The 121,896-nt window shown below is 42.6% G+C and overlaps 3 protein-coding genes across 5 annotated transcripts; 1 reads left to right on the plus strand and 2 right to left on the minus strand.

The window, feature by feature from the left end:
• Positions 1-26,290: 26,290 nt before the first annotated feature.
• CHKA (choline kinase alpha) lies at positions 26,291-57,316 on the plus strand. Its single transcript, XM_063117086.1, has 12 exons — positions 26,291-26,756; positions 34,425-34,536; positions 42,550-42,603; positions 48,238-48,351; positions 48,781-48,914; positions 49,510-49,614; positions 50,621-50,679; positions 52,332-52,419; positions 53,393-53,501; positions 54,301-54,407; positions 55,422-55,503; positions 56,149-57,316. Exons 1-12 carry the CDS (start codon positions 26,404-26,406, stop codon positions 56,206-56,208), a joined length of 1,377 nt encoding a protein of 458 aa, XP_062973156.1. The 5' UTR covers positions 26,291-26,403; the 3' UTR covers positions 56,209-57,316.
• Positions 57,317-74,959: 17,643 nt separating this feature from the next.
• On the minus strand, positions 74,960-87,058 carry LOC134393372 (synaptotagmin-1-like). Its single transcript, XM_063118400.1, has 4 exons — positions 86,666-87,058; positions 83,169-83,288; positions 78,048-78,159; positions 74,960-75,491 (listed from the first exon to the last, which is right to left on the minus strand). Exons 1-4 carry the CDS (start codon positions 87,056-87,058, stop codon positions 75,190-75,192), a joined length of 927 nt encoding a protein of 308 aa, XP_062974470.1. The 3' UTR covers positions 74,960-75,189.
• A 12,020-nt stretch (positions 87,059-99,078) lies between these two features.
• RNH1 (ribonuclease/angiogenin inhibitor 1) lies at positions 99,079-120,177 on the minus strand. 3 transcript variants are annotated; one of them, XM_063117069.1, is made up of 10 exons: positions 120,159-120,177; positions 109,834-109,933; positions 108,458-108,628; positions 106,922-107,092; positions 106,255-106,425; positions 104,570-104,740; positions 102,888-103,058; positions 101,923-102,093; positions 100,967-101,137; positions 99,079-99,748 (listed from the first exon to the last, which is right to left on the minus strand). In XM_063117069.1, exons 2-10 carry the CDS (start codon positions 109,917-109,919, stop codon positions 99,661-99,663), a joined length of 1,371 nt encoding a protein of 456 aa, XP_062973139.1. In that variant the 5' UTR covers positions 109,920-109,933; positions 120,159-120,177; the 3' UTR covers positions 99,079-99,660. The 3 variants fall into 3 exon arrangements, with proteins under 3 accessions (XP_062973139.1, XP_062973138.1, XP_062973140.1); XM_063117068.1 differs by lacking the exon at positions 120,159-120,177 and adding an exon at positions 115,043-115,115; XM_063117070.1 differs by lacking the exon at positions 120,159-120,177 and adding an exon at positions 110,857-110,879.
• Between the last annotated feature and the right edge of the window lie 1,719 nt (positions 120,178-121,896).

Consider the following 121,896-nt stretch of genomic DNA (forward strand, 5'->3'; position numbering starts at 1 on the left):
TACAACTGTTAAAGATACAGGAGCCCTCTCCTCCTTTTCATATGGTCACCCTATACTCATGACTGCAGTTTGAAAATTGAAGCCATGGCCATGAGGCTCAGAAACAAAATGGCTCCTGAATTGCATCTAGCAGCCTGGTGTTATAAAAGCCTGGCATTCCTTCTGATACTTCCTCAGCTTTCAAATACCGTAGTACCAGCATATGCTTACTATTCTTTTCTGAGAGGAAAAGTCTGCATTTCAGAGTGTGGAACATAGGGCCAAACTAGATATACCATGGCAGCCATTTTTGTTCATCAGATGTTTCCCCAATTCATATATAAAGCAAGAGAGGGGTAATTTTTACAACAAAAGTTATGCACAGTGAGGAAAGTTGAATTTTTGCCCTGTCACTACCATCTGCCCTACCCACATTTCATTGCATCAGGCACTTTTCTCACCAGCCTGGGTCACTTCCAAAACTAGAGCCAGACTGGGAGAAAAGCACCTGAAGGGATGGAGTGTAGGGAGATATAGTCACTTTTTCCCTTCACATGAGCACATATTTGTTGTAAACATTAGGCATACTCACGCCTGAAACATGAATGGAGCAGACAAGTGAACAATAAAAAAGTGGTTTCCCCTTTCACATATAGTTTGGCCCTTGGAGTTCTGCTTTTCTTGGTACAGAGTTCATTGTTGTTGGTTGTTGCTAGCAAAATGGACACCGCCTCACTGTGGTTTCATTGTTTTAAATAATCTCTAGTAGGTCTGGTCTGAGCTGAGTTGTAACAGTGCTGCTGCCACCACTTATTCTTTTTGATTAAAAAAAAAGTTCTGTAATGTAATTAAGGCAAAAAAACCAAAAATAAAAAAACAACCCACCCCTTCCATAATGTAATTAAGGCAAATTGTTTAGCTGGCAGAACTTCTGCTCATCACAGGCAAGATGAGGGAAGGAAAGAGATGGAGCAAAGCCACATGGACTCATAGATTCCTGGGGAATGAAGCCAGGAAAATAAGCAGATAACAGGTCGCCCCACTGTTCCCAAGCACTGTCAATCAATTCAAGGGACACCGAGTCCTCATACCCACCTCTACTGAACTAAGGCAAAGGGGGTGCAGGTTCAGAATTCCAGCACTCCTGGCTTCCTGCTGCACAAGGCAAAAGCTGGTCTAGGATGGGAGGATTCCACACACCCCATAGGTTCTTCCACATCAAGGGCATCCCTAGATATAATTCTGCAGGGCAAGGGGACAGATGTATTCATTGTAAGTAAAAGTCAGAGGAGCTGTCTACATGTCTTTTAAGCCCAGTGGCTGCTGCCCATCAGTTATATGATGCAGCCGCCGATTCACAGCCACTGTGGGGCTTTCCTGTGAAGCTGCATATTTAAAAAGTCAGGCACTTACCCCGATTTTTACTGGTGAAGTGAAGTCACTATGACCCTTCTGCCATCTGACATTGCTCCAGCGTGAAGGCAGGGATGGTCCAGGGTGGGTGGCACCCCGATTGGTCGCCAGAAGCCTGGCTGTGAGCAGAGCGCGTGGAATTGCTGTCAGAAAGCCCACTCTGCCTCCAGCCATCATCCAACCCTGTCAACACCCCGCAGCAGTGTAACCATGGGGTTTAGCAGGGAAGTGGCAGCTACACAGCGCTGTCAAGGCAGGGCCTAGGCTAACATTTAGTAGTTGTTGTTTTTTTATCTTTGGCATACACAATCCCTTCAGTTGTATTCACACTAAATGTTAACCATGTTATTTTTCAAAGAAAAACACAGTATTTAAATGTATGCAATTTTTTAAAATTGCAATTTTAAATGCATGTTTATCCACCTTACCATAGCACCCCAGTCCCAGTCCCAGTCCCAACACACATCAAGAGCAGCCAGGCCGGGGTGGGGGGCAGGGGCTTTAGCAGAGCACATGCCAGGGAGAGGAGATACTTTTCATCACAATCCAGGGTGGAAAGAGCAGACTAAGCTATTACAAGCCAGCCTAATTATCATGACAGAAAAAAATGATTGTAGTAAGTCAGGGAGTTTATGCAAACTTCTGTTCCACCATGTCTGTCTTATCTTTGTATTTATGGATTCTGCAGATCTTTTATGACTTGCAGGAGCCAACCAGAACTTGCAGCATTGTAAGAGTAGAACAAACAACACTTATCTGAAGTGAGCTGCTGGCTGAGGCTCTCTTCTAAAGTGGTACAGAAAGTCCAGGCTTCACAGGCGGAGCCAGCTCTAGTTCTCTCGCTAGGACGGATCTTAGAAATCTCTCTAGGTCTCCTGATGCTGCCTAGTGTCTGTGTCTTCCTCTTTATGGCCACTGTAGTTTGTGACCATAGATAAAGGAAAATATAGAGCTGTCCTTTGAGTGGGGAGGATGAGAAAAATCCAGATTTTTCTTCAAATTTCATAATCCCCCTCTTTCCTGGATTTTATTTATTTATTTTATTTATTTAATTACATTTATATACCGCCCCACAGCCGAAGCTCTCTGGGCGGTTTACAACATTTAAACATTGTTGCCAAAAATCCTAACAAATCCTGTTTTTTTCCGTCATTTGTTCTTCTCTGACAGGAATAGCTTCTCTGCCTCCAATTGGTTCCTGTTCAGTGTGGCTAGCATTTCCAGTGATGAATTATCCTATAATTAAGTCAATTTCTGTCAACTAATTAACACTGATGAATTGCCCTATAATTAAGTCAGTTTCTGTTCATGGTGGGTGGAGGAACCCTAATTGCTAGTTTCCTTTCTTTATTTGTTATTTATTTTCAAGCAAAATAGAGTTATTACACAATACAAGAAAAATGCAATGAAGCAGTGCCAGTATTTAAAGTCCCACCCACCCACCATGCCATATATGAACAGAATTGACAAATAATGGGCAATTAAAGGCAATTATCAGTTATCCACTAATAATGTGAGCCATGCTGAACAGGAAACAACTGGTGTACAAACTGCAAGGAGGAACTTTCTAATTAAAGCAAGGGACTCTTTGAAAGGGACTTTCTTCTGAGTAAACATAGAAAGATCTTGACTACGGGGAGGGGTATTACTGTATAATATTATTATTATTATTATTATTATTATTATTATTATTATTATTATTATTATTTATATAGCACCATCAATGTACATGGTGCTGTACAGAGTAAAACAGTAAATAGCAAGACCCTGCCGCATTCCACTTCCACAATTTTAATTCCACTTCCACATAAGGTAGTCCACCTACAATGTTCACAAACACTTCTATAGGAATGATTCATTTTTTCTGATTAAAGTCCTGAAAAAGGCCTAGTATTCTAGCATACATTTTACAAGGTGTGGTCAGATCATATATCAGAGAACCTGAGCAAACACAGCTTTTCATTTTTTGATGAACCCAAGGCTACAATCTTAAGCACACCTTCTAGAACGTAAACCCCATTGACCTAAATGGGATATACCTCACAATAAGCAGGTTTACTAGCCAATTCTAAAAGTGCCAATTTAAAAAAGAAAAAAATGAAAACCTTCTTGCTGTTATTCATTGGGGGAAAATTCTGTGCCATCACAGCATATTCCTATGCTTCCAGCTTTAGTATAAAATTCGGGGTGATGCGAAGTTTCATAAGTTTACTTTTTTTTTTCATTAAAATTTGCATATTCAACTGGGTAGAATTTGGGTGTGAGAGAGCGAAACAACTATGGAAATTGTTTGAAAATGGAAACTGTTATGCTATTTTTCATCCAAGTCCTGAAGACAAAGCATTGTTTGTAGAGTTTAGATAAACCTCAACTCTCCAGAAACCTATGCAATGTGATTATATGTCTGAGATATTTGTTAACCATTTTGGATATTCTATTCTGTAGAAAAGCATGATGTAAATGTAAATAAATATGTTTAGGACTTGGATATATATGAATGAGAGAGAGTGAGACAATGAAAAGACATTGAAAAAGTGAAGTGTTGTTATTTTATGATAATGAAACCAAAACTACATAGTTTCAGCTCAATTCAGTCCAGTACAGAATGCAGCATAGGGAACAATTCATAAACATAGAAAGTGCAATGTTGCAAGGTGTCTTGTGCTTCTTTCCCCACTGGCGCTGACCTTGCACTTGCCCAGGAAATCCCATGGTCAGCTGTGCATACTGCCAGGAAAATAGTGCAGAGAGGCTACATGATTTGTGTGCCTGAGTTGTGCTGAATCAATGCATCCAAGTGCCCCCAGTATGACTTTGTTTGTCAATACCAAGATCCACCCACCACCATTTTTGTTAGATGTAATCTCATGAGCTTTGGAACTTTGGTTCTTGTACTTTGTACTCCCTCTGAACAGCCCAAGTTTTCCAAATGTATGTTCTTATGTTTGGTGTCAAAACAGAACATCTGCTGAACTAAGTACATGCTCAATATAGGTCAGGGGTGGGCCCCATCCCATCTGATCATTTTCTAGCAATGTCTTATTTGAATACTTCAAGTCATAGTAGTCTAGTTCAATTACCTCCTCAAGTCCTCTGCCAGCCCAAATCCAGTGCACAGTTGCACACAAAAGCATAGTGCTCTGTTAACCTGTGTGCACATCCCTTGTGTTTTTAAATCTTTATAAGATTTAAAGCAAGATCATTTTCAAGCAAGATCAGAGCGAAAATTGCATGATTAGAAAACAACATTGCATAATATGCAAATTAGGTTCTTGGGATTTGAGGAACTGGGAAACGGTGATCCTGGTCACAAGCATTCATCTTTTTAGTGTAGTAATAGAATCAATAATGTTTCATTGGATTTGTTTAGTCTCAATAATAAAAACCCAAGAAGACATTGATTCCTGCAGCACCTTTTACGCTAGGATGGGGAATATGTCACAAAGGTTTGAGATGCATAATGCAGCATCATTTCAACACCAGCTACTTTTGACTGGATGGTCTTTTCATTCTGCCCACTCTGAAGCAGAAGCATTCATATTCATAGAGACCAGGTTTGAATGACATGCTGTGGCACCTGTGAGTGCCAGGATGCATATGAACCCCCACTTGCAGATTGTCGTGTCATATGATCATGTGAACCCAGCAAGCGTGGGTTATGTGACACAACAACCCTCAAGTGGGGATTGCATATTCAAAACGGTGGCTGCACACGTCGTGTGAACAGCCTCAGAGAGAGAGACCTGGGTTTGCACATAACGCTAACCCATATTTAAGCTCCTGCTTCCCAATCCCAGGCCTATTTACTGAGCCACGCAGTGGCGGCTCCAGGGCGGGGGGCAGAGGGGGGCAAGTGCCCCCCACAAACAAGGAGCTTGCCACCCCAGTTGCCACCCCAGTTTTAGGGCTCCTGTTGCCTGCATTCTGGGATGGCCAAGAAGGCAGCAGCAGTGGGGACAAGGATTTGATCCAGTTCCAGAGCCAGTTCCAGGGCAGCTTGGGCAGCTCACTGCTGGGTGACTGCTTGGGCGGAGACTTTGAGGCCTCATTGTCATGGTGATTAATTATCTGGAAGAAGAAGCTTGTTGTTTTAGAAAGAAGTAGGGCAGGTTGGGAAGGTTAGGAAGGAGTGACTGCGCAAGAGTGAAGAGGAGAGGGAGCACATGCCAGGCAGGCCAGGCTAAGCACCCTCGGTGAGTAGACACTGCCGATGCCTGTTTTGCTTGCTCTTTTTCTGGTGGGAGCAAGATCCAACTGAAGAGGAGAAAGCAAGGGAGAGGAGGAAGGAACAAGGAAGAGATAAGGAGCAACCGGCCCAGGGCCCAGGTTGCTGCCTCTGCTTTCCCTGCAGCCGCCAACTGCAGCCTGTTTAAATTAAGTATGTTTTAAAAGATTCTCCTTCTTTTCTTTAAGTTACCGATAACATTTCATCCCCTTAAGACAGTCTGCTGACAATCTAGCATTCCATTTATATTATTGCTCTCCCTTATAAAAACACTTCCTAATATTGTTTGTCAGGAAAATGCTCAATACACTATTCAGATCTTCTGCACTGAGGAACATTTTATTTACCCCACTTTTGCCTTTTTGTGAATTGAATCTGGTTGGTAGAATATTTCTGTGCTGGTTGCAAAAAGCTTTTTTTGGGTTTTAATATTCAGCACATTGTCTTTATATATATTGGGTTTTGGGTTTTTTTACATGTTGCTTTTTGCTAGCAGCCTGTTTTGCGCAGTGTATAATAATTTTGCTAAAGTTTTACTGTTTGCTGTTTAACCTTTGCCTACCTGGCCAGCTCAGTCTGAGTGGGGGAGGGGGGCAGGTAGTTTTAAGAACATCACTATCATCATCTTCATCCTGGCACGATCTTATTGCTACTTTTTGTAAAGTTTCTTGCTGCTAATGGTTGCTGATCTCCTTTGTTCATTTCTGGGTGGGCAGGGGATCATTTCCCTCAGCACAAATACTTTTGTTTTAACAAAACCCATTCCCATCAGAGCCCAATACATTCATGTAAAAATATTTTCATGGGGTTGTGACTGAATAGGGAATGCATGTAAGTCTGTGTTGCCATGTTGTGTAAAAATCTATTTGGGCTTGGTGTGTGTGTGATTTTCAGATTGAGAAATCCTTGAGTGTGTGTGTGTGTGTGTTTGGGCCTAGAATCCATTTTGTTTTGCTGTATAATTCATCTCAATTATATTGTGAACTCGTGGTTTTAAAAAATAATTTCTTTGCTTTTCATGGTGCAAGTTAATACAAATTCGTGGCTAAATTCCTCCTGTTTGATGGAGCACATTTTCCCCCTTTAAACGTGTGATTGTGTAACCCAAACTCTCTCACTTGCAGTCATTGGCTCCTTTTTACCTGCTGCCTCAGTTTATCTATGTGTGAAAAGCGTTTCTTGGTCTCCCATCTGCATTTAATTTAAATGTTGGAGAAGTGGGCTTGTCTATAAATGCCTTTCTCTGTGCTGTGACATACTCTGGATAAATTTGGTGGTGTGTTTTTTAAGACACTTTAAAAAAAGCCTGCTCTCTGTTGGCTCTGGGAATTTAGTGTGCTGCAATTATGCAACCCAAACTCACTTCTCTTGCAGTAATTAACTCTTATTTGCCTCCTGCCTCAATTTGCCTGTGTGTGAAATGGGCTTCTTCCTTCCCCACCTCCCCTTGCTTCAATAACTGGGCTCTGCCACAAGTTGCTTTCTCTGTGTTATTCTGGAGAGGTTTCTGGGAGGGTGGTGACCCCCTTGGCTCTGTCTCCAGTGAACCCACTTTCTGCCCCACCAATTAGGGTTAGGTAACTGAGGTTTGGGATGGGGGCACTCATAACTGCATCATACTTAAAACACCTGATGCCTAAACTTATTCTTGGCAGTTCTCCAAATTATGCACCAGCAGCCAGCCAGCTAGAACACCCTTGGAAGAATTAATCTTCTTATTCCATGGATCTCTTCCTTTTTTCTCATTAAAGTAGGCCAGGAAAAAAGAGAAGGCAGGAAAGAATCAATCTGTACCTTCTCCATGTCTTCCTTTTTTCTCAGAGAATTAGGACAGGAATGGGAGGTGGGGAAAATTTACTCACAGTGCAAGAGTAAATTGTGAGAATTTACTCACAATGTTTGCTCTTCAATTAATCCCACCATATTCAATGCCTCTTATTTCTTTTATTACTTGTAACAAAGGCAATGGCTTGTAATAAAAAAAACACCCAGCTTCATCAGGAGGAGCATCTTCAAAAAACATCATCTTTTGGATCTTTAGACTACTACTTCACAAGCCGAGCAAAAGCCAGGAAAAGGTCTGATGTCACAGAAGCACAGGGTACCTTGGAAAAACTAACTGAACCAGAACTTGACTGGGAGTAGGAATTATCTGGCAGTAGTAGTGAGTCTGATATTTCTGAAATAGTTAACTCTGAAGACGAAAGTGTTTCAGAGTTGCCAGGTGCTTGTTTAGGGGTTGAGTTAATGCCTCCCTTTGTAAAAAAGTGACCTGGTCCAAGTGACATTGCACAGTCTCAAGAAGAAAGTCCAATTCAGCCAGCACTAAAAAGCTATCCATCAACAAAATATGGCCAATCGTCACAGAGACATTTCAACCCAGCATGGTACAAATGCTATTCTTGGTTAGAATGCAGTGTAATACAAAATGCTGTGTTTAGCTTTGCTTGTCGCCATTTCTCTTGAAAAGTTACCTGTACTGCTAAAAATCCATTTACTCATAAAGGGTACAACAACTGGAAAAAAGCTACTGCTAATGATTCAGGACTAAAGCTGCATAACAGAAGAGCAGTCCACAAAGCCTGTATGGTGGCATGGGAGAGTTACAAACAAACACAGAAATCCAAAGGAAGCTCAGTTTTAGTGCAATTAAGTGATGCTCATAAAGAACTTATCAAAGAAAATAGGCATTATATAACCACTGTGGCAGAAATTCTTTTGCTCACTGCTGTACAAAAAAATGCTCAGCGTGGACATTGGGAAAGTAAGGCAAGTGATAACAGGTGAAATGTTCTTGAACTCTTGCATTTAGTTGCAAAACACGATCCCAGAATCCAGTCTAAAATAGATACTCTTCCTCGCAATACAAAGTACACACATCATTCCATTCAAGATGAATTGTTAAGCATTATGAGCAGAATGGTTCTGGAGTCAATTTCTCATGAAGTAAAGGAAGCTGGCTTCTTTGCATTAATTGCTGATGAAACTAAGGACATACGTAAGCAGGAACAAATGTCAGCAGTTCTCTGTTATTGCTTCAATGGCAATATATATGAAAATTTGTTGGTTTCCATCCATGCCATTTACGGAATGCTCCTTTACTACCGAGTTATATAAAGGGAATTTTAGCATGTTGTGGAATAGATATCAAGAACTGCATAGCACAAACATATGATGGAGCCAGTGTAATGAGTGGAAAACTAAATGGGGTGCAGGCACTGCTCCTGAAAGATGTTCATTGTTTCAACCACAGGCTGAACTTAATTATTGTTGATGTATATAAGAATATTGATGTTGTTGCAAACTTCTTTAATCGTCTTCAACAACAGTACATATTTGCATCCTCTTCTTATGTGCATCTATGTTTCATTGAATTGCAAAGACAAACAAGGAATAGAATGATTGAATTAAAAAGATTGTCAGACACTCACTGGGTGCGTCAGATTGCATCGTGTCTAGCTGTTAAGTCAACACTTCCTGTAATTCTATTGCTTCTGAATATAATCAGCAATGAATCAAATTCTGAAAGAAGTGTAGAGGCTTGTGGCATTCTAAATGAAATAGATTTTGGCTTTGTGTTTGCCTGAATCTTTTTAGTAAAGTGCTTCTTGAACTAAAGGTGGTATCAGACTATTTGCAAAAATTGGATTGTGATGTGGCTCGAGCATGTGCCCTTCTTAATTCTCTGATTGATTAATTGAAGATCTCAGAGATTTTTTTTTTAATAATTTTTTTATTTTCTACAATACTTAAACATACACATTACATCCACATAAAAACAACAACAACAACAACATACTACATAATATTCAATTTGAATACAAAATATCTTATCTTAATAACATAATCAAAATAACATACAAGTGCACCCCCCACCTCGGGATCTCATTCCTGATTCCAGAATCTCATACTTTCTTCTGCTGGTGGTTTCCCACTTCCTTTAGAAAACACAAATATTAGGAACTGTTTCCAAATTCCTTCAAAATCATTTAATTTAGCTATACCTCTTCTCCATTTAATATTACTTGTTAATTTATCATTAATAGCTATATCCCATACGAAGATCTCAGAGATCAGGAGAAAAATTTCCATAAAATTATGGCAGATGTGAAGATGTTTGCAGAAGCGCTATATTAAAAAAAAACACTAAATCAATATATGATTTATTTCAGAATATATGGTTAGGATGGCAGTTATAGTGTGCGATATACCATTATTTTTCTTCAGAGACTTTAACATGTGGGGCACAGCCTGCCCACCTAGAAATATACTTTGCTCCTGCTGTGCCCACCCCCCTGAATTTTGCTCCTGCTGTGCCCACCCCCCTGAATTTTTTTCCAGTGCCGCCACTGGAGGCTGCTGCTATCAGAGTGTTTCAGCGGCCGTCCTTGTTGAATCCTTTGGGGCATCACAAAGAACTCTTTATCTCTGGATGGATCTAATACACTTGTCCCAGAAGAGTTGTGTGTGCTGCCTGGAGGGATGCCTGGAGACTGACAGTAGTGAGGTGCTTGCTGCCTGGGCCATGCAGGGAGGTATACTGGGGGCATGTCCTCCTTGTGAGTTCATTGGCTCCCTCTGTGTGTGGTTGGCATGTGGGCATTGCTCGTGCAGCCCCTGATTGGTGGGCTTTGATGGTGTTTCCTCTTCCGGTGTTTCCATGGATGCTGTGGATGCATCTGCCACTTTTGCGCCATCAGTGATTTTCCAAATGGTGTGTTTACCTCTCCTTCCTGGGCTGAGCACATATACAGCATTTGGTGGCTATTCTGCTGCTGTGGTTGCAGCATCTCTCCCCACCTCCAGCATAACTGGAAGACAAGATTGCTCTGCATAAAGCAGGGATGAGGAACTTGTGTCCCTCCAGATGTTGCTTGACTGCAACTCACAGCATCCTTTGCTATTGGCTGTGCTAGCTAGGGCTGATAGGAGATGCAGTCCAGCAATATCCAGAGGGCCATATGTTCCCCATGCCTAGCATAAAGAGATGATCTGTAAGACAGCCCATATCAAACCTGTGACCTCTTAAACTGTGGTTCTATCTCTGACTTAAACCAATATTTGTCAAAGGCCTAATGGTGATTTATAAGGGAGTCATGATGTTGCAACATCTCCCATGTTAGTCATGTGGTTTCTCAGATAACTGGTTAATAAACATCAGGCCAGATCTGTAAGTTCATCTGGTTAAAAATATTATCAAAGTACAATGGTGAGATATCTCAATTTCTTTATATTACATTTTTGTACTGTTAGCTTTAAAATTCTTTATACTTGATTTCAATACTCCCCAAGTTGATATTATGTATCTTTAGGTTTAATTCATGCTTTAGGAGGCAGGCGTGTTTCCCACACACACACATATGCTGGTGTTTATAATAAACACCATAAAGTGTAAAGTGTAGATAAATGTTTATCACCAAATAATGAGTGGACTCGTGCAAAGGATCTAAGGCCAATCTCAGCTTGCTAGCATATGTCTCTCATTGTTTTAAAATGACATTTCTCTCCTTTACATTTATCACCCAAAATTGAGGTCCCATTACGCCATAGGAAGTGAGGCAGGTGGCCACTAGGAGGAGGGCTTTCTCCGCTGTGGCACCCTGGCTGTGGAATGAGCTCCCCAGAGAGGTCCGCCTGGCACCTACACTGTACTCCTTTCATCGCCAGCTGAAAAACTTTTTATTCTCTCAGTATTTTAACACTTAATTTTAACTTAAATTTAAATTTTACTGTTCTAACTCTGTACTTTAATCTTATATCAATTTTTGCTGCGTAGTTTTATCCTGGTTGTGCTTTTTATACTGTATTTTGTATTTGTGTTTTTAAACTGTTGGTTGTTTTACTATGGTTTTAATTTTTGTGAACCACCCAGAGGGCTTCGGCTATTGGGCGGTATAAAAATGTAATAAATAAATAAATAAAGCTATGAAGATGATACTGGGTGACATGGACAATAAAGAGATTTGGATAATCAAGATTGGTTTAAGGTTTAAAAATAATGTGTGCAGGGAGAGATGACCTCATATGTAATATTGGAATTCTATCCCTTTTTAGCATAAACACTCTGATTTTTGTAATGCTTAATGATTTCCAGGTCAATACGTTGCTAGTTTTTAAAAAGAAATGTGGTTTCCATTGCAGTATTCAACATGGAGTCAAAAGGATTGGTCCTGTAAACACTACAGCCTTCCTCCATGCTTGAAACACAATGTCCTCCACTGCTTCTTAGAGAGCTGTGAAATGCCATAATGATGTCTTCAGATACCCACATCCAACACAAGATTGTTCTCTATGCAATGTGCTTCACATACCATTCCATTTCTCCCAACATGCTGGCTGTGCATGATGGGAATTGTAATCCAATGCACTTGGAGGACACCATCTAAAGTAAGAGGCCAGTGAGAGAGCCAGTGTGGTGTAGTGGCTAAAGTGTCGGACTGGGAGTCGGGAGATCCAGGTTCTAGTCCCCACTTGGCCATGGAAACTTACTGGGTGACTTTGGGCCAGTCACAGACTCTCAGCCCAACCCACCTCACAGGGTTGTTGTTGTGAGGATAAAATGGAGAGGAGGAGGATTAAGTACGCCACCTTGGGTTCCTTGGAGGAAAAAAGGTGGGATATAAATGCAATACTACATACAATAATACATAATACATACTAGGAAGTTCAAAGCAGTCTTTGCAGGGCCAGGTTCTCTTGAAGAAGAGAGTGCTGGAAATGTAGGGTCTGCAGTAAACATATTTAGAAGTGTGGAGAAGAAATGCATGGGAGGGAACCAGCAAACACTGACAAGACAGTCACCAAAGGAATGTCAGTAGAGAGCCCAGGCTTGGCAAACTTTTTCAGGGGGCTTGGGGAGGTGTCCAGGAAGGAGGGGGTCCAACAACATCTCTTTAAATTAACTCCTAAGAGATGATTATCATTCACCATCCTAACAGCCAAGGACAGCAGTTTGGCAGATCAAAGTCATCTTTCATTCATCAGGGTTAGGATGCAGCTTTAGGTTTTGTGGCATTGTAATGTTTGTGTTGCATCTACCTAAAGCCAAGATTTATTTATTATATTTGTATGCACTGGAAGTTGGTGGTTCTGATGTCAGTGGAGCTGTGAATCCATTCTGGGTTTCAGTCAGAACCAGTCAGGATTTTAAAGGAGCTATTCAAGGTGCTAAATTCTATGGGTTCAGAACCTTGGATAGCTCCTATAGAGTTTTGACTGAAACTCAGAGTGGATTCACATCGGAGACACCTTCACTGCTTTCAACCCAAGTTCCTCCAAGGAGCTCAAGGATATGTACATGCCCCCTGCCTCATTTTATACTCACCACAACCCTATGAAGTAGTTTAGTCTGAGGGTATCTGGCTCCAGGTCATCCAGAGAGTTTCATGGCTACGCTTCACTTGATCATAGCCAAAAGGCTGAGAACGCTGAATGGAGATTTGTACCTAGATAATTCTGGTTCTAGTCTGAGACTAACCACAACACTGCATCAGTTCTTGCCAAGCCAATGTAAAGGCTGGGTCCATCTGCCTGAAGAAAGGTTTGAAGTGCCAGAAAGCAGCCTTCCTTTTTTTAAAAAAATGTCCTGTATCTTTCATTATGACTCTGTTCAGATGACATGCTAAGCCCTGGTCAGGTCGCTAACCCTTTTGCAGCAAATGGTTAGTGAGCATGTTTAAACCATGGTTATGTAGCCACCATAGTTAGGAATGGTTCGCATGACACACTAAGTCATGGTTCACACAACAGACTAAACCGTAATGTTTATTCCAAAAAGCTTAACCACCATGGCTTAGCATATCATCTGAACAGGATCATAGTAGGCTTATCAGGGCAAAACCACCCTCAGCTGTCATGACCACCTTAAGCATTTTGCAACTGAGTGACCTCTACAATTAGCAAACTGTTCTTGGAATGATCTCACCATCTATTGAAGATGTTTCCCAACAATGGGTTTTTTCCCTCCTTGCAGTTATAAGGAATAAAGCAAAGTAGTCTGGCTAATAATAAAGCTGGTCCAAATATTTGTCATAAGAATCCTTATGACTAGTTTCAAGATAAGCTTGGTCCTGAGAAAACTAAACAAATATAGTTCTGAGTCACAATTATGACATCCACCCTCTTATCACACAAACCACGAGCTCTTGACTGTAGCCTAACAGGGCAAATCTGTTACTCTAGCAAATAATTAGAATCTATTACTCCAATCAGTGTATGGATTATCATACTATTGCATAATGAGAAGGGAGGGAAATGGCTCAGTCAATGTGAAATATATCTGCTAATATTTGTGCAGGGAATGCAGAATCCAAGAGTTAGAGCTGTTGTGGACCCAGCTAGCAAGTGTTGCACAGGGATTGGAGAAGCACTTTTAATCCAGTCCTGTGAGTTAAACAGTTGCTACACAAAAAGATCCATCCCAAAGTAAGGTGGCCACTTGTGAAACACCAAAAAAGAAGACATCCACCACCAAAACAAAAGGGGACAACAGATGACACTGATTTATATAAAAATTCCCATATGTTAATATATATGTATAGATGCAAATTTAGAAGGAATTGTTATAATTTAAATAGAAATGCAGTACATCTCACCATAATGTGTGGAAGGCTGTGACCAGGTGACCACTGTGTGTCTTGCTCAGTCTGCTGTCTAGGTGCTGTTGATGCGCAGCTTCAAGGCCCAACTCTTCCATCTGGTGGCTCTTTATACTAGACTTGAACTGGCCAGCCCTTCAAATAAAGGATGCCTTCAAAATAGAGGACAGTCCTTTGGCAGCCTGTCAAATAGAGGATTGTCCTCTCCTGCACTGACATCTGGCTCTGCTGAACCATTGCTTTTTCCAACCAGCTGGAAGCAGAAGCAAAATGGTGGTTCCACAACTTGGCAACCATTTCATCTGGATTCTCCAGAAGTATGAGTGAAGGAAGGATGGCAAGGCCAGAGAAATGAGCTACTTTGAAAGTAACCCATACAGGCAAGGAGGAGAGAAAACTGTTAAGCAACTCCTGAAACCATGCCTTCAGAGAACAGTTCCCTCACCATTTTCCTGTCATTCACTCTGAGCTTCCTCTTTCATTCTACTACTGGCTGCTGGTAACATGATCACCAAGCATCTGGAACATGCACAGGATTTGAAACCTAGGGTTGGCTAAACCGCAGGCTGACTGACCACGTCCACCGAAGTTATAAAGTGATCTACTTCTTACTGTACATAAGAAAAACATCAGAGCCCTGATGGTTCCAAACAAGGATTTATCTAATCCAATATGCTGTTTCCCAGAGCCTAGTCCAATATGCTGTTTGTAACCAGATGCTTATAGAAAACCCATAAGTAGGGCATGAGGACAACAGCATCCTTCACTATTGGTCCCCAGCAAGTGCTATTCACTGGCATGGCACCTCTGATCCTGGAGGCATCATGTAGTCATCATGGTTAGTATCCCTGTAAAGCCTTACCATCCATGAATTTGTCTGTTCCCTTTTTAACAACAAATAGCAACAGAAAACACATACACAAGTGCTCTGACTTTCCCTGTGACACTGAACAGGCATTGAAGAGGTGTTTTCTTTGTAATTAATTGACAGCTGTCGCCACCACATTAAATATCTAGGCACATGAAAACCCAGACTTATGATATTTGTCGTGAGAAGGGCCAGACTTTAGCTAGTTCCCTTCTACTCAGCCAGGTCACTTTAGGCACAAGCAGACAAGCACGTGAGTGAGGGAGCCCTGTGAGGGAGCCACATTAATCAGTCAACTCCAAACTTCCAAATTCCAGGATTTATTAAATGATGCAAGAGAAGTGAGTAGAAGAATGAGAAGTCACACCAACAAAAATAGATTTCTAGCTAACCTTATACTGATATAGTTTAGCAAAATACATAAAGAAGAGTTAGAATTGCTCTTCAATGGCCAGCAAGTTAAGCATCCAGACTCAAACAAACATACAACTGGCTCTGCAGTACTCTATATAATCTTTTGATTAAGGAAAATAAAAAATATAAACTGAAAGTTAATTTTCTAAATATTTCTGAATATTATTGAGACCACAAGATAATAATAATTAGGTAGTTTGTCCCTACCCTTTAAAATAACTAGGTAGACCTGGGTAGACACACAGGACTCTTTGGGGAGCTGAAAAGCAATTAACAATTTTCAGGGCAAATGCAGACAAAGACATATTAAAGCTATCTCTATCCTTATTTTGTGTTCTAAGAGGGGCAATGGTTTGTATGAGCAAAGCAAGCATCCAATCAGATTGGATGTTTGGGCTTGCTAGGTTAAAGATTTATATATGGATGATGACTTGCTTAGCACTTTGCTTAACCCATGGAAATAGATTTTAGAAGGTATAAATCTGAGAAGCTGTCCCTCTTCTTTTCCTTCCAGATGCTTCTTGTGTATTTAGGTCTATGCATTTTGCTCACTTTTCTGTAGTGGAAGAAAGAGTCTTTGGGTAGGCAAAGGAATTCTTAAAGGGACAAAACAGTTGGAGCCACCTCTCTGTCACAAAAGCCATCCAAGTTGTTGGTCATCACCACATCTTGTGGTAAAGAATTCCATATTTTAAGTGTGTCTTATGAGAAGAAGTACTTTTTGTCTGTCCTGAATCTCCCACCATTCTGCTTCCTTGGGTGACCTGGCTCCTGATATTACCATTTGGTTCCCCACAAACACAGTTTGCAGTGAAAATCCATTATAGTGAAAACCATTGTTATTCCTGAAATCTGTGTGTCAAGAGCTTTCCAATGAAGTATGTTTCATGACATACAACAGGAAAGCAGACAAAAAGGGATGACCAACTAACTCCCACTTTGAATTATATATGTAAAATAAGATTATGAGAAAGGGAGAAAAATGTTTTCCTATCCACTTCCTTCACACCATACATATTTTTCTAGACCTCTATCATGCTCTCCCTTACTTAGCTACTGGGCAAACCCTTCGCCCTCATCCCCACACTTTGTGGCTCTTGCCTCACCTAGATTTGAAAAACTTTTGTTTATTCTGACTGTACAAGGTCTGCCGTTAAATTCTGGGAAGTTTTGTAATGCTGCAATCCAGGTGTTACTCCATGCATGATGAATTTCCTGCAGATATAGGAAATATTGAGAAAAAGGCATATAGGGCAGTATCCAATGGTACTCCTATGCAGAGTAGACCCATTGAAGTGAATGGGACTAGTTCACCTAGGATACTGGGCATAGATATATATACCTGATTGAATCAATTTGCCCTCCTGGAAAGCCAAGATTGTCCATGGTGACTTTCTTGTGCCTGAACATTGTGCAATCCACACATGTTGAATTAAATGTGATTATCTGTGCACAATATCCTGCACCAGTGTGGACAACTTCCATTGGATCAAGGGGCACTTTTCGCATTGGGCAACCCACCCAAAGCTGCACATCCAAAGGGGGTGGATCCAGGGCTGGATCAAGGCCATGCTGGGCCCCAATGCTAGTGCCCCCCCCTGCTCTGCCCCAATATTGAACTCACACATGATATTTGTGCATGCAGACACACAAACAGACATACACAAACACACACACACAGAGTGTCAACAATGTACAATAATAACGCAAAACAATTTTTCACTACACGTTAGCGGGAATCTTCTTCCATACTTTCCTGGAAGCAAAAGACTAATTTCCATGGTAGATAACTCAAATACAAACGTAAGTGTAAAATGTACCTGTTCTTTTAAAATGTAATTTTTAATGATGTTTTTCTTCTTTTACCTCATTTGTTCACCACTCCGAAATCCTCAGATAAGGAGCGGTATAGAAATACTGTAAACAAATAAATGAAATATCCACTTACTTTGCTCAGTAGTTGAGTAACACCACCATCTCCATTGCCAGCTTCCTGGATAGAGGTAGCTCTTTGGTGCAGGAATGTGACAGAGCGTGATAGGGAGCATGAAAGCACAAACCAGAACATATCTTACAGGGAAGCAAGGTCTCACACCGGATATCTGATCAAGCAGCGAGAAGGGAAGAACAGTGGCCGCAGTAAAATGCCCCCATGTTCCAGACTGGAGTGACGGAGAGGCATGGCAGCAAGTCATCAGATGCTCTAGAGGGCCCTATTGAGCTATATCATAGTATAAGGCAGGACCAACCAGGTGGGCAATTTGTGGCCTTCCAGATGTTTTAACCTACAATACCAACCACTTTACACTATTGGTTATCTGGGCAGGGCTGATGGTAGGCTAAAACATCAGGAGGGCTACAAGTTGTCCAACCCTGGTATAGGAGTTTGCCACATCATGGTTACAGGGAACCAAGAGGACGTTTTGCTGAAGGTGTGTGGAAAAGGAGTAGAAAGAAGGCGAAGGGAAGCACTGCAGGGGATGGAGGCTACTCTGCTTTTTCACTGCGGTGCTTTTGGTGGGAGGGGACAAGGGGGATGTGAAGGCCATGGGTTGCCCAACCCAGTCCTACACCAAGATGCCTTCTTTGTAGGGATTTTGACATGTGAGAAGCATCCCTAACTGAACATGAGCGAATGAAATAATTTTTATGGAATTCTGCGCCTGCCCACTTTCACCATTGAGGGAGGCCTGCACCGGACATAGCTACATATCTAAATAAACTGGTTTAATAAGGATTTCCTGTCCCTACTGGAACTGTAGTACTGTGTTTTAAAAGAATGTATCCCTGAATTACCTCTGCTCTACAGAAACCTATTCTGACCTATTTGATGACCTCACAATTTGCATTTCCACTATGACAGCAATAAAACCACAATTGCCTGAGCTTCCTCTTCCTTTCGGACAAAGTGTCCTGGATGAATTCTTTATTTCTTTTGTTCTAGTGAGAGCTGGAGATGCTTCAGCTCTGTCAATTGTTTAATGTGATATACAGTGCGGTAATGATGCACTTCTTATATACAACATTGCAAACTTCTATTTAAATAGCATCGTAGATGAAAAACAATTTAAAGATATATTCTTGGTGGTTAAAAGGGTTCTTTTTTGGTAGCTTGGGTCCTAAGAGCATGGTTGGTAGGGACCATCTGATGACAAAACACTTTGGAGAAAAGGGAACTTGCTCTCTTCTGAGAATGCCTTATATTTTCTGCAATGTATGTATTTGTTATGAATTAAAAGCATTTGTTAGCTACCTTTCCACGTGTTCAACAAGCCAGAGTACAAAAAAGTGAAACAAATGAAACAGTTACAAAACTTACAAAAAGAACAGCATGGAACAGACAACCTAAGTGGCTGAACCAAAGGTCAAATGGAAGAGATGTTGCTTTGCACCCCTTCAGAAGGTCAGTAGAGGGAACATTATGTACATCAAAGAGAAGTTAATTCTCATGGCAATTGATGTGAAAATACTATTTCTTACCTCGCATAAAATTGGCACACAAAGAATGTGGAGGGCATTTTTTTTAAAAAAATAAACTCTTTTTATTGTGAATATCAACAAACAAAACAAAAAATACATAGTGAAAACAGAAAAAACCCATGGTGTATTAGCGTCATTTTCCATCATATGTACCATTCAAAAAGAAGAACAAAAGTTGGGGGGGGGGAGTTATACAAAGGTTTCAAGAAAAGCAGGCCAGATATCCAAATGTTTATCCAATTGCAAGTTGTGTCTATATAACACTCGTTCAAAAGTTGATAACATTATTAGGTCCTCAATCCATTGCATTATGGGAGGTGTGAATTTGTCCTTCCAATGTGATAGTATAAGTCTTTTGGCTGCCATAAGAGTTCTGAAGATCCATCTGCGCTGACCATGTGTTAACTTCCAAGAAGCTGGTAGGTAATTTAGGAGGAGATGCGCATTATTCCATATTATAGATTATAAGCAATATAAGTAGAGAGTGCCAGCCCAAGACATGTTGCTGCTGGAGGCAAAAGACAAAATTCACCCCAACCCCACAATTACATGTTCAGAAACTGACTAGTCTGATAGCTGAATCTTACTTTGACACTGGCAATGGGACAGCATGTTCCTGGGGGGTAGCAGGATAGCTTAGGGAATGCAGGGCAGGTCACATGGCACATACAGTACAGCTTTGTCCTTTGACATCTTACTGCCACTCCTGAACCCCAGGCATATGCCCCCTGAGGTGGCCGCCTCACCCTGTCTAATTGTAGGGCAGCCCCTGACTCCAATCCTCTTTCTCTTTCTAGAAATCCTTATGCCTGCCAAAGACTCCTTCTTCATAACAGCAGAGCAGGCAACATAGACCTTGACCTTTGAATTAATACACAAGGACATCTGGCAGATAAGAAAAAGGGACACCTAAAGCTACTTCTATAGGATAAAAAAGTTGCTACGCATTGTCATCCATGTGTACGTGTCGGACCTCACAAGCCCCAGGCTTGCTTTTCCTCCTTTCAATCTTTGCCCCTCCAAGGATACACCATAAAAATGGAGTAGCTTAGTATTTCCTTTGTCTTCATTTGTGTTGAGAAATCCTGTTTGCTCCCTCAATGACAGGTTCCATGCACCTTGGCACGAATACAGGTGCTGTGCTTTATGTAAGTTGCTGAGACCAACCTAGGAATTATATACATGTGGGATTAGCTAGAAATGACTGTTTATTTTTCCTTTCAGGCAATTTCCCTATTTCTCCTACTTACTTATCCTGAATCCTTTAATAAAAATCTTGATACGAAGCCTGAAGTTGATTGAAAAATATTGCTACCTTGTAGGACTGTGCCCTTAGTGTTTTAATACCCACGTACAGAGGCTGGCTGAGCCATGCTGAGAATTGTAGGACTTTTTACTGTCTAAACATGCATAAGATTGTGTCCTTAGTCTTTTAATACCAATTTAAAATGGCTGGCTAAGCCATGCAGCATGTGGGAGGCACTCGTTGGTGCACAGTAATATTGTCCTCTCCCTTTTCCTTCCTCCAACAGGCTGTTGATCTTTACAGTCTGCTACAGTGGTTTCTGCCTTAAAGAGGAAATAGGCTTCAAGTCTAGTCCCTACCTGATGCTCCCCAGGCCAATTGAAGAGGACAGAGTACAGATGATGCCTGGCCAAACCCATAAATCCTCCCAAACATTTTATTTTATGTACTCATCCTGATTCATTGTAGTTCTGGTGTATGCATGTATGTATGATTGCATTTATATCCTGCCTTTTTTCCTCCAAGGAACCCAAGGTGGCATACATAATCCTCCTCTTCTCCATTTTATCCTCACAACAACAACCCTGTGAGGTGGGTTGGGCTGAGAGTCTGTGACTGGCCCAAAGTTACCCAGTGGGTTTCCATGGCTGAGTGGGAACTAGAACCCGGATCTCCCAACTCCCAGTCTGACACTTTAGCCACTACACCACACTGGCTCTCCTAGTGGAGCCAGGAGTCCTAAACAGTAAAATCCAGATAAAAAACAAAATCTTAATTAAAATATTATAACATTATATATGACATAGTTTTATGGTGCATTTGTATTTGAATTGTTGTTGTAAGCTGTCTTGGCCAAAACTTGTTTTCAGGCAAAAGGCAGGACATAAGTGTTTTAAACAAACAAAACCAGATGCTTATCAGGATAGTCAAATTCTGGAAATTCTGCTGTATCTGAGAGGTAGCAAAAATAAAACAAAAACTGTTTTGCCCATGGAACCTTTCTACATAAAAGCAGCTTCAATGTGGTTTCAACAGTTTTACTGTTCATCATGAAATGAAACCATCTTAGCAAATGTAGCAGTCACAGGAAGTGAGTTTTTCATCCCCCAGTTAGATGACAAAGAAGATCCGAGACCTGTAGAACATGCTTCTACATAAGCCAGGAAAACCAAAGGGCGAAAAGGAACTGAACTGTTTTCATGAAAACTTAGCTACTTCTTACATAACCAGAGGCTGAGCCAGGGTGTCTCTAGAGAAGGCAGCTTTCTGGGATTGGTGCCATCTACGCCTTTTATCTCATGACTTGCTGTACCTGGGATAGGTGTAGCCCTTTGTTCCTTGCACTATTATCTGAAATCAACACTAAAGAGAGTGACCCTGTTGTACTTCTGGAAGAGAACATCATCTTTTCACAAAACCCCATTCCTTCATATATATTTGAAATCAGTGTGGGTATAAGAAATTGAAGTAAGGCAGGAGATCGAAAGTACTCATTCAGCAAAATATTGCTATGGGAAATAAAGCCTGCTTAGTTCCTTCCCCTTTGGGGCTACTGTTTAGAGCAACTGGAAATGCCCATGATCTCATCCTCTCCCAGCTCAACAGGACTCACTTTCTTCTTCTTCTGATTATTATTATAATTATTATTATTAATAATAATAATTAATTACATTTATATACTACCCCATAGCTGAAGCTCTCTGGGCGGTTTACAAACATTAAAACACAACATTAAAACCTGATATTCAAAATTTAAACCATAAATGCATAAAAATAGATTAGATACAATATCCATTTCTTGGCTAGAAAGGGTGTAGGACATGAATGCAAAAGCACCCTCCAGCCGATGTTCTCCAGCAACTGGTGTACATATTGCCTCTGATACTGGTTGTAGCATATAGTCACCAGACTAGTAGCCATTGATAACCTTCTCCTTCATGAGTTGGACCAATACCCTTTTAAAGCCATTCAAATTAGTGCCCATTACTACATGCTGTAGAAGTGAATTTCATAGTTTAACTATGGTCAAACACGTTTTGTGTTGTTGTTTAGTGAAATACACTTTAGCACACAATGCCCTCAAGCCACACTTATGAGTAGGGAATTATGATTTTACACCCCCCAAAAAACTTTTGGTTCACCCAAATAATATACCCACTCCATTAGGAGACTGTCCCCTTTAAGAGATCCTAGCATTGTGTCTGGAGCAATGCTTCATTTTGGTCCATGTCACTCATGTCACTTCTTGCCACTGTGCCAACAATTGCATAGAATAAGGAATTCATAAAAAGTACGGTAGAAAGGGTGTTAAGAAGAATAGAGTGGGAAACTATCAAAGATATATAAAATGATTTAAAAAAAATAAAAACAGGATTTATACATTGTCTCATAGGGTTGGGTCTGAACGTATGATGCTATTCCACGTTTCTAGTAAAACTCAAAATCCTTTTCAATGGTTCTGTTGTCAGTCATGCACCTTCAGCTCTACCAACAGAATTTGCCCCTGTACTAATTGTTCAAAAACCATGCATAGATGCCCAGACAACTTATTGTTTCAAACTACTTTTAATATGCTTTCCCAGTTTCCCTAGACTCTAAAGACTCAGCTGTACTTACAAAGAATGAGCAGAGAATTTAGACTGCATGAAAAGCAATGGTGGGCAATGTGTGGCTCTTAAGATGTTTTGATCTAAAATTCTCATCAGCCCTATCCAAAATAGTCAATAGTGAGCAATGATGGGAGTTTTAGACCAAAACATCAGGAGGGTCACGAGTTGCTCACTCCTGATATAAAGACATTTCTCTGTATTAACTACTGGTGAACTCCAAAACATCCTCAGATGTGCCACTTTCTGATCACTTGCTGATAGAATTTCCCACGTAAAAAGGATATTCTATTTAAAACAAGTGTTCTCAGATCAAGACTATTGAATGTGAAGGCAAAATCTGACTTGTTCTTCTTCCTACACCTCTCTATAGGAAATGTGTCATGTGTGAAGTGTATTTTAAAGGAATGGATAGGAGAAATTAAATGTGATAGGTTTACAGTGCAGTCCTATATAGGTCTCCTCCAAAGTAAGTCCCATTGAAATCAATGGGGTTTACTCCCAGGTAAGTAGGTATAGGATTACAGCCTTAAAAACTGCTGACATCATCAGTCCATTACTGAGAGTCAGTAAATTAAAATGTCTTCTTTTAAAAGAGGACCACTACCAAAACTAACCAGATCCCTTTTGCAAAAGATAGCATCCCAAGAAAGCGATCCTTCTTTTTGTTGTTGATTAATAACGAACATTATATTACATTATATCATTGAGCAAGTTGCCCATATAAAATATCTAGGCATGCAAATGCAGAGCACTGGAGCTTGGTCTGAACAAAGAAGGCAGACAATTAATTCAGCAAATTCTAGTCAGCAGCTGATCCTAAGATTCTTTTTCATGCAAGGTGGTCAATTCATTCCTTCTGCAATTCAAATTTACAAAACTAAGACTCTGGCCCAACTTACTTACGGTATTCCTATTTGGATACTGGGATTTAATGCCCAAATTGAAATAGTCCAATCTGTATTTCTTAGAAAACTACTGGGCCTCCCTTCCTGTGTGGAGAACGCAGCTATTTATTTGGAAGTGGGTATTAGATCAGTTGAATGCAAGGCATGGATCAAGGCCTTTAAATGGGGGCTATGGCTACACTTCCTTGCAGCTCCTGGTAGCTATCTCTCTTTACTGTTCTCAGATTCGTATGTCACTCGTTGGATGAGAGAGATGAAGAAGCTACTTAGGCTGGGCTTCTCTGTGGAAGCGGTAGGCAATTATGGGCTCCAGAAGGCCCAATCTCTTGATGTTCAAAGACTAATAGATCTAGATCTACAGCATTTAAGAACTGCTGCTAACAAATCTTGCTCTCCGCTGCTCTACAATAATTTTAATAACTATGGGCTCACTGCAGCTTCATATCTGTATGCTTTAACCATTCCCAAGTATAGGAGAGCATTTACCCTTGCTCACTTTAATGTGTTGCCATCAGCATTACTAGAAGGACGATTTAGTAAGATCCAGGTTAATGAACGGATATGTCCCTGTGGTTCTGGAGCAATAGAATCTGTTGAACATGTCATTTTGCATTGTAACATGTATGAGGAATGTAGAAAAAAGTTAATCTTTCCTTTATTAACAGCCCTCTCTGAATGTAACCCCACAACGTTGGTATTAATTTGTTTAAGGGATGTGTCCTCCCATATTACTGAAAGGGTCTCTAAGTTTCTCATGACCTCAATGCAAACTAGAAAAATAACATTGCAATCCTTCTGAGAGAAGCAACTCACCAAGCTGTATTTTGTTTTTATGTCATGTTTTATCTATCCTTTGTATGTTTTGGTGTTGATTTTGCTGGTGTGTGACCGTAATAAATAACAATGAATGAATGAATATTACATTTGTATTGACTTGCGAGTTGTAGCGTTTTCTGGCTAATCCAACATTCAGTGTAGGCTATTCCTGGGTAAAATCAAGAAAGACCCGCTTTATGCTGAATGCTGAAGCAACATAGGTTCAAGATCTGGAGAGACCTTTGGGACCGGTGGCTGTGAGATAGTGTCTTTCTCGTTTACTCCTTTATGACAAAAGAAGCGACCGTTAAACAACCTTTGCTCCCTCCCAACCTGGAAAAATGTCACATGATTATGATGTCACCACTATGCCACCAAATTGTGAGTTCTAGGAGTGACAAAGTGATATCACAACCTGAGAGAATTTTACGTTTCTAATGCAGAACGGAGAGGAAGTAATTAAACAAGTAGTAACAAACAAAAACAAAAGTGGAGGTCCTTTTTAAATAATTATTTTCTCTCTACGGCCCCGCGACTTTCTTCCTTATTCCGTGCACTGATGTGACAATAAGTTCAATTCATTACGACTCCCATGAGTCAGCGCTTGGGCTTTTCAGAGGACTTGAGCTGTAACTTTCCATCCATACGTTTTAACTAAAAGTGGGTGGCAAGTGTCTTCGCACCCACCCCCTCCTTCCTTTTTCTGGTGCGTAGCAAAAATGCTCCAATACCGCGTCCTTACAATGCTGGCTTGGCATCGCTGTCGCCTTGAAAAGCAGGTTTTTGCCGCCGCCGCCGCCAACCTCCTGATAAAGAATGCCGCATCAATTCAGAATTGAATGCGGCACATTACGTATTCTTAACTGCCTCTCGGAGCACGGAGATTATTCTTGCGACCTCCACGCTCAGCCTAACTTTCTGGCTCCGTTTCGTTTCCACACAGCACCAGTCCGTTCAAATGTGGCTCATTTTCATTCCCCACTGCCACCCCCGGGTCTCCATTTCTGATTAGCTGCTTCTGCTTTCTTTTCCCCCTCTCCCTCGCTCTCTTATGTCTTGCGATTTGGCTACTGAATGAATTCGTCCACGTGCCAGGAGAGGCGAGGCGAAATGAACGCCCCAAGAAAAGAAAATGGAGTCTACAATACAAACGAAGGGGAAAGAGAGAGGTGGGGGGAAGGGATACCAAGGTGGCGGCGAGGGAGGGTATATGTGTGGCGGGCATTGCTGGAAGATGGAGAAACAGCTGGAGGCTAATTTCAAAAATGGGGGCAGGGTACGCAGCTGAGCATCCTCTCCTCACCAGGCGTGCAGCAGAGGGGAACAATCACCTTGCTCCCTCTCCTCCTCGTTCCTTCCTTCCCTCCCTCCCTCGCTCGCTCGCTCGCTCCCTCCCCTCCCTGCCTCCGTCTCTCTCTGCATTCCCCCCTCTCTATGTTCTCTATGTGTGCATCACCAGGATGCGCGCAAGCCTAGCCGCACGGATAACCAGAGCAACGGGGAAGGCAGCCAATGGACTTCCCGCGCCGCTTCTTCCCTTTGGACCAATCAGGGAGCGGCGCGGCCGCAACCTTGCGGGTGGCTCGGCCCTACGGCCAATCAGTAGAGACGAGAAGGGAGGGAGGCTGGCCGGAGGGCCTGGTGAGTGTGAGGTGAAGGCGTGCACGGGGGTCCGCGTGCAGAGAGGCTATAAGTAGCTCGAGGCCGACGCGCGCCGCAGACATTCTGCGGAGACTCAGGCAGGGGGCGCGCCGCTGCAGCAACATTTTGTGTGCGTGTCGCTGCCGTTGTTTCATCTCCCTCCCGCGCGCTCGCTCCCTCGCCCGCCTGCCTCTCGTTGTCTTGCTCGCTATGAAGACCAAGTTCTGTAACGGCGGCGAAGCCGACCCTTCCCCGCTGGGGCTCCTGCTGGGGTGCGCCCAGGGCCCGGTTTTGCCCGCCCTCACCCAGTCGCCCTCGTCTCTGCCGTCGCCACCCTCTAACGCCGAGGTCGAAGCGAAGGAGCTGGGGCTCCGGGGACAGCAGCAGCAGCAGCAGCACCAGCCTCTCTCTCTGCCGCCCACCCCGCCGACCCCTCCCTCCCCGCCGGTTGAGGAGCAGCCCGACCCCCGCACCCGCCGCAAGGCGTATCTGTGGTGCAAGGAGTTCTTGCGGGGGGCGTGGCGGGGGCTGCGGGAGGATCAGCTGCGCATCACGCCCATCAGGTCAGCACCTTCGTCGGGTGGGGGGAGATGCGGGCAGCGGAAAGTCCAGCCCTAGGGCTCAGCCCTCTAGGGATTGGCAAGTAATAGCTGCGGGGTGTGTTGAAGCATGTGCAGAGTGCGTGCCTTTAGCCACTGAGTATCCCGCTGCTGGCTCATCTGGGGTTTCTAGGGAGGCTTGAACCATGGCGGTGTGATTTATTTATTTGAAGCTTGAGAGGAAAGGGGGTGGGGCATCTAGCGCTGTCGTACCTGGCACCTTTTGTCCCACAATATCTCGCTGATTACGAGATCGTATGGAGGAAGTTCTATAACTCTTAGAATTAGGTATCCAGTTAGTGGAAATTTACACGACATTTTGCTGATATAGTAGTTTCTTCCACAAAGGACATTTCATTAGGCTCCCAGTAATGTTGGAAGGACAGGAGAAGACCTGTATGTTTGGGTGTGGAAGGCGGTTTCAGTGCTGCTGAGTAACTGCTGCCTCATTGATGTGCCTGGACATTTCTGCACGATAGAAAAATGGTGTTTTGCCTTCTGTTTGAAGAAATTAGAGAAACTATAATCACAGACTCATTTCTTGACATATCACACCATTATTTGCACTAGATGTGGCTTATGACCCTAACCTGGTTTGCGTTTTCAAATGTGCAGTCATGCCAATTTAGAGTTGCCCTCCTTTTTGTTTTCATGTGCTCAGCACTTCTATTATAATATGGGAGCCCTTGGAGATGAAGCAGTGGCCTTTATTGTTCAGATATCATACATAGCACATCTTAATTGCAAACCCTCTTAAAATAAATTCCTTTTTCTGTTTTGCTGGATGATTTAAATCAGATTTTACACCAAACTTCCCTAACTATCGTTACTTAACTGAGCCACTGTTCTTCTAATGCTGGAGACTGCCCTAGTTGACAAAGTAGAAAGTGATGTAGAAATGACAATAGAAAATGGTGGAGGGCTGTTGATGTTTGGTAGCATACATGTTTCTTTTATCCCTTCGTAATGTCCAATCAAACAGGTTTTTGAAACACTGCAACAGAACTATTTTGAAACACTACAGTAAAAAAAATTAAACTCTTGTCTGCCTCCAACCTAAGAGGAGTTCTGCACAATACAGAAGTCACTTTAATCTAGGAAATTTTTGAACCCCACCTGTCACTTACCAGGTGTGAGAAATTCACATATGTGGCAAAATGGACATATAGGACTATCAATGTGTGCGTGTCACTTGATGAGCATTTGATTTTTATGTAGGAAATCCTATGTGATCTGCTTTGAATTTATGGTAACCCAGGAAGCTCTTGTTTATTTGCATTAGCTCATATTCAGAAGGAGTACCATTTTGTTAATCTCTTGAAATGAGCTACTAAATTATGCATACTAAATTAAATTTGTTTTTTCTCTGGCCATTAAACAGATGTTTCAGGAATGTATCATTCAAAATGCTTTAAAGGTGAAAGAAAAGTTTGAGATAATCTTTCTAAAAATTTGGCTCAAATTTGACTTATAGTGTCTTTTGTCGTGAGAGTTTTTTTTGAATGAGGCTGCCTAGCAGTATGAGTCATTTCTTGGCAACAAGTTCCTGTAGTATCAGGTGCCTTGCTCTGACTCATAATGCTAGCAATGAGTAGATAACTGGTTTGCATATGGTATGGATAACTAATCTAGAGTGGAAAGTTTTTGGTCTGGCCAGTTACTATTAGATTTTATACTTTTGCATTATTGCTGCTTAAGTGAACAAAGTAAACAAAAAAACCCACAAAGAACTATTTTTGAAATCACTTTTACTATTCCAGTATGTCCAAGCAGTTAATATTCATACCAAATGCATGAGAGGGGGAATTACATGCTTTAATTTCTATTTTGTTGGGATGGCAGTTCAGTTAATTTATAGTTTGAAAAGTAGTTAAATTGAACTTTAGAATTAAAATCCCTCAGAGTTTACAAGTAGGTATGACTTAATTGTCAGAACTGCTTGTATATTTTTCAGGGCATTTGTAAGAACTGCAGTTATGTAAACCAAAGGTCACAAATTAATAATTGGACATTTTTGCAGCTTAATGCTGCAAATTAGTAGAACTTATTTTTGTAAGCATGCTTCAGATTACAGTCTTAATTATTATATTTAAAGTTTGTTTAAAATGGACATGTTTTTCTTAAACACAATTACTTACATCTTTTCTCACAACCTTCCTGCTGTTGAATGCTAATTTTCTCTGCAGCATTTTATCTGTATTCTTGAACCTACCTTTGAAACATCTCTTCTGAATCCATTTTTTGCATAAATAGAAATTCGATAAGAAATTATTTCAGTGTGTTTTAGGAATAGGCAGAAAGGAGCTCTCACAATTAAGTTTATTTCTTAATACATCCTACTTTGTAAGATGAGGTACTAGTAACATGTTTATCTTAACATAATGTATAAAAAGTAGGGAAGTTGATGTACATATTGTCCTTCTTATGATACCAAATTAGAACTGGACTTCTACAATATCATATATATGAGCAGCAGTTATCTGTGACCTCCGATAGGATCTGGCAATGAAGTGGGGATTATATATTGCATCAGTTTACATATTTTAGACTGACTGAAGACTGGCAGATGTCAATATGGTCTTACATTTATATTGCTATGAGGTGTCACTGAATTCTATCAGTGACAAGAGAGCAATCCTATGTCCCCTAGACAGCATCTGGGGGACATAGGATTGTTCAGTTTCCTGGCAACAAGGTCAGAAACAGGGCTCTGCCCTCAGAGGGAGGAAACCGCACTCTCCCACCCTTTTCCCATCCTCCTCAGAGCCAGCGCAGAAAGAACTGTGCCAGTTATGTCTCCACGCTCAGAAAACAGAGCATGGAATCAGGGAAAAGGGTGTGTTTGTGGAGGACGGTGGGAGGCCGAGGTGTCTGCTATCTGACAGATCCTATGGCCATGGCCATCCCAGCCTCCTTCCCTCCCTGTTGCCTCGACAGGTGAAAATGCCCATATAGGTTAAATGCAGACCTGGACGCACAAGTTAAGAGGTTTACAAGTACCTGGAGAAGATCAGTTAGGATTGTGCACTAAGATATTTTAGATGGTGGTACTAAAGCAGGATTTGAGAGCCGGATTCCATTTTGGTTAAACTCTCAGGATCTGCATACCAGTGGTGGGTGGAGCCAAAGGCAAAAGGGGTGGAACCAAAAAACAAAAATGCAAGCATCATTTAGCTTAAAGCTCTTACTGCCAATAACTAAGCCTTAGGAGAGTTACTTTGACCTTTTAGAATAGAGAAAAACCGCAGAAAAGCTGGGAAACTCTCGGAGGGTCAGACTGGGACCCCTAGAGGGCTGGATTTCACCCTAGCCCTGAAGTTCTGCACTTCTGTCCTGAAGGGTCATCAATAATAGATGCCTATCTGTTCATCCATGATCCTCAGACCATTGTAGAAATAAGCATGCTTAGGCTTAAACTGATTTTATTGGCAAGTTATTGGTTTGTGTGGAATCCCATTCTGGAGTGAAAAAATGCTTCTCTTCTTCTGAAGTGACTGTGAAGTTACAGCCTCCAGAATCTTTAAGATCTGTGCTGCTTGCAGTCTTTTTAAAACACCTGACCACTCTGGACTAGTGGGTGTAGGCTAGCAACCTTCCAAGAGTGAAATGAATTGTAAAGGAATTGCATAATGTCTGAGTGAGGTTGTCATTTAGTGCCATTAGATAATTTAACCGGAAGCGTTACCCAGTAGATAGTCATAACACTGACACACAATCCCATTGCACAGGGCAATCACAATAGCAAGTCATCCAAGTCTAAGGCAGGCTTCCCTAACATGGTGCCCTCCAGGTGTATCGGACTACAACTCCTACCATGGTCAAGTGGGTTAAGAGATTCAAGTGGTGGGCTGAGCCTTATAAGTGAGATTCTGCCCATCTTAGATCAGGGCACTAGTAGTACCATCAACATTTTCTTTTTTATTAGGATGTTTTGAAAGGAGGAGGAAGATGGAGAAAAACAAGGGGAGGAAGGTATGAAACAGGAGGAAAAAATCAGGAGAAAGCTGTATACAATAGAATTAAAACTGGGTTCCATGTTTCAGAGAGAGATCCTGGTGGCTGTTCTGTCTTTTTTTCATTAAGTGAGTGTGAAAGTTCTATTTATTTATTGCATTTTTATACTGCCCAATTACAGTTTACAAAAATTAAAACCATAAAAGCCATTCAAAATATAAAACAAACAGTATAAAAGCATAATATAAAATACAATATAAAGACACAACCAGGATAAAATCAAGCAGCAATGCAGGAATTAAAAAAGATTTAAAATACAAATTTAAAACAGCAAAGTTAAAATTAAATTGCTTAACAGTTAAAATGCTTGTAAATTAAAAAGACCTTCACCTGGCATCTAAAAGAGTATAGTGTAGGTGCCAGATGAACCACAAGTTGAGGTAAAGGTCAAGACTCAGCCAGGGAAAGAGTCTCCTTGCCCAGTTACAAAATAGTGTAAGTTGAATGATAGGGATATGTGATACCTGTACACCAGAAATGCAACCTGAAGGGAAGATATGTGGAATTTGTACTACATGAAAAATTGCACACTTACCCTCCAAAAACGTGATGATGCAGGCAGGCTTGAGTGAAGGCTTCTGTGATGGTTCAGAGTACCTGAACCCTTTAGTAATTTAATAGCTGGCTTACTGGCAGAGGCTGATTTTTTGGACTCGTTGCTGTTGCAGTATCTTTGTGCAAGTTGATTCTCTGGACACATACCAAGTATAACTCCTTGTTCTTTAATTATTTATTAATCCTGATTTTTCTGCCCCCAGTGGAAGGAATTCAAACTAGCCAGAGTTGTCTGTTTCAACTTTTTTTTTATTAAGTTAGCTTTATATATGTACTTAATGCAGTTGTTGATGGGGGGAGGGCTTGCTTCTCTGCTGTATAAATTGTGTGGATGTGAGTGTACAACAGGGCTTGTTTCCACATGTTCTGTTCAATTACTCCTGGAGCCACACAAGCAGCTGTTGGGCCCCTTGGCTTTCTGCTTTTGCCTTATCGAAGTTGAGTGGGAAGCACACGCTCACAGGCATTTTCTGCAGATGGAAAGGGGGCCCCCTTGATGAATTTGAGATCGGCTCAAGTCCTTCTGGGCAGTGAATTGCATGGGAATAAATTTGTTTGATTTTCTTCTAGTACATGAGAACAGCAGACAGAGCAGTCCTCTTTTGGCCTTACTGGAAACAAGGTGGCCTCAGAGGGAGCTGGTCCGTTGAGGATTTCAAGCTAGAGTGGTTTCTCTTTCTTCCTCAGAAAGGGTAAAGACCCACCCCGCCTCACCTCCACAATGCAGCCCTGTTTTAACACATAAGCATTGTTGAAATTGTGTGAGAGAATAGCCCCATGTGAAAAGGGTACAGCACTAATTTTGTTTTCCCTTTAAATGAGGGCTGGTCAAAGCTACCTGCAAAACTGTCTTCTGATAGTAAACCTTTTCAGTTCTACAAAGGAGAATGGCTGCTGTCCAGAGGACAATACTTGCCATGGCTAAGAAGGTATGAGGCTATTTGCAACACTTATAATCTGTAGAAATTTCAAGGGAATGTCCATTAGCCTACCAAAGGAGCTCTGCCTCTAATTACTTTGACCTTTGAAGCAGATCACTGTGATACTTGTAATTAAACTAGTAAAGCATATGATTGAAGAAGCTTCTCTTTATGTTGAGTATATGGTGCCATCAATACACGTGCGCTTTCATAAGCAAAAGACAGCTTTCTGCTCTAAGTTTTTATTGTGGGGAGAAACAGTTTAGGCAAGAGAAGAGAATCTCAAGGGTAATTGAATGGGAAGGAGTGTGAGGCAAGGGTTGCTTGTGGGGAAGCTTTCAATTGAGAATGAAGAGAGGGGCTAAACTGAAGACAGTGGCAGGAGATCTTAAAGCTCCATTTTTATTCCCATTTATTTTATTTTTATTTTATTATTGGTCTGTTCTTCATCCATGTCATCTGTGTACAGCTGTTGTATCCTTAACCCCTTTATAGCCCTTCCTGTTGTCTTCTAGGCTTCCTCAGTCCTGAGGGTTCGGTGGTGGACCTCTTTTTTCATTCAGCCATCATGTTGGTTCCCTATTCCTTGGCTTCCTTGCCTCCTGGCTGGTACCTCATTTTCCATTCAACATTTCAGAACTGAGCTTCTGTTTTTAGGCCTATGAGGGTGTTCCTTCACCGATCACTTACTGCTTCATTAAAACGGCTGGATGGATTGAACTAGTTTCTGAACTTATAATGTAGAATTAGTTTGAATATACATTTTAAGGGTTGTATCCATTTCTGCCAGCAGGAGGGAACTGCTGGTAGAATGGATTTCTGTCTTTGCCCCTCCCCCCCTCCCAGTGTACCACCCAAATCTGCTCTGGAACATTGAGGGACCCTTGGGAGAAGATTTTGGGGTACACAGAGGGAACTGCATGTGGGCAGAGAGGAGAAGGAACTCCCATTGTGTGAGTAAACTTTGTTTCGTGCAAAAGATGGATTCAAGCCTAAATTACCTTGCTCTACTAGGTAATTGCCTATGAATTTCAAAAGCATAGTAGAGACGTTTCGTAGAGGAATGGGGAGAGGGGAACTTTCCCATTGACTGGATTCAGACGACAAAATAAATAACAGTAGGTTAAATAGTCAACGGTTGGTTATTGTGTCGTCTGTCGAGACTTTTTCACACTGAATAACTCTGCTGTACAGAGTTATTTGAACAACCATTGGTTGTTGTATTAGGCACTGTGACTATTTTGTCGCACACAGTTTGTTATTTTTGGCAAATACAGAGTCCCCTGGCAAGAGCCACCAAAGCAGCAGCTGCCGCTCTATTCCAACCGGCAGAACTTGTAATGGTTGATGGGATACCAGTGGGAGGACTGGGGGGGGAGGGGGAGGGGAGGGGGAATGTGTTAGTCCAACACACCGCCTTAATCCATATCACAGTTGATTATAATCATGTTGTGTGAGGAGTACCCCCTCGATATTAACCCACCATTGTTGACTGCTGTGTTGTCTGAATGCAGCTATTGTGTTTGCAGTACTACACTGTAGCTGCTTCCTCCAGCACCTTCCCTATCAGCAACACAGCTAAAGCACAGTAGCAATGAGAGGAAGAGTATGCCCTGCAGGTTTCATGAACAGCTTCTAAGAGCACAGCCTTCTTCCAACTCTAGCTATACTCACCTTTAGAGGAACATTCTGGAATGACCAGGGCCCAACACTCCCCTGACTCCTCCACCACTGTCCTTTCCAAAACCAATTGGGCACAACACCCAACTCAAGAACTCTCTTTAGAAAACAAGAGGAAGGTATAGGCAAGGCACTAAAATTGCATTAATGCCAGGTATTGTCATGCACTATCTTAATACTTAAGGGACGTTAGACTGGTAAAATTTCTTTCTACTTCTACTAGAATATATTCAAGTACAGATTTTAGCAATAAATTATTGGATGTTGCACCTAAGTTCAAGATGTGTATTTATAAACTATATATATATTACAAATGGCCATGCTAGCATTGTTGAACAGAAAATTTAGACTGTAGAATAGCTCTCCTATGCTCAGTTGGCCATTTCAGAGTTTTGAAAAACGAACAGTTGCATTCCTGTGAGAGCTTTCATATGATGAATAAATGTTATATTTCTCTTCATAGAGGTGGCCTCAGTAACATGTTGTTCCAGTGCTCATTACCTGATACCATAGAGACTGTGGCAGATGAACCACGCACTGTCCTTCTTCGTTTATATGGTGCAATTCTACAAATGGTGAGTATTTTGTGGTGGGGGGGAGTGGGCAGATATTTAAATACCTTGTGTTAGAATAGGCTTAAATACTAAAATGAGTTCCTATTGTGCATGCATACTCTGACAGAAGTCTTCATTCTAGACCTATTTATTGTCTATTGCTTAGAAATTGTACTGCTTTCTATATATATCTCAAATGGAGTTTTTTTTAGATAGTATGATGTGCTGTTGACCTTGTCAGTAAAACACGATCTTAATATTCCAAAATGTTGTCATTTATTATCTTATCTGCATTTTGCAGACTTGAGTTGTGATACAGCATTGGTAGTAAATCTGTCAATTGTTTAGAACTGAATTGGATCATTAATCTTGACCATATAGCAACTTACAAATCTCTTTCTAAAAGTCCTCTTCCAGGAAACATTTACAAGGCCTTTGCTGCGGCTAACTTAACACAGCATTTGGTATAAGACCCCAGTTTCCCCTTCCCCATGTTGTCACTTATCACTGTATTAATATGGATGAATGCAAATTAAATTAGAAAATGCGGGGGTGGGGGGAGCATATTCCATGTACCGTGGGCACAGTGTCCATGCAGAGATGATTCCTGTAGGCTCAATAGAGCTCCTTCAACCCCTAGGTTTATTTATATATTAAGGATTTTACCCTTAAAGAAGGCATAGAAATAAATTTAAATAAAACAAAACTTTACTTACCAGCCTTGAGCCATGCCTCCAGTACAGATTATACAAAAATACAAATCCAGAATCATGATAACAGGAGCAGCTAAATGTAATTAACAGTGCAATCATATACATGTCTACTCAGAAGTAAACCCCATTGAATTCATTGTGGCTTACACCCAGGTAAGTGGGTATAGGATTGCCCCCATAACCTTTAAACATCTGAGAGAATAAAAACATCTTTATGGTGCTGAAAAAATAACAATGTGGGTGCCAGGGAATTGCACGAGCAGGTTAACATCACACTATGTAGAGAGAGTGAAGGCGGACCACAAGTTGCCCACCCCTCCTTTAAATTGAATTTTGAATTGTACTTGGGAATGGACTGGAAGCCAGTGAATGTCTTTAAGTGTTAGCAAAATGTTCCCAGTTACAAGTCTCAATTAATAGCCAAGCAGCTGTATTTTGAAACATGCAGTGCTTTACAGTAGCCAGTCCTGGAGGTTACCTTAGCATGGGTAGCTGTGGTCAGGGTAGCTCTCCCTGCCTTGATGAGGTTTATGAAGGGTGCTCCTTGCCACAGAGGCTGTGGGGCCTCAAGTGAAAAAAATGAATCTTGGACCACCTCCAAATTGCAAACCTGCTCTCCGTATGCTCTTGGGCTCTGTGGTGGACTGAATCATGCCACGTTTTTATATAATTATGTTTAGCCACATAATGAACACAATGAGACTGCAATCCTGTGCTCATTTACTTTCCAATAAATTCTACCGAACACAATGAGGCTTGTCTCTGAGTAAACCTGCATTGCAACATTTCCTATAAGTAAACAGTGAGCAGGAAATGGTCTTCAGTCCTAGTGCTTATAGTAACATGAAATTAGGTTTGGATTCTAGCAGGCTGGTGTTGTTGTTGTTGTTGTTATTGCTGTCCATATAGACACTGCCACAATCCTGAATTTCCAGTTCAACTATTAGACGAACCCAGAAGTTTGTCATCATTCCCACGTAATATGAATAGTATTTTAGCATTCATCCTAAATTGCTTAGCTAGTTTCTAAACATCTACTGAGTTGATGTGCAGCTGAACCTAGAATATTCAACAGAATGACCAACTGAACAATCCATTACATTTATCCAGTAATGCAATTAATAATGGTAGTGACTGCTGGATCGTGCTGGAGAGTTTTGGAATCAGTTCTGCAAGATATAATCTGTAAGAGGTAGAAGGAGTCTTTTCTCCTTGCATTGCTATCATTCCAAGCATGAAAACATGAGTTCTTCCTTAACACTGAAGAGCAGGTACATGGGGGATGAGGAATAGGGAAAATGCATTCAAATATCCATATGCTTATAGAAGAGTCCCCCTTCCATAGATATCCCTCATTGTAAACATGGTGTAGCACCCAGAAAGGATCTCTTAACTGCTTGTACTCAATTTCTTATAACTAGTGTACTCCCCATTTCCATCTATTGATATAAAATGTGCAACATGCCTTCATATAACTATTTGAGAATACAGTGAGAGTTATTGGGGCACAGGTTTGTGGTTGTATGTATAAATTTCGGATTCGCTGTTGCAATATATAAAATACTCGGATTTGGAAAACTTCAAGCAAGTTACTGCTAAAATATAGCTTTCTCTTGTTCATCTTAATGTATTAAAGTGAAACAGTGGCCAGTAGATGGTAGAAATTATTGCATTGCAATGATTTGCTAACTTTCCTTTGGAACAATAGTGTAGTGTTTTCAGGTTCTTAGCATTAATTCCTATGGAATTTCCAGCACATCTGTTGTAATCAAAGTATTCTGAATATCGAAGCTTGAAGAATCATAAATTGGAACATGGGCACATTTTGCTTTCACTCAATATCCATCTTTTTAACATACTTTCTGTGTCCTTTCGTAAAGAAAATAACACAGGAGCTCTGTTATTTTTCTTCAAGGCCTAGTTTGGCCAATCATTTGAGTGTTAACATCCTAACCTTTTTTTTCTCTTGGTATTTAAGATATTTTGAGATATCTAACTTCCTTTATTTCCATAGTGGCAGTGAAATGACTGCTCTTGTTGGTGCAGTTCACTAAGGGTTAAGTAAGCAGAGGCAGTCCCAAGGTAAAATTTTCAGATTATATAGAGGGTCTCAATATAAACATTTGTCTCTTCCAGATCAGCCTTTAATGCATAAGCAAACTGATCTTGCTGTAGTTGCAAACCTTTCGAGATCTCAAAGAACTTTCTCATTTGTGTTGTTGGGTATACATAGGAATAACTTCAAAGAAAACATATTTTGCTGCAGTTGGTAATTTTAAAAGTCCACGGGATGCTTATTTTAATTACAGGTGTACATACCCACATTTTTTCCTTCTGGTATGATTGATCCTTAATTGCAATTTATATGGTTTAAGACTTCTGAAGCAGAGGGTGGCATTTTCCAGTTGGTTTAAATCAATTATTTTTCAGTTAGAAGATAAATTCTTGTTATAGCTGGTACTGTTGTCATCATGACATTCAAGCACATACTCAAGAACAAATTTTCATCTTCTCAACTCCTTTATTCAAAATTTTAAAATGTTAGTTTTACCAGTCCTGCACATTTCAGCTAAGCCACCTTTAAATTACATCCACACCCTACACCGTTATTTAGAGGCTAAACATGAGTCCAGTTTGCTTGTCATAATTTCTGGAAGACACAAATGTCAATTCATACTGTTCAATATTGTTTAAGTTGGCTAAAGCTTCCATGCAGAAAGGGCATGGGGCCTTGCTCAGTCATAATAGCTTTTATTTTTAACCCACTATTTGTGCATGTATGATATGAGGACAGGAAGTGAGCTTAAGGTGGATTGATCTGTGTAAAATTTTCAGCCTGGCAGAGATTAATATAAAGAACCTCTGATCACATAGTTGAGAGACTTATTTAAGAAGGTGTATACCTGTGCTTTTGGAGAATTGAGGTTCTAATTAGACGAATTGTGCTTGAAATACAAATATTACATTTCAATTTCCTCTCCACTCCAAAAACAGAAAGGACATGTCTTCATAAAAGCACTTCAATCCTATTGTGCATAGAAAATCATTAGAGTTGGTGCTGACCCCATTGCTTAGCTTTAAAGGATTTGTTTCTAGAAATAGTTCCTTTGCAATAAAAAACAACTGTTGGTTGGTCTCTAAATGCCAAAGCTATTATCCATTATAGCAATTTGAATTTGGGATTGAAATGGATCTAACTTCTTGCTACTTTACATTTATACAAACTAAAATTTGCAGAATAGTTGTATTAATGCTTAATTGTAGCAGAAGTCTCATGTTACCCAAATAATGGGAGATTTGGGGATAATAGCTCCTGTCCTATTTCTGATGTCGAGGTACTAACAGCCAAATAAAAACATTGCATAAAATAGGAAACGTTTAAGACTATTTAATGTTCCTATAGGCTCATGTCATTTCAGTCATACAGAGAACAAGGTTAGAAGTATTGACTGCGATTATGTGGTATTGCATACCTGCTTTGCTTTTTTTACTGCTTGTAAGTAAACAAGTACATAGAATCCTGTAATTGTAATACTCCATTACTGATGTGATTCTTGCTTTTAATGTCTTCTAGCAAGGAATAACCGCAAATGCCTTTTATTGGCAAATAATTTGATAGCTGAACTCCGGTTAAGGGGGTATTTGTTTTGTTGGGTGGCATTAAGGGTCTTCTGAGGGTAATGTACCATTTTAGTTGTATGTGCATGTGTTCTCTGCTGCAGGCTTATCCATGCGATCGTGCCTAGAGCACTCTGGTTTCCAGGTGACAGACACGATTCACGGTATAGTATGAGATCTCTGAAGTTGGAGCATTCTCTACGGGTTACATTTCTTTATGGCTCAGTGTGAAGTTATGATGAAAATACTTGACTTATAAACATTTTTGTAATATCCAAGCAGTTAAATGGGAGCTATGAATGTCAAAATACTGCATTGAACACCCCTTCTGCTCCTCTTAAAGAATGGTAACTTGATCAGAAGTAAAAAGGATTAGGGATGTTCTTGGTTTTTGTAGGACCTGTATTAATAACACCCATTTTCCCCTTTCTGATGCGCTATTCATAATAGCTTCTAGTAGGATAGAGTATTGATTTTTATTCATAAAAACAGTTGACACAATCTGCTTCATGTTTCTCAGTTTTGAGGACCCTCCTTGTATAAGAAGGTTACAACATTACAACTTCTGTACCTGCATTTTAAGACTAGAATACAGAATTGGGTACAAAACTGCCCGACGTGGGGCTTAAACCATTTGAAAAGGTTATGTGAATCTGCCTGTATTCTGTGGAGCTCCTTCAGGAGCTGTACAAGATAAATAAGCCAAACTTTCATTTGTGAAATGAAAGTGTTAAATAAGTGTTGCCTATTTACCAGTTTGTTACTAAAGTCTGTATTTGGGTCTTAATATACTTGTATATTGGACTTATAATATTGGAGGCTTATTTGATTCAGTCTGCATTTCAATTTAAACTTGTTCTATCTACTGATTGAACTGGATTGTTGCTATCTAAAAACCCAGTACAAATATAACCAACATCGTATTTTGGGTATCCTATCTACTAATTTGATTCATTTGTCATTTAATTACATTCTTGCCTCTTGTCTGGTCTTTAAATATAAAAGCAAAATATAATTGCCCAGACTAAAGTGTAGTAACGTGGTCATGAATATTACTAGTTCATTTTGGCTGTTGGAATTTCCCTTGTACCTAATTTTCACTTGTTTTAAAAGTCATATTGCACTACTGAGGATACTTTGTCCCAGAACAGCAAATATGGTATTTCCTGAATCTCAATTTTACATGGAAGATTTCCTGCATATTAGCTGTTTTTATTATTTACAATTATAAAATGCATGGACATTCTGTACATGGTTCCTTTGTCTCGTTTCACCAGATGGCTGTGGCCTATTGTGAGAAATAAGAGACAGAGGTTGTAGCAACTACATCTAGAGACCAACAATGTACATGGGATTTGTTAAGCAGCTCTTGCCAGCAAGCAGGAAGGAGTCTTAATAATGTAATTCCAAAAAGGTCCCAATGTATTCAATAGATGCCTGCTCATCTCTGGCCTGTGCTCCAGGGTGTCAGAATCATTACAATAGAATTTTCCTGCAACATAATGTCCTATTTGCTTTGTTCTTGGTAGGAACTGTACAGTAGCTTTCTTGTAATCTCCTTGGAGATTGGCCATTCTGTGCACAATAACAGTCCTGTTTTAAGAAGGCAGTGGGTTGCTACCTAAGTAGGTATCTGGAATGTGGATGTATTGGTCTGGTGGCTTTTACTTTATCTCACTGAAAAACCAGTGAGACACAGTAGCTCCCGCTAGCACAGCAACTGTTTCCAGCTCCTGACGAAGGACGATACGTCCGAAACGTTGAGCAGAGCATTTTTGGATTTAAAGAATAAAATAGTTTTTAATACGTTTATCAAGCACCAGAGTTGATCTCTCTTTTTAGCATCCATGCTTAATGGTGCATTTTCCCCCCTACATTGGCATACCAGCTTTTACTTTAGACATTTTTGAAGCAATTTTCAGCAAAATACTTTATTAGCATGAATATTTCAAGACAATCAGAGCAGTCTTAATGTTTTGCCTGCTCTGCTCACTGTTTTTCATTGTAAAGTCAGCTCTTCAAGTAAACAAAAGAGCTTGTTGCCACAGTTCAGCCATAAACGGAACTATTTAGAAGTGAGTCCCATTCATCTAAAATCGCTGTCTTCTGCTAGGCGTTAACTGGTACTAAGAGAGCAGAAGGAACCCAGTAGAATTCTCCTCCTGTGATCCTCTTTGATTAGATCTCTCCCTTTTTTCTTTCTCTGCAAACTCAAGTCAAATTGGGACAATTAAGTTTCTTAGGCATTGAAAATCATTAGTACTAAAATACTGGCTAGTCTACTACTACTTGTGTGATTCAAGTAAGTTAAAATTGTTACTTACAAAGGCCTTGGGGGGTTGGGGAACCTCTCTAATCCAGTTTGCTTCTGGTGGATTCTACCATCATAGGGGAGCATCAAGCAGAAAAACCACCTGGGTGATGTGTAACTTGACTGCTATTCAAGGAATAGTCAGTGAGAAAATAGTGCCAGTGATATAACATTGTGTAACATTAATATGCATTTGTAAGTTTGCCCTTGTGAATATGTGAAATAATCTTATGTTTTCATTGAACAAAATGTAGTTTTACAGTATCATTCATATGTTCTAATCTATAGTATTTTAATGGAAATAATTACTACACTGTGTAAAATGGTTTATTTCAAGTTGAAGCAAGTAAGCTGTGAGAAATTCTGTAGCTTGGGTAGTACTTTAAAAACTGGTATTGGATATTTGTTCAGTTGGTACTTGGTAAAGGAATGTTAGATCAGAAAAATTATGCTCTGTTCCATTATCTTTATTAATTTTAGTAATTTTAATCAAAGGCTTCCTTTAGGGGCCTCTAAATGTAGTTTGGTTTTAAACAGTGTGGTTTTAAACAGTGTTGTTACAGAATTGCAGCATTAGTAGCTACAGTAAACTGCTACTGAATGGAGCTGGAAAATGGAACAGGTTTCATAGCTCTGAAATCCTTAATGGACTACAAAGCTTGCATTCCTACTGCATTTTAAAGGTGCAGTTATAGTAAAAGCATGTGCCATTGAGCCACACGTTAAAGCACAACTTGGAACCTTAGAAAATGCTTTGATAGGTATTAACAAGCATACTGCAGTCCACTATGTCTGGAACTGATTAATGCTTTGCTTTGCTTACAGTGTGTTGAGAAGTGACATAAGATTATCTCTAAAATGTCTTAAAATATTGTTGTTACTTTACAGTAGAAAAGAAATCTGTCAACAAGTTGTTACTGGATAAGTGAGTGCCTCCTTTAACTGTAAAACTAGATAAAGTATTCTGTCTAAACTAGTTTTTGTGTATTGTTTCAACTGTGCTGCTGCTTGCAAGCTTTGCATCTCTCTAGCAAAACTGGTTTATAGTAAAACCTCATTTTATCACCTGAATTTGGATGCTTCTGTGTCCTAGGAATAGTTGGTTCCCAGCTGCTATAGTCCTACAGATGACCACATCTCATACTAGTGGTCTTGTCTATTCTGTCTATAGGCAAGCTGATATATTAAAATTCAATGGCACATCCTTTTTGAAGAATCTGGAGTGAAGTCTCTCGGATTGAGAGAATTGTCTGATACTTTGTCAGTTCAGTATCAAATAAATAGTTCTAAGTATAGCTGGCTTTCCTAACTCTCCTTATTGTGGTGGCTGCAAGTTGCTACTAATGTTGATGTTAGACACTCATTGTAAATGTTAACTTTTCTCATTCATAGAGGTCCTGTAATAAAGGAGGATCTGGACAGGCTCAAAAGGAAAATGATTTACAAGTAAGTGTTATCTTTTCTTAGTTTTCATATTAGGTTGATATAAAGCAAGCATTGTATTTGCTCTCAGACTACATGCCCATTTCCACTATCTTTCCCAAACATTTTCCCTTCTTCCCCCACCCCAAACATATTGGAAGAGGAGCAGGTAAATTAGCCTGAAGTTATGACTGAAGTTTAATCTGGGTTTGTTCCAGGGCCTGCTCCCTGTGTTTGTGTGCCATGTGAAATGTTGATGAATAGCTGTTTTAGATTAGAGGACTGTAAGCAAGGGCAGGCTATCACCTAAGGTCTGTGAGAGAGAAGAAAGTATCATTGTCCAGGATGGATTATAAATTATTGAGGCTGTTCCAAATTTAGTTATACTTTGGAATAGATCCATTGAAATTAATGGGACTTAAATTAGTCATCCCTGACTTAATTCCCATTGAATTCAATGGGTCTATTCTAAGTATGAGTAAATGTGGAAGAAGCCCATTGGTGATACATTGGGAGTAGTTTTAGGTTACAACAAGTGGTGTTCTGTCACTTTCTTTTCTGTGTAATGTCTTCTGTGTTATAACAATGCTTCAGGACTGCTGTTGTATATCAATATGTAGCATCATGATTCACAGAGCAGGCTGCAGCAGTTCTCTGCAAACAAATCCATTTGAGATTAAAGGCTGCAACTTGCTGCCTCATTCAGGAGAACCTTTTGCAGAAAAGAACCTCAGCCTGCAGTATTACTACCCTGTGAACATAGGGAAGAGGGCTCTAAGGAATAAGATTTCATTTAAAGAACTACTTAAATTTGGAATCCTATATCTGAATCTTTGATATTGATATATCTGAAAATTGCTTATAGATGCCCAATGAAAACTGAAGAAATAACCTTGAAATTCTCCATTTGAATTGGGCCAATAACTTTTCAGCTAAATATTAATGCAGTTTATCTTAGATTGCCTAAAGCTTTGTTTTCAAATCCCTTTCAAGAGGCCTTTGAGTAAATCATTAGTAATTCTAAAAGCCTGGATTTCTAAAGTGCAATTAATCATTCTTAAGATAAAGACAAATCTGAATTGAAACTAGTATATTATATCCACTGAAGCATTTCTGAATTAATCACCCTTAGATTTTGGCTCAAAAGTACAGGCCAAAAGTTTCTATTATGCCTCTTTAAACTATTTCTATTATGCAAAAATTATGCAGGCTACATCTATCAACATTCCCATTTCTAGCATTACTATATGGTTGGAGAAAATTACATCGGCATTCTACTTAAAATATGAGTAGTAGAACAGTTTGCATTGGTATTTAGTATAGTTTGAAAATGCTTGCTTCTTGGCCCATTTAGTATAAAATTGACATTAATGGGCTTAGATTGGAATTATGGAATCCCAGAGCTAAGATAATTTCAGGTTTGCCAGATAATGCAGAAATTAGGGATAAATTTTAACCACCCTTATATATGAAATTGTTGTATTTTAGTTTTATTTAGGACTGAAAATCAGTGAAATACTCAGAATTTCACGTTTCTGTCAACAATAGGAATACAAATATAACATGTCTCTATCAAACTTAAAGAAATTTATGAAATTAGTACAGTTAGAAGTTAGGGTTGTATTCAGTATTATTATTATTTATTTATATAGCACCATCAATGTACATGGTGCTGTACAGAGTAAAACAATAAATAGCAAGACCCTGCCGCATAGGCTTTCATCAATACAATGTATTCCCCTTCCTTACTGAATCCCCCTAAGCCGCCCCCCCTAAGAATCTTCTCTGGAGGGTTAGGAGAGTACCCTCTGGTGCAGATTTGGGGTATGAGGAAGGAAAGTTGAATTAGTTTCTGGTAGCAGTGGATTCTTGATCACTATTTTTAGTGAAAACAGCAAGAAATCTTCAAATAACCAAGTTCAGAACACTGCCACAGTTTAACAACAATTACCTGGCAAGAGTCCCAAAAGCATATGTTTGTCCAGTTCTTAACCATTCTTCAATTTGTGTACTCTCTGATGTGTCCCATTTACTTCACTCCTACAATTGTGCAATTTGTCCATACTTCAGTTTTTGTGTTCAACTGGGCCAACTTAATTTACCCTACACTAAAAGCAAATAGGATTTATTGCTTTCATCTGCCTAGCTTTTGAGGATTAGTTTGCCTTGACAAAACTGTACTTTCCAACATATAAAACTGACCTGGTTTGCACATAACACTAATCCATGGTTTATTTAACCCATGGATTGTTGAATTGTGGTTTGTCATGATGTGTGAACTCAACCACACTAGGAAACCATGGTTTTTTAACCAAAACAACTTAAAAAGAACCCAAGGTTTGTTGTTGGGTTGTGAACTCTGGGTTATTTAAACCATGGGTCATTGTTATATGCCAGAAAAGGGCTGTTTTGCCAGGCAGAGAAACCCAGCCACTCTACTACAGAACTGCCAAGGCATTTGAGATACAGGGAGAGAGCCGGTGAGAATTGTCTGCCAAACAAATTCTGGGCAGCAAACTATGTTGGACTCTTCCCCCACCTCCACAGGGCAAACTGCCATCTTGGCCCTGTGGGGAAGAAGAAAGACCGAGGGGACAGGAGCAGGAGATTGTAAGCCTATGCGGCAGGGCCTTGCTGTTTACTGTTTTACTCTGTACAGCACCATGTACATTGATGGTGCTATATAAATAAATAATAATAATAATAATAAGGCCGAGGAAACATCGGGGCCTGCTCTTGTTGGACTCTTCCCCCACCCCCACAGGGCAAACTGCCATCTTGGCCCTGTGGGGAAGAAGAAGGACCGAGGGGACAGGAGCAGGCCGAGGAAACATCGAGGCCTGCTCCTGTTGGACTCTTCCCCCACCCCCACAGGGCAAACTGCCATCTTGGCCCTGTGGGGAAGAAGAAGGACCGAGGGGACAGGAGCAGGCCGAGGAAACATCGGGGCCTGCTCCTGTTGGACTCTTCCCCCACCCCCACAGGGCAAACTGCCATCTTGGCCCTGTGGGGAAGAAGAAGGACCGAGGGGACAGGAGCAGGCCGAGGAAACATCGGGGCCTGCTCCTGTTGGACTCTTCCCCCACCCCCACAGGGCAAACTGCCATCTTGGCCCTGTGGGGAAGAAGAAGGACCGAGGGGACAGGAGCAGGCCGAGGAAACATCGGGGCCTGCTCCTGTTGGACTCTTCCCCCACCTCCACAGGGCAAACTGCCATCTTGGCCCTGTGGGGAAGAAAAAGGACCGAGGGGACATCGGGGCCTGCTCCAGTTGGACTCCCCTCCTTCGGGAGCAGGACAGTCCCATCAACCCTTTTCCCAGTCCACTTAATTTCGCTCTCTCTCTTTACCTCTTCCCTCCTGAACTCCTTTTCCGTGTGTGTCATGTCTTTATTAGACTGTAAGCCTGAGGGCAGGGACTGTCTTTTTTGCTAAGTGTAAGCCGCTCCGAGAGCCTTTTTTGGCTGAGGAGCGGGGTATAAATATGATAAATAAATAAATAAATAAATAAATAAATAAATAATATGTTCCAATTCACACATAACACTGAGTCACAATAGGTTAATTAACCCAGGGGGCTTTGTGGCATGCTGGCTGCTATTTTAAATATGCAAACTGTGGTGAGGGTTATGTGAGGGTTAAACAACCATCATATAACCCTAGAACAACTCATCTTCAGCTTTGTTGTCACTGCCTGTTAGTTCTGTTTCACACATATATGTATTTCAATGACATATGTTTTCTCATATACTTGCTCAAGATAATCACCTGAAAAACATTAATTACAACTTTGAAACTGCCAAGCTTACCTAATACTGTCTTTGCAATTGGCATCCATTCCTTGTTACAAATGAACATTTTCATGAAATGGAATTTTTTTCTACAGAAAAATGAAGCATTGAAAAGTTTTCTACCCCACATAACTATCCACAGCTGGCATTCCTCAAGGGCACCATAAGCAAAGCCTCCCCAGCTGATCTTAAATCCCAGGATGGTTGGTATTGGTGAAGGCCTTCAAGTACCTGGGTTCTGAGCTGTTTAAGGCTTTGTACACAAGTAGTATCACCTTGAATTTGATCCAGTAACTCACTGGCAGCCAATGCAGAGATTTCAAAACTAGTGTGATATGCTTATATCTTACTTCCTTGTCAGCACACAGATAGCAGCATTCTGCAGCAACTGCAGTTTCCAGACTGTCTTCAAAGGAAGCCCCACATAGAGAGCATTGCAATAGTCCAATTGGGAAGTTACGAGAGCATAGACTACTGTTGCGAAGTTATCCTACTCCAGGAACAGCTGTAGGTGACAAACCGTTCATAGCTGGCCATGTGTATCCCTGGCCCCTGAGGCCACCCTAGGCCTCTAGCAACAGTTTAAGATTGAGGAGTACTCCCAGATACATACCTGCTCTATATACATACCTAGTACTGCCCCATGCACGACAGGCAAACTACCTAATTTCTGGACCAGGGAGTTACCTACTCACAATGCAGTTACCTTTTCAGTGGTAATGATTACCTTTATTTAAGCAACTTTACCCACCCTTTAATCAAAAAGGCTTCCAGTGTGTAATAACAAAGATCAATAATATTATGGTCCCCACTCTCAGGCTTATAATCTAATAGACACAAAAGGAAAGGATTTGGAGGGAGGAGGAAAAAAGTACTCAAGCATTATTTCTTAGTTACAAAATTCTCACAGTGACCAGCTGTCTCAGTAGAGCTGATGGAATGGCCCTTTCCCCCTTGTAATGGCTGCTGCCACATGATACTTGATGGAAGGAGGAAACAGATGATGTTGGCTTCTCAGCAGAACTGGTACTAGCCCTGATTTCCTTCACTCTGCTGCAGCCGGATGCCAGTGCTATTGCAGTAGACCAGCCTTTCCTAACTTGGTGCCGTCCAGGTGTTTGGGACTACAGCTTGTACTATCTGACCATTGGCCATTCTGGCTGGGCTGATGGGAGATGAATCCAAAACATCTGGAGGGCACTAGGTTAGGGAGGACTGACAGGCTTACAAGAAGGGTGTCTGGTTAGCTCTCATATAAGGTCAATCTGATTTCTAGACTTAAATCGAACATTTAAAAGGCCATCATTTCTTACTCTTAATGGCAGCTTGCATTCTAAACTGCCTGTTAGATCAGCAGGTAAGCAGTCAGAAATTATAATATGAAGATTGGATAACATAAAATAAAGCCATGTAACGTTTTCCTAAAACTAGCATTGAAAACTTGAATGAACTTACAAGGATGCAGTAGTTGGTGCACTTTCATCTAGGGATGTCTAAGAAATCCACAGTGGATTCAAATAAGTTCAGGCTTCTAAGAATTCAACCTGCAGATTCCAAAGTGGACTGGCCTTTTCCAAGTCATGTGAATTTCATGGAATTGCAAGCTGTTTTTTACTTTGGGGGTTGGTGGGATGTGCACAAAAGCACATTTGTGCACTTGCATCAAAATTCATATACATCTCTTAAAAAAGAAAAATCTGATTCAGTCAATATCCTGGCACTTAAGTTGTGTAAGTTCTTATAGCTGAACCTAATTGATGGCTTGTACATAAACTCAACTTATATTTATTCCAAAGTGTATATTTTGTTTTTGTGACTCGCGTCAGAGGATATATATGCACCAACTTCAGTTTTCTTGTTCTTTTTAGGGTGCAGAAGCTGTGGTTCTGGAGAGTGTTATGTTTGCCATTCTTGCTGAGAGAGCTCTTGGACCAAAGCTCTATGGAATCTTTCCACAAGGCCGGCTGGAGGAATTCATTCCTGTGAGTGCTAATTATTAGTCATTATGGTAGAAGTTGTAATGAACATGACTGTCCCGTCTCTAAATTACTAACAAAGACAGGTGTCAAAGTAAAGCATTTGCCAGTGTGTAGTAATAGTTTTCTGTAATTTGATGTTAAAATATAGATTTGGCAATACATATATGGAGAATGGAAGCTGTTTCAGATTTTTTGGATTTGACTTTTAACAGCACCTGTATTAATGCAACAAACTATGGTTAGAGGAACTGGCCTTTAAGATGGTAAACTGTAGCACTGAAACAAAAGTCAGGAATGTGCTCCACTCACTTATTCGGTTCCCAATATTTGTTTATCATTACAGGACAGTTATTTCATCAATAAATTTGATCTTTCAATTTCCAAGAAATGCATTCCTCATAATTCATTTGTACTGTGTTATATATATTTCAGAGCAGGAAGCTGGACACTGAAGAACTAGGTTTGCCTGATATATCAGCAGAAATAGCTGAGAAAATGGCTAGATTTCATGGAATGAAAATGCCATTTAATAAAGAACCTAAGTGGCTCTTTGGAACCATGGAAAAGTAAGCAACTGTAATTTTATCTACTCGTTTAACATGGCACACTCCTTAAGTAGAATGGCCCCTATTTAAGCTCAGAAGTAGGGTTTTATAAGAGTTTTGTTTCCTTTTATTATGGTGAGGATGGTATCCTTCCCTAGACTAACTTACAGTGGCAAGAAAGCCCTTTGAAAATTATTATTATTATTATTATTATTTATTTATTTATATAGCACCATCAATGTACATGGTGCTGTACAGAGTAAAACAGTAAATAGCAAGACCCTGCCGCATAGGCTTACAATCTAATAAAATCATAGTAAAACAATAAGGAGGGGAAGAGAATGCAAACAGGTACAGGGTAGGGTAAGCTGGCACTGGGTAGGGAAAAACTAACAGTAGAAAGTAACAGTAGAAGTCTGCACAACATCAAGTTTTAAAAGCTTTAGGAAAAAGAAAAGTTTTTAGTTGTGCTTTAAAAGCTGCGGTTGAACTTGTAGTTCTCAAATGTTCTCCAACTGTATCTTTATTTTAAGAATACTCGGATGGTTGTGGGAGAGGTGTATGCTTGTGGACACTCTTGCTTAGGAATACTAACTGCAACAAAATCATTACGCAGGTACCTAAACCAAGTGATGAGAATCAAGTTTACTAGGGAATCGCGTGTTAGAAAACTGAACAAGATCCTCAGTTACAATCTGCCCCAAGAAATGAAAAGTCTACGGTAATGTTTTAGCTTTTAACAGTTTACATTTGTTTTACAACTCTTAAGTAATTCACTGTAAATGTTTTCAAACATAACTCTAGCCGAAGAAGCTCTAGGCACTTTTTTTGACCTGAATTTAAACATTGAGACTCTTTATCAGCTTTCTGTTTAGGTATAGATATCTCTTAGACATCTAAGAATAGAAATGCATTGGAGTTGATTCAGGGGAGGCCATGTTGCTTGATCGGGTCTAGCATTCAGTGAACTTGGTCAAGCTAAGTCACTTCTGCAAAATGTTTTACATGTAGAGTCCATTGCATATTATATCCATAGAGACAGCCATGCTTAACTTGGGTTCCAAAGTAAAGTGGTCACAAACCCAGTTTCTACCAGGAAAGACAAAAATGGTTGGATACATTAGAATTGAAAGTTTCTTCATCCTCAAGGACTTTTAAGCTTCTGCTATGGAGTGGCATAGAAATGTAATAAATAGTTTTAACAGAATATCTATTTTCTAATTGCAACTTTGCCATGAGTAGTAGTCTCCATGGCAATAGAGGCAAGAGATGTTTTCCCCCAACCCCCCAAAATCATTTGTAAATTGCATGTACAAGAAACTGGCCAAAGGATAGAGGCAGAGTCTCCAGACACAGCTTTACAAGCACTGTTCCTAAGGTTGGAACTAGCAAGTGCTTAAGTGAAGTACTTTGTATCTATGATTTGCCTTTCCCTTGGAATGGAGATAGACATGGGAAAGGGCACATGCAACAGATGCAACAGACCCACAATCTGAGGAGCTTTTGATTGAGAAGATTTGTTGCAATTACTGATTTTTGCTTCTTCTGTGAGTTAATTCAGTGGAGGCAACTGACAGAGTTACCTGCCTGCAGGAGATGAAAATATAAAAGATCTTCCTATTTGCAATGCCCTTCCAACACACTGTTTATTTCTGGTCTCCTCTTGACTAAACAACAGTTGATGATAAAATTGCTTTTTAATTCAGCTCTTCGCTTTTCTTTTCCAGGTCCTTACTTGAAGCTACTTCATCTCCAGTTGTGTTTTGCCATAATGACTGCCAAGAAGGTATGATATAACATTGCATTTTGCAACTATAATATTATGTTCTAAAATGAAATGTAGTCTGCAATAGTACAATCACTGTTTTGGGGTAAATGCCATCTCATAGCTTCGGCAATATTCAAATGAAAGTCTAGGCCATGTATGTGGTGGGCCTCCTGAAAAAGTATGAATTAGGTATTACTGGGGAAGATCCTAAGGCTGCAATGTGGAGGGCTTATGGAGTTTGCACAATAAACCATTCTCTTCCTGTTGTGTAACAGGATAAGGAGGAGAATGATTTGGGCTATGTCTCATAACCACCTTTTTTTTTAGCCCCAGCAACTTTGTAAAGGTTTGCTCATGTTACACAGTGAAATCAAATAATATGGCATAGGCAGATGAGAATGCTTCTTTATGGTGCCAGCTCCCAACATCCCTTCACACTTTACTATGAATAAACAACCTATGATATATAGAAGTAGGGGTAGGATATGAAGATAGGATTAAGATTGTTGGTTGAAGTCAATAAGGGCAGGGAGCATGTTTTGCCTCCACCTTGGTAACATCCCTGAGTGCACATGTTTTACTTCCATTTAAGTGACACAGTTGCCATTCACTGTTATGGACAAAATGCACTGGTGGACCAGCACTCACTGAAGGGTATCTCACAGTTGGCTGCGTCCTCCAGGGGTACATGCCATAGATAAACCCTCTATGCATACACTTCACCCATTGTCATGGATGGACATTTTGCTGCTGATGGAATATCTTGCAGGTTTTTTAAATTTTATTTATTACATTTCTATACTGCCTAGTAGCTGAAGCTCCCTGGGTGGTTCACAGCAATGAAAAGCATAAAATACAATATAAAAGTTTAAAATTGCCATAAAATAAACCTAGCTGTATGACAAAGATTTAAAATACAGCAACAGATTTAAAACAAATTGAAAGACTAACTGAAATGCGTGGGAAAATACTTGGCGCCAAAATGAGCACAATATAGGCACCAGGCTGGCCTCTCTGGGAAACTCATTCTACATCCAGAGTGCTACAGCAGGGGAAAAAAATCTTAGTAGCCACCCACCTCGCTTCCTTTGGCGGTGGCTCTCAGAGGAGGACTGCTGAAAATGAGCAGGTATATGTGCGAGGAAACTATCTTTCAGGTAACTTGGCCTCCTGCCATTTAGGGCTTTGAACATTAATTCCAGCACTTTGCAATGGACACAATGGAAGCCAGTGCAGATGGGGAAGTAGTGGAATAATATGATCATGTTGGCCAGTCCCCATTAGCAATCTTGCTGTAATCCAGACAAAAGCTTTCCAGAGCTTGGACAACTGTAGCTAGGTTGTCTCTATATAGAAGTACAGGGTTTGTATATCAGCCTAATCTGATAAAAGGTGCTTCATGCCACTGAGTCTACCTTTGCCTCCAGTTATAATACTGGATCCAAGAGCACCCCCAAACTACAAACGTGATCCTTTACGGGAAGTGCAGCCCTCTCCAGAACAGGTTTAACATGTCAGCCAGGCAAGCTAATTTGCTAATCTTCAGGAGTCAAGATATTTGAGCAGTAATTTCACATATGTAAGCTACAGAAATTTTTTCCAGTGAAATCATTTGAGTCCCTCAGAGTGTTTACTACTTTCTTATCTCCCTTTCTCTTCCCCCACCCCAGGAAATATTTTGCTTCTTGAAGGCAGAGAAGATTCTGAGAAGCAAAAACTGATGCTTATTGACTTTGAATACAGCAGCTACAATTATAGGTAAATGCTGGGCCTTTTTGCTGGCTTTAAATAAAGGAAAAGCAAGCTTAGCAAATGCTTAATTATTTTGCCTAAACAATATTCTGCCTCTATAGATTTATTTTGGCTGCTCTTGGTTCATCAAGATAGAAGGCCAGTTCTTTAGATCTGCTTCTAATGTTTGAAGACAACCTCCTAGAAGCAAAAGATCTTTCGCTATAACTAAACAAAATGTCTGACGAAAGCTCCTATCTGGAGTTTTGATGAATATATGTGATAGAGCTTGTGCTTTGTATGCATAATGTACCAAGTTCAGTTCCTTGTATCTTTAATTAAAGGATGTTGAGACCAATTTAAAAAAGATTCTGGATTTGTTTTTTAAAATTCTGTGCTGTATGGCCCATACAACATTTAAGTCATGCTGCCTGTTGCTACACTTGCAGCAATGCATATTGTGCTAGCTGGTGTGCTATACAAGCAATGGATTCCTGGTGTGTCAATACTGCACATACAAAGGGTGTGTGTGTCTCTGACCAGATTTAAAAATGGCACTAACTGCAAAAAGTTATTTTAGCACACCGATCACTACTAAATCTGGCTTCGTATGCTGAGAGAGAAAGAGACCTGTGCCTAAGAGAATATGAAAAGTTAGAGTAGATAGACTGTTAGACTTAGTATAAAGCAACCAATTAAGTTTAGTTATAACTCAGTGATAGAACATATACCTTGCATGTGTAAAATCCCGCTCAGAACCTGCACCTTTGCTAAAGAAGTCATTTGAGAGCTGCTGCCTGTTGGGGCAGATGGTAGTGGATGGGCCTATAGTCAACTCACATAAGCTTCTTATATAGATATATATACCTATATTTTTCAACTCAGATTTCTATCGTTATAAATCAGTAAGCAGCGATGAAATGTCAGTCTGAGAACAAGGAATAGATTTTTTTTTGTAAACTTAAAAATGTTTCTTACATATTGAATATTCTCACTCCAGAGGGTTTGACATTGGAAATCACTTCTGTGAATGGATGTATGACTATGTGTATGAAAAATACCCATTCTTCAAAGTGAACTTCCAGAACTACCCTTCAAAGAAGCAACAGGTAAGGAATAAATTAGAATTGCCCTCAGATTTAAGGTCCTTTCACTTCAAAATCATCTTCATTTCTAAATCATACTGCACGTGACAGATTTTTCATTCCAGAGGTTGGGGGAAACTGTGCCCCTCCCAGATGTTGGACTACAACTCCCATCAACCTCAGCCACCATGACCAATGGCCAGTTAAGATGGTTCTGGTAGTCCAACATCTGGAGGGCCACAAGTTTCTTACCTCTGCTTTAGTCTATAGCTTCAGATTCTATGTTACAACTTTTCAAATTGGATGTCTGAACATTAGTTCCTGCATTGAGCAGGGGGTTGGACTCGGTGACCCTTCCAATTCTACTATTCTATGATTCTAGTTATCTTATTAACATTGTATACTGTATGGTCAGCAGTCTGCATTTACGGACCCATTTTGCTCCAGAGGAGCCCAAAAATTTGAACTATTTGGAGATAAATTTTCTAAATTTCAGTTTATGCTTTAAGAGCATCCAGAGTTTGTTATTACATTGTAAAGGTATTTTATATCAACCTTAACACTCCTGTCCAAATTATGCATCGATTAATATTAATCATTTGTGCACCAAAAAATTAAATCAGATTTATTTTGGGATTGAACAACTTCTCTGGCTTTATACATACATGTTCAAAGAAAAGCTGGAGTACAAAGCTTAAAATGAATGTTATGATTTCATGTATTGAAACTGTCTTGGAACTGTACTGATACTTTAATAAATGAAATTGCTTACTTGGCACCAAAAGACTAAGCTGCTGTTCAAACTACTATCTGTGCTTTTCAGCTCCATTTCATCTCCAGTTATCTAGCTGCATCTCAAAGTGGGTTTGAAAATCTGAGCAATGAAGATAAGTCCAAAATAGAAGAAGAAATGTTGGTTGAAGTAAATAGGTAACTTCTTGTCTTCGTTTTGTATGTAATATATGTATTACTCTTGCTTGAAACTTGGCTTTCAGATAAGATGTGGGTTGTACATGCCTTCTTAAAGAAGATCTAACTAGTATTTAATCTAGTGTCCACTCTAAAGTAGTTCATTTTCAGCATTGAATGTCAGGAAGTTACCCTATACCTGAAAGAAAGCAGGATGAGTAGAGACCACATTAACTACTTAGCCATAATAATTTGTTCTGATTGGTTGACCTCATTTACTATCTAATGGGAGTAACCATTCTGGTATCCTAGCACTGAAGAAGTCCAGAGAGGGCAGCCAATGGTTAAGGGTACATTTAGCATTTACTTAGTGGCACTTCCAGTCATAAACTGAAATACAGTGTGTTGGTCATAAATAGCTTGGGTTGAGGTACCGGAGGGACAATCTTCTCCTGTATCAGTCTGCCTATCTCCTATTGGAGAGGTGTTTCTCTATGCTTCATCCATGGCTGAGGCAAGATTGCTTGGGAGGAGAGACTAAAGCATTCTTGGTGACTATATCCAGACTATGGAGCATGTTACCTATGAGATTTGTTTGGCCTCCTGCTGCTGTTTTTTATTGACTGGCTAAAGCTTTCCTATACTGCTGGACAGGTATTTTATATGGTGGACTTCATTTTTAGAATTCTTTTATCTGCTAAGCCTGTTTCTGTTCATGCCCTTACTTTTATTATTGTATTGTGTTTAATTGTAAACTGCCCTGAGTGATGCAAATGCATTGGAAAGGTGAGGTGAAGTTTTCTTAAGAGAGTTCCAGAAGCAGAGTGAATACATGCTGAATTACCCTTCTTGAAGAAGTTGTACTTGGATTTCTCATACATCCTGAATGTGTTACAGAATAAAAATTGAAATATGCTATTCTGAAGTTCAGAACCCAAGTTCAGAACATTATATAATCTTAGACTTTTCTGGTCAAAGAATTATAAACTAGATCCTGAAACATCTAGAAAACATAACTGTGATTGTTCTTGACAGGTTTGCTCTTGCGTCTCATTTCTTCTGGGGTCTGTGGTCCATTATACAGGCAAAGATATCATCTATTGAGTTTGGATACATGGTACGTGTTTTGAAAAAGCCGTCTTCAAGCTTAAAAAGTTTGCATACTCTGTGTTATTACTATGTTCATCTGAGATATATTCCTCTCAGTATGATTTACATCCCCTCCAAAGCCTGTGTTGTTCAACATTCATTTGTAACATTCAGTCAGACGGTACTCATTTCGTCGCGAGCATAAATGGTTCCAATAGTTCAGCAAGCCTTTAATTGATGTTGATCTTAACTGAAGCAATGGGCAGCTCTTTTTGTTGTTATCTCAACACTACAGCAACAAACTTCAGTTAATGCTATCAGTTTGACTTCTCCCATCATCTCATTGCTTTTTGACCTTTCCTAAAAAAGCTTATAACATTAATGGCAAAACATGTAGCTTTAATTATCCATCACACCCTTGCTGCAGTGATTGCTTCTAGGTAGGATTTAACACAAGTAACATAACTGCATTCAAGTCAGGCTTCTGTCTTCTTACAGTTTTTGTTGGTTCCTGAAACAGATCAAATAGATCGTGAAAAAACTACAATTGAGGCTTCATAGATTTCTCTAACATTTTTCTGTATTAAGATACAGCTTTCATGCACTGATATGGAGGCAGCATGCCCAATACCTTCAACTGTACTACTACTACTATTATTATTTTATCACTTAGGACTATGCACTCTCAAGATTTGATGCCTACTTTGACCAGAAGAGGAAACTCAAAGTCTGAAGGTTGAAGACTGGACAATCAGTTCCTGTACTGTATAAGGAAGGCAGCTGGGCAGAAATTCCACTGTGCTTAGGCTACTGTAGTTGTAATGAAGGTTTTGCAAATTCCAACTACTCGGATGCAATGCTGAAGACTGCACAAAATGACTAAGTTTACTTTTTTTTTTACAGTTTCATAAGTCTTTGGAATGAGAATTGACAGCTAAGTATACTATAACAGTGCAATATCAAGCTTTTTTAATCTAGAAGGTATTATGAGGGAACCTTTGAGTTTTAATGTGAACCATCCCATACGTCAAGAGCAAACAGTGTTAATTGTGGGTATCTGTTCTCTTTTTTTTTTAACAAAGGTATTTTATTGAATTCTCTCAATGCATCATCATACATGCTATCAGTTAATGGGGGAACCCAAGTTCTTTTTAGGGAAAGCATTATACTGTGAATCGTTGCTAAAGCTGTTTGAGTAGTGGTTGTTCTCATGGGGCATGACAAGCCATTCTTCTCCAGAAAACTACTGGTAATCTAACACTAAAAAACAAAGGAGCTCATGTAGTGTGGCTTCTCTTTCCATGCAGACTAAAGTAGTTTTCACATTCTGGTATCTCGGTAGAACAAGGTAATACAGATGCATCGCAAACTGGAACATGCAAGAGCTGCCATCTCTTGTTAGCTCATTCCACATCTTAGGCCAAGGGTGTGCATTGACTGCCCAGCAACAGTCCTACAGTTTTGCATTGTTCTTGTCCAGGACATTCCCTGGGCTGACAGCACTGGGATGAGTGCCTTGAATTCCTCTAGCTTGCCCCTCTCTGGCTTAAAGGAGGGAAGAGTGGCAAATGAAATGGGGAGCAAGTGAGGAATGTTTGACCAATTGTGGCATGTGGGTGCCTTGTAAGGGGCACACTGCTCCTTGTTTAAAACCCTGTTGCTTATTCCACCAGATGTGGATGTTTCTCGTGCAGACAATACATTGAAATATGTATATGTGAACTCTCCAATAAGTGTATATGTTATCCTGAGAGCTTCTAGAAAACATCTTTAACCATCCTTATTTGACTTGTGCTTTTTGCTTAACATGTATTGTACAAATAAATTTTTTAAAGTCTTTATTCTTTTACTATACTTGATTATCATTATGTGGCGCAAGTTGTCATTTTAAATTTTCCTAAATCATCTGAGTGAAAGATACCATAAATATACATATAGCAGCATTTCACAAACAAAAGTGAAGGTGACGCTTAAGAATTTTATTTATACTAGAGAGCTCTAGCAGCAGTAATTTCCTTATCAGATTTACCACATTTACAGTTTATCAGTTCCTTTAGAAAACAATCCTGTGGAGGAAAGCTCTAGAGGCAGTTGATTCACCAGTGCATAAACAAGTGATGAGACAGATGGCATCTCAATTGTTTCCCCCCTGTGTCTAGTTATGAGCGATCACTGACTCTACCCACAGGTCATTATGATCCACTAGTGTCAGGAAAATCAGGGGATTGCTTGTACACATGTACACACACACACTTTGGCTGAAGGAGAGTTTTGTTTCTACTTTAAATTGCCCTCCTTCCCTCAATCTTTTACCAGTCTTGAAATTTTCAGGTTATGTAAAACCAACATTTACTTCTATCACATGTAAATTCAGGAAGGTTAGTGAAAAGTTTTTGATTTTACAAATGTTATCATGACCAACCCCCCAATTATCCCTTTATCATAGAATGCTTTCCCCACACACACATAGAACCTTAACTAAGGCCGCACAGTTGTGCATTCTTAAATATGCAAGAAAACTACTAGAGGCTAAAAGTCTTAAAACATGGCTTGCATGTTACAATCCCAGTCATCATTGAATTTCACATTTCAACGTTGTTTCACAAACTGCTATGCACACAGTATAAATGTATTGTGCCTGGCAGATTTTCTCATTGTTCTTCATTCCTGTGCCAATCTTGTAATTTATCCATTCATATTTGAATTCCATACCTTATCCCTCATGGTTCTGTTCCTCCTCCCCTTTGTTTACCTGCTCACCTGACTATTGAGCAGTAGAAACTTGGCTTACAAGTCTTCAATCCTTAATCCATTGTCAGAGAAAACTTTCATTAGGACCAACCAAATATGCAGAAAATTGTGATCAAGCTTTTGAGATCTCCATCAGGCAGGATGTTACAAAAAATTAGGGAGTAGGACAAAAGGGGGGGGAAAGCTGGCTTTATGTCAAGGTCACAGAGTTAGGACTCTACTGGGTCTGTTGTGGATATCGTGCTATTTGGTTTTAACTGTTACTTGTTATCTTCTGTTTTTATTGTTTTATTACATTGCGTGGTTAAGTTCTTTTGTACACCGCCTTGGGTGGGTTCGCTCCAAAAGGTGACATATAAACCTTTTCATAGTAAGGCATTTCATATTTAAATTTGCATAACTGTCAAAAAATTCTAACCCTAAATTTTAATAAGTTAAATGCTTTTGTTGGTATTTCTCTCACAGCAATACGAATTGCACCGTTTAAAAATAGCAGTACTCTTGCTAGCCTGCTGCCAGAAGACTTTATTGTAAGACAGGTTTGCAGGAAAGAGTTGTGTGCCCCAATGTGGGATATATCTGAAAAGTTGTGGCTTCTCAGATGAACAATTCAAAGGAAACAGTGCTATCTTCACAATTGTCTTTACAGAGGTGGCATTAATTTATAATTCATATTATGCATGATTTAAGTTGATCCACACCACCAGGCATAACTTAATACTCCAGATAATGCAAATATCTTTTGAGTGCAATGCAATCCAAATAAAAATATTTGATGCACTCCATGATCCTGTATTTTGAGATGTCAGGATAGCCTCATTAACTTTCTTTCCAGCCCAACAGAAAACTACAGCTTCCACTGGGCGCTGTCCACCAACATATCCGCACTTTAATAGCAGTTTCCTGAGGGATGAGTCAAGACTGCTGTGTAAATTATGCTCGTATCTTAAATTATGAGTCTGAATAGCACAACGTGCAGTATCCAACACTGCTCAAGCACTAGTGGGACCCACTGCTAGTGCAACAGGAAGCTAGTGGATCCTGCAGTTATCTGAAGTGAGTGAAACAGGTTAGTGGAGTTTTCAGGAGGGAGCTCCACTGACTTGTCCCATTCTGGAAAAGAGAGTTTCCACACATTTCTGGGGTGACTGTCAGAAGTCTAGTTCCTGTTGTGAAAGAGGTAGGTCCTGGTAGTGCCATGGAAATAGGAGCACGGCAATAGTATTGGGTACTGCTCACTGTTTCTTTTACATCCATTATGACAGCTTTGAAGGTGTTCTCATCTTGTGAGGCACAATCTTCCCTTTTGTATGTAAAAAGGTGAAAGAAAGCCCTCAACAGCAAAGCTTCCCCATGCGGCCTGTGGCTTCCCATCTGCACCCCTTGCACAGCAGTTAGATTTGTCAAAATCTTCATTGCTGGCAACGGAGACATAAACCATTTGCTGGGCAGATTATTTTCAGGAGGAATTGTTGCTGGAGAGGGAAGTACTCAAGGGCTAAAAAATTACTTAATTTATTAAATTTATAGCCTGCTTTTTTGCCAAAAATGACATTCTATATTACAGTGATGGGGGCAAAGTATGTGTGAGTACTTAACAAAAACTATAAGCATCAGGAATTCTTTACACTTGGATTGATTTAATCCTTTTCCATCCTATCTTCTGAACTGCTATTTTCTTTATCAGGAAAGATCAATTTAAAAGAAGTGTTGATAAAAGCTGGTTCTATGCTTTGACAATCCACTGTTTATTTTCTCTCTCCTTTCCCTTCCCCTCTTAAGAGCAAGGAAAATGTATTGCTTGTTTTCTCTTTGTGAGCACAATGAGGTCCTTTATAATCCATCTTTTGAGTGATGGATTCAAAAGGATTGTCACTCCTAGGACAAACTGACACAGCCAGCAAAAATGAAGAATTACATGGGAGATGGATGAAAAAGGCTGAGGGGTTTTTGAGCTGAAATTAAATCCAGAAATGCATACACTGCCATATGCTGAACTAAGCAGAAGAGTTGGGATTCCCATGTATGAAAGCTGTTGCTTAACCAGCTGGTTCCTTGTTTGTCTTCATATGAAAAATAACTGATACAGCTCATAGTTTTAATCATTAGAGGAACAGCCTGCGCCATTAAAGGGCTGTAAAGCAGGTTTTAGTATTTCCCCCCCCTGACCAACATATTTTTGTATGTAATGGGCCCTCAATCTAAGTAATCTAACTAAGGAGATCAGGGAACAAAAGTGACTGAAGAAAATAAATTGCATTTTAAAAGAAATGGTAAATGTGATTTAAGAAGTTTATGTACAATTTATGTATCTGTCAAAATATCTCCCAACTCTTTGCTACATAGTTTTGCACAGTCCCTTTTTGGTCAGTATTCAAATATCCAATGCCTCTTCTACTCAAAAACAAAGTAGAGGTTTAAAAAGTAAATAAAAACTGCAAACAGCTCTTCACGGACTCAGCAGCAGGTGCCAAATCCTCCCCTTGCAGCTGGTACATTGCAGCCATCTATTTTCTCCAGTCTCTACTATATACTCTTGTGCAGTTCTTAAAAAACACATAAAGCAGATGCCCCCATCGTCCATAATGACTCCCAAAGCAGCCATCAAAATGGCAATGGTTTCTAGAAGCCACCATCTCAAACTGATGTGTCACAAAGCTGCTGTGGAATGAAATGGATTGAATGGCTTTAAATAGTGTTAAGTGTGGATCTTAATAGAGATGCAAGATTTCTCATGCTGGGCTATGCTGGTCTAAAGTCCTGTATGGCATCCACTCCAGAGCCTCATGTAGATCTGGTTCATAATACACACACTTTTGTCAGAAGTGGTGATAGGATTCACAGGGCCTGGAGCAAGAGGGAAAATTAAGTTTCTGGAATCCTAGTGCCTGTGCACCTCTTACACTGGTGAGGGAGAGGTAGAAATGCTAGGGGGAACCACATCAAGTTGGCAGTTGAACTTGCTGCATTAGAAAGGCAGAGGAGTTGGGATAACACAGGGCTTCCCTTTGATCAGCAGCTATGCAATAGAGTTCACCGAGTGCAACATAGGAAGTTGCTGAGTACTATTCATCAATCTGTGCCAGTATTAGCTACTCTGTAAGCAGATCTCCAGGGTCACAGGTAAAGGTCTTCACAATAATATTTTCTGTAAACTCACGTTGCTGGGGGTTGAACCTGGAACCTTCTGTCTACAGAACATGTGCTTTACCACTGAACTATGATCCTCCCTATAAGTTTTACACCCCGGGACTCCTGCAACGGGGCTGAACAGATAACCTGCTTTGCAAGCAATGGTTGTGGTCAGTCACCCATCTAGTGGATGCCTGATAGAGACAGCAGGCACCCCATTTATCCAGCAGACAGTACTGGTAGAGGGCATAGGCTCTTTCAGCACAGCAAGAACAGTAACAGCTGGTAATCATCTCTGCCTTGGCTAATCATTTACTGGAGTAGCTACTAGACTGACATGATTTCCAGAGGGTAGCTGTGTTAATCCAGCACAGCAAAAACAACACAGTCCCATGGCACCTTTAAGACTAACATGTTTCATCGGGCATAAGTTTTGTGGATTGTAATTCACCAGATGCATGGAATATTATGGAGAGCTTCAGGTTTATACAATACATATGGTGGGGGTGGAGAAAGAATTGTAAACAGTGGAGTCAGAACAAAATTAAATGCAGAAGTACTGAAATCACACTAACTGGCCATTCACAGTGTATTTGTTGCTGATAAAATAAATATCCTGGCACTAGGTAACTCAACACATCAGTTCACATGATAGTTCACCAGATGTGAGGTGGGCCTGCCTAGGGAGGAACGGACATGTGCTACAGAAGGTGTAAGTGCACCTGTCAATTCATTTCATCTTCAGGCCAAGTGACAGCATCTCAAACCTCACTTACCCTATCCTAATCAGTGTAATGCAGGAAGCTCCATCATGCATTTTGGAGTGAGGAAGCAATAGGACAACCTGTGTTGCAACTCTACGCCTCTGGCTGGAGCCTTATTTCAAACATGATTTTTCTCTTGCAAGTGGTAATACTTCTTTGACTGCTAATCCTTGTACCAAGGACAAGAATTCACACTCCCTGTTGTTTTAGCAATTTGTCTCATGGGTAGAGGCAACCTGACATCTGTGGCAGAGTGAATAACATGCAACCCACTATGAGAGTCTTATAAATGTTGATCGAATTCTTATCTTCTTTGAATGTAACGTTGTACCAATGATACAGAAGTTATATTTCGGGGGTTAATATTGTTACTCGTTGGAGAATTAAAATATAAGCTTTATAAATATTTTTATTTCTATGTTTTTACTCCTGACTGATTGCCAAATTGCTCCTCCTCATTCCAAAAAGAGCACTCAGGGCTCTTACCCCTCCTCTCTCGTTCAACTAGCAGAAAAGCCTTGCATTGACAGAAGAACCAAAAGCCTTGCATTGAGAGAAGGAATGCTTCCATTTGTGGGAGGCTTTTTCTGGATCCAACCCAATGGCTGCCTTTAAAATGAAGGATTTTGACAATAGCCACATTCTAGATCATCAGGCAGTTTCGCTGGGCCCTGGGATGCTGTGGATGCAGTTGTTCTGCCTCAGCTACAAAGGGAGTCAGGAGTCAGCAGGCAATCTAGCCATCCAACCACCCCTCACACCACCCTTGAAGCAAGCACCTGTGGGTATAAGGAGATTGCTGTGGGAATAGAACATCATGTTTCTAAATACAAGTGGCTGTACTAATTAGCAAGCCCAGCAAGGAAGAGGAAAGACTAATAATAGTCTTCCTCCTGAATCAAAAAGAACACAATGTGATTTACTTTCAAGTCTGATGGACAAGGATGTTCACTGTATTAGTCACACACCACCCATGGGGTTTGCTCAAAAGCATAAGGACATTTGTGGGGGTGATCAACTGGCCATCTAGGTTTCATCTAGGTTTGGTTGAGTCAACGCTTACCCATAAGTGGGGGCTATCATCACTGCTTAGCCTGGGGAGATTAGCAGCACCCATCGAGAGGTGACGATGGGAGGAGGGATTTGGAACCATGTTCAAAGCCATTCTCCCTTGGGTTCTTCCCATGTCAAGAGAGGAAACAGCATGCTGCTTCTTTGATCCAAGGTGTTTCAGACACATGGGCAGGAGCTGTGGGAAAGGACCACAGGAAATAACAACTGTTAGAGCGGATATATTCTGAGATGACAAGCTTCAGATAGAGGAGCAGACCAAAGGCACAAATATGGAAATAATTAAATACACCAGCATAGTCCCATTGAAGTCGATGGTGTCCCCACCCCCAGTGGTTAGCAGAGAGTAAATGGCCCCCTCAGGCACTTAGTGTAATTGACTTTCAGCTGGGAGAGGTGGAAGCTGGATGAGGGTGGTGCGGCAATGCAATGCATCACCCCACCACCATTTTCCTGGCTTAAATCCCCCTCCCAAACCGCTGTTTTTGCTACAGTGGAAAAAATACAGGCGCCATATGGGTACCTGGATGTTTTTCCCAAGGGACAAAGAGTGACTTGGAGGGAGGCAATTTAAATTTTAAAAAATGGCACAAGGAAAAAGAGGTGAAAATCCCTAGCAACGTGCAGTTCCGGCATCAGCAGCCAGTATGGGCAGGCAGTTGCAAAGGGCCAACAGGTTCAGAACAGCCCATCTGCCCCTGAGCCTGCTACAATTACCCTCCTCCTCGCCTTTCTGGCCAATCCTGCTGCTGAAAAGGATTGCCACAGCCAAGCTTGCAGGCCCCATAGTACCCCGTTTCAAAAAACAGAGTTGAGCTACGTGAACCAATCAGATACTGCCTTTCCAGAGAGACATTACCAATGCGGGCCCAGGGCAGTCTTTATGCCCCCCCATGTCCTCATTGGCCAAGTCCCCCCCCCCATCTCCAAACTTATACCGACTGATTGATTCAAATCACTGCTACTCAAAATGTAAGTTTAAAAACACACAACTTTAAAAATCGCATGCAGGGCTGGCCAGGCCAAAGGAGTAGTAGCCACTGCTGCCACTGCCCTTGCTGTCACCACCAGGTAAAACATCAGAGAATGGACAGTCAGCAAGTGAACAACTTGAGTGGGTGGGTAGGCAGGCAGGCAAAGGGCTTTGGCAGGCAAATGGGGGTGCAGGCAGATAGTGTATGGACGGGTGGTTTCAGGAATCATGCAGGGTGGGCAAAGGGCTTCAATAGCAGTGATAGCACCACTATGTCAATGGGCCACTAGAATCACACCCTCTGTGTGAGTTGTTTTAACTTCTGTATCATGTTTACTTTGACCGTAAGACTCTCTTTACATGTACCCCTAGCAGGATAGATGCATGCCACTGCCTCTGTGTTTGCCCCCACACTTCTAATCAAACATCTAAAGAAACCTTCCAAACTCTGGTTCCATCCAGATGTTTTGGACTACTGTCAGCCACAGACAGCATGGCTAAGGGTGAGGGATAGTGGAAGTTGTAGTCAAACACACTTGGAGGACACTCACTTGGGGAAGGCTGACTATATGTTGTGAGTTTGTGTGGACGGATGCATGCATCTCCGTCACCAGTGTGTGCATGTGTGTGTGCATGTGCACAATGTGTGTGGGTGTGTGCACATATATGTATGCATCACATGCACATGCATGTACAGGTTCCGAGGCCAAAAAGACTGTACACCCTGATATAAGTGATACTAACTCCCTGTTCAGTAGATTCCATCTTAATTATTCACCTAGCTAATCCGCAATTGTGTAGCTAAAGGTTCCCATCACACAGTCAATAGGTTTAATTCAACTTTCCACTAGCAGATTGTTTTAATGTACTTATTCGGAAGCACATATACCCTCCCCTGCTAATGTCAACTAGAATTCATTCTTTCACCAGTTTGGCTTAGCTCTGACAGGATAGAGCCATATCAGCAAACTGAATCAGTTCAACCTTCAACCTCACAGGCAGCTTTGGGGCTTTAGATCCAAGCTCTGGAACAGCCAGATGAGGTGTTTATTCAGAGCAGCAGGCATGGTCCTGTCATCTACTACAGCATAAACTAGCAGCCCATAAACTATGGGCTTTCTTTTCCAGCAGCTCTCGTTTGTTCCCTTCCAACCTACCAGTCTTCATTTTATCAGTTTACTCCTTGGAACATCACAGTCCATAATCCAAGCACGTATAATGCTTATCAGCTCGTTGCTTTCTCCTGCTCAGAGCAGAGTGCCACGTGGGTCTCGCATTTCACTGCTGGCAGGAATTCACAGCCTCCCCTCTTACTGTAAGGCCAAAGGCACCTGTTACTTGAACTCCGTGAACTTGATTCAGAGCCAGGACCTGGGTCTAGAAAGTGCTGAATAGCAAGCGGGATCTTCATGGGACAGGAGGCGAGCGAGCCTTGAGCTGGAGTAAAGGCTCTCCTAGTATCCATCACAGAGCCGACTGTACCTAATTACCACTTGGAATGAAACCTGAGCTTAAATGCCCCCCCCCCAAAGGATATGGCTGTGACTTGCTACTAAGCGTTAAATACAAAGGTTTATCAACAGGAAGAAAGAGAAAGCAAGCAACGACCACGTGACCCCATGAAGTGGGCGTTTTTATCATGCTTCTCCTGCACACAGCAGGAGAAGGCGACAAGTTTCACTATAGCTCCCCAAAATCAGATTTTCTCTATTTTGTGATGGTACAATGGTGCAGGAGATGAGCAGGAGGCAGACAGCGTCGTCAAAAGGACCCACAAAAAAATGTGAGTGGCAGTAACGAGGGTGTAATAAAACACTCATCTGATGATGCTCATTATTATTCGTTTATAAAGTGCAATAAATGTACATGGCACTGTTATCAAGAGAAGCCACTATCAGAGCTCTGGAATTATTTGAATAAGAATTGTACTAACTGTCATTTATTATGCTGTAAACATGGATATATATTTTTAATCCATCTGAGTAGCATCATTGCCTCCAACAACCATGGCAGTCATTTTAAAGGAGAGAAAATGGCTCGCATTAGGGATTTTGCTAGGTACTTAAAAGATTTGGGGCCCAGGCCCAGAGGGCACAAAACTGCATAAACTCTGAGAATGCTAATTTATATCTACATATGCAAAGTTCGAAAGAACTGCAATGATTTTTAAAAGATTTCACGGGAAGAAATTTCCCATTAATAAATTTCATATCCAAATAATTTCAGATAAAATAAATCCTTCAGTTAATATGCACTCTGCTCCAGGTCATCCCAAACCAATGGAAAACATTTTTTCCTCAGCTTAATGTTTTTAAGGGAAAACGTTTGGGGAATGGTGGGGGAGGTGTTGCAGCATGTGGAGAGGGGAAAGTTAACCCTTCTCTCCTCCGCTGCAACCCTCTTTGGAAATTGTCCCCTGCATGGCAGTTAAGCTGAGAGAAAAGCCCTTCTGTTGGCACCAATAGATATACTTACGGCTCTGTGGAATAGATCCAGGGCCCTATGAAACAGCTCTGAGACCGGCCCTCCATAGGCCCAGGCCTAGCAATGCCACCAGCCTCTCCCCAACTATAATATACCTGAGGTGACTGAGCTGCCATGACTATCACTTCAGTTCTAAAGCGGGGGTGGGGGAGAGAAGGGATTCATCGCCCCTCCCTGGACTACTTGTTTCCCTCTTGTTTGGGGAGATTGTGTGCTCTCCATTCTCACCAAAACAAACTCGGTATCAGAATGGGAATAGCACCAGGAGCATAGGAAAAAGTGGGAAAGGTGGGGGGATGAATCAGGATGTATCACACACACACACATTTGTTTTGACTGCCTTTCATCCCCTACTGATGCTTCCAACAGGGAACACAGATCCGGACTTTGCGGAGCGCAGCTGATGGCGGTGTGTGATAGGAAAGGCGTTAAGGGCACAATCCGCAACCTTATGCAAGTTTAGCCAGAGAAAACGTCTAAAACTCCCAACATTCCCCAGTAAGCATTGGAAAATAATATAGGTAACCACTGATAGGTAGGTATAGGGAACCAGAATCCGTACTAAAAGCAAACAGGTGGAGAAATTTGACAGGCAGCATCTCTCCTGATTCATGCCTCCCTGCATTCACATTACCTGGCTACTCATCATACCTAATGTTATTGAGTGAATCTTGACTTCCTGCTTGTTTCCTGCAATCTTACTCCATTAAACCAGATTTTAACTATAGGACCTTATGAATTCTGCACTCTCCAGTATGAGTCTAGCCTTTGCAGCAATGGTTTAGGGGTCAACTTTTTTTTCAGAGACTTCTCATCACTGGATCCAGGTAATCTTAAACTGAAATCAAATTTATTTATTTTTTTAAAGCAAAATACATTAATTGCAAGAATTAACATAATATGTAGTTTGGCCCTAAAGTCTCAACTCGGGTGAAGCCCTTGGACTATTGAGCTCATTGATTGACTCCAGGATCTCTTTGAAAGTTTATTTTCATCATAGGGCTGAAGAAGCCCTTCAAGCACTTGTCCTCAGACTAGGGGACTAGAAGTGAGTCCGGGACACTGCAAGCTGTTTTGTCTATCTTATTGACAGTGGCAAGCCTATGAACAATTAAGGCAAAGAGTTTCCTTGCAGTTCTGCCATGGTAACTGCAAGAAAGAAGGGGGTGGGTGTTTGTGTGTGTGAGCCCTTGAGCTGCACCCGTAATCATTTTGCTCTCTCTACCAGCCATGAAAGGAGAAGCACTGGGTTCAGGTTGGCTTGCAGCATAATGAAAAGCAGTATGGGACGTGCAGGGAAGCATCTATTCCACACCGTGTCCCATCTCCAGAACAGCACATGCCACGAGGGTAAGAAATAAACGTCTGCTTTAGGCCATACTGTTACTGCCTGAAGGGCATGTGCCAGCAGTTGGATTGGCTGTACAGAGTTTACATTCCTTCAGAAACTGAAGAGATTATCTCCAGTGTCACAATGCAAGCCAACCTAGCTTATAAATACTGCCACTGAGTAAACTTCATATGCCTTGCCAGGCACTTCCCAGAGTGATTTACTCTCTCACTGTGTGGTCGCTATGTGAGCCAGCAGCTTTGTGATACTGAAAGCAGAGAGAGATCACCCTAATGTCAGACGTTTATGCAGCTTAAAGTTCATCAACACAAGAATTTGGAAATTCCTTGAAATCCACTCCCAAAGGAAACGAGACTTGGCAGAAACATGAATGGATGGGATACAAGAGTGTGTATGTGTGTTTTTACGTTCTTCAGACAGCTACTTTGTTTAGCTCTAATGTACGTCACACCATGTTCTCAACAACCTCCCCTGCATAAAAGAACTAATGGAATGAAGCCTACTAAGGGTGTAGAGCTGAACACAGTTCTACAAAAAATATATCTCAGGAACTACACAAGGACTTACAAGCAGGGATGGTCAGCCAACCCCTGTTGTACAGGGTTATTAAACTTCCAATGTGTACCTTATTTTCTCACAGGTTTCTGATAACATTATTAAATTCCCTCATACTGCGTTGGCAAACCATTTGGTGTACAATAGAAAGTCAATGACCCTGTTCAGATGATACGCTAAGGATTTTGAACTAAACATATGGCTTACTGTGCCATGTGAACCATGATTTAGTGTGCCATGTGAACCATTCCTAACCATGGTGGTGACATAACCACGGTTTAAACTTACTGTTTGCTGCAAAAAGGTTAGTGCTCTAACCATGGCTTAGCATTTCGTCTGAACAGGCCCACTATTTCTGTAAGCTCTTTTAGCAAGTTTTTAGAATTTGGATACAGGGCCAGCTTCAAGGGTAGACATGGTTAGACACCTGTTGAAGGCCCACACAGTCCGAGGAGTGTGGGCTGACACACAGTCCGGGGGGGGGGCTGACAAGAGTCCCCTAGAATTGCCCTCCTTGTCACCACTGCAACCTGTTTATTCACCAGCCTCTTGCTCTGGCCCAGACAACAGAGGTGGCGAGAAGGAAGAGTAGTTAGATGCCCCTACCTACTTGCTCCCTGACTCTCTGCTTGTCAAGTAAGCAAGTGGTAGCAATGATGAGAAAGAGGATGAGGAGCAATAGCAACTGATGACAACGGAGTTGAAAAGGCACATGCCACTGAAAACCACCCCCCTCCTTTCTCCTACAGCAGAGCTTTCCAAACTTTTAATGTTGGTGACACATTTTTTAGACATGCATCATTTCATGACACAGTAATTTAATTTTACTAGCAAACCGGAGGTTAAACTAACCCCTTATAAGAGATACGGATACATACATACATTGTAATCCGTTCACGCGACACACCTACACACTGCAACCGACACACTAACGTGTTGCGACATACAGTTTGGAAAGCTCTGCCCTACAGAATCTAAGGCTAGTGGAAAAGGGATCTGTTCAAGGACCAATAACGGTGTGGATTGCAACACATTGTTTTGGGAGGAGTGAGTAGAAGCAAGCTAGCTAATCCTTTCAAGAAATGGAACTTGCACAACTTGGATGATGAATGGCACGCTAAACTTTTAACACAATGGTACATTAAGTCCTGCAGCTGACCTTGGTATGTAAACGTGTTCTTGGCAAGTCAGTGCCATGTCCTCCCTTTGCAAAACCCGGATGTGGCTTTTTGCTACTCTTGGGTTCATGAGTATGATGTGAGCAAGTTACTCTTTAATATGCCACAGATTGCCCCTCCCCAGGCCTCCACAGCATGTTTGCATATAGTAATTATTCTAATCCATGTTTAGTGATTATAGGCATAGATCACAGATCAGAGATAAGAAGGGGATTCCTCTCCCCACCTCCTCACAAAGCCCATAGAAGGGGCAGGGCTTGGGAGCCCAAGCCTCCATGGGCCAGAGGTTGCCCTCCCCTGCTATAAAGACTAACAAATTTATTATTGGCATAAGCTTTCATAGAGTACGGCCCACTTCAACAGATGTGAGTGTATCAGTTGGCTTGACGTTCAGAGCAAGCAGTTCAGGGGATCAGTGAGTTTGCCGATATACTTATACATTTGCCTGGGGGATTTGCAGAGTGATTCCTTTTGACTGGGTTGTTAATGGCTGTTACTTTGCCACTGGCAAAGCAGCAGGGAGAGCAAGGAGTTCACAGAGCTCATAGTTCAACCTGCTTCCCTCTTATTTACATAGGCGGTGCTTCCACATTTAGCTTACTCCAGGGTCACAGAAGTCTGAATTCAAATATGGCATGTTTATTTTTATCCTGAATGCCTTACCAAAAGGCCCTCAACAACTGAGAGAAATAGAGGCCCTTTCTTCACTCGGGCCCTTGAGGGGTGCTGAGGCAGAGGCCTTCCACACTCAGCAGGAAGTGAACCTATCAATGTGGTTCCACACATCACTGAATGTATATAGCACAATATTTCCCATTATCCTCCAGCAAAGTCCGTACCCAAGGCAAAGGGAAAAAGGCACCTGCCACAGGCATTCCCAAGTAAAGAAGTTTGAGCATTGGCCCATTCTTTGTGCCTTAAGACAAAAACAAGATGATCATTTTTATTAAAAAGATAAAGGCAAACTCTAGGTCATCCTTCCCCAAGCCTCCAGAAGTGTCAGACTACAATTCCCACCATCCCCAGCCGACTTGGACATGCTGGCTGGAGATGATGGTAGCTGTAATTTGACACTTCTGGAGGGCGCCAAGTTGGGGGAAGATTTCAACTTGGGTTTTAAAAGTATGGTGAGAAGGGGACTGCATAATGGGGGCGGCATCTTGTCTTGATGAAGGGTTTGCCCCTGGGGTGGATTCGGAGTGGCGGCAGGCCATCTACATGATGCAGCTGCCATTATGAAGCCATCCAGGGGCAAACCCCAGAAACTCCGCTTTAAAAAGTTGGACACTTATCCCAACTTTTTTGGTTGCAGAGCCTGAAGCACCCCTTCATTGGTTGCCATTGGCTGGGCTGGACAGAGAAGGGGGCAGACTGAGAGCTCCAAGTCAGGCACCACACATTCCTGTAAAGGGAACTTCAGCTACTGGGCGGTATAAAAATGCAATAAATAAATAAAAAGGGGGGAGGAGAGGAACGGGGCAGGAGAGGAATGGGGCAGAGGGAAGAGAGCCAGCTGCCCCATTCCTCCCTCCTGCTCAGTGCTTGGTCCGCCAGCAGCAGCTCTGCATTGGCGCTCCTTCCTGTGCAGATGCCAGAAAGGAGTGCCAATGCGGTAGCCCGAGGATGCGTCATGGCAGAGATGCCAGGGCAAGGGGCTGAATCTAGTCGGCTGCAGCTGCACAATTTTGACCATGCTGATGCAGAGTGCAGGAGAGGTAACAGTGCCAGTGCAACCAGCATGTGCAGGGCAAGCAATGCAAAAAAGTGGGACTTCACCAATCATGCCCCCCAGCTGCATCACAGACCATTCCTCCATGCCAACTAATCAATTGCACTTTCCCAGTTTACACATGATAAGGGCAGTACTACAATTGCGAAGTCTGTAAAATTGACATAAACCAGACCTTGAAAATGTTAGGAGGGCAGCAGAACAAACACAGGAATGCAACTATTAGCAGCCATGTCAGCTGGATTTTTTGAAATAACTAGGGTTTCTTTCAGATGGGGGAAATCGCATTTCCTTACCTTGGCTCTGCTTCCTGCTTCTCTTCCACATCTGCAATGAGCTGAAATTACACAAGCAGCGACCATGTGGCCCATACAATTCAATGGGAACAGCACCCTGTAGTGGGCATTTTATAGCACAACTTCACTTGCACATGGCAGGAAATCCCGACAAATCCCAAGTTATTTCAAAAGAACTGGGTTTTCTGTGGCTTAATTTAGAACGCTAAAATTGGGAAATGGAACAGATGTTCAGGAGGCTGATGGCATCATCAAAATGACCCATGAACATTCGTGAGTGGCCAGTCATGAGTGTGTTATAAAACACTCATTTAAAGAAACTCCGAGTGAACAGTTGCTGTTAATAACAGAGGGAAGAAAGCTGACATGGACTTCCCTGTGGTTCAGAGGATGACAGTCATTTTTTTCTAGCAGCAGCATCCTCTGGGTAAGTTTAGCCCTACGTTCCAAGGGCGGGGTTACTAACTAACTAGAAACAACCAGTCACCCTTGTCTTTTAACTGCAGCTTGGTTTCCATGAATCAGGAAGTGAAACTTTGAACAGGATGAGGATAAACGTTAGCACCACCTGCGAGTGCCTGCACATTAAAGACACGGCTTGAGGGGCTGACTGAAAAGTTTGGTAATTACATCTAGGAATGGTGTTGAGAATGGAAGCGAGGAGCTGCAACATTTTCTGTAGCATTACTATTACATTGCTCCTTTGGATCTGATAAAGGTTCATCAAAGTTCTCGTTCACATTAATGGCTTTAAAAAAAAGGGGGGAAAAGAACACATGTGTTAACCAGCCCATCAGTTGAAGGATATCTCTGTTATCACCCACATACAGTTTTATGAACGGCCACAGTTCATACGATAATGTTCGCCTCATGAACTTTCTGCATGCAGGCTGTCTTCATGGCACCAAATTGGAGCCACTCCGCTGCCAAACCCTGCCGTATTGCTGGTGTAGGGTGGCAGCAAATTATTTACATGGAGGGAGGCAGCATGGGCTTGCTGGCCCCTCCCCCTCCTGCAGCTTCCAGCAACAAATGAGAGGTCACTCATTCACAAGCAGCACCTGAGTGAGGACAGATGGGAAAGAGCTGCACTGACCTCGCTCAGGTAGGTTTGCTGTGGGTCTTCGGCTCTTTGCCCCTGGGTGGCTCCGAATTGGTGGCTGTGGTATATAACCAATACAGTGTGGATTCGGAGCCACACTGGGTCTTTCAGACCATGTAGGCAGTCCCCTATTCAAAGCAGTTTATTTTTGAATAGGAATAAGCTTCTGTCTGGCCCAGTTCTCTGCTGCTGTTTTGAGTTGCAGCTGGAAGGCTTGGCCTTGCATTGTCTTTTCCCCTCATCCATACCTTTGCTTTTATTTCAAGAATTTGATCCTCTGCATTTATTGGCTGCCTGCTGTTCAAGTCATGTTTTCATGCATCTGATGAAGTGGGCTCTAATCCATTTTTATTTATTTATTTATTTATTTCATTTATATCCCACCTTTTTTCCTCCAAGGAACCCAAGGCGGTGTACATAATCCTCCTCCTCTCCATGTTATCCTCACAACAACAACCCTGTGAGGTAGGTTGGGCTGAGAGTATGTGACTGGCCCAAAGTCACCCAGTGGGTTTCCATGGCCGAGTGGGGACTAGAACCCAGATCTCCCAACTCCCAGTCTGACACCTTAGCCACTATGCCACAATAAATTTCTTAGCCTTTAAGGTTCATAAAACTGTTGTTTTTGTTGCAGCAGACTAGCATAGCTCCCCCTCTGGAAACGGAAGCACTTTGAAATTACTTCAAAATGGATCAGGAAACAGAAGCTGTTTTAACTCAGGCAAGATATGAGTGTAATATCCAGCCCATTATCTGCATTCCAAACTAACCACTTAACAGCAAATCGATGCTCTCCGGATATATTGTCCTACAACTCATATAATCTCCAACCAGCATAACCATTGGCAGCCGGGAGGATGATGGGAGTTTAGTCTAATGCATCTAGAGTTGCACTAAGTTGGGGAAGGTTGAGCTACAGTTTCCCCTTGTAACCCTCCTGTATTTTCCCAACACTTGTTCTGACTTCTTTCTTACCACCAAAAATTGGTTAAGGAGAAAAAGACAGGACTGGCCTCAGACAAAACACATAAGAGTTTCCTTAGCTTAAGTCAGAGGGCACGCAGGTTCCAAGTCACGCATACGCACGCACCCCTCTTACAGGTGGTTGGATTTAAAGCACTCCTCACTCCACTAGGAGATTTCTGCACTCCCAAAAAGCAATGCTGATTTACTACAAAGCAATCAATCGTCCTGCTATTTTATTTCAGGTTCATTTTCAAAACCACCCTGAGAAATAGGTCATTACTATTCCAAAGTTTTCCAGCAGTGCCCAGGGCAGGCCAGTGAGTGGATATGTGTCCAAGCAAGGATGGGAACGAAGGTGGCTGCTAGTGTCCTCTGAAAAGTGGGGTGGGCACAGCCTCTCAAGAGGAAGAAGTGGCAGTAGCTTTGCTCATTTTGCTAGGAACAGCAGGATCTGCCTAAGAAGCTGCTTGATAGTGTCCATCTGGCCCAGCGTTCCTTGACTGGTGTTCCCTCCAGATATGCTGGGCTGCAATGCCCCTCATTCCCAGCCAGCAGGCAGAGGTCTTCTCCAGCTGGCCAAGATCCTGTTTAAATGGAAATGCCTGGGACCTGACCTTCTGTCCTCTGCCGCTGAGCCACGATATGGCCTCTTCCCTGCCACAGGCCAGACCAAGTTGCAACAAAACTCCTTGACTGTGGTTTGGGTTCAAATCAAGGAATTCTCGCAGACTTCCCGCCCAGCCCCAAGCACTCAGTACCAAATTGGTTTTTTACTGTTTTCAAGGCATGTTTCTTGATTATCTAAATCATGGGTGGGGATGGTTCAGATATTGATGTACTCCAACTCCCATCAGCCCCAGACAGCATAGCCAAAGATCATGGATGGTGGAAGTTGTAGTACAGCAACATCTGGAGGGCTCCAGACTTCCTGCCTGTGATCTAATTAATAATTTCTTTGAGACAAGACGATATTTATGTGCTTTTAGTATGTCTAGGCCCCATTGTCAGCCACAGCTTCTAGATATGGGCTGGGTGACTTGTGGCCCTCTTACAACTCCCATAATCCCTAGCCAGCATAGCCAATGGTGGGAGATTATAGGAGTTGTAGGCTAAAACATCTGGAAGGCACAAGTTGCCTAGCCCTGCACTAAATACTATGCTACCATAAAGCAAAGTAAGAAGGGTCCTTTTTCTCAATGGAGCACCCGCAGGAATGAAGGAAGTGAAGCACTCTGAAGTGTTGCATGAAATCAGCTACATGGCTTTGACGACAGAAGCTCTGAGAGGACGGGCTCTGAATGCTGCAGCAGCTCAGGGTATTGGGGAGGAAAGCCAGACTTACACCACTGTGAAAGCCTCCCTTTAAATGAGCAAAGGATGCCACTCAGCTACAGGCTGCTGGATGGTCTGCATCATCCGATCCCAGTGATTGTTCTTATTGCTGGGTCCCCGTTTCCCCAGCACAGTCTGCCCAAAAAGCGGTTTGCTGCTGGGATGCATCTCATAAACAGAGATGAGGACAGCACAGTCCCAAACGTCTGGCTCAGGGAGGTGGAAGAGGAAGGTTTCATTGAAAACTGTCATCGATGCAAGAGTCTTGCTTTTGGATTTCTGATGCTTCTGCTTATGGAGGTTGCAGAAGATGTCAATCCTTGCATATATGCCTGGAAAGGGAAGAACATTAGAAGAGGCGACATGAACACAAGGCTCTGAAACATCTGGAGTTATTGTTCCAAGGTGGCAGAGGTTTAATGATAAATTACCTGTCCTTGCATGTGATTCATGCATGTTTACTGAGGAGTGGGAAGGAAGAATTTGACCATTACTCAAAGCAACACAAACCACACCTTTTCTACACCTGTGATAAGGAGAACTGTAAATGCTAGGTACACAACACTGTATGAGGGGCAAAAGTGTGGAGAAACTTGATAATGGTATTAATGTGTGAAGGTTTCGCAGGTAAGCACTAAGGGAAAGATGAGTCACAAGCTCCACAGCAAACGGAGTATGTATCTCAAATACAGCTTAATCTCAAATAAAGTTTCAAGAAAGCAATACTGGAATATAGGCCATAGAAGGGGGCTCCAGAGATCTTTTGAGGATCTTGACCCAAAATAGAGAGGTAGTAAAACAGATATGAATCTCAGCTTTTCAAGAAAAGAAGAAGTAAGTTTCTAGTCCTTGTGATTGTGGGGGAAAGCCTGGAAATGTGTGGGGGCTTTGTGTCTTCTGAAGCCTCAGAGACCAAAGCCGGCTTTCCAATTATCAGAAGATAAGGACTGACATCCTATAATATTTTCCCCTATTATTTCCCCTGGTATTATTTATTGTCATTTCTCACCCTGTTCACCAGTCCCAATATTTGGGTTCTACTACCCTTTTGGCACTACCACTAGATTCATAATCTTCATCTGCAGGCCAGTTTCTGCACTATAGCCAAAAGCTGCTTTAAGAGGTCAGAGCATTTAACAGAGCTGGGATACAGACCCTATCTCTCTATGCATGGGCGGGAGAGGGACAGAATTAACATTTCCCAAGCAACCACCCATTATTACTGCTGCAAGAGCTGTAGAACTTTAGCCTTGTGCCAATAATTAGATGGATAGGATACGATGGGAAGCTGCCTTACACTGAGAGCTTTTCTACACAAGGCATTTAGTGTGTGCTCATCATGATTGTTTATGGGTTATTTAGTCAATGCCATGACCCTCCAGTTTCACTTCTGCTTTTAAAGAGCACTTTCAACAAGTTTTTTTAGAGCAGGGAAAATTAGGTATTTATGAAAGCGAAGAAAACAGCATTTCCACATGTAGGCATTGAAGAATGCCTACATGTAAACATTGTAAACCGCACAGAGAGCTTCGGCTGTTGGGCGGTATATAAATGTAATAAAGAAAGAAAGAAAGAAAGAAAGAAAGAACATGGAGCGCCTGCCCTGCGAGCTGGTCAAGTGCTGCCCGACCAGCCCTGTTCTAGGTGGCTGGCCCAGCTAAGTGCTCGGCAATGCGCACAATCTGGGCCTCCAGTAAGTACACAATTCCCCCGGCACGTCATTAGCGTGCCAGGGGAATTGTGCGCTTTCTGGAGGCCCTGGAAAGCGCTCTTTGCCTCCCTCCCTTCCCCCCCCACCCCACGCCAATCATGGTCTTAAAGGCCCTCTTAATCCCAGAAAGTGCACTGTTCCTCACTCCCACACCAATCAGGGCCTGAAAGGGCCTTTTAATACTTGCATTAAGAGGCCCTTACAGGTCCCAATTTATTTATTTTATATTTATTTATTTCATGTTTATATTGTCCGATAGCCGAGGCTCTCCAGGCAGTGCACAGTTAAAACCATAAAAATACAATAAGTATACAATATAAGTTAAAATGTTAAAAGGTAAAAGTGCAATATAAAATTTTTATTTATTTATTTTATTTATTTATTTATTACATTTTTGTACCGCCCAATAGCCGAAGCTCTCTGGGCGGTTCACAAAAATTAAAACCACAGTAAAATCAGATAAATTACAGTCCAGGGAAAGCCTGTGTGAAAAGGTACATTTTTAGGAAGCCCCAATTGGCGCAGGAGGGGAGGGGTGTGGGAAAGCATGCTTTCCAGGCCTCTGGAATCTGTGCACTTTCCGGAGGCCCAGAAAGCGTGCTTTCCTGCCCTCCCCAAGCGCTAATTGGGGACTTGCAGACCCAGGCAGATTTTCACCCCATCGTTATCCACGTGTGTAATTACGCTGTTCGACTATACCACAGTGCCGCCTAGAGGTTATATAGCAAAAACACAGGAAAGGAAATGTTCTGTGTAGTGCATGGAACTCAATTCTGTGACAAAACCAAAAGTAGATACAGTAGATTAACAGCCTGATGTAGAAAAACCCTAAATGAAACCATTGGTCCATCCAGCACAGGATTATCTACAGTGCACTGATTGGCGGCAGCCCTCTAAGGTTTCCGACAGGTTTCTAGCACTATCTGGAGATGCCAGAGCCTGAACCTGGGACCGTTTGCAAATTGGGTGCAAAGCACGTGCTCTACCACTGAGCTACCATTCCTTCCCAAATATGGAGACTGCACACCTGAGTCAATTCATATCATGGTACATATTCAACAGTACCTGCAGTATGTATCCTGAGTGTTACAAGTCAGCTGTGTGCAGGCAGAATAGCAAGTTAGAAGTAGGGAGTACACAAACATCAGGCAGAGAACAAGAAAATAGATATATTTACGTTTCTCCAGGCTATTATAGAAGGATGCAGTTTTAAATTTCAGTAGTCCAACTTCTATCCTCTGAGAGATTGGAAGGTACTTCAGTGACACAAGCACTTCTCCGACTGTGTCCTGTGAAAAAGATGTATGTGTCGTGATGTATATACCTTTGCAGGTGAAACTGCAGTATGTGTATCAGGACCTCCCACTCTGACCATCAGCCTGGACTCTGGCCTGGATGAGAAGGAGCCAGCCACACCCGTCAGACCAGTAATGCTGGAGACACGGGTATTTGAAGTCAGCCAGCTTAAGCCTGATAAGATCAGGGGCTCTTGAGCCAGAGGCAGGCCCTCCAGAGTCTACACACTCAGAGCCTGCACCCTTGAGGAACAAACCCTTTCCATGCCAGGGCCCTGTATTCCCAAACTGAGCCATCAATGCTGGCAACGTGCCTGGAGTAAATTGTCAGAAAGTGCTAGGCTCCAAGCAAGAGACCTGCCCCTTTAAGGATGTCCACAGCTCTAGAAAGGGGTGGAGCCTGGAAGAAATGACCCGGCCCTGAAGGTGTAAAAACCTTCAAAACGCTCTTAGATGTAGTAGAGGAAACTGCTCACTTGGAGCTTGCTTTGCCCCATGGTGCCCCATGAGCTCTCTCCTTGTCAAGATCAGGACAGGATATTGTGCCCTGTTTGTTTTTCTTTCAAGGCTTGCTTGTGCCTCTAGACTGGCGGCTTCCAAACTGTTTTCCTTCTGGATACACTTTTCACACACGGGGCCAGTTCACACAATCAAATAAGCCACCATAGTGATTTTTTAAATAAATAACTGTGGATTTTTAAAAATCATTTTTGTTTCAGATTAAACCATTTTGCAAGAACTTCTGTCAAGAGGAGGCACGATCGGGCACCTGCTAAGGGCCCACACTCCAGCAGGGGGGCCCTGACAAGACCCTTCTGGACTTGCTCCTCTTCTTCCCCATTATAATCCGCTTGTTCACCTGCCTGACATTTTGGCTCAGACAACAGTGGTGGTGAGGAGGAGGAGGAGCAGTAGTGCCACTGCCAACTTGTTCACTGGCTCTCTGCCTGGCATGCAAGCAAGCGGTAGCAATGCTGAGAAAGAGGAGGAGGAGGAGGAGGAGGTGCAATAGCAGCTGGTGAGAATGGCGGGGGCCCACTGAGGGTTTCTTGCCCAAAGCCCCTCCAAAACCTCTGTATCATTTGTTGTGAAATGATCTCCCACTTTCTTACAAGATATTGTGAAACCTCCTGAGTGGTGTGGTAGAATTGATTGTGTCTGTGGAATCCAACTGTTCTTTGAAGGCCTCAATATGCAGCCTTCACCACCTAGGGATCCAGTGTGGCAGCCACAGTACATTGCTCTGTTCATTCCCTGTGGGAGTTGTACACAGTTGCGTTCATATCTGTGTTCTATTCAGGCACAGAGACTTAACAGTGCACTGTCCTCTTAAGTACTAGCCAGACAGCTCCCCACCCCCACCCCCGCCGCTGCCTTTCTTTCCTTGGCTTAGAGAAGCCTTGATGTGGGGCTATCTATATGTCTTCTAAGCCCCGCGGTGGCTGCAAATTGGTGCTGCGTCAGTTATACGACAGAGCTGCTGATTCACAGCCACTGTGGGGCTTTTTCCTGAAGTTGCGCATTGGAAAAGTCAGGGCCTTACCCCAACTTTTCCCAAAGAAGTGAGGTCACCACAGCCCTTCCACTGTGTGACTTCACTCCGGCGTTAAGCCAGGAGTGTTCTGAGGTGAATGGCAACCACTGATTGGAAGCCGGGCAGAGGGCGGGCCCAACGCGCCGAATGGCTTCTGGAAAGCCTGCACTGCCTCTGCAATCAGGATTACCCATCGTCATCCCACAACAGCGAAACCACGGGGATTAAAGGCAAAACAGTGACAACGCAGCACCATGAAAGAAAGGCTGCAGACTTATATTAAGCACCCAACCAGAGAGTAGTATATAACCCTGATAATACAACAGTTATGTTTCCAGCATGGCTGTGAAGCTTAAATTCGGTAAATTCACACAATACCCCCAGCCAGGGAATAAACAGGAGAGTGTATCATAGTTTTGGATGTATGTTATCTGGGAACTTCAATGTGGAAGCAAAGAGAAAAATCCCTGCGGGTATCAGGCCTTTCTGGTTATTAATAATAATAATAATTAGCAGAGCATTATGGCACTGCCTGAATGAAAGAAGATGTTCAAGAACTCTTGGCACAAATTAGTTATAGTTTTACCAGTCAGGGTGATGGAAAAAAGTATTTATGGCCGCCTTCCTGAACCTGGTACTGTACAACTCCCTTGCCGCATCCCCCGGGTAGAGGGCGGGCCCAACTACACGGCTCCAGTAATCATAGATTACTGGAGTCATGTAGGTATCGCTTCCCCGTTGCTGGAAGTGAAGCTTCTCTGGTAACATCTGTGATGTAATCATGCCAGGGTCATGTGGCTCACAACACATGACAATGACAGCATCCTACATAGCAGGGGAAACACCGGTGTGAGTAGTAGTGCATGTATCCCGGCAGCCCCATATGGTTCTGTCATTTAAACCTTAATAGAGCAGCGCAGGGAGTCAGACACAGACAAGTAGCAATGCTGGAGACCAAGAAAATGGCACAGGCCACCAAACGGTGGAGGCTGGCAGTACAGTATTCTTGTAAGGAAGCCCAAGGTTCATCACTGTGGAAGGAGCCCTGTACAAGTTGGGCTGATCTGCGACATATGCTTTACTGTCAATGCTGGAATGGTTTAAGGAACAAAGGGGAGCTTGGGACACTTGCGCCTTCTCACCAGGCAGCCCCAGTAAGTAAGAGCCTGGCTGCTGGGTGTCCCTGAGCACGTGCAGCACTGGGGACTCAGGAGGTGCAAATCGGGTCAGGGAAAGAGGCTGAGGGGGGTGGGGAGGACGACCACTCTTCCCTTTTATAGAGTGAAGATTAAAGAGCAGAGTAATTCTTGTTGCTCCAGTGCTCTAAGGCTTGAGTTATCCTCATGCTGACAGCTTGAAACAGGTATTTCCTCAGCTTTGCTGCAGAGGACCTATGCCAGTGATCTTTGCTATTCTTCAGGCAGGAGCCTCTTTGGCACCAGGCCCTGATGCAAAGGCCAGTTGGGGGCCTTTCCCAGGCCGTGGGTGTGGGTGGGAGAGCTCTCCCTTGCCTTCCCTTATCAAGCAGTGATGCTGTATATATATATATATAGATATCCATCACTGAGAATGTTCTGCTCTACTCAGTGCTGCAAAATCTCGTGGTCCTGGTCCATGTTGCATTCACCCTCTTGCCCACACATTCAATGCCATCTCCAGTGCCTAAATAGTGTACCACTGCTGATAGCTGATTGCCTTAGTCTGTGCCTCTTGAGCTCCTTCCCCACCAGAGTTAATTAGCTGATTGCTCCTGCATTCTCCGCTTCTCACTCTCCCCCCACTCCAGCCAACTTACGGTTGAGGAGTGGCAGGACTCCTGACTCCCTACCCCCAAAGCCTTCTCCAGTAGCCCAGATCACAGCAGCCAGCCCAGGGCTACAGCAAACCACAAGGCAAAACTAGAAAGCCCTGTGGAGAGTGAGCAGTCCTGCAAAGAGAGAGCGAGAAAGGCAGAGAACCACTCTTGACATGATTGGGGGCTGCCAGTGACCCTCGGGCCTTGCAGGAAAGAACACTGTCCCATGCTGGAATTTCTATTGGCTAACATCACAAATGGGTGTGTTCGCCTTTTCTGGATGAAATTACTACTAGGGTGGGAGGTTTTGACCTACACTAGATCTGGATTTGCAATTCCTGTTGGCTTGCTGCTGCAGAGCAGGGGGTGGGGAAATCTTTCAGCCCGAGGGCCAAATTCAATTTTGTAGAAGCTCTTGGGGACTACATTCCAGGAGAGGGAGGAGCTGAAGGTGAAAGGAGCGGGAGCAAAAATACACACGCACACACAAAAAAGCTAGCCTATTGCAGCTCTTACTGCCAGTAACTAAGACTTAGGGGAGGCATTTCAACCTTTTAGAATGGGGGGCAGGTACACAAAAGCCACGAAACCACAAAATTGCTAGGAGAAAGGGGGTGGGGCCAGAGAAAGGGGGTGTGGTCATCTGAGGAAACCTGGAGGGCCAGATTAGAGATTTGGTCCCCAGACCTGAGTTTCCCCACCCCTGCTGTAGAGGCCAAAAAGAGCTACAGAGCCATTTTGCTGCTACCTACTGGTTTGTTGCTAAATCCAATTTGTTGCTGCCCCCTGCTGGGTCAAGATATATTGCAACACTCTCCAATTTCATATCTTTGTGTAACATGGGGCATGTCTAGGTGAAGGGTTTGCCCCGGGGTGGCTTCGCAGCAGCGACACGTCATCTACATGATGCAGCCGCCATTGCGAAGCCATCCAGGGGCAAACCCTGGAAACTCCGCTCCAAAAAAGTGGGGCACTTACCCCGACTTTTTTGGCAGCACAGCCCATGGCGCCCCCTGATTGGTCACCATGGGCAGCCTCGCACCTCTAAAAGTAAAAAAAAAAAAAAAAAATGGGGGGGGAAGAGGAACGGGTCCATTCTCCCCCCCTTTTTAAAATATTATCTGTATCTGCACAAGACAAAGGAACACAAGTGCTAGAGCAAGGTGCCTTGTGGCGCCAAAGTGCTACCTTAAGGACGGGGGCATGGAAAGGATGCCCCGACTCATTGACTAAGGCCTTGAATTAACATTGAGTAAGGCCAAAAGACATAGACTTTCATTGGCACATCTAGACCTTGGGAGGAAATGAGAAGTTTGGGTTTTAGGAATATTTTGTGATTTTGTCTATGTTGCTAATCATTTGTTGATGCATTGTTCATTAATTTGATTAAATACTGGTTTTGCTCATATCACACATTTGTGTGTGGGGTGGGAAAGACTGCTACTGAGATATCCAAACCGAGTCCACAGGTTTTCCTGGATGGGAGCTCAACCCAGAACTTAATATAAAAGGAGAATTACCCCTAGATGCTTAACCTTGGCCAAGGGCTACAAATGCATGAATGAAGGTCTTAACAATTATGAAAACTCTTCACGTTAATTGTCTGGAAACAGTGACATTCTTAAGACAGGATTTTGAGAGCTCTTCCAAAGTGAACAGAGAATCCATTATTACCTTTGTCACTTTCTGTAGTTCTTCACAGAATTCCATGCGTTCAGAAGTGTTTAGTGTATTCAAGGCTACCCTCACTTCTCCCAGAGATATGTGCCGGGAATATTTGTCAAAGTGTTTAACCTACGAAATCATCATTGTCAACATCAATAATAATAATAATAATAATAATAATAATAATAATAATGGTGCTTATCGTAAATGCTCAATGTGCTTCACATACATTTATCTCAGTAATCTTTATATAACTCAGTAAGACAGGCCGTTCCTATAGATGGTGGATTGAAGCAGAGAGGCCATGCTTTGTTTAATGCCACCCATTGAGCTTAAAGGTGAGGATTTATTTGACTGATTTATTGTCTGATTTGTTAGATTTGTATATTATGATTATTTGGATAAGGCAGCTAACAATAATAAAATTGAGATTAAAACAAAACCAGATTAAAACATAAAATAAAACAAATAAATTAAAAACGGAGCAATCAATGAAAAAAATTGCACCCAACTCATTTAAAACAACAACACTTCAGCAGCAGGCCAACTAACATGTGAAAGACCTGCCTTAATAAAAACATGTTTGTCTGCCAGCAGAATTACAATAAAAAGAGAGCAGACCAGGGTTCCCTTGGCAGGGAGTTCCAGAAGCTGGGAGCGGCTACCAAGAAGGCCCTCTCTTGCATCTGTACCAAATAGGCCTCCAATGGTGGTAGGACTGAGAAAAGGGCTTCCTCAGAAGTTCTTAAAAGCAGGCAGGCTTATATGGGAGAATGAGGTCTTTCAGTTGGTCTGATCCAAAATCATATAGCATTTTATAGATCATAGCCAGCCTTTGAATTCTGCCCGGAAAGAGACCAGTAGCCACTGAAGCTGTTGTAGCAAGGGAATCATGTGCTCCCTGTAACTGCCCCAGTCAACAGTCTGGCCACAGCATTCTGGATTAGCTGTTGTTTCTGAACACTTTTCAAAGGCAGCCCCACATACAGTGTGTTAGAGTAGGTCAAATGAGATGTAACTAAGCCATGTATGACTGTAACCAGATCAGACATATCTAGGAATGAGCACAGTTGACCTCAGCTGTGCAAGCAAACTCCTCTCCACTACTGAGACCTGGGTATCTAGGTTCAGGTATATCCAGCTGCAATCCTGAGTCTTGAAGGAGAGTGTAACTCAATCTAGCTGGGTTCAGACAACAAGACAACCAATGGTGGTTTAAGTAATCAACCATCATTTGAGTGGTCAGTTGTATTGTCTGTTGGGCAAAACCCACCCTACGGTTGACTATTTCCCCAAAATAACCGAGATAACCAGCGCTCTGCAGGGTTGACTATCTGCACAAACATTGGCTGAGTTCAGACAACACACTAATCAGTGTGTGTGTGTGTAATAGGAACAGAATGGGAAACAACCATTGATTTGTGTGTCGTCCGAACTCGGCCATAGATTAGTGTGTTGTCTGTTGGGCTCAGTGGAGTATTTTGCAGGGTTGAGTGGACTATTTCCGCTGGCTACACAGTTCCCGGGCAAGAGTGGCCAAAACCATGCCGGCCGCTCTGCTACAGCCAGCACAACTCACAGAGGCTGCTGGGATAGCACCAGGAACACTGAGGAAGGAGGGAGGGCAGGGAAAGTGGCGGGGGCTGTGTCAGTCAAACACTGGGTTGACTATTAGTCCACTCAACACCAGCTCCAACCACTCCACAATTGTGTAGGAACATGTTGGCTGAGTTTGGACGACACGCTAATCAACAGTTGTTTCCCATTCTGTACCTATTACACACACCCAAGTTGGTTAGCGTGTCATCCGAACTCAGCTGTTGTGGGGAAGTACCTGCAAAATAACCAACTGTGAGTAACCCACCAGTGTTGTTTGAATGCAGCCCTCTCCTTAATTCAGTCATCTCTCCAAGAGAAAAAGAAGAAGAAGAAGAAGAAGAGGAGGAGGAGGAGGAGGAGGAGGAGGAGGAGGAGGAGGAGGAGGAGGAGAAGATGCTTTTTTGTGTAGTTCACAGAATCAGAGATTCCCCCACATGCAACCTTAAATGTAGATATTAATGACCACAGTTGCCTGTGGTAAGTTCAGAGTTATCATTGTGTATATTTTTAAAAGGTTAACAATCTAAAAAAGGGGGGGTAAAGCTCAATATCCAGAGAAAGGAGGAAACCTGTGCTGGCAGCAAATGAATAAATAGAAGCAAAGAGACATCCATTATCAAGCTAAACAAAAGGAAATAAGTGCTACAGATTATTGGTGCTCACAAACCCTAAGGTTGCTGATTCACAATGAAACAGGCATGTACTTACCTCGGGTTTACACAAGATGGAGCCCTTGCTTCATATGCAGCTGAAAAACTATACATGTAAGTGTGTCTGTGGCAGGTTAGTTCCAGACTCCTGATACTATACATACAATGCATATGGCAACTCTGCTAGGAGCCGTATTAAAATGCTGTATTTTATTATAATTTGAAATTTTATGCACTTTGAAAGGGTTCTTCTGTTTCCTTTTTCCTTCTCGCCTCAGGCCTAAGTTCTTAAAGATCTGTACCTCATTAAGAAGATTTGCCTCACTTTGAGAACCATGGCTTTAGAAGTGCCTCACACATGAAATGCCAAGAAACTTCAGCTTGGGTCTAAATCTTATTTAGCTAAGAGCCCTATAGTGACCAGAGTGAAAGAAGGTGGACAGTCATTTGCATGTGTGTCTGTGAGAGAGAGGTCAAAGAGGCTACAGAGAATGAGTGATTTATTGCACATGTTTGGCCACTCCGGGTCCTTTACATGATGCTGTCAACCTCCAGGACATGTCCTGCTCTTTCCCCCTGTAATTTCACTTTTTTAAAGATCAGAAGTAATGCACCATTTAAAATTATTGCAGGATATCACTGGCCACTAGATGGCGCTGTTTAATTCAACTTTATGGAGTATTATCAAGAGGGGAAGTTTTCAATTATAAATCCCATGGTCGCCATTAGTGGCCATCTAAAGGAGCCATAGTCAATGTGGAAAGACCCCAAAAGAAGAAAAATAAGTAAGGGTCTCTTAATATAGAGACATACAAAGTCAACCTAGAACTCCATTCCTCAGAAGATGATTCCACATACTAGTTCTACATACTTCTATCTCTTCTCCTTTCCCCTTCCGCATTGCTCAGCGCTTAAAAGATTTCGGGGGTTAGGACCATAGGAAACAAATCTGAATATACTAATTTATATCTGTATAAGCAAGTTCAGAAATACTTGCCAGGATTTATTTACATTTCACAGGAGTCAAAGCCAGCCAAATAGAATTAGGGGAGTTGCTCCAGCCCCTCAGTCATCTGAGTTGCCCTTTTCTGCCCGTTTTCCAGGTCTGAAGCCCTGAGGCAGGAGCCTAGGGAAGCTCCACCCTTAGCATCCCCTTGCTGTCATTCTGTAAATGGATAAAACTCTTTACTGTCATCCTAAGTGAATTTTGCCATGAGGATGAAGAAGAGGCAGACAGACAGAGTTCATTCGCCTCACCTCTAACTTGATGCTGCTCTTTGTCAATTCAGCCTTCTGCAGGGGGCACACAAACTGATCCCCAAAAGTAGGGCCGCTGGAGTTCTTCACCACCTGTGTCTGCCATTCCTGGACTGCCTGCTGGAGATCAGGGGCCTGGGAAGAAGCCCAGCTCAGCAACCTGGCCCGAACAAAGATGTTGGCGCACTCTTGGATGGGGAGGCCCAGTGCCCCAGTGACCGTCAAGAGCAGCTCTAGGCGCTTTTTGTGGAAGAGAAGCGAGAATCTGAGTTTGCCCTGGGTTCGATCAGGAACATCGCTTTCACTTGCCAAGGTGTCCCCATCGCAGCTACTGAGCGAGGAAGGTGAAAAGCAGGTCTCAAGTTTCTTGAGACCTTTTCGGATTTTTTGCATCTGTAGAAAATGAGAGAGAGAGGTGATCTTGAGCAGTTTTGCCACCCAAGAACGGTTTAAGAATTGAAGAAGAGCCCTGCTGGATTAGACCAGAGGTCTTTCTAGTCCTGCATTCTGTTCACCCAGTGGCCAATCAGCTGCCTGTGGAAAGCCCAGAAGTAGAACATGAATTTTCTCCACCTTAAATATAAGAAATAGAAATCAAATGCCCAGCGCAGTTCCAGAATTGTGGGGGCCTGGCCCCAAATCCATTTTCCAGGGCCCTGGATGTATTTCCTAGAATACAGGTGCCAAGTTTGCACATAACAAGAAACCACCATGGGTGAATTGCCCCATGGGGTTTGTCATCGCAGCGCCCACCACCATTTTGAATATCCGAGGTACAATGGGGCACGCCATTACGTCAAACCCAGTGAGGGAGGGCTATTGGGGTACTTGACAAGCCACCCAGAACCGAGGTGCTGTTATAGGATTGTGGGTGGCTTGTTAACCACCTAAACAACCGACCATCACCAAGTTCACACATAACAGCAAGCTATGGCACACCCCCACCACCATGGCTTGAAAATTCAAAATGGTGGCCACAGCTGCCAGAAAAACCCCTACAGGGAAATTCACCCACGTTGGCTTCTCATTATATGCAAGCCAGGCCTGGGTGCTGCCAAAGGAAGGTTTTTTCCTAAGCATAATTGCCATGAAGAGAGGAGTTTTTTCTTTCCTTGCATTTTGCAACACCTCCCAGAAGATCACCCACCCACACTTCTGGTGTGGCAATGAAGCTTAAGAAAAACACTTCCACTGGATATTTTGTTGTAAGCCTTGCTGGTCGGGGTAGAGTCAGTTTGAGAGGAAAGAGTTAACCCTCTCCTTCCTGTATGCACTGTGAACCCCCACACAACAATTAAACTGAGTGGGGAAAACACTGGTTCCAACACTGGGGTGATCTGGATGGGAAATTGATTAGCAGGCTTTGCCTTCTGTGAAATTTATATCCTAGGAATGACTTCTAAATTTTCCAATGGAGCTATAAATTATCATATGAACATTTTATGCAGGTGTGTGTCCTATGGGGATACCCCCCCAAATCTTTTATGTGCCTAGTAACACACACCTGCCTCCAGGTGATTTCTTCAGAGCCTCTTTAACATAAGGGAGGGGAGCGGAAACAAGGGAGACATCCTGGGATTGGTATGCTTGCCTTGAACTCATAATAAGGCTGTCTCACAAAGCCAAGAAGAGAAGTCTGTAACCTTTCCCTCTGGAAGCCATTCTCTGGTGCTATCCCTTTCCAAGCCTCATTGGCCATTTTTCTTTCTGCAAGAGCAAAAATGGGATTTCTTCAGAGACAGGGACACCACACACCCCATAAACACACAGGTAGGAGTTAATAGGGTGCAATCCTATGCATGTTTAGACAGAAAAAAAGTCCTGCAACTCCCAGCATGCCCCAGCTGGCATGTTGGGCTTTCTTCTGTCTAAACATGCTTAGGATTGTGCCATTAGAGGGACCATTGACATCTTAGTGGGAAAGACACTGTGACCAGTTGACCTGTCTGCCTGCTCAGCCTGCTCTCCATGTGCTAACTGCGGATGGGCAACTTCAAGGCCTTCCCTCCTGATGGTTCTTGAACTTTAAACTGGGCTTGGGCTGGAAAGCCCTTCAAAGAAATTGGATGCCTTCCAATAGAGATTTGTCCTCTGACAGCTTTTTAAACAGAGGTCCATCCTTGGTAAAGTAGGACAGCTGGCCACCCTATAAAATGGAGCATCCACATTGACTAGCATAAAATCTACAGGGTTGGTATGAGAATACTTTTATTAACTGAGCCAGCCCTGCCCTTAGGCCGAGTGATGTGGTCCATTACCAGGGAGCAGACAATGGGCCTGTTCAGATGACACACTAAGCCATGGTTAGACTGCTAACCCTTTTGCAGTAAATGGTTAGTGAGCATGTTTAAACCATGGTTATGAAGCCCCCATGGTTAGGAATACTTCACATGACATGCTAAGCCATAATATTTAGCTCAAAATGCTTAACCACCATGGCTTAGAGTGTTGTCCAAACAAGGCCTTTAATTCTTTTCCAAAATGTGCAATTTTTTTAAAAAAGAAAAAAGTTCTTCCTAGTTAGGCTGAGGGGGTCCCTGATTGCTGCGAGAACCACGGGAGGAAGCAATTCAGGAAAATGAGGATGATTCAAGTCACAGTTTGCCTCATTGAGATGAGCAACTGTTTTCTTGCCTGCCTGGGTTTATCCTTTAATATAATTGTTAAGCCAAAGGAACACGGGCTACTCACCCACATTGTTTCCTGAAACGTACCTCTCTCAAATATGTTGGTTTTCCAGCACCTGGACACTTGACAGGTCAAGATAAGTAATGCCACCAGGAGCAGGAGAATGGACAGTGCCAACATGCCATATTTCCAGACATCAGGGAAGGAGAAAGAAAGACTTTGGAAGCTGAGACTTGCTTGCATCATGGCTCAGACCCTGTTGGAAGCAATCCGGGGCCCTCAATTTTACTAGTAGCCACACAGAGATTCTCGTCAGACACTGCAGGTTAGATCTGTACCATGGAATGAAATGGATTGCTCTAAACCAGGTATGGGGACCGTGTGGCTCTCCCAATGTTGCTGGACTGAAACGTCAATCATACTTTACCATTGGCTATGCTGGCTAGAGTTGATGGGAGTTGCATTCCAGCAGCATCTGGAGTGTCCCTGCTTTCCCACCCCTAGTTTTCACCCAAGTAACTTATATTTTGCTAACAGTACTTGGCCAAGTTTGCAGCGTTGTAGGAATATAATGAAGAAGAAGCACCGGAAGCTAGAATCCTTCTAGAAGTTAATGTGTGAGTGCAGGTGTAAAAACAGCATATCTTCATGATTTACAACAAACCTGTTGGTGAACACTCCCCGGACATATCATGAAGGACTTTTTATCATTCTCATCCTTTCAGAGAGGACTGAAGAAAGAAGGGCTAAAATGCCTCTCACTTTGGGGGCATCTCTTGAGTACTGTTTTGAGTATCTCCCTTCTCAACAACAGCAGGAGATAATGAGTACAGTTCTTCAAGAGGCTGCCTTGACAGTACCAGGTTGCTCCCACTTTAGAAAAAAAAACCTGCTCTTTTGCTGCTGCAGGTAATCCTGACACAGGAGGCAATGTGGGCTTTCTGGTACCATTCGGTTCACTTGGCCCGCCCCTTGCCCACCTTCTGGCGACCAATTGCAGGTCGCCTTCTGCCTGGGAACGCCCCCGACTTGATGCTGAAGCGAGGACAGTCAGTAGTCAACTTGCTCCCGCAGAAAAAGTCGGGGCAAGTCCTCGACTTTTCCAGCACGCAGTTTCATGGGAAAGCTCTGTGGTGTCTGTGAGGTGTCTGCGGCATTGTATAACTGACGCAGTGCCACCACACAGTCACAGGCTTTTAACCTGTATAGACAGGCCAGCAAAAAAGATATGTAACATGCACAGAAACAGTTTAGATGAGACTTGGAATAAGCTGAAATAAGGGCTTTAACTGAACCTCCAAACTGGAGAAAAATTTGAAAAAGGAGACAAGCTGAAGGCTGAGGGTGACTCCAAGCTATGGAAGCCCTAAATTATGTCATGTGCTGAGCTGGAGCATACAAACCACATGCCAGAGAAACAGAGGGAAAACGAGGTAGCTTAGCAATGGCTCTATGCAGAATATTGATGTGTGCAGTTCAAACATATTTGTGTGTGTACACACACAAACACACAAATTTCAGTCTCTTACCTCCTCCTGTTGCTGCTCCTGCTGCTGCTGCTTCTGCACTGGGGGGGGGCTGGAGGCTGCGTTGCTGGAAGTTCCTGCACGCAGCCCCCAAGCACTCACCCCACTCACTACCCACCCCTTGCGGTGTCCATCTTGAATCTCGCCCAAACTCACGCGAGATCTCGGCTGCTGGCTGGGTCTCGCTGAGTTCCCAGCCAGCTGCCGAGATCTCGCGTGATTTCAGGCGAGATTCAAGATGGCCGCCGCCACTCACTAGGGAAATTTAGGCCTGGTAAGACAGTTGGGGTTTATTAAGGCTCCCCTGGCTTCCGTTGGGGCCGGACAAAAGGGGGGGGACAGTATTTCCAGCCGGACGCAGATTCCCCCCCCCCGTTTCCCGGGCGTGTCCGGACGAATCCGGGCGTTTGGTCACCGTAACACACACACACACACACACACACAGATTAAGATTCCTTGGCCCAAATTTTTAAAAGACCCAGGTGGCCATTCCCTATTATTTATGCCCACTTTGGGCTGTGATAGCACTAACAAACAAAAAAGATCCACAAAACAGGCTCAATGGAAAGGAAAATAAGGGCTCAAGAGTTCAGTTGCACTACTAAGAAAATGGATGGCGGCAGTTGTGGCTGTGGTTGTTGTTTTGTTGTTGCTGCTGTTTCATTTAGAGGAAGCATCTCAGGTGTACTTATTAAGTGCACCTGTTTCTCAGTAGCTACACAGCTTATCTCTGAAGATGGATGCTCACCTGTAAACATTCCAGATGCAAGCAATCTCAAGCGGTGCACAGGATGTTCAGTCCGTATAGGGACTCAGCCCCACCTTTCTGAGCATCCTCTATAATGAAACACCTATGCATTAGCAACTAATCATGTCAGCAGTCCAAGGGGAGAGCCAGCCTACTGGATGGAGAGGGCATTAGTCATTTCCAAATCTTCAAAATGGCCTGGCATTTAGCAAAGCATGCCTTCAACCCCCAGCACACTGTCTGCCCTCCCACCCAGTTCCACCACACACAATGCAAACACAACCCCCTCCGGCTGGCTTTAAGCTGTACCTTTTCAGAAGTCTGCTTGAAAAAGGAGACCTTGGATTTCTCTCGCTAGAAAAACAGAACAGGACTTGCAGAACAGCAAGGACTGGCACGATGCACCAGAAAAACTAGTTCTGCCTCATGCAGCAAGAAAGCGGAGATCAGGAACCATTTTTGCAGGGCTGAATAAAATTGATCTTTATCTAATCTCCTTCCTCGAGCAAACCACAGGAGCCCAGCTGCTTCAAAGTACTCAGCTACCTTGGAAGCCTCAGAATCCTCATCTGGGTCTGCTTTCTGATGTCACCAATTCTATTAGCCAGCCAGCTAACCGTGGAGCATTTTTCCTGTGGTTTTATGCTGTCCCAAAGCATTTGCTGCATGACCAGCACAGAAACAACTTCCTGGGGCTACTGTCCAGCTATTGTACATGGTAACAGGTGTGTTCAGACACCATGAAATAAGCAGTTAATCACTGGTTTCGGGAAACGAGTAGCTAACCTGGGCTGCTTATGTGTTTCTCGGAGGGAACAGTTTTATCCAAATCTCTGATTAGAGATCTTTGGAAATCTAGTAGCTGAGATTGTCACAATAGGGGCAAATGGGCACTGAGCAGTCAGAGAGACACATGACACTTGGAAAAATAGTGCAATTGCTATAGTCAAGAGTTTTCTTGATCACATTTAATGCAGAGGCGGAGTAGACACAGCCCACTCTTCATCATGACTGAACAGTTGTGTTCTATGTCCATTGAACTGATTTATCTAAGTAGCAAAATATAAAAGAAGAGATGATTTACAAATTGTCTGCAGCAAGACTGGTATTCACAGAAGGCTTAATGCCAGGCCTATTCTATCTGCATGAATATTTGAAGGTGGAGAGATGAGCCATGAAATGTGGAGGGTGTATTTAGGATGGCAAATAAACTCTTGCAGCTTTCATTCAGCCCAGTTTCGTTTACTCCCAATTTGCTTATACATCAAGCTTCCCCGACACATATTATGGGAAGGCAAGAGATGCTGGACTTCTGCTCAAGGCCTTGGAGCAGGTTGGGTATCTGGCCAAGAATGCTGCAATTGTGCAGAACATCAATTGTGCCCCTCAGACATTATAGACTTCAGCCCCAGCCAGCAGGGCCAATGTTGGGAGTTGTAATTCAAACCATCTGGAGAGCACCGAGTTGGGGAAGGCTGGTATCCACAAGAATCAGGCAACTCGGCTTGTGGAAGTTTTTAAAAGGGAGGGTTGCCATATTTCCTAGGAAACTCCACCTGCATTGACAGTAACCCATGCTTCATGCTAACCAGGCTTGCTTTTTTCTGGATTTTTTTGTTACTTTGGAGACCTCATACAAAAATAATGTAGAGCTACAGAAATTAATGTAAACTGCATAACTGTCCAGACAGGAACGCATGAGAAAACGTGCTTAGTTCCCTCACCTCTCCTCTAAGAAAATTGAGTGATTGTTCACCAAGAATCCTTTGTTTTGGTTCTTAACATTTTGGTTCTTCACAATGTCTATTTCTAGAATGTTTACCCAGGCATCACACCTATAATGCAGATGGTGGCCGTTAGATATATGGATTGCTCTTCGTTCCCAGTCCTCCATTTCGCTAATTCTTCAAAGCTTGCTCTGTTGTTGTTTTTCTGATCATCTCACATGTTAGCCAGTGAACTCAGCGGTAGAGCACATGATTTGCATGCAGAAGGTCCCAGGATCAATCTCTGGCATTTCCTGATAGGCTACGGAAGACTCGTGTCTGAACCCCAAAGAGCTCCTGCTAGTCATGGGTAGCAACCTGCTGTCCTCCAGACATTTTGGACTACATTCCCTATAATCCTTTACCATTGGCCATGCTACCTTGGGCAGATGGAAGCTAAATGGACCCATGTTCTAGTTTGCTATAAGGTTAGGGCTATAAGCCCCTGCGATACCTTGTCCTCTAGCTTTGCTCAGGTGGTCCAAGCTTGTTTCAATGGCTCTGTCTCTGGCTTTAAATTGATTTGGAGCTATTGTACCTATGGATGTGCCCATATTTAATGCCTTCCGAACTCAGAAATAATTGTGGAATAAAGCAAAGATCACAAAACTAGGACTTGAAATCTGAAGATGCTAGCGCGGAGGACCAGGTCCACCTTTTAAAGTCCAGTAGGCCACTTTTATGTTAACACATATCCAGTTTCCAAAGAAATTTGTGTGCGTGTGTGTGTGTGTCATAACTACGTATATCTTCTATATCTATACATTCACCATAGGCTAGCTGTTGCACATAATTCTATGCAATGTATCTGATCTCACTTAAAGAATACTGCAAGTTCCAGATACTTGGCTGTTAAAAAGTCAAGCAGTATTTATTACATGGAGAGTTTGGCACAGGAACAAAGGAGGCATTTTCAAACAGAATGGAACAATAGATATACAGTGTAAACAGGACTGCCAACAACCTTTGGCTACTCTAGGCAGGAGGGGGAAGTAGTGCTGCATAAACAAAGAATACATGACAGATTTCTCTTGGATCAGGTGATGCTGGGGTGCAACATATTTAGCTAAATGAGCTGTACTTTAAAAGCATAACATTGTCCCAGATTTAGATTTGGAGTTTTGGAATTGTAAACGAATGATGTTTATGCAAAAAAAGATGCTACATGTGATTAATAAATCCACAGATAAAATATAGTGTTTCCTGGCATACATAGCTACTACAGAACAGCCGTAGGAGCTATGTTCCTGGTGCTTGAAAATCCCTTCCTGGTGCTTATTTGCTTTGGGAGCTTAGTGTCACAGTGGGCCTACAGCTCCGTGGTAGAGCCCCTGGCTTGCATGCAGAAGGTCCCAGGTTCAATCCCCAGCATTTCCAGGTACAGCTGGGAAAGACTCCTGGCTGAAACCATGGAGAGCCATTGCTGCCAGTCCATGTTGATCAGCCTTCCCCATTCTAGTGCCCTCCAGATGTTTTGGGCTTCAGCTCCCTGCCAGCATGGCCAATGATCAGGAATGCTGGGAGCTGTAGTCCAAAACATCTGCTGTAGACAATACTGAGCTGGATGGACCATTGGTCTGAATCAGTATAAGGCAGCTTCCTGTTTCTCTGCATAGACAAAGTCTGAAAGATATTTTAAATGGGGAAGATACTTTCCATTTAACCCCATGACAGCCAATGCTGTTACTTTGACACATGCAGGGATGCTGGAAGTACATTTAAAATGTTGCCTGTGGGCAGATTAGATTGTCCACCTCATATGGCATATACCCTATTTCTTCGATTCTAAGATGCACTTTTTTCCCATATAAACATCTCTAAAAATAGGGTGCGTCTTAGAATCGCGGGTGTGTCTTAGGGGTTTTTTTTTCTGTTGGTGGTACTGAAATTAGTGTGCGTCTTACAATCGATGGCATCTTATAATCGAAGAAATATGGTATATCTCTCCTTTCCTCCAAGGAAATCATGGCAGCATACATGGCTCCCACCAATTCATTTTATCACAGCAGCCCTGTGAGGTAGCCTAGGCTGAGCGACAATGACTACTCCAATTGGGGTCACCCATTGAGATTTATGCCTGATTAGGGACTTGAACCTGGGCTTCCCTATTTCTAGTATGACACACTAACCCAGCCTTCCCCAGTCTGGTGCTCTACAGATATTTTGGATTTCAACTCCCATCAGCCCCAGCCAGCATGACTAATGAACAAAAAGTCTGGGAGTTGTGAGTCAAAACAACTGGAGGCACCAGGTTGGGGAAGACTGCTCTAACCACTCCACCACACTAGCTCTCATCTACCTAGGACAGGAGTAGAGAACACATGGTTGTCCAGATGCTGCTGGACTGCAACTCCCCATAGCAACATCCCCCAGCATTGGCTATGTTGGCTAGCCAGCATAGCCAATGCTGAGGGATGGTGGGAGTTGCACCCCAACAACATTTGGAGGACCACATGTACCCCATCACTGACCTAAGGCATGCACCAAAGGGGGAAAAAAACACAGCCCCCCCCCCTTATTCTAGTAGTGAATACAACATGTTAAAGAGTAACTTGTGCCATTACATATAGCCAGCCAAGCCAACAACATGACGACTGTTCTGGAATGGCTCTACTGAGATCACTCCCTCATCAATTTCAGCTACAAGGGAATGAGTGAGTAAGGCACAACCTGTCTGTCAGGTTATTCTGCACCACTGAACACAAAGCTCATGTGCCTACCAGCTGGCCATCTCCCAGAACATACACTGAGCCCAAGAGGATCCTTGCCAGGAATGCCAAAAGAAGGGGAGGGGAGCATCATTTTCAAAGGGCAGGAAAAAAGAGAGCATGTTGGCCAGCCGTAACCTTCTCCTGTCATGAATGCTCAACCTGTGTGGAAAGAGAGGAGTGTATGTTGCCCCATTGCTTAGTCTAGGGCAATGTTAAAGTAAAAGTTGACATTTGAGGATGAACTGGGCATTTGGTTTGGACCAATGTTTATCCTTCCTCCTAATTACTGCATGTCCTGTAATCTTCCGCAAACATCAATCCCTGCAGTGCTTTGAGATTGAGCCACATTCCTATTTAACATGTCAGAAAACAAGGTGCTGAAGCTCAATTCTGTTAGGCATCTTTCCCAAAACTGCTGAACACAAAGTAGAGGTAGCAGTTACATGCTTTTTAAAAAAAACAAATTTAAAAAATAATACTATAAAGACGACAGAAATAGCATCACCATAGCAAATAAAAATGTTTTGAGGAAAAGGAGTATCCTTCTTAACCTGGTAAGCATCTCTAGGAAGCTTATTCCATATAATAGGTGTGGAGGGGTGGTCTCCATGCACTGATCTTGCTTTAGGCAGATGAGGCCACATCCCTCAAAATACCCAGTGGTTTGCCCAGAGGGCATTCCCTTGTACAACAGCCTGGGGAGCTTAGGCCTTTATTGGGGAATACCAGCAACCTTGATTTGGGCCTGAAAGCGAATAGGGCAATTGCACTGGCCGCCTAAGATGAAAAGAGCGTGTTCTATTTCTGGTCCCTTTCAGATGAGCAGGTAAAGGTTTGCTCCACCAGAAGAGACTCCGTCACCTTCAAAGAAGGCCTATTTAGAGCTTGCTGCAATCAATCAAGCCTAATCAGAGCATGGACATTGGTGGCCAGATCCTGACCACTAGAGAGATGTCACAACCACCTTTGCTCTTTCTGTGAACAGGCCCTTACCTTAGTGCAAAATTACCAAACCTGCCATTGCTACCTGCACTTATCTTTTCCCTTCAGGTCATCCCAGACCTCAAAAGCATTAGAAGGTGGATTCTCTCCTTCCAGCTATTTCTCCCCATGTGCAAAGGCAGGGGGAGTCTGGGGGACAAATATGAGAGGCATATGATGCAGCAGCTTTTGTGACTGTTGCCACTGGGCTGTGGCTGTTTGGGCAGCTATCTGCGTCCAGTCAGACATAAATCATCCTCAGCTCCGCTGGCAGGAGTTCTCCAACTTGATCATAATCTCCCCTCAGAGGTTTGCCCAGATACTACCAGCCCTATGCATACTATGAGGTTCTATTTCCTGTGATCAAGGGAAACACTAGAAGGCATCAGGAAGGCGCTTAAGCCTTCTGTGAGAAATGTGCACACCTTCCTAAAGAGCCTTCCTTTAAATCTCCAGTATTTTCTAGGCCCCATCTTAGGCATAGCTTTGATGCCCTTGTTTATAGATGTAGGAATCTAAGTTCCCATCCAGGGGTTGTATCCCAGGTTAGTCTAACTCACATCCCATTCATTTCAATGGGTCTACTCTGAGTAGAACTAACATGGGATACAACCCGAAGTCGAAGCCACCATCTGGACTCTTCCATCGGTTGCAAAATACATGCTCTCCATTGTTCTCCCACAGCTATGGAACTCCTTCATCCCAGATACTTGCCATAACTCAAGGTCCTGTTTGGAAGTACTGCAAGAATATTTGAGCTGGGGGGGTGTTTGTTTTTTGTGGACATCAAGCAAGCTTTTAACAATGTGTTTCATTTGGAGTCTCATATTTTAGTATTGCAGCCTGCATTACGTCCTAGATGTAAAGCAAGCTGTGTGTATGTGTACACACACACCCCTATTTGAAAGTATTCTGTACCACCCTTCAGTTAAAAAAAATAAATCAAGATGGTTTACAGCGTAAAAAACTGTAAAAACATGTTAAAACAGCAATGATGAAACACAGCAGAAGTGCCTATCCAGCAGAAATAAAACAGTTGGAAACAAATGTTTCTTAGTATGAAGCAGTATTTCAGAAAACAAGGTTATAAAGGGATCTTGAAACCCAGGCAGAAAATGGTGAACAGCACCAGTAGTTAACCGAGCATGGCATAAAGGAATCATACTGACACCTAGTGGTTAGTTGGAGAGTTACAAGGCCTAGTGAACCAGAATACCATGTATTTGAAAAATGAGAATTGAACTGCCCCCAGGGCTTCACCCATCTCTAAAACTCAGTGGCCCAGTTTGCATGATCACAACTGGGCAAATAAGCCACAGGAATTTATTTCTGCTAGTGCGCATGGCAGGGAGATTAGCATAAATATCCTCAGCAACACTGCTTGCCACTGGCAAATGCAACATAGTTAACAAGCTACTGTGGGTTAAAAATAACCTGCTGGTCGTGCAAACTAGGTCAACCTCAGAAGTAATTTCTCCATGTCATAGGTTGGTAGAAGGAGTCAAGCTACACTAGCATTGTGGCTAACTACAGTCAGGCAAGAAAACTATAGTATATTACTGCCTTCTTAGCAGGCTTGTTAACTACACGGTGTGCCACTCAAGCGATAGGGAGATTAGCATAATTACCCTCAGGAGCACAGCTTGTTGTGACGTCCAAAGCTGGTGAGGGTGGGTGCCTGGGGTGGTTTACAAACTACCCAGCAACCCTAGAACAAGCCATAGGTTTCAGGGTGCTTTGTAACCCACCTCAGCCAGCCACCCTAGCCCTCGTTCAGACGTCACAACAACCCACACGTGGCAAGGTGACTTATGCTAATTAGGCAGCTCTTGACTGGCATGTGTAGAGAAGGGAAATGAGCCGCCATGCCTGTTTTCCTTCCGCGATCATGCAAACCCACTCACTGTCATATTGTACAGGGGTGTGTGTGTGTTTTAACTTGGCAGCATAAAGGCATTCATGAAACGAGGCCTGTGGTCTGAGCTTTAAATATCCAGGGGGAAATTCATGTAAGCTTTTAGTGTCCTGTTAACAAAAGAGACCACAAGAATAATCTCTTTGCAAGCAAACTTTATTTAGGTTTCTACAGAGCTAGAAACGCTGATCAAGATACACGAAGTTCACCTGTTGCACTTTCAGCAGAAAACATGAAATTGTTGATATTTAAGGGGAAGGCACATATGTCATTACTGTGGCAATAAGAAAGAGCATTATCCCATATTCATCCTATCGAAACGCTTCCAATATATACTCTCCCTAGGGAATAATTTGAATAATTTGTAAATAATTATTATAATTATTGCTTTACAACTGCTAGCAAGGGATGTATTCCACTTTGTGCTGCTCTTGCCATTTTCCGAATGGCAGAAAACCCACTAATATAATTTTATTGATTTATATATAGTCTGGACTGAGCAGATATTCCAGATTTTTCTTCCAGACCTGCTCCACCACCGAGGTGCCCATACGTTCCTGGTTTCAAATGTGGTTTCTAGGTACGCCACATTTGCCAAGCCCATAAACTTGTAATCGCAATAAAGTTCATCACCATATGGGTGGCTAGCTTGGTTTATAGAAAAAATCCTGAAAGGAAAAAAAAAAGGCAAAAGAAGTAGCCACAGCAAGACTGTGGTACTCATGTAACCACTTTAAATCCAGGTTTCAGCTCTTCCAGGGCCTTCAGTTCAGCATCCACTTCAGGACTCCAGTAAGTATCATACAAACTGCAACAGAATTGAGTTCAGGTTAGCATCATTACAGCTTATAGACGACACTTCCAAGCATTACTGGTATTGGACTGAATCTAGCGCTGCACTACTGCTAACGTAGATGATATTGCCCGAGCTTAGACTATCTCTAGCATAACACCAATAGTGTGCTTGCTGGTGTGACAAGTTTTCCAGGGAAGCCTATCCCGCCAGGATGTGCGCTGGAGATAGCTTACACTAATGCAACGTCATTTAAATTAGCAGTAACGCAGTGTTGGATACCACCCACTGTGTTGGAGGAGTCAAGCAAGGCTAAAGTAATTGCAAAGCAGGCAATCACTCCTCTGGGATACAGAAGTCGGAGATGCTTCTGTAACACAGGTGCAACATACACAAGAGCCTGGTTTTCCCCAAGGTAAAAGGGCAGAAGCAGTGCTACTTCCACAGGGGCACCCCAATTTACAGATGCAAGCAGCCCGGCCACCACAATGCCAGTAATTCAAGTCAACCTCTCTCTAGTCTTAAGACACGATAAACAGACTCGTGTTTCCAAAGGATCCATGTTTTAGGGCGATTTTGCTTCCAATTTATACCAAGAAAATACTGTAGCTTTCAAGAGAGAGCATCAAGACATCAACAATATTGGGCTAGATTGATCAACGGTCTGACTCAGTATAAATCAGCTTCCTGTGTAAGTTAATTAGGGCCTCACTGAAATACTGCTTCCCCCTAGAACGCTTACAAGAATGGCTGAAAGGCCATGCCAAGGTATTTTGTTGCCTGAGACAAAGGACAAGTTGGCGCCCCCTCTCCCATTCCATTCACAGAAGCTGATAGGGCTGGTAGCTGAAACTTATTTCAATACTGCCAATGGGACAACATCCTCCACTAGACCGGAAGGCAGCAGGCTAGCTGATGGGATACAGGGAAGATTGGGTTGCACACACAGATGTGTCCTTCAAGACATTGCTGCCAATCCCTGTCCCCGAGGTCTGCCACCTGAGGACACTGCTTCACTCTGCCTAATGGCAGGGCCATGAGTAAGCTACAGTCTAACTTCAAATGCAATGGAAGCATTTCCAGAGCCAGTCCTAGAATGTCATGTGCTGTTTTAAATCACACTATCATTATATCCTTCACAGTCTGTTCCACATCTCTGAAATTGCCCCTCGATCCCACCCAACTCTCCCTGTTTTTCCGATTCTCAGACCCTCATGAAATGGAGTCACTTACATTAAATACTTCAGCTGGCAGTTCGGATTTTTCACTGCTTCACAGAGCTTCCGCACCCCTTCGTCCTCTATGTGGCTGTAGCCGACATCCAGTTCTTTGAGGGACGGTTTTCCGACGATGAGTGCGGCAAGCTTATCACAGCAAGCAGCAGTGAGACCTGCTTGTCCCAACCTAAGATGGGGTCAGAACAAGAAAGAACAATATTCACAAGTGAACCATGTCCCTGAAGTCATCTCTCCAAGATGTGGGACATGCTGAATCCACAAACACAAGGGAATTATTTCACATTATATGCATTCTGTGCATCCGCAAGATTGATGAACAAGCTTTTCAGATATAGTATCTGGCATCCTATGAATTTCTAACCCTCAGTTGTGAGAATATACTGGGAGCCAGAGTTCAGGGATCTCTAAGGCCATAATCGATAGGACTGCGCCCTTCACATACATTTTGTCCTGGCAGCAAGCTACAGTAGACTACGATCCATAGTCTCTTCATTTGCTATGTCAGCTGGGGACGATGTGACTTACAGTCAAACACTGGGAAGGCACCAGGTTGGGGAAAGCTGCCCCAGCTCAATACCCACTAAGTCATCTAAAATGCAAATATGTCTATTCTAATAGTTCAGTAGAAGCAGCTTCATTTCAAGGAATCACTTCGGAACATTTAAGCAAGAACTAAGTTATGACTCATGCGAAGAGTAAGAAGCCAAATTCTTCTCCTTCAGAAAGAAGAAAGATGAAAAGCCTTATATCTGGCACTTTCAATCACAGGCCCTTTTTTGAGTATGGTAGTCAGTAAATATACAGGGTGTGTCCATGGAAGAGATGTGCTAAAAAGGCATCCGACTCCCAGATGGAGCAGTTTACTCCAACAGTTCTCAGCAGGAAATGCTTACAAACAACCCCCTTGTGCTTAATGTTCGTAAGGCAACAGAATTCTGGAAGGTCACTTACCAGAGGGACTGTAGGTTGCAACCGGAGTTCATCACCCCATCGCAGAGCTGAATCACTCCTTCATCGCCAAGTTTATTGAAACCTAAATGCAGCTCTTTCAAGACACCGTTCACGGCGACAGCAGAGCTCAAGTTCTTGCAACAGGCGGTAGTCAAACCACATTCTCTTAACCTATGGTAGACAGATAAGAGCATCACTGACCATCCTGAGACTTTGCAATTCAGTCGGTCTTCACCCAGCATCTAGTATTAGTTTTGCTTTCCAAGAAGTCCATCATTTCTTCAGGATGATCTATCCTGAACAAAAGGCGGAAGGGCCAAGAACCTTTGTCCCACTCCCTCCCTCAGGCCAATAACACAAGGGGCCCTTTCTTCTCCCCTTCCAAAGCTGACAGAGCCCTCCTTTCTATGTACCTCAGTCACTCACGCCCACTTGGCCTAAGCCTCACCTGGAACAAGTCACAGAGGTGCATAAAAGTGGAGAACCCTGACAGAGCTTTCGTATAGGCCTTCCCCATCCTGGCACATCCCAGACATGTCTGACTACAACCCTCATCTTGCCCAGCCAGATGATGGGTGTTGTAGTCAGATGCATCTGGAGGGTGCTGGTTTGTGGAAGGCTGTTATAATGCATACTAGGGAGGAGCAGGTTAAGGAGACCTCTGCCTGCAACTTGACTTGCTCGACAATATAAGAGCATAAGAAGAGCCCTGCTGGACCAGACCAAGGGACCATCTAGTCTACCATTCTGTTCACACAGTGGCTGATCAGCTGCCCACGGGAAACCCATAAGGGGGACCTGAGTTAAATAGAAAAGTTGCATAGAGAGATGCTTAGGTTCAGAAGCCAGGCTGGAGGGTCATCAAAGAAGCCCCTAATCGCCTACACTCAGTTATAGGCCCATCCAATTAAGTAGCATTATTTGCCACACTTATTTATGGATCAAGGAAGCTACCAAGTTCTTACCACAGCGACTGGAGTTTAGTGTTTGGATTCTTCAGCCCTTGACTTAAGAAGTCCATTCCTTCGTCTTTCAGACCATTTCCAATCAGGCTCATCTCCCGGAGAGTCTCTTTGTTACCAATGATATTGGAGAGCTCTTTGCAGCCAGGAGCAGAGATGTCACATTCCCATAACCTGAAACAGTAATTAAAGCATTGGCTACAATCCAGGTGCAAGTGTAAGAGCGGAGGAAGTTACAGATCTGATTCCAGTAGTATGAACCATTTGAGATTCCTATAGTCCACATGAAGTTGGCAGAAGCTGTATTAAGATAGATCATCTTAGATGAAGTTACCTGCCCCCTAAGAAACACACCTTTTATTTGTATTTCGCAGACATGCCAGAAAATTCCAAGAAAATTCCATGACCTAGAACTGAAACCCTGTATTAACCGAATGAACCCTGACCAGGAGCTAATCCATTTACTAACATGCCTGGACCTGAAAGGTTTAATGGCTGTTTACCTAAACAAGTAAGTAGAATTTGGGTTTTTGACCCATATTCACATAAGCCTGTGGATTTCTCTAGGAAATGCATTTTTACAGTGAAATTGACTGGTGAATGAAATGTTGGCTGGGGGATGCTAGGATTTGTAGTTCCAACCCATCAGGAAGGCTGATAGAATAGAATATTAGCAATACACATTTGGAAAAATATGATTTACAGATGGAATGGAATCTATGCCAGTGTGGTGTAGTGGTTAGAGTGTTGGGCTGGAAGTTGGGAGATCCGGGCTCTAGTCCTCACTTGGCTATGGAAGCCCATTGGGTGACAGTCACAGACTCTCAGCCCAACCTACCTCATAGGGTTGTTGTCAGAATAAAATGGAGAGGAGGAGGATTACACCACAGTGAGTTGCTTGGAGGAAACAAGGCAGGATATAAATGTAATGTAATAAATATGCAGCCTTCACCAATAATTCTCCCTTGTACTGGAAGAGCACATTTTCCAATTGGGAAAACAGGTTTACGGGAATAAGGGTTGTAAATCCAAGCACTATATATGCATGCTAAGAAACAGTGAGCTTTCAGGTTCAGACATATCTGGAGGCTGATGACTGCAATGTCAGTGGGGCAGTAAATTCGCAACCGGTTTTGGTCAGAACTCTAACGGAGTTATCCAAGCACCTTGGATAGCTCCTTTAGAGTTCTGACTGCAACACGGAGTACATTCACCACCTCACTGACGTCGGAGCCTCCAGCCTCCACTGGGCATGTGGTTAAATTAACATCTGCAGGAGAGGTTCTTTTGAAGACAGAGGCCTGTTTGTTGGGCACGGCTGAAAGAATTTTCTCCTGTCTTGCTCTCAAACTTTGGAACGCCCTCCCTCAAAAGCTACAACTGGCTCCCACTCTCTTGGCCCTTCGAAAGGGTGTAAAGACGCATCACTTCAATTTCGCTTTTCAAAATGTGTAGTTTTAATGCTTTAACTGTTTTTAAGTTACTACCTTGATGTCTTTTTACCACGTAAGATAGCATATAAATGTTAATAAACAAACAGACCTGGTTGCTGGACATATTGTTCCATTGCCTGCAGCACTTGGTTCTGGCAGCCTGGCTATCCATCAGGGTCTCATAAGCCACCACACCCTTTGGCCTGAGCCCAGACTCATTTGACCATCTCCTACGCTAGATCAGGCACTTACCACAGCTTTTCTATTTTGCAGTTTGGGTTCAGTACACCCTGGCATAGGACTGCTACGCCTGCGTCCTCAATCTTGTTCTCGCCTATGCAGAGCTCCTTCAAGGAGGGCTTTCCACTGAGAACAGCACTCAGGTCCTCACAGCTAGCAGCGGTGAAGTCACAGCTCTCCAAGCTGCAGGAAAAAAAGAAGCCAAGGATCACACTGAGCATCGTTTCACCAGACAGCGAACCACCAATGGAGTTTTATTCAGCTCTGCCTGCACAGCTACCACCCACTAACAGAGACGCGTGGCATTTTGGCTTCCCTTAGGCTGCAGTTTCATTGGCCAGTGGGGATTTTTTTAGAGGTCTAATGAGAGCTGCAAGGGTTTGCCATAAAGCCTTCTCCAATGACAGTGAATAAAGAAATGTAGAACTTTTGGGCCCAATAGATTATTCCCAGAAGAAGCTTCAAATTACCCTTATAGAATACCTTGCAGTGCTTTATATATAGCTGCACTTGCATTTGGCAAAGTCACATGAGCTGCCTGGACCTTCGTTTTAAGGGTCACGTTTACAGAGGTGGCAGCAAGTAGCTGTTTTACTCCATTGTCAATCTGCTTTTAGTAACTGGGTCCATTTGGTGCAAAGGAACCATCTAATGGAGCAGAATCCATCTTCTCAGAAAGATGGAACATCCTAACAGAAGATATGCCTTGCTGACTGGGACCAGTAACAGGTAAAGACCAAGGTCCCAGAACAGTGACAAGCAGAGGTAGCACCAGAAACTGGCTTTCATAGGCCTTCTATGTTCTATAATATCCTAACAGGAACCTACACAAATTAGGTTACAGTAACCCTCCTTCTACACCAGTCACAAGTACAGATATTTGGCAAGCAAGTTTTTGTGTTCATCCATTGGATGCATGGGGAGTTGTTGGAATAGCCTGGAGAGTTTTGCCTCAGCCTCATTGGGTTTAAAAGCTTACATTCCAATGACAGATAACAATTCACACAGCAGTGGGAGCTACAGGTTGAATCATAGAGCAGTGGTCACTCACTTCATATATGTGATCATGCTGCTACTGCAGAGAGAACAGCAAGATCTGACCCTGACCAAGACAGTAAGATCTGACGATGACTCCAAGGCTCAGTTCAGACAACACGTTAGTCAACACAGTGTGAAAACTCCACTCAACGGCTGAGCTCCTTTTTAGTACTCCCCACACAACATCTTCTAACTCCACCGTTGTGTGACTGTGGGCTACCGTAGAGCTGAGTAAAATCCATTGTGGTTTGATTGACAGTTCCTCTGCTCTCTCTCCTCCTCTGGTCCTCCCGATGGTATCCCATCAGCCATTGCTGCAAAAAACCCAATCCCAGCAGCTCTCCTAGAGCAGTACTCACTCCTTTCACCAGTTGTATAGGAACTCTCCTCTGCACAGTGTGGATATTCTACATGGAGAGGTCTCAAAAAAACACTCTACCGTTGCGTGGAGTTTTCCCACCAGACCACACATTTCTCAACAGTGATGTAAAAACTCCACCGTGGAGTTCTAAAACCACCGCTGAGAAACGGGTTGTCTGAACTGAGCCCAAGTCTTGCTTACAGAAACCCACTTTGATCATCAGAAAAGTGTACAGGACCTTTGTCACAACCCCAAACAAGGTCACAGGATCCCCAAGCAGGGCTAAACCGTAACTTACTGCAGTGACTGCAGGTTACAGTTGGGGTCCAGAATACTTTGGCATAGAAGTGTCACTCCTGCATCCCCAAACTTGTTGTTGCTCAGGTTGAGTTCCTTCAGAGACGGCTTGGTGCGCAGTATGGTGCAGAGCGCCTCCACGTTCGCAGGTGAGAATTCACAGTACTCCAGGCTGCAGAGAGCAGAAGGACAGGCACCCAACAGTTAAGAATCAGGCTCTTCCTGCCTTAAGTATTCAAACACATGCCTCATTTGTCCTCTCTCTGAACACCCAGCTAGGGCATCCTTTCCTGAAGTGGTATCTTCTACACATGTTGGCCTACAACTCCCATCACCTCCAACCAGAATGGCTTGGGATGGTGGGAGTTGTAGTATAACATCTCTAGAAGGAATCCACGTTGGGGAAGGCTAGTCTAGAACTCTACGACATATGTATCTGAGTTTTTAACATTCTCAGAAATGCTATATACATTACAGGGAAGGGAGTGTGGGAGAAGCACTATGGAAATAATTTATAGCATATGGCATTATAAGTCACTTTAGTGGAAAAATTCCTCCAATGGAAAGGTGTTTTGTTTGTTTTGTTTGTTTTTAAAAAGGGATGCTTTCTAACTTGGGAAATGTTTTCAGCCCAGACATATATGCTAGCAAGTATCGTAGTCACTTACTGAAGGTTCTCCAGTTGGCAGTTTGGTTCCAGAAGTCCCTGGCACAATACTTTTGCTCCTGCTGTGCCCAAACTGTTGTCGCCCAGGTTCAGCTCAGTCAAGCCGGGTTTGTTACTAAGCAGAGTACGGACACTCTCACAGCAGCCTTTGGTTAGGTTGCAGCTCCGCAAGCTGTAACAACAATTCAGAATAAAGTGAGCCATCCTAGTATTCACCATTTTCGGGTATTGGCTATATCTTTCACTCGCAGGCATATATCGGCTATAACTTCCACTGAGCAGTCGCTAGACAATCCCTGCAGATGATATTGACACTCCAGGGCAGGGGTGGAGAACCTGCAGCCTTCCAGATGGTGTTGAACAACAACTTGCACCATCCCTGATCACTCACCATGCTGGCTGGGATTCGGGAGTCTAGAAATGCCTGGGGGGCCACAAGTTGCCTATCCCTGATCTAGGGTAGGAGCAAAGACTTCACCAATGCAGCCTATACCAACTGGCAGCATTTTAGTCATGAAGCCAGAGGGCAGCAGGTAGGCAGCAATTGCCATCTTAAGACTGGCAATCCCAAGCACGCTTTATCAGAAGGAACTTTCCAAACAGGTATTTAATATGCAGGTGCTAAAACCAGAATTCAGCTGCTTCAGTTGTCAGAGGAGCTAATGAATGTCCGACTGCCTGGGATCCTTAGGTGTGCTTTCATCTGCCACTTGGTTTATACCGCCAGGTCAGAGATGGGGAATGTGTGGCCCTCCAGATGTTGTTGGATTGCAGCACCCATCATCCCTCACTGTTGGCTATCCTAGCTAGTGCTGATGGGAGTTGAAGTTCAATAACATCGGGAGGGCCACACGTTCTCCACGCTTGTACTAAGTGCAGAATTCCCATTCTTCCCAACTGAGCAGTAGTTGTACAGGTCCTGTCCTTGCCACATTGGAAAAGCCAAGAAGCATGTGTGATCTTTTGGAGGTGGGTGAGCTGGGAGAGCTGGACTCTTTTCTCATCCCTATTTCAGCTCTACGAACCCGAGTCCTATGACTACCCAAGGGAACTGTTATGAATGTGAATGAAGTGTCAGTACAGCAGTGACTTCAGATTGTGCAAATAGGGCCACTCTTTCAATGCAATGCTGGGAATAGGGCAAGCCCCAGGGATTTGCCCATCACCTAGTCCAGAAAAACTCATTCAGTAGCAACATGGTGTCAACAATATACTGTAAGTAGTAGAGACCAGAGTTATGCAACAATAGTAAAAGATGAATGAATTTACTCCAAGCCATGGAGAACTCTTGAGCCACTTGCTTAGTCAATTTCAGAAGGGAGCATCATTGAAGGCAATAGGACTGTAGATGTGGAGAAGTTCATCTAATGCAGGGGTAGGTAGCATGTCCCTCCAGATGTTTTGGCCTACAAATCCCATCATCCCTCACCATTGGCTATTCCGATAGGGCTAACAGGAGTTGTAGGCCAGCAACATCGGAAGGGCCACAATTTGCCCATCCCTGATCTAATGCAACTTAAACTACTAGAGGATTTACCTTAGTTTCTGAAGCTTGCAACTTGAATTCAGCAATCCCTTGCACAGCGAGTCCACACCAGCGTCTCCCAATTCATTGTTGTCCAGCTTCAGCTCTGTCAATGTTTGGTTGGTTCTCAGAGCAGAGGACATATCTTCACAATGACTAGCCGATAGGCTGCAGTCATCCAACCTGAGAATGAGAGAGAAGAATGAGCTCTAACAAACCATTCAAGTGAATCATTTGTCATCCATGACATTCTTTCCTCCCAACCTGCATAAGAAGATTTCCAGAATATTTAAATCATTTGAATGAAATCTAATAGATGCGGGGGGGGGCTTATTTGTAATGTTACAAATTTAGCACAGAATGACATGTCAAAACTAAGAATGTGCGTGGGTGTGTTTTAAATTAGTAATGGTTCTCTTGCTTTTTTCAAGCAGTATAGTGAGCAATTAGGACAGTCCAGAAACAGAAGACTAGCTTACACATCCAGAATTAATTCAGACTGGCACCAGCAGCTAATACATTACTAGTTGTAAGCAGCATCCAAAAACCAGGATTGACCTCTGCCCATCCCAGACTGAAATGCCAATTTGGTCACTTCCCTTGAACAAGGAGAACTTGTGTAACAGGGAAGGAAATTCCAATTCCAAAGGTGGTCATTCAAAGCTACTACTTGCGCCTCAGCAACCGAAGCTTTAAAAGATAGTGCTTGAAATGCATCCCAATATATTGGAAGCAGAAGCAGAATAGCTTTCATCTTTTAAAACTTGCTAGAGAACAAGATGGAGAAAACACACACCATGTAACTATGAACACCCTGTGAGAAACATCACCAGGTCATGCAGTTGTTAGATTAACAACTCCCTCTCTCTCAGAGTCCAATATAAACTTCTCCTGTTGACCTACAAAGCTTTTCACTGTCTAGCTCCTTCCTATCTTTCCTCTCTCATCTCACACTATTGTCCTGCTTGTGCTCTTCACTCCCCAGATGCCATGTTTCTTACCTGCCCAAGGGTCTCTACTTCCCTTGCTTGGCTTCGTCCATTTTCTTCCGCTGCCCCTAATGCCTGAAATGCTCTTCCAGAACATTTGCGAACTACAAGTTCAATCGCAGTTTTTAAAGCTCAGCTAAAAACTTTTCTTTTTTCTAAAGCTTTTAGAACTTGATTTTGATCTTACTTTTATACTGTTAGTTTTACTCTACCCTGTGCCTGTTCGGTGCATTCTCTTCCCCTTATTGTTTTATTATGATTCTATTAGAATGTAAGCCTATGTGGCAGGGTTTTGCTATTTTATTGTTTTACTCTGTATAGCACCATGTACAATGACGGTGCTATATAAATAAATAATAACAATAATCTCTCATACACACACACTGAAATTTTACTTACCTAATGGATTTGGACTGCTTTAGGGCTGGAATAAGGTCTTTCCATTTTTTCGCACTCAATTTTTTACACTGGATGTCAAGTTCCATTTTTGAAGCAACAGCTAGAGAGGAAGGGGGGAGAGGCATTATTTCTCCGCAGCAAACAAAAAAGTATATTCTTTCCATCTGAACCACTGCCCTTGTGGTTCTTTGTTGTAACTTTGTAGCATTTACAGCTTTCTTAGTTCCAAGGCAGAATTTCTCAACAGACACCAGCCCTTGCTAAAACACCCCTCTGCTGAAAGACCCTTTTGTGGTCACTTGCAACTTAACCCAAAGACGCCTCTACCTGACAGGAGTTACTGCAACAGTTCTGCAGGGCACACATGAATTGTGCAATACCTTTGGTTATTTACAGGCAGCCGGTCTTACCACATTTTTCAGAGGAGATCCTCTGAAGTGCACCATTTTAGCACTTTGAAGTAATAGTCCCATTCTGAACATGACTATATGAGGGACCAGCGGCCCTCGGCCTCATTTCTAAAGTCTTCTGCAGTCAGTCAGTACAGAATTCTGGCAACAGCGCCTCCTTTTGACTCTGGCCTTGCCCTGCGCTGGCTTTAGCACACAGCCGCCCTGCCCCGCCCCCCACACATACATACACCACATTCAGCCAATAGAGCCTGCTGAGAGAATGCAAACTTTGACTTAATTAGCAAATTTAGAGTGGGGAGTTATCTTCTCAAAGGTATGATTCAGAACTGATTTTATCTCACCTGAAAGGTGCATGTATAAGCCCTCTCTCTCTCTCTCTCTCTCTCTCTGGTATGTTTTAACTTTTTAGGAATGTTTAGTAACAATGAAATAATTGAGCCCTAATCTATTGGCCAATCCATAGTATTAGCTATGAGGAAATCTCTACACAAAAAGGTATAAGTATGTGGTAATTTTGGAATGAGGGAGCTTCTTATTAGAAACTCAACAGGCCTATGTACCTGTCAGCTGAACAGTCAATTCAAAACTGAATAAGAAACTTGGTGTTTACATGAGATCTCACCCTTTAATTCATTAGAACTAGAAGTCAAAGAAAAAGAAATGTTTACGAAATACTGTTTCCTGTTAAGCAATTATGATTTTGACATCTTTAGCAATGTTTTCCTTTCTAACAAGAAATGTTCATATTTCTTTAATGAAAGGTATATTTTAATTAATAAAAATGAATCAAACTAATTATTGTTAGTACAAAACCAAAAACTGAACCCACCTAGAACAATTGTTGGTGTATGCTTTGTTTTAAGTGAATTAATCAGCCACAGATAGTTAACTCACATCGAAAGGCTTCCTAAATACTGGAAGTATAGTTAGAAAACACTCAAAGGCCAAATCTGTAACAAAACAGCAGTACTGAGGGAAGGTTTTTTAACCCTGACCCCATTTCCCTGATCTAAATCACCCATCAAAGCTGCTATAAGCCCTGCACATCTCTATTCCCTGCACTCCAGCTTTGGGGGATCTGATTTAGACTGGGGAACAAGGGGAAGGATTAACCCACCCCACCCCGCCTGTTTTAAAGTATTACAAGTCACAAGCCGCTCCTGTCATAGATCTCCCACACCATGTGCAGTTTGGTCCCAAAGCCAGTCCTATGCCAGGGCTTTTGATGTCACTTGTAGTTTCTCCAAGGGATACACATTGTAATCAGATAAGAAGTGCTATACCCCAGTTCTATAGGCATACAGGGCTAGTGTTGCTACTAGCAATTCCTGGAAATTCTCAGCATTTAGTTTGGTAGAAATCGACCTAATTCCTCTGTGTGTGTGTGTGTCCCCAAGAAATTTCCCAGTTAAATCTGGCACAAACTTATAATTTTGGTCAAAGTGAACTACAAAGTCTTTTCCAAAAGCTGATTCAGAGCAGTTGAGATGGCAAAGAAAACACATTTCATCAGCTCTAGTAAGCCCAGCCCAAAGGCCCAACCTAGATACCAGGCTATGCGAACCATCTCACTTCATAGAAAACTTGACAGAGCTAACACTGAAACATACTGAAGTGATTCTCTCTCAAGATGCATATCATGGGTTATTAAAAGTCAATTGCAGTTAACACTGTGCTGCTCAATACCTACTAACATTAAAAGCATTTTACGAAGTGCTGTCCCTGTAATTAGATCCAAACAACACATTACACATAGTTCTGTGTAATTCTTCCCCCTCTTCCTTCTTTAAATGCAAAGCAGCTACTGGAAGCAGCCACCAGAAATGGAAAGATGAGTGAGGAGGTGGTGCTTAACCCTTTCCCCTCCTGCTCTGCTCAAAATCCCCACAATGGGTCAGGGATGATTTTGGGCCTGTTCACTCTAGGGTGACCATATGAAAAAGAGGATAGGGCTCCTGTATCTTTAACAGTTTTATTGAAAAGGAAATTTCAGCAGGTGTCATTTGTATATATGGGGAATCTGGGGAAATTTCCTTTATCACAGCAGCTAAAGCTGCAGGTGGCCTGCCCTCTTTTAAATCTGGTCACTCTAGTATAGCTCCTGCAGCTTTAACTGTGGTGATGAAGAGGGAATTTCACCAGGTTCTCCATATATACAAATGACACCTGCTGAAATTCCCTTTTCTATGCAACTGTTAAAGATACAGGAGCCCTGTCCTCCTTTTCATATGGTCACCCTAGTTCAGACAACATGCTAAGCCATGGTTAGGCCACTGCCCTTTTGCAGTAAATCGTTAGTGAGCTTGTTTAGACTGTGGTTCTGTAGCCACACACCATGCTTAACACACATGCTAAGCCATAACATTTAGCTTGAAATGCTTAAATTGCACCATGACTTAGTGTGTTGTCTGAACAGGGTCTTTGAATAGAAACAGCAGAAGAGGACAGCCTTAAGCACCCCCCAACCCCTGCCACTTTTTAAAAACCTGAGCTCAGTTTCTAATGCTGCTTTTCCTGCAAGAAGCTTGCACATTATTCTTCATATTTTAAAGCATCCTTTCTCAACTTAATGCCATCCAAATGTATTGGCTACAACTGTTTAGCTTGGAAAAAAAGAGGCTAAGGGGAGACATGGTAGAGGTGTACAAAATTACGCCTTGTATGGAGAATGTGGATAGGGAGACATTTTTCTCCCTCTCTCAAAATACTAGAACCTGGGGTCATCCCATGAAGCTGATTGGTGGGAGATCCAGGGCAAATAAAAGGAAGTACTTCTTCACACAGCACATAGTTAAATTATGGAACTCACTACCACAAGATGTAGTGATGGCCACCAATTTGGATGGCTTTAAAAGGGGGTTGGATAAATTCCTGGAGGCAAAGGCTATCAATGGCTACTAGCCCTGATGGTTGCGAGTTATCTCCAGTATTCGAGGCAGTAAGCCTGTGCGCAGCAGTTGCTGGGGAACATGGGTGGGAGGGTGTCGTTGCACCATGTCGTGCTTGTTCATCCCTGGCCGATGGCTGGTTGGCCACTGTGTGAACAGAGTGCTGGACTAGATGGACCCTTGGTCTGATCAAACATGGCACTTACGTTCTTATGTTCTCATTGTGCTAACTGGGGATGACAGGAGTTGTAGTCCAATACATCGGTTGGGCACCAGGTTGGAGAAAGCTGCTCTGAAGTTATGTCACGCCCTACCACTTTCAGCAATTTTAGCTTTCCATCCTCGTTCAAGATTATCATTTACTGATATTTAAGTATCTTTGCTTTCCCAGCTGTCAAAAGATGGCAAAATGTATGAAGCCATGCTGACTTCAACAAGACTTACATTTTCAGTGGAAAAAGCAAAGGGACCTAAATCTTCAGATTACCTAAAAGAGACTAAACTGAATTCCAAGCTCATTCTTCTCTATGGCCAGATCTACACCAAGCAGGATATAACACTTTGAAAGCAGTTTGAAAATCGTATATGGAATGTGTCATGGGCCCCAACAGTTGCCAGTGCACTTCAAACCCATTATAAAGCAATAGTGCAGATCCTCCTATGATTTAGATGTGTCAAGATCTTAGGATCAGGAGCTCCATTCAATACTTTATTTGAATGACATTTATTTTAATTTCAACGTTAGAGCATGAGCAACATCCAACAATAGGCAGTGAGAATCGCCTTCCAGAAGCATTCTGAACTGAAAAGGATTGCAGAATTCACATAAAGTTAGAATAAAACCTTCAGCTGCAAACCAGCATAAAATAAGCCTGCTACCAGAATTTGAATAATAATAGAAGGGTGTTTATAGTTAAGCAGAATGTAACATCACTCTTCTGGAACCTAGAGCAGCATCACCAAACACATGACCGGCAGTACAGGTTACCATGACAACTGCCTAACAGGCAGAGAGATCAACTAGTGGCCTTTTTCCTGCCACAGCATGGGGGTGGGGGGAAATTCAGTGGTGCTGAAAAGCGCTGATTCCTTCCTGCTAGGATATTGTTAAAGGCCACCCCTGTCCTAATGAGGTAATGATCCCACTCATGCCCGGTGTGACTTCTTCCAGCACATAAAAAAGATGAAAAACTGAGTCACCCTCACTGCACTCTCTTTGCTCAGTTAGCCTTCCCCGGCTGCCTGGGGGATGCTAGGAAGTGTAATTGAACACATCAGGAGGGTACCAGTTTGGGGAAGTATACGGTTAAGTCCTCCTATTGTAAGTCAGAGGTGGGGAGAAAAGCTCTTACCGTACCAATCACAATAAATAGCAATGAATGGAGCGTCGTTTCCCGACACTCGAGAGCAGAGAGTCATTCATAAGAAGTTAGCACCCGAGGCAAGAAGGAGCAACTGTCAGCCCTGATCAGCAACTCTGGGGAAGTGCTACATTCCAAAGGAACCACGGAAGGAAATGGAGACCTTCTCCGCATTCTGTTTCCGCCTTTCCAGCGTCGGAGGACTAGCCCCGGAGTTAATTTCGTAAAAGCCGAATTGGCATCCTTTCCAACCCCCTGCCAAGACAGCGATCTAAGGCGAATAGACTTTACTTTCATTTTAACACCAGAGTAGCCACAGGATTGGGACCCTAGCGTAGAGCGGGGAGGGAGCTTTTAATATCTGGATCGTCCCCCCTGCACCTACTCTAGAATAAACATGAAAAGACACGTTTAAAAGTAACGTCTGCTTTAGCCCTTAGTTTGCTTGGATCTCAAGTATGCACGAGATCACCTTTAAAATAATATTAAAAAGTGAACCACACAGCGTGTTAAGGAATACATGCGGCTGAAAAAAGTCTGATCTTACCAAATTCTCGGTCCAGAGGGAGACGAAACTCAGAGATCGCTTTGCTGAAAACAGCCGCGGCGCCCTGCGCGCAATAAATACTTTCTCCCCCGCCGACCTTCCATCGCCTAATTGGAGCAGCGCCTGCACAATCTGCATAGCCGCGCCCCTTCTGGTGGGCGGCGACGCGAAGGCGGGCCTGCTGTTGCAATTGTGCCCTATATTCGTTCTCCTATAGCCAAGGTGGGGCTCGCTCTGTTCAGGCTTGCTCCCATCCCAAAAAGCCGCGTGAGCTTTTCCCAGAAACAACGACGCTCGCTCCATGTTAGAACTACGGCCAGTGACGCATCGACGAGCTCCCTTCGGAGGATCCTTGCGGGCTGGCCCACATTTAAAGGCACAGGGGGGAAGGCCTTTTTATTCGTCGCCGCTTCGCTCGGTTTCCTCTCGCTCTATGTTCGGGCTATATAGGATTGCCACGAACTTTTAACCAGCAGCGCGACAGGCAATCATTCAACGGGCGCAGCTTTCCTCATCCCTGCATCTCCACACTGGAAGAAATTGCTGAGCTTGTTGAAAGTCTGCCCTAGCAGAGACAGCTGCCAAAAGAACAGGAGCCCTCCCCCGGCAAAAGGTGGAAACTCTATGGTAGGTTGGCAAACTACCAAAAATCAACTCTCAAGATTGCCAAATACAGCAGACAAAAATAAAAGGAAAAGAAAAAGTCCAGACAAAAAAATGGTTTGCTTTATCTTAAGAACCTGGTACTGGAAGGCAGACATTTTCACATTTTTTTCTCCACAACTTACTTCAGAAAGTGGTTTTGTCTTTTTAACTTCGATGTCACATAAATTGTTGCTATACAAGACAATCCTACTCTGAAGTAAGCCCCACTGAGTTCAATGAAACTTACTCCCAGGTAAATAGGTATAGGATTGCAGCCTTAAATATATAGAGTTGAAGACATTTAAAATGTCAACTGAGCAACTCCATGTACAATTTATCTGGGAAAGAATAAGTCCCTTTGACTGGTGCTGTCTTCCTTCTCTACTCTTTCATCCCTCTACCTATATTTTCAATTTCATCCAAGGCTGCCAGACCCAGCTTTTTGTACAAACTACTTTCAAAATTTTCAGTTAATTAATTACACCACATTATGTCCTGCTTCTGAAGTGCCTTTTTAAGAAAGCAAGAAAAACCCTAGAAGGATGCTGGAGTGAATTTGTTGCCACCCATCAATCTCATATCTTGTTCTTCCTAGTGCCTCATCCCAACAGCCATTCTGGGGGCATGTCTATATGGCTTCTTTACCCCAACCTAAATGCACATATTCACCTTTTAGGACACATGACGCAGCTGTCCATTCACCATAGAGCCGGTTCTTTAATGCATCATAGTTATGTGTTCTTGGGGGAGTTAAATTGCATTTTGACATGTGGGCATAATTTTGAGGGCAGGGCAAAATGATTGGCTGATTTCCCACCTTCCCACCCTCTGGCTGCCTCGTTCCTTCCCGCCGTTTTCATGTTGAATTAAGATGGAGCTTTTGAAATGAAAACAAAGAGGGGGAAAGGGCAGGGAGAGACAGGAGACGTGTTCAGTCCCCTGCTCACATCCTCATCTGCTGCCTCGTTCCTTTCCCCACTCGCTTTTCCTCTTCTATGAATCTGTGGAGCTCTGCAGATAAAATTTATAGCTTGCCTCATCTATAATCCATAGCCTCGTATGTGCAAATGTGCGCATATGTGCATTAATAACTGCACTATTAAACAATTCAGGAGATAAATCGCTGTTGCTGCTGCAGTGCGATGCACTTTACCTACATTTGAATAAACGAAAATTCGGGTTTATATTCAAAGAGGAGCAATCCTGTTGTCATATAGACGGGGGCCAGGTAGCCTGGTGGCCAGGGCCAGGGGTAGGTATTATTTGGCTCCTGCTGTGATCCACCCCCACCTTCCATAAGGGACCCACTGCCAATGCCAAGATCCTTCTGGCTCTGCTGCTGCTTCTCCTTACTGTCACTGCCTGATCACCTATTCTCTCTGAGCATGCAAGTGGCGATAAAGGTGAGGAAATAGAGTTGCTTCCTTCACTTGCCTTACGCTCCCCCTCTTGGTGATACCAAATGGCTCCAGATGGAGAGAGTAAGTGAATGGGTGATGCAGACAGAAGTGAGAGAGAGATGAACCCACGCAGGGTGGAAGCTTACTTGAAGCAGCTTGCACAAGGTCCTCCCAAAACTTGGTACCAGCACTGCTGGTGACCTTTAACAATAACCACTGAATCCTCACCCAGTCTTTGAAAACATCTATGAAAGAAACCTGAGAGCTTCCTCTTCTCGTAACTGCTCCCAGCAAAAACAACAATGTACATTAATTTCACAACATCTAGTTCCTGTCCCATCAGGATACGTCACTTTGCACAAGACACCAAGAAGCTCTTGTACAAAAAGTGTGCAAACTTTTTGAAGTTGTGTGTGTCCTCCAACCTTAATTGCAATGCAGGGGGCAAGTTTTCAAGTGGCATTGCAGCTGGGGAGGGAAGGGTTAACTCTCCCCTTCCCACATGCTGCAACACCCCCAAAAAACTTCCCTGGCATGGCAATTAAGGTTGGAGGACACACACATCTTTTTCCATTGGTTTGGGATGATCTGGATTAGGATGCAAGTTAAGTGAAGAATTGGTTTTATTTGGGATGATTTTTTTCCTGTGAAATTTTGACTAAACCTTAGTCACTGACTGAGTTTGGATGACATAATAATCAACTGTCGGTTAAGTCAGTGGTGGGTTATTGTGTCATCTGCTGGGACTTTTTCACACCATGGTTGGTTATTCAGCTGAAATAACCAATGCTGTACAGAGTTTATTAGTTGAACAACCATTGATTATCGTGTTGTGTGTCGGGCATTGTTGACTATTTCGTAGCACACATTTGGCTATTTTCAGCAACTACGGAATTCACTGGCAAGAGCAACCAAAGTGGCAGCTACCTCTCTAGTCCAGCTGGCAACTCACAATGGCTGATGGGATACCAGCAGGAGGACTGAGGGAGGGGGAAGAGGGCAGGGGATGTGTCAAACACAATGTTGAATCATAGTCAACTCGACGCTGGCCTTAATCCACACCACGATTGATTATAATTGTTGTGTGTGGGTACTCCCTTGATAATCAACCGTGGAGTTGACTATTAACCCACCATTGACTATTCTGTTGTCTGAACGCAGCTATTGATTCTGAATTTTCCAGCAGATTGTGTGCAGCGTTGTGTCCTATGAACCTGAGTCCCAAATCTTTTAAGTGACTGGCAACACTCTTGGGTGTTACAAGCCCTACTGTGAAAGTGAGAAGTGGCAGGAACTACAAAGGAAGCCTGTCACAGAGGCAGATGCAGAGGGAAAAGTACAGTGTGATGCCGGTTGGGCAACAGGCTGTGTGTCTCACCTCCAGGCCACAAGTCTATTTATGTACACAACACTTGGACCTATGAACTTTGGCCAGCTCTTTTCCCCCCTAAGAGATGTTACATCACAGCCAAGCACGAGACTATGATACCTCTCAAGGTACCACAATCCTGTTCTACGTCTTGTCTGTCATTCAAACCATCTAAGCCAGAGGACTCTGACTTGTTAAACACACTGAAGCAAGATGTTCAGCATCAATAATATCTTGATATTAGTCCAGTGATGCCTAAGGCTATCATATGCACATAGAAAAACATCCCATTACATTCAGCAGGGTTTACTTCAGAGTATGTATCCATTGAATAGGGCTGTGTGATTAAAATCTTTAACCATTCACTTTAAAATACACACAATTGAAATCAAGAAGACATACTCCCTGATAAATATGTTCTAGAATAAAAGTATAATTGCACATTTTTATACATGTCTACTCAGAAAGAACTCCCACTGAGTTCAATAGTGCTTACTTCTACTTGAGTATAGGACAGCTTACACATTGTGAAATGTACAGTGCAATCCTATACATGTCTACCTACTAAGAAGTAAGTCTCACTGAATTCAATGCTGCTTACATTTAAGCATGTGGGTACAGGATTGCACCCTAATGCCTTTTTTCTCCCTCTAAGATTCAGGTTCAGGGGTTATTTTTTAAAAGATGTAGAAAAGTAAAGTTATCCTGCTTAATAAGAAACAACAATAACAACCCGTGGCCCTAAGATTTAAACCTTGATGTGTTAGTGGGGTGGATGATAACTGAATATGCACACAAGGCACTCCTAGCACCCACGTTCACATATTTCTGTTTATATTACCAGAATGTTAAACCATATTAAAATTATGCTAATTCAATTATGTGTGTGCAGACAATTTATTATCCAAGGAAGCGGTATGATAATGGGAGATTCATACCACACAAAAGAAAGCTCTTGTTCTACAGAAAGCCAGTGTCATTGGAATAGATGGGACACGATTAGCTTTTCTCTGGATTGTTTTTGTAAACCGCCCTGGAAACTTCACTGAACAAGCCCTTAAAAAAGCACAGAGACAATGGGTAAATGTTTTGCGCCTTGTGTGTCATTACCGACATTATGTGAGGTGGGGTGGAAAAGAGTCGCTGCCCTTAGAAGTTTGTATCCTAAAGCACCGAAACGCAAGCAGGAGCAGACGGCCTAATTCCTAATGACTCATCCTCCATCCTACTACAACTTCGGGAAGCCCATGAGCTGGCACTGGAATGTGTGTGTCATCCCCTGCTGTTGCTAACCGCGCCCTCTTTCGTTTACCTAGAGAGATCGGGATAAAGCGCGCAGCACTTACACTTCTCGGGAAAACCCCAAGAACGACAGCAGTACGGAGAACGCCGAGGGGACGCGGCTCTGAAATGCAGGGCGAGCAAAAGCGCAATCCTACGCATACTTATTTAATCAGGAAAAAAGTCCCACAACCAGAATTCTAGAAGTTGTAGGCATTTTTCGGTCTAACCATCCGTGGGCTTCCGTCCTAAAAAGCTTTCTAAGCTGCCGGGCTTCAGGCTTAACCCTCCTTCCAGCAGTCCATTTTTAACAACCCTTCTTCCTCCCAGATCCAATGGCGAGAAGATGAGCTTCTAGTTCCGCAATCGATTAGGCGCGGCACGTCCGCACTCGCTCTCGCCTCCCCACGCAACCACCTACCCCCGAAATTGAGGCTTAACGAGCCGAAGTCGCCAGGCCATACTCACTGCGCACGGATTTCTTGAAAAGGAAACTGATGGGAAACGTCAGCAAACTACTTCCTACTGCCCGGTCGCCGTGCAACCGCCAGTGTTTGCTCTCCCAGCTCGCTCTTCAGCGGTGTTGCCAAACCCGAGAGAAATGCCTCTGCGCTGACGGAGAGAACATGGGACTGGAGATCCAGACCTACTCATCCGTTCTTAGAGTAGACTCACTGAAACTAATGGGACTAACTCCGTTTGATTGCAATGGATGTATTAAGAGCACAGTCCTATGCGTGTTTAGACAAAACGCACAAAGCCCTGTAACTCCCATTATTCCCCAGCCAGCCTGCTAAGAGTCGTAGGCCTTTCTTCTGTCTCTGCATGCATAGGATTACACCCTAAGTGTGTGACTAAACTCCGGTCTGGTGTGTGTTTTTTAACCGATATACGCCCCGATCCTAAATTTACAGTACTTTGGAGCGTGATGACGAAGATGGGGGACGAGTGGGTGCCAATTAATGTTTTATTTCTTTGTAAAAAGGAGGGGAATGGAATGCGAGGAACGAAGGGAGCTGGGAAAGCGACGGAGCGACGAATCTTTTTCTTCTTCCGCCACTCCGGTCAGAAAATTCTGTGCTGCCTCCAAGCCTGCAGTCTGTGCATGCGTATAGTGACTACTTCAGACGTGCTGCTGGAGTAAGGGTTTAAGAGATAATCAATCTCGTGGCTGCCGATGTTTTGTACTACAACTCCCATAAATCTCAGATGGCATGCCGATTATCAGGGATTCTGGGAATTGTAGGCCATAATTTCTAGAAGGTACCAGGTTGCCTTAACGCTGTCGCAAGGTGGCGTGCAAATATCCCCATCTGCCCACACATACACCGGTTCCTTTCTCTTCCATTAGATACAGCCCCACAACAACTCTGATTGGTTGCAAGGTCAACCATACAAGATGTGATTGGCTGCTTTTAAGATTAGGCAAAATGTTGTCTTGAATCGCTAACAGATATTACTTTAACCTCCGGAGAGGGATACCCACGTTAGTCTGTTGCAGCAAAAACAGCAGAGCCTCGTAGCACCTTAAAAACCATTTTTTAAAACAATTGGTTTTATTTTTATTTACAGTCACACATACATTACTAATATAGCTGCAGACAACACAATTTGAATACTATATCTATTGTTAATTAGTCTATTCCTATACAAAATTTTAACTACGCCAAAATTCCAACTGATTAATTGGAGGGTCATCTTCTGTATTTAGGTCTAAACAAAACGTTTTTCTGCTGGCACCTTAACAACAGATGTATTGGGCCACAAGCTTTTGTGGACACTGTCCACTTCATCAGACCATAGATGTATAGAAAGCTGTTTTATATTGAGTCAGAACACTGGCCCTCGTAGCCCAGTATTGTCAACAATGACCAGCAGCGGCTCTCCGAGGTTTCGGGCAGGAGTTTCCCCCGCCTTCCTGGAGACTTAACCCGGGCTCTTCCCCTGAGCCACCGTTCTTCCTCAAGTGAAAGTGAATTGATCGCTAAGTTTTTTCTCCTTTTAAACTATCAGATGCATGAAGTGTAAACCTCAAACTGGCAAATTTATATACACATGATGGGCCATAAGGAGTGGAATGTAAACTGTGTAGACAGAGAGAATTGAAATGCAAAAAAAAAAAAAAAATACAGACAGTGATAATTGCTTTTAACAGTTGC

The sequence above is a fragment of the Elgaria multicarinata genome, chromosome 2 (assembly GCF_023053635.1).
Source record: "Elgaria multicarinata webbii isolate HBS135686 ecotype San Diego chromosome 2, rElgMul1.1.pri, whole genome shotgun sequence".
NCBI lineage: Eukaryota > Metazoa > Chordata > Lepidosauria > Squamata > Anguidae > Elgaria > Elgaria multicarinata.

Bases quoted from the DNA above. Each gene is read 5' to 3' on its own strand.
- CHKA (XM_063117086.1), top strand. From the start codon at position 26,404: ATGAAGACCAAGTTCTGTAACGGCGGCGAAGCCGACCCTTCCCCGCTG. The intron at 54,408-55,421 runs GTAACTTCTTGT...TGTTCTTGACAG, and splicing joins ATGTTGGTTGAAGTAAATAG to GTTTGCTCTTGCGTCTCATT. The intron at 55,504-56,148 runs GTACGTGTTTTG...TTTATCACTTAG, and splicing joins CTATTGAGTTTGGATACATG to GACTATGCACTCTCAAGATT.
- LOC134393372 (XM_063118400.1), bottom strand. From the start codon at position 87,058: ATGCAAAAAATCCGAAAAGGTCTCAAGAAACTTGAGACCTGCTTTTCA. The intron at 83,289-86,665 runs GTGAGGCGAATG...ATGATTTCGTAG, and splicing joins AGAGCAGCATCAAGTTAGAG to GTTAAACACTTTGACAAATA. The intron at 75,492-78,047 runs GTAAATATATCT...TTCCCTTTCCAG, and splicing joins CTATAATAGCCTGGAGAAAC to GCATATATGCAAGGATTGAC.
- RNH1 (XM_063117069.1), bottom strand. From the start codon at position 109,919: ATGGAACTTGACATCCAGTGTAAAAAATTGAGTGCGAAAAAATGGAAA. The intron at 104,741-106,254 runs GTAAGTTACGGT...TTTTTCCTGCAG, and splicing joins TGTAACCTGCAGTCACTGCA to CTTGGAGAGCTGTGACTTCA. The intron at 103,059-104,569 runs GTAAGTGCCTGA...TTACTGTTTCAG, and splicing joins TGCAAAATAGAAAAGCTGTG to GTTATGGGAATGTGACATCT.